We start from the raw sequence: 130846 nt of genomic DNA on the forward strand, positions 1-130846 counted from the left end.
TTCTTTTTGCATGCTTTTGATGTATAAATACTTCTGAACCAAAGATCTCAATGAATTTTAACCTTATATTAATTTTTTTTATCCCTATGATAAAATTTTTGGAATATTTGGCAAATTAATTCTCTCAACTTTTTATTAATATGAGTTTCCTTTGTTTTGATAGTTTATAATGAGGAAGAACATGTATTTATTAATTTCAGATATTGCCAAAGTTTCAAAAGCTACCAGTATTTTATATTGAATGAATTTTATAATATTTCTAGTATTGCATCTAGTTTTTTTTCAACTTGTTTTTATTTTTCTGTTATTTTTAGCTTCCTTTACAAGTTGTTCTTGAGAGTTTTTACTCAAGTAAAATTGTCCGGACTTGTTTTGTAAGATTTCTTTTGATTGATTTTTTACTTAGGATGATGAACAATAAACTTTATTGACTCTACTAGAGTGACCATGATTATGCAGAAACACACACACACACACACACACACACACACACACACAGGTGGCTGTGATTAAGAAGGCACAAGATATGCATGTGCACACACACACATGTCCTAAATCTTGGAGTAAAGGATAAAGTTCAAGTCATGCAGGCGCCTATGCACACACACATGCACACAAGCACACAAACAATCTAAAGTATGGAGAAAAGTAGAAGTTTGGCATAAAAAGTAAAATTAACCAACACAGAGGATAAGTTTGCCATCATGAAGCACAATTAAACACAAAGACACATCACACACAACCCACTTAATGGAGAAAGGGATAAGTTTGGCACCATAAAGTAAAATTAACCAAAAACAGTGCTACAGACACACGGTGCACACACACACATACTGTCAAAAGTTTGGCGAAAGAGGATAAGCTTGTCTTCATTAAGTAAAATTAACCAAAAACACAGCTCTACACACATGCATGCTCACATGCCCAGACACACGCGTTCGCGCTCGCACACACACGGGGAAGAGGATAAGTTTGCATCAAAATTTAAAATTTAAAAAAAAAAAATTATTATTATGATAATAAACTGATCTATTCCATTGGAGGAGTCATAGGATGTCTTGAGGCATTGGCCTTATTTTCTACCCAGTGAGTAATAAGTATTTATTCGTTTCTGATGCCATTTGGTTTGATTTGTATATTTCTAACTGCATTATTTTGTTGCATTATAGATCAAAGATGGTTTTACTGATGGAAAAGATTTGGTGGTGACTGTGATGTCTGCAATGGGTGAAGAACAGATCTGTTCCCTTAAAGATATCGGTCCCAAGTAGCTTTCCTGTATCATCGACCAGCTCTATCTGTCATAGCTGGTGAATTCTTAAGTGTTAGATTGTGTAAAACATAAGAAGCTATGCTCTCTGAAACAGATATAGATGGCAATCACAAGCCTTCTTTTGGGTTTGCTCTAGGCTTCAAATCCAATGAACCAACTGAGCTGTTGGTGGTTAATGGCCAATTTGTCGATGAACACTAACGATAATATGTGTTACCTTCCTCTTGCTATTCAATAGTACTCTGCTTGTCAATACTTGTTTATATGGAATGACCAAACTCTCTGAGGTTATTGTCCATTATTAGTTTTACTAGTGTGTGTGTTTTTTTTTATCTTGAGTGGCTTGTGTTATTTATATCCTGTTTGATTAAGCCAAACGGTTTGGTTCCAATTTTTATTATTATATGGCCTTGTTTGGATTAGCTTCGGAAAAAAAGTGTTTTTTTTCATTTTATTAGAAGTGTTTTTGGAAAAAAAGTGTTTCTTCAGAATAAGTTAAGCATTTGTTTTGTATTTTGTGTTTTGATTAGTTTTTCTGTAGAAGTAGGAGCTGTAAGCTGGTCATGACTAGTTTTTAAAATAAGTTGTTTTTCAAATTTTTTTTTTACAGTTTCTGCTTTTATAGAAAACCCAATATAAATAATTTTTTTTTGAACTTTTAAAGCACTCCAGTCCTATATTATGTGGATATTGATTGGTCAACCATTGGTTCTCAACTTTTGAAGACAGGGAAAGAAACCAAATGTATAGCACCATCATGTTTTCCCCTTGTCCAAAGGTAATCAACGATTCTCTTCTGTTTCTTTTCCTTATTGTTTGTACTATATCACATCAATCTTTATGTATGTAAATAATGTAATGTAATGCATGTCCTTTCTGTTCACTTATATATATATATATATATATATGTATGCATAAGTTTTCTTTTTTTTGTTTTTTAATACCATTGTTGATGGTCTCTGAGTGGAATGACTTTGTGTTAACCTTCAGATCTATCATAGTGATGGAACATTTTGATATCCAGATAAGCATGGCAAAGGTTGAAAGACTTTCAGGTATTCTTCTCAATTTATTTTTCTTTGAATTAAAAAAGGCTTTATTTTCTAGAAACTGTATAATTGTACGCTTGCAATTTATTAGAAATGTCTATGGTTCAGCTTCAAAGTCTGTTCAATGAAAACAACATAAATCACATCACAAAATTAAATTTTCCAATTTGTCACAAGCCACACATATTGACATATTATATATATATATATATATATTATATTTTAAACTAAAATGATGGTTTATATAATTACATAATGAAGTTGAAATTATTATGTGTCTGAGGTCAGCTTATTTACTAACCAATGTAGTCAGAAAATCAAACTATGCTCATCCAAGAACAGTTTAAATTTTTTAATTAAAAATAAAATTGTTTATTATGTTATTGAAATACTATGTGGTCCTTGCAAACAAATAATAATGCAACAAAATAATAATAATAATAATAATAATAATATCAAAATGAAGATAATTTTGTGGTCTTTCTTCAATATCATGAGAAAAAAAAAATTATCAAAAAAAATTATTATTATTGTTGAGATTTTAGATGTTTAAAAAAAAAATATTTTAGTTTAAATAAATTAATGATGATAGTCATATTCTAAATTTTTATTTTGTAGAGATTAAAATCAAGTTTAATGATTTATCAGGTTAGAATAAAGCTAGAAGACTCGGTTTCACCGTCAAATAAAATCTTTAGTTTTTGAATTTTCACACCAATGATCCTGAAGACATGGTGATTAATATTAAGCTTGATTAAGGTGCTTAAATAAGATGGATGATCTCCTACACCGTGGTTAGTATTTGTTACCTTAATGGATTTTTTTTCCCTTTTAATCTTATAGGCGCCTACCTCCAAAACTAGTGGAACATGTAAGTATGTAAATACTTTCATATCTTATAATGTTACTTTGTTCTATTTTTTCTTTTTATTTAATATAATTGTGATGTATATTAAAAAAATAAATAAATCAATAGTAATTAATAGTGTTTTTTTAATTATAAATAAATCACAAGTGAGATTTTCAATATTTAAGTAAAACAGAGGAATAAAACACCAGTACTTTATTACAGTGGTGGTAAAAAAATTATTATTATTTTTTGATAAAGTTAATAAGCGATAAAGCAAAGTATAAATGAGTACGGAGGTGTACCAGTTATGATGATTTAACTAATTTTTTAGAAATAAATTCTTTGTTAATAAAACATATTTATATTATTTTTTTTAAATAAAGTTATATTGTCCTACACACTAACTAACTGTATCATTCAAATACTTACACGCTTACATTTTGGTAAGAATTTAACGTACCAACTTACAACACTGGGAGTAGGTTGGGAAACCCAAAATATCAAAACATAGTACCAAAATGGTTGGATAGAAACCTTGCCTTTCTCAATTAGATATGAATGGGGACCAAGTCCCAAAAGTTTTTCTTATTCTTTTTTTCCTCATTACCAAATGACTGGTTTTTCTTTTTGTCACTTTCAAGATTTACTTCAATAATTTATTATCAAAGACAGAGAATGAGTCAATAAAATAACTCTTTCTTTTTTCTTTCTTTTTTTGAGAAAATGCGACAAAACTATTCTTTTTATCAAACTACCCATTCTTATTTAATCATTTATTTCTCTGTCTTTGAAGATACATATACTGTATTTTGCTTTCAAATTGCCCCAACTACATTATTCTATGTTACAGTAATAATAGCGTATATATTGACGATAAACATTTTTTATTTAAAAAATTATAAAAAATATATAATTATGAAGATACACTAATTATGGTAATTTATAGATTTTTTAGAAATTTTTTCTGTTTTATATCTTTTGAAAGAGTGAAACCACTGTTTTTTCTATAGAAGATCTAGGGATAAAATCACTATTTCTCATACATATGACTCACTGGTACGTGATATATATTTATTAAACTTTATTTTGAACTTATTTTTAGAAAATTACAAAATTACTTATATTTTTAATAAAATAAATAAATAAAATTTTTCATTAAAAAAACCCACCAAGATAAGGATATGACAAAAGAGGACATAGAAGAAGAAGAAGAAGTGGTGGGAACTACAAGCTATAGATAAAAAGTATCAAGTCATGGAGACAACAAAGATAAGTGCTAGAATATTGATAGATGATGAAGCGGCTCAAGAGATGCCACGGAAACAATTAGGTAGTGATAGCACTGGGCCCTTTATTTATTTATTTTTTTAAAAAACTATTCAATGATTTTATAATTTTATTTTGTTAGTTATTTTTTTATTTTTAAACGTGAGATTATGGTTTACATGTAGTTGCATGTAATGTATAATTCTGTGGATGTTTAATAACAAAAATAAAAATTACGTAATGTATTGTAACTATAATTTAAGACACAAAAAATTGTTCTAAAAATAATGAGTAAAATAAAATTTAATTAAGGTTACAAACGTCACAAATAATTTCCTTTTTATTTTTCAGGGTGTGATTAGTAAAAATAAACAAAAACCCCCAACTGTGAAACACAGGCGCAAACTCAACAAACACTTACGCATTCATCTTTTGCGGATTTTGAGATTTGGATTTAAAATCTTCCTCGAAATAAATATCTTATAATTCAGGTTTAATTTTTGATGAATTATTTATAATATTTGAATACTTTTTCGTTTTATTTTATTTGTTAATTTTATTTAATTTATACTGCTTAAAAAAGTTAGTTGACAATTTAAATTTTATAAAAAATTCTATTTACTTTTTTTAAAACTACTTTTGTTTAAAATTCTATTAAGTGAATTATATGATTTAATGCTTAGTTAATTTATAGTTTATTAAAAATTATATAAATACATTAAATTAAATGATAAATTTAAAAAAAATAAATAAACAAATAAAAAATAAAGAAAAGCTTGTGAGAAAAAAAAATTGTTGTTGTTTATCCATTTTTTAAAAATAAAAATAAAAATAAAATTTTGAATATTTTAAATGGTATCACATACTCTATACAATGATTCAGTAATGATTACAACTCGACACTAACAAGCAGACAAATAGAAGGGTATTTTCGTCATTTTACATACTATAATAATTAATTATGGGACAAGTCAACGCCGGCATTTCTCCGCCAAATTTTTATTTTTATTTTAAAATTTTCCATTTAATTTTCTCAATATTTCAGCTCATCTCCAACTTCTTCTTCTTCTTCTTCTTCTTCGATTTCTCTCCGTTTTCTCAAGGATTTCTCCAAGAAATCCAGCTGAAATCGGACAAAGATCTTAGAAAGTTGTCAACTTTGTAGCTCTAGAACTCGGATTCCATGCCGGGAAGCGACGACGCGGCGGCTGCGCCGTCGTTTAGCTCGATTGAGAGCTTGTTCCGAGGTGCCACGCTGGATTTCAGCCCCGGTCCGATGACGCTGCTCTCGAGCTTCTTCGGCGAAGATTCCGAGCTGGATTGCCGCTCCTTCTCGCAGCTGCTCGCCGGCGCCGTCGATAGCTCCTCTCTGGCGCAGCCGTCCATGGAGGCTGGTTCGAGATTGGATCTTCGCCGACCACCGGAGTTTCCCTTAGGGCATGAGGAATCGCCGGTGTTCACCTTGCCTCAGGGGATTAGCCCTACTTCTCTTCTGCTTGATTCTCGAGGGTTTTTCTCCTCATCTGGAACGGTATCACCTCTGAATTGTCTTGATATTTCTCTTTTTGATTCTTGGAATTTGAAGATCTAACCCAAATTTAGGGCAAAAAGGAAGTACTTGATTTCAAAGTTTATCCCAATTTTGACAAAGGTTTCCAATGCACATTGACAAGGGACATACCTTTCTTGTCAAAGATTGAACCCAAATATGGAAACAAAAGAGTATCTGATTTCAAAGTTCATACTAATTTTGACAAAGATTTTCACTTTTCAATGCACATTGAAAAACATATGTTTGATTTTGTTTGATTGTTGTTTCCTGATTATTCTCAATGTTCAGTTCGGTATGTTGGATCAACAGGACTTGCAGTCTAATACTGACATCGGTGTTCCTCGAGCTGAATATCAATCTCTAACGACTTCGCAAACTTCAAGCTCTGCTATCAACATGATGCCAATCCAACAGAACTTGTTTCCGGATCAAAGATCTCAGGTTGTTGTCGATAAGCCTGCCGATGATGGCTATAATTGGCGAAAATACGGGCAGAAACAAGTGAAGGGAAGTGAGTATCCTCGGAGTTATTATAAGTGTACTCATCAGAATTGTCCTGTTAAGAAAAAAGTCGAACGAGCTATGGATGGTCAGATAACTGAGATAATCTATAAGGGTCAGCATAATCATCCGAAGATTGCAGCATATAAGCGTGTTAAGGAAGGTGGTGGTGTTAATGAGTTGAATGAGAATTATGAGAATGATAATTCTGGTGTTTCAATGTCAAAGAGAGATCGGGAATATGGCAATGGTACATCTGAACAGTTATCTGGTTCAAGTGACGATGAAGATGAAGTAGATGAAACTGAGGGAAAGACTGATGTAGGCACTGATTGTGAGCCGAATGCAAAACGAATGCAAGTATTTTTAAGCTGTCGTGTTTGTATGATTATTGTTGTTGTTTTTGTTATGTTGCTGAATTTAGTTTTGCTGTTTATTGGGCAGGAATGTGGATGGAAAGGTGATTGAGTCGAATTCTTCACACCGGACAGTAACAGAGCCGAGAATTATTGTGCAAACTACTAGTGAAGTTGATCTTTTGGATGATGGTTATAGATGGCGCAAGTATGGTCAGAAAGTAGTGAAAGGAAATCCTCATCCTAGGTATTGATAATTTTCGTCCGATGCAGATGAGCCTTTTATTATATGTACATTTATTCATGCAATTATTCGCCTTTATCTTCTTTCTGTAAAATTGTAGTAACTGCTGAGATTCGTTGTGGATCGATCTCATATTTCTTTTACCAGTAGCTATTAAATTCAATGAGATTACCCTCAACACCAATCGAAATCTTAATGGTGGTAAACATCACAAGTGTTCTGCATTTTTTTTTACAAGTAAACAAACTGTACTAAATTTTCATGCCGTTTTGTCTGAATTTTCATTCTGTTTATTATAAAAAACTTTAGACGAAACTCATTAATGTTATCTGTGTTTGTTCATGCATTGCAGGAGTTATTATAAGTGCACTAATGCAGGATGCAATGTCAGGAAGCATGTCGAAAGAGCTTCATCGGATGCCAAAGCTGTAATAACAACTTATGAAGGGAAACATAATCATGAAGTACCTGCTGCTCGGAACAGCAGCCATGTTACTAATTCTGCAAACGGCAATGTTCTGCAACCGAAAGCACAAAGGATGACTTCTACCAATCCGACGGCCTACTTCAGTAGACCGAATTTCAATGACAATGATCAACGGTCGGTTGCACTTCTGCAGATGAAACAAGAGCATGAAGTAGCTTAATTTTGCAAAAATTCTCATTAGAAGTTGATGATGTTTAATGTTTATCGACAAATGAAACAAGTTCTTCACAACCGGATGTTGAAAATTCTTGAAATACTCTCAAATACTTTGTGATCGAGCTCGTTTATTTACTTTATACAAGACGTAACTGTAGGGTACAAAACCGATGTATTTTATTCTGAAACTGGATCATCAAATCACATTTATGAATTGGAAGTTTACACACACTGTGCATGAATTTATCTGAATTATGAGAAGAATGAATGGATGTTACAATCAAATTTATGAATTATGGAACATGAATTGATCTGAATTATGAGAAGAATGAATGGATGTTTCAATCAAATTTATATGGAACATGAATTGATCTGAATTAGGAGAAGATTGAATGGATGTGGTCCACTTTAATAAAAGAACCATTTATTCTGCAGCCTGGATTGATGGAACTCTTCACTTTGTTCTGTGCATTCAGCAATGGATGCAATGGAGAAAAGGTAATGTCTAAAAAAGCAGAACAAAAGAAAAGGTTGAATGCCATTTACCTTTTCTGCATGAGTTTCAGTGTTTGTTTAAAGTGAATCATTTTAAGGAAAGTGCTTTGATTTTTTTAATAATAATTTTAAGTGAATTATGAAAGAAGTTGAGAATCTTTATCATGTGGGAAAGAGGGGACCAAGTTATGATGTTACTTCCTCTCTTTGTTTGTGTTCTTGTTGTTTAACTCAAGAGGCATGAGCCTTCTTTTACCTTTATAATAATAATATAATATATGAATAATAGATTGATTGATAGATAGATAGTGAATCTAATGTCTTTTTTTTTTTTGTAAATGTTCTAACCCTGACCCGGTGGTGCAACCTGGGAGGCTTTTGGATCACGAGTCAATGATCGAATAGATTGAATCTGGTCATAAATATAATATATATTTTTTATAATTTTAATGGTATAAAATTTAATCAACATATTATCAAATGACACTGAAATATAATTTAAAATATAAATTTAAGCGAATCCAAATTAAAGAAATATAAAATAAATTTTATACATACCTTCTGTTAACCGATTCAATCTATTCAACTAGGCTAATTTATAAATTCTTTACGTAAGGTTTTTTTATAACCCTGACCTGATAACATGATCAAGTCCAATCCAACCAAGTCAAACCGGGTTTCAAAATATTGCTTTATTATAAATATTGATATTAACACTAATATTTTTGTCTTGTTTTTCCCACGGTTAACAAACTTTTAAATATAAAATACTATATATGTAATATTTTTGTTAGTTTGGTTTAGTTTAGAATTATAATAATCACCACTGATAAATAATATAGTCAAATTTTAGATGGATTAGTTGGGTTGGTTAAACTTTTAAGTTGATGCGTCCAACATAGAACAATCAACTCCACTGGTATGAGTTTATCATCTATATATATATATTTATATATTTATTTATTTATTTAATTTTGCCACTTTCTTGAGGAATGAGTGAGATTGCTTTTCACCTTCTTCACTTCCCAAAAATAAATCATAATTTTAAAAAAAAATATATTTTTCTTGCCATTTTTATAACAAATTTTTATGTTTCATTTTAGTTAGAAATGTATGTCAATAATCGTTTTAATTTTTGTTATATATAAAATCTTCTTTATAATGTAAATTATTAGATTTTCTTTTTTTGAAAAGGTGGATAAACCAATTATTAGAAATTTATATATTACGTTGAAAAAAATCTTTCTTTTTTTGTTTAATTTAAATTAAATGCATCTAAATAAAATAATAAAAAATTTATGAGATGTTTTTGGAAAGCCACTTTATGCCACAAATTTTTTTCTTTCTATTTTTCATGGGTGGAAAAAAACAACAAAAAAATCATAAAAAAATAAATAAATAAAGCCTAACACAAACAAATAAAAAAATAACAAAAATTAAAAGCACAGTATTTATTATGAGCTTGAAAAACAGCAAGACAGTATAAAAAGAAGAAAAAAAAAAAGAGAAAGGGAGGACAAATGAAGTTGGTTATATTCCCTCATTCTTTTGACTTTGTTTCTTCATTTGGTCAACCCTACTAGAAGTCTACAAACAATCCAAAGCAAGAACACTACAAAACAAACCATTTTTCTCCAAACCCTAGAAAAAGGAATTGGACAGCAACTTGACACAAGTCCACACAATTCAATGCATTCACATTATAATACTTTAAATATGTTATGTAATAAAAAAGGTTTGTTGTCTGTTTTTTTTATAAAAACAATAAACACCGTCGAAAAGGTATATGGATACTAATGTCAATGTACTAATCACAATAGTTTAATAATTCTCTAAAAATTTATCATATGAAATGATATTAACATCTAAAATAATAAAAATCAGTATATGTGTTCAAAATGATACTCTTTCTATTCATTTTTACTTATCAAATTTACTTAATTCATACCAATTAAGAAAAAAGTTGGTTAAAGTTAATTATTTACATATATTTTATAAAAAAAAATTTCATTACTTTCCAAAATCACTCTTATTTAAAACAATAAAACTCCATTGGTGGAGCATATAATTTAATGCTTGTTGATTCTGGTTTATTAAAAAATTATACAAGTATATTAAATTAAAGAGTAAGTTTGGAAAAAAAAATTATTTAATACTGCACAAAATTTCTAATGTGACAAGTAAGAAAGAACGGATGAGAATATATCATGAATCAAAATCTAACAATGGTAAATCTCTTATCATATAATTTGGGAGGGTGGAACATACAATTCTTAGATGACCCACATTAAGTACCAATAAATAATGAATACTTATAAAAAAAGGGTAAATAATGAATTCTTAGATGATCTACTATTAGGAACCAGGCGATGACACATGGCTTTCGCTTTCTACATTGTTATAGGAGGCCCTCGAGATTTGAAAACCTCCGACACAACTGCAAAAAAATTAAAAAGGCTTTGTCACGTAATTTTGTCAAAAAAATAAACATTTAATTATAAATATTTATATTAATTCAATTATTAATTCAGAGTACATTAAAAACTAAACAAGAACTAAGAAAAAGACAAGTGGAGAAAAATGTTAAAATGTTTTTCCTACAAATATTAAATAATAATAAAATAAATAAATAAATAAATAAATAAAATAGATTAAAAAGGGTTTTGGTTCCCGCGTTGATCTCCCCGGCCGTTATTTAATCCCGGCAATCTCGGCAAGAAAAAGAGAGATTGAAGCCCAATAGACGTCAAAGGTCCCACCTTTTCTCCCCCTTTTAGCATCTCCGTTCCAATCCCTAGATCCCACCACCTTTCTCCCCGATCTCCTCCTTCCCCGGATGGTCCTCGCCGCCGCCGGAGATGGGCTGCGTCGCCTCCAAGAAGGCGGTCTCGGTGACCCCCGCATTCGAGCGCCAGGACTCCAGCGCCGTCTTGGCCTCGTCGTCCCTGCGATGCCGGACTGGGAGCGGTGGCCCTGAGCCGAAGGACGATGGCGAGAGGATTGAATCAGGGGAATCCGGGAGGGGGAGCTCCAATTTCACCAATTCCCGGAGCTTTCGATTGAGGAATTTGCATAGGTATATTGAAGGGGAGCAGGTCGCCGCCGGCTGGCCGTCTTGGCTCTCCGCTGTCGCCGGTGAAGCTATTCAGGGGTGGGTGCCTCTCAAAGCTGACAACTTTGAGAAGTTGGAGAAGGTGATGCTGTTCCTTATTTTCTATTATTTCAAAAAGCCCCCTTTTTCCCCCTTTTTTTCTTTATTTCCTTTTTGCTCGATTGATTGATTTTGTGAGTTTTGGGGGCAAAAGAATATATATGTCTTTGTCTTGCTTGCTGATGATGTGTTTGGAGTAGCTATCATGATGTGTTTGATGAATGACGCAATGAATTTTTTGCCCCTTTTTTAAGCTGTTGTTTTTCTGGGGATTGAAATCATGAGAGGCTCTTTTTTTTCTTTTTTGTGGCTATGATCATGACTAATTTTTCTGGAGCTAGAGTAACATGCTAATGTTTCATTTGGTTTTATTATGAAAGTTCATTGCTAATCTTTTGTTTCGTGTATAATGACTATCATCTTACTCATAGATACTAAATGATACAGTTTTTTTTTGTTTGTTCTTTTCAATCAATGCACGTCAGTATATGTTTTTTTGACCTGAAAATTTCTAACTTTATGTTTCATATCTAAGTAGGTTGGACAAGGCACGTATAGCAGTGTGTTTAGAGCTCGTGATGTTGAGACTGGCAATATTGTTGCAATGAAGAAGGTTCGGTTTGACAATTTTGAGCCAGAGAGTGTTAGGTTTATGGCACGAGAAATACAAATACTTCGAGGGCTTGACCATCCAAATATTGTCAAACTGGAGGGGATTATCACTTCTCGATTATCTTGTAGCATTTATCTGGTGTTTGAATATATGGAACATGATCTTGTGGGGTTGTCATCTTCTCCTGACATCCAATTCACAGAATCACAGGTTTGTCGTTTTTGTTTTTCCTTGAGAAACTTATTTGATTCTAGTTAAATGTTACTGTTTGTAGTGGAATAGAATTTCGAAAATGTTTGAACATCTACAAACCTCATTGAATACTGTAGGTGAAGTGCTATATGCATCAGTTGCTATCTGGACTTGAACATTGTCATTCTCGTGGTATCATTCATCGTGACATCAAGGGTGCCAATCTTTTAGTTAATAATGAAGGAATTCTAAAAATCGCCGACTTTGGTCTGGCAAACTTCTGTGATTCTAGGAAAACACAACCGTTGACAAGCCGGGTTGTGACATTGTGGTACCGTCCCCCAGAACTTCTTCTAGGATCAACAGACTATGAAGCGACTGTGGATCTATGGAGTGTTGGTTGTGTCTTCGCAGAGATGTTTGTCAAGAAGCCTATTTTACAGGGTAGAACCGAGGTATTCCGAATATATTTAGCCATTTTCTTACACAAGATTTCTCATTTTCTCTAAGTTATTTTGCTATGACTAGAATTATGGTGGGTGATTATAAGCTCCAGTCATCGATAACCACATGTTATAAATTCCTCTTTGTTTTCATTGTGGTGTTTTGGGTGTCAGCTTGTTAATTGTGCTTAACTGATGAATTACTCTATATTAAATTATTTCTCTTTTCTGTTTAAACCCCTAGAATTCAAAAGTATGCGTAATTTCTTCATTGAAAGTTTTGAATTCTCAAAAAGTTGCTTCACTTCTATGTTCAGGTCGAGCAATTACACAAAATCTTTAAGCTTTGTGGTTCCCCATCAGATGAATACTGGAAGAAGTCTAAGTTGCCGAATGCAACAATTTTCAAACCACATCATCCTTATGCAAATTGCCTTTGGAGTACATTCAAAGATTTGCCAGCAAATGCCTTCCGACTGTTAGAAACTTTTCTGTCTGTTGAACCCCACAAGCGGGGAACTGCCTCATCTGCTCTTGTTTCTGAGGTAGCTCACGCATTGAATGTTTTCTCATTTGTTTACTCTATTATTAATATTTCTTCTTAAAGTTCAGCCATTATGACAATCTCTGTTGCTAGTGTATAAACAGAAACCTTAACACAAGGTAGCAATTAGCTGCATATATCGCGGAACCAGACGAAAATTTACTAAAATCCTATACAAATGTCTTCTGATGTATGCATGCAATCAATCACTTGAATGGTTTTAAGAGATTGGTCTTTAGTTAAGACTTCCTGCAATATCTGTGACCTTGCTTAATTTGGAATTGGATAATGAAAAAAAGAAAGCCAATGTATATATATTTGGGTTATGTTTGCTTGATGATAACTTTATATATATCTTATCACCATTGAGTGTTTGTAATTTTTTTCCAACATGTTAATATAGTTTAATTAATTATATGTTACCATGTCGTACTCTACTAATCTTTTTATATTTGTTCTCAGTACTTCACCACCAAACCTTATGCATGTGAACCTTCAAGCCTGCCAAAATACCCTCCTAACAAGGAGATCGATGCCAAATATCGTGAGGAGTCACAAAGGTGAGCTTTATAAATTATCACATTGATCATATAATTGTCATTCACATAACCCTCTTAAGTTTTTTTTTCTACACATCCTCTTAACAGAAACTGAAATATCACTTTCATGTTTCCAGGAAAAAACAGGCTGCTAAAAGAGGACATACAACAGTAAGAACATCAAGAGTCTACAGAACTTCAAGAGAACCATTTAATCAAAATAAATTAGCTGTTCGACAAGAGGTATCTTTCTTTTCGCATAAATAACATAAATTGTTCTTTTGGCTCCTGAGATTATGAAGTGCTTTTGTTGTTTTGGCATTTTAGGAGTCTAAAACAAATGCTCAGGACAATGGTGAAGGTTATGTGAAGCCAAATCATCGAAGCGTGAATGGTGACACAAGACTTTTTGTCGACCTACAGCCAATGGCCACAATTAATCCTTCAGATAAGGGTCGACATGTGAAGCATATCTCCCAAGGCGACATTCCTTTCTCCGGGCCCTTGCTCGTTCCTGCATCCAGTGGCTTTGCGTGGGTTAAAAAGCCAAAAGAGGACCAGCCATTTGCTAGATCTCTCAGTAAATCTAGCTCAAAACGCAGTGCCTCTGGCGCATCAGAGTCATCGGGTACTCTACAAGCCAAGAATAGTCTCGAGTCAAGAATCCAATCAAATGGAGATGCTGCGAACGGAGCCTCTGCTTGTTCTGGAGGTCACGGACAAAGTGAATTTGCTAAGTATGCAATGCTGAAAAAATGGGCACAATTAGAGTGTCCGGATTCATTTGACGCTTCAGATATGTACCATTCACAGAAGTTCACTGAAGCATTTTACTCGAAAGATTTGCTGCCATCTAACCACAGCATTCTGGTAAGAAATCCACAGAAAGTACACTTGCAAGTTCCAACTTAGTAATTTACCATCTTATTTATTATCTTCAGGATTATCACGTCGAACCAGAAAAGGTTGAATTCTCTGGGCCTTTATTGTCCCAATCCCATAAAGTGGATGAGCTTTTGCGGAAACACGACCGACATATCCGCCAAGCCACTCGCAGATCATGGCTCCGGAGAGGTAACAAACAACAGATCATTGAAATTTCATCAAGTGAATCAAAATGAACCTGTATCCATCTCACTTGCTGTTTCTTCAGTGACAGGGATCAAACAAGGAAAGTAGAGACAGTATGTGGCATGGATATTAAGGACCAGTCAGTCTTAAATAGAAGGCATGTTCCAGTGGCTCTACCGAACACGGCAGCATGGCGATAATGATTACGGAAGCGAAAAGTGGTCTCGGATTATGATAGCTGAACTACCACTTCCATCTCTAGTTCAAATTTGTGGATCCTGTGCTTCCTTTCAGTTAGATCCTACAATGTTGGCTCTGCTGATACTTCACCATTATTGCCATTAATTTGCAGCTAACTATATTCTGCAAATGACTTCTTGTTGAGTGTACAATAAACAAAGTGATTCCTTGGAAATGTGAATGTAAACATGTTCTTGAGAGCTTGTAAATGCTTCAAGAGCCCTTCTTGTAAAAAAGATAGCGTTTTTATGTTCATAATTATTACCGATCAAACGCCATGGTTTGGTCTTGATTTTGATGATCAAAGACTAATAATCTTCATGAAGTTGTGATTCTCTTGATAAATTTAACATTATACTTTGTATGGATTTTCTTGGTAATGAAGCAATCCAACTGCTCTTCATTCAAACATGATTTTGTGCACTAATATTCATCAAGTTCATATATATATATATATAAAGAGCTTTGTAAAATACTGTTTGATTTGCAAGTTATTGAGGATCATTAGTTCAACGAAAGAAAACAAACTTATTACAGTGCATATAATGTATAGAAGAGTTTATATAGATACATGAGCATGCATAATAAGATGTTGCAGAACTGAAGCATGAGGAGATTGTTTGCCTGATGAGCTTTTGCAATGTTTGCCGAAAGATGACAACTCCGTGCTTGTTATCAGTCTTCGAGTGTGACGATTGTTGGTATCTGTCCATGATCAACAAAATCGATCTTGTTCAGTCTCACGCAGCACAAGACCTGCTCCGGCAGTTCCTCTTGTTTCTGTGCCTGCATTCAGAGATTTCGCAAAACAATGCCTCAAAAAATTAGGACTAAAAAACTAGTAAATGAGAAGATCAATGTTTCTTTTTCTTATATATTACTTGAATTGTTAGGCCAAGATCAATAGTTCCATTCTTCAAGCGTTCTCGAAATGATTCTAGTCCCTTTCTTGATATGTAGCTGAAACGATGCACATCCAGATCGATCTCAAAGTAATTTGCACCCTGTAATCGATTCACCGAAGGTGACTCAGAAAGATTGACAGTAAATTATGCAACTTTATCTTTGAGAAAGTTGTAATTTTACCCGGTAAAAGTTGTGTTGAGGGCGAGAAAGAACAGGCTTTTCATTATAAACATTTACAAGCTTCTTTTCTGCTGAACTTAAGTGAAGATCCTCTGGATTAACTATGCCACCGATGATTTTCAATCTTTCTCTATAAGGAATAGTACAGTCCATTGCAAAACCTTTTACCCTTTCACATTCATCGTTGATGAATCTCTGCAAAGGAAAATATAGTATCAGTAGTTAAGAAACATCGATCAGTTGAAAAGAATCATGTAAAGAAACCGACCGTAATGCTATCAAGAAAATGAGCTGACACTTCATCTTCATAATTTTCAGAAATTTTGAAGTATAATACAAGACTCATTCCTTCCCCGTCGCTGTCACCAAGGAAGATGGCAGCAGGATAAGTAGGCAGCTGTCGAAAAGAATGATCAAGATGATGTGAAATTTCGCATATCCATCCAAATATTTCGGAAGATGATATTATCACCAACTATAAAAGTATACCTGGATATTAACAATCAAGAGTGATGGAAATTTATCATGTGGTTTCACTGATGGAAGTTCAATGTGTTGAGCTATGTGATTAATTTTTCTTGGGCACATAAATAAATCTACACCAATTGGATGATACGGGGTGTGATTCGGAGCGGAAATTTTCTTCTTATCCCTGAGAAAAAGGTCACATGTATTCATATAAATGTGAGAAGATACGATTGTTCGCAAGTAACACAACTAATGATAAAAATTTCTGCAATTCATGCCTGAAATAGCTTTCGCCGCGAAGTTTAAAGTTCGAAGGTTCAAGACATGACCAGCATTCCCGCTGTTGGTTTCTCCCCGGGAGCACAAGGAATCAAAAGTCCTCCTTTGGGGCGATACAAGTATCTCTTTGAAGCACCTGTTTCATTTACAACTTTCATCAGAAATGATGTTTAAAAAGCATAGAACAAATTCAGCAGAAAAAGAAAACTTGACAAATTAAGGCCTCTGCAAACATAATCAAAAGACCATGATCAAACATAGAAGCATATTCTTGCTCATAAGTAGAGGCAAATATATATCTAGAGTTGTAGGACATCATGTTGGGAAAGAAGCATATAATGAACCATATTATATTTTCGGTCATCACATTAATGGATGAGATTATTATATTCTCCAGAAAAGCAACATAAATGTATTTTTCTATTAACAATTCATTGGGTAGCTTTGTGAAAGTCTCTGCTGACAAAACCATGATAAAATAAAAAGAAAGACTGATTATGCTTATAGTATCATGCTTACAGAATTCTGTCGCTTCTGCACCATCATAGGACTTTCTCTTGTAAGAAAGTCTGATTACTGCCGATTTTCTTTTCTGACATGGAGGGCTAGCATTCGGGATTTGCTGCAGTTTGTCATTAAAACTAACACAAGGAACCAGACGATGAGACTTCTCTACTGAGTCCTGCTTATCGTCTTTAAAACCTTTAAAGCTGCCATATGACTCTATCAGCCGCTTTTTCTTGTTAGGCATTTCCGTAGTGTCGAGCCTACCTAATGGAAGCTCCTTATTTGGAACTTTATCCGTTTTAGCTCCGTCTCTTCTTATATACATATCAAGAGCCGAAGCTCTTGAAGGTCTATCACAAAGGTCATCAAACTTACACATAGCACCCACAAAGCGCGAAGCATTTTCATATTGTAGCATTTGAGCCCCAATTGTATTGCTGGTAACCGGAAAGCAATCTAAATGAACTCAGAAAGCATTAGTGATAGATTGATCATAAGCATTTGAGAATTGTTTTTTTTTAGATTTAGAGTTAAGAATCAGAATCTTACCTCCATGAACACTGCTGAAATCATCATCGGAATCAGACTCGAGAATGCTTAAAGAATCAAACCATGCTTCCTCATGGCATACACCTGCAAGTAAAAATTACATCTTGACAAATCGAAAAGAGAGCTCAAATGGAAGTAAGATTGGCTGAATTTGAGATCGACTCACCGTTGATGTCCTTTTGATGGTGCCACTGCATTTGAGTAAGGTGAAAAGTTAAATTGGAAACCTCAGATTTTCGAAGAGTTGTGCCGGCAGTCTCAACATGGAACTCACTCAAAGCAAAATCGGTTGTGCGATTTCCATTCTTTCCAGCCTTACCTTTCGGTGAACCAGGAATACTAGCAGAGATCTTACTGTGACATTGTCTGCTTCTTAGCCTCTTCCTAGATGATCTTGGCCTTCCATTTGATTTCGACACACAGGCGCCCATGATGAAGTTTCAATTTTATAAAAGCTAATAACTATTTTGCATAGTATTTATACACAACTATAATCCCAAGACCAGGCAAAAAACTGTGACCTGTTCCATTTTGATAAATGATTTTCAATTAACAGCATGAGTAACATAGGACTATTCAAAACATTTTATTTTCATTTCCTTGAATTCCTTCAATTCAAACATGCACAATAAATTTTTTCTCTGTTGAACAGCATGATTTAATCAAATACAAAGATTGACATGAATTAGTATGTCCTCACCATCAGTAAAAACTTATCATGAAATTAATGATGACTCTGAACATAGCTGCATAATGTGATATCAAAGAAAACAAAGATAGCCTTTTTTTTTAGCTCAATAAAAAGCTGTTAGCTGTTTTGTTCTTCTTTTTGAAGGAGAGAAAGGAAAAATATGTATTTACATTTTTTCATTGGGTTTTCTATCTTATTATCTTCATTCAGTCAAACTCTTTTTGTTTCCCCTCAATCCAAATGCAAACCAGAGAGAGCATGGACATAGATATTAAATATTCACAGAAATTTCTGATGAAAAGAAAGAATGAATCAAATAAACTCCATAAAAAAAGCCAAGATGCAAACTTTACAAATCAAAACAAAGAACCATCAACAAGAATGAGAGAGAATCAAAATAGAGCTTGAATCACACAAATCTCTGATATATATATATATAAAAATGTACAATCACAAAAAGAGCTCAAGATGCAACCTTTACAAATTAAAACAAACAAATATCATCAACAAGAAAGAAAGAATCCAAATAAAACATAAATCACATACATTCCTGATTATAAACAACACATAAACACACAAACACAAGGATTAAAAACACTCAAAGGTGCAAACTTTCCAAATCAAACAACTTGAGAATGGAATAAGAAGAACATAAAAACAAAGAAACAAAAAGAAGAAGGACAAACCAGAGAGTTGGATTGAGGAGAAACAACAACATCCAGCATTCTCCGGAGAAGAAGAACAAAAGAATGTAAATGGGATGGGCCCTCTCCCTCGTCCCCTCGGCCCTCTTTGAAGCTCGGTCTTGGGGCTCCAATGGAGAAGAGGAGAGAGAGAGAGAGAAAGAGAGAAAGGAGAGAAGAGGCCTCCTCCATTGATTTATAGTAATATAGGTTGGGAGTGCTGCATTGGAAGAGAGACAGAGCCAGCGGGTTTGTGCCCACGTGGATGGCGACCACTCTTTCTGTTTCTCTCTTTATATCCTTTTTTACGCAATTAATTGATATATATATATATCTTTATATATACTATAATATAACATAATTTATTTGTTTATTTATTGACAAAAGCCACAAGTGCTATATGGTTGCAGATAGACATGAGGAAATTGATCGTTTAGGTGTGTGACCCTTAGCAGGGGACAAGAGGTTTAGCAGGGGACGAGAGATTTGAGCTACAAATATGTATTCATAATAGGTGATTTGTTATCACTAATATTTTCTAATGAGTCTTGAAATCCAGATTTTTGAATGTTTCATTTCACTTTTCTCATATGAGATGTTGAGTTATTAGACTTTTTTATATTTATATTTATATTTAGAAGAAAATAATATGAGATTTTAACCAAATTTTTTTAATATATCAAAATTTCACAATATTTTTAATTTTCAAAAAAATTGTTTTAAAATCTAGAATAAATTAAAATTATAAAATTACTTGTCATTATGCTCATATGTATTGGGGTTAATGCTCATATTATTTTTTTTTTTAACACATGAGGTGAGCACCATTATGCTAGTGTAAATTCCTTTCGATGCACTTTTCAATTTTCTCACGGTATATTTTCGATTGGTGTGAGTGAGACTAGCTCATCTTTTTAGTAAAGGGTAATTTTAGTATTCTATTTAAATATCAAGAGTTGAATAAATTTAAAAAAATAAAAACTAAAAAAATAATATATATATATATATATATATGGTCTCCTTTCATTATTCCTTTATTCTATATTATGCTTTTTCTATTTGTGTGTGAGTTTTCATTGATTAAAGTTTGTACCAAGTTTTCACTTATATTTTTACAAATAATAATATACTCTACAAAAATCTTAAAAATAAATACTTGTAAGGATTTTCATTAAAGATAAATAAAGTGCTTAAATCACCCATATGGTTGCATGTATTTTTAGTAAACTAATTTTTTTTATTTTTTTTCTTGATTATTATTGATAAATCTCTTTGTATATCTTTGGTAATCCTTATTTTATGTTACATAATTTATTTTAATATAAAAAACCATGTAATATAAAGTCTCACGTTAAATACAAAGTGGCTATTGTGTAATATAAATATTTTTTTAAAATTTAAATATTCATCCATCGATCATCAATTTAGAAATTTTTAGATCTCATTTTAAATTGATATTGAGTATATTTTTTATAAAAATTCGACATCGAAATTGATGAACATTTTCATAAAATTTTAGTGACAAACAAAGTTTTAATATGATCAACTTGGCTTAAACACCAAGGCTGTCTACCTTAATTATTTATATGTCACTAATTATATATAAAATGAATCCTAAACTATTAATTATCTAATTAAATTAATTCTATGAAAATTCAAACTTAAAACTCATATATTACAATTCGGTACACTAATGATGTGTGTATAAAAAGGAAGAATTGTTAGTTTTGTGTGCATGTTCATGTCTTTCCATGCACTTGTTATTGATTGTATTGCAAAACAAAGCACAATAATGTTTGCATGTGACTTTTGGATTTGCCCAAAATTTGAGGGGATATATATATTGTACTTCAACAAAGTTAGAAAAGTCAAAAGACTAAAATGTTGATCAATTTTTTAAAGCATATAAAAAAACTTCATATTAGCACTTATAACCCCCTTAAAAAGCGTATTTACACATATAGCCCCACAAACAACACATATTTACTTGTATAACTCAGAGGTAGAAAAACATTTAAACTATGTTAAATAGACAAATGGAGAAGAGAAAAAGATCGTCATGAGTTTGTATATATATATCCTAAAAATTTTAGAAGTCTGTGTTGGTGAAAACTGTTATCAAAGATACTTTAGATATTTTCTACGCTTTAGTAAATTGTTAACTATCATTGAGCTTGTATGTCATTGCAGGTTTCAATGTCTTTCTAAACTTAGTATACACATAACAATTACTTTTACAGGATATAATAATTATGGGTTTTTGTGAAAATATATACATGCAAAAATTTATATATATATATATATATATATATAAGTATCCCACGCTTCCAATAATGCAATAGATGGTGTCTTTCGTGTGATGATACATTTAGTATTCATAAAATTTTAATATATATGTGTGTGCGTGATGATACATTTGTAGCTGTTGTAGACACAATTATGAGATTTTCTTTGGTATATACATGCAAATATATATATATATATATATTAGAAAGTATCCTATGCTTGCAATTCAAATAATACAAATTATACAATAGATGGTGTCTCTAACATGATACATTTAGTATTTATAAAAATTTTTAATAAAATTCCTAAAATAGCTCATCTAAATTTTACCAAAAATATTAAAATTAATGTGTCCTCCCTCCTATTCACATGACCACAATAACATAATCTCTTAGACCAAGAAATTTAGCTAATTTCAAAATTTAATAAACCATTTACTAACATAGATTACCATTGATGCTACAACCACTTTATTTAATTTCTTGTAACTTTAACTCAAACAAGTTGAAAGTAGAGGTAGTATAAATAAAGATGAATTTATATTAAAAAAAAACTATAAATAACTTTTTGATAACATAATGGACAAATAAAAACAAACATCGAGTTGTTGTTACATAATTATGTTTGTATCGAGCAGTATTATGAATGAAATTTTCATATATATATATATATATATTATCTAAACATCATCACAAATTCATAAATATTCACCAATAACTTTTTGATATATTAGCACTTGGGTCCTTTGCGCACAGGTGATGTCACATTTCGGCTCCCAATTGTAATAAAGTGAGGATACATGGTATAATTAAAAAAACCTACGTACGTCCTTAACATGATTTGTCCATTTTATCAAAATGAATAAATAAATCAATCACTGACATCAAATCTGAATCTGTATTAAAAATGATACATTAATAAACTAAAAGAGTAGATATTCGACAAAAATAATTGATAATAAATACAAAAAACAAATGATTAAAATTTATAAATTGAAAATTATCTTTTTAAAAGTGAAGAAAAACTATAGCCTCTCATTTTAGCCAACTTCCACAAATGGACTCCAATGATATAGGGTCTATCAAACTTTTATAAAAGTAAAGAGGATCCAATGAACTAAACCAATTAAAGCTCTCTTTTGTGGTCATGTTGCATTGAGTTAGACCCAACCATGATTCATGGGTTTTGTCTCTCAAAGTAGGGCTAAAACTAGCATGCAATGGGACCATTCTTTGGCTCTTCTCTTTGTTTCCATTGAGTTAATTTCTCCATGAATCATGCTCATCATGTCCTTTCATTATCTATTTATTTTTTATTTTTTAATACAATTTTATGATAAAAATAAAAATTATATTTTTTAAGCTTTATAAATGAGATATATCACAGTGTTTAAGATACATAAGACCTTAGAAAGACACAAATATTATTATTAAAATTAAGAATAAACCAATATGAATTTTTAGTAATTTATTGATTTGTTACAAGAAAGGTTGCAAACAAAGCTCATAATTTTAATTCATAAAAACAAATTTTGGAAAAAACAAGAGTGAAATAATTTGAGGAAAAGGGAGGGGGTGATATGTAATTTCAGCATTCTCCGGATTCTTGTGTCGAGCCTTGTTTTGCTGCCACGTGTTGTTTCTTCAGCTCTTTGCATGAAAATGGATTACGGGAAACGGGGAAGGGAAACGGGGAGAGCGGGAAACGAAACTTTTTTTTGCAATTACCACCTTGAGATTTATATGAATTATCTCTTTTCTAAATTTTTCATATTTTATTATTTGATATACATGCAAAACTTAGTTTAGGTGGTTTATTATTAAAAAATTCAGTAATTTAATTTTTTTAATTAAAAATTGGTTGTTCACCTTGGTTATAATTTTTATATGTAAAAAGTGAAAAATTAATCAATGTTATCATAATAGGAATTTATAAATTAAAAATAAAAAATCAAAATTATGGTTAAGTTATGCTTATTAAAAAAATACTGTTATTGCATTTTAATATATGAATTAATCAAATTAACTAGAAAAAAATTTGCTTTTAAAATAAGATCAATTTTGATATTTTTTTTAAATTTTGTAAATTTTATGATAAAGAAAAGGATAAATTATCACTAAATTAAAATAACAGTCCAAATTTTATCTTTTAATATGCCATTTTTAAAATCATTTTAAAATAATAAATACAAACTTATATAATCCTGTTTCTTAATCTCAATGTGTTGAAATGAAATTTAATAAAGTTTGAGGGGGTTTTGAGGAAAATTTGCTGTACGGACCACCGACGAAAGTGAAACGCGTTTCCCGAACGTAACCGTTTGGTGTTCGAAGCCTCTCAATAATAATATCCAAACTCAAAAACAATATGAAAATTTAAAAAATAATAATAATAAAAAAGTGATTTTTTTTTTCCACACTCGATCTCTTCCCGCGAACGCGATCGAGCTCCATCGTCTTCGATTTCTCTACAGCGATACTAGCGATCTTCGTTTGTTGGCACTTTGATCGAGTTCTTCATTGAAAAAGGAGTGGTTTTGGGTTTGGATCGAAGCGGCGGAGTGAGCGGCGCTGGAGGATGGCGCTGTTTAGGAGGTTGTTCTATCGCAAGCCTCCAGATCGACTTCTCGAGATCTCTGAGAGGGTTTATGGTATTAATGCTTGCTTATTGGCTTTGTTTTCTTGCTTAGATCTTTCAATTTGGTGGTTTTTTGGTATAATTTGGTCTAATCGCTGTTATTGTTGTTAATGGAGTTTGGTTGGTTTTTTAGGGGTTTTGTTTGCTTTTGATTGATGATTTTCCGATGAAATGCAGGTTTTTAGGGATGTTTAGTTGGGGGAATGAGTGGGTTTGCAAATTTGGGTGGGTTTGGAAGCATTACCTTGCCAGTTTGCTGAAAAAACACTACTTTGAGTTCATGTTTGATGCTGTTATGCTGGTTTTTGTTGTTTGTGCTTTGAATTAGTGCCATTTTCTTTTGATTTGGAAAGCAAAGTTGGTTGTACTGTTACTGGGTTTCAGAACAACTTGTTCATTTGTTGCTAAATTTCTTGTGATGGATTTGTGGTTGTAGTGTTTGACTGTTGCTTTTCAACTGAGATTTTGGAGGAGAATAAGTACAAGGACTACATACGAGGCATTGCCAACCAGCTTCATGACTACTTCCCGGATGCCTCATTCATGGTGTCCAACTTTCGGGAGGGGGAACAGAGAAGTAGAGTCTTTGACATTCTGTCTGAGTACGACATGACGGTCATGGACTATCCTTGTGAATATGAGAGATGCCCATTGTTGCCATTGCAGATGATACATCACTTCCTTCGCTCAAGTGTGAGCTGGCTTTCCATGGAAGGGCAACATAATGTGCTGCTCATGCATTGTGAAAGGGGAGGATGGCCTGTGCTGGCTTTCATGCTTTCAGGGCTGTTGCTTTACCACAAACTTTATACTGGAGAACAGAAGACTCTGGAGATGGTATATAGACAAGCTCCAAAGGAGCTCCTCCATTTATGTTCTCCACTGAACCCACAACCTTCTCACATGAGATATCTCCGATACATATCAAGACGGGGCTTGGAATTGCCTCCACAAGACAAACCTTTCACCTTGGAATGCATGATTCTTAAAGTGGTTCCTGATTTTGATGGGGAAGGAGGTTGCAGACCTATAGTTCGTATTTACGGTACTGATCCTTTGACCTCTGCTGGTAGAAGCTCGAAGATCTTGTTCTCATCTTTAAAGACCAAGAGACATGTCCAGTGTCATGGCCAGGTAACGCTTTATTTTGGATATTAAGTGATACAACTCTCTTTGAACTCAAGGAATATCTATTATAATCCTGAACTGATTTCTGATTGCAGGCAGAGAGTGAACCAATAAAAATACATGTTCATTGTCATATCCAAGGGGATGTGGTTATTGAGTGTGTACATATTGATGAGGATCTGGGCCAGGAAAGGATGATGTTTCGGGTAATGTTCAACACTGCATTCATTCAATCTAATGTTTTGCTGTTGAGTCGTGAGGACGTTGATGTGGTGTGGGATGCTAACGACCGGTTCTTAAAGGAATTCAAAGCAGAGGTAACTGCCTGTTTTGCTTATTTCGGATTTGGAGTGCCTGTTTCTGAAATTATATTAGTGTGATAGCATTTTCATGCCTGAATCAGATGCACTTTCAAGATTTTGATGCTGGAGAATCTGATACCACCATGGAAGCAGCCATAGATGAGGATGGGACGGAAGTTGCTTCTACAGAAGAATTTTTTGAGGCAGAAGATATATTGAGCCATGCTGATTGGCAGGATATCAAGAGGGACTCTGATATTGAAGTAATTGAAATAAAAACTGCACTAGAAGATCAAAATTCCAATTTAAAAATCTCTTCTCTAGTTGAAAGGCAATTAGAGAGCCTTTTGCCACACAACTTAATTGCTGTGCATGAGGCAAGTGGTGGTCTTGAAACTGGACCTCTCACAGAATATACAGATTATAAAGTGGATAATGATCATTCCAGGCAGGAGAAAGATATATTTGTTGAAAAAACATTCAGTTTGGCTGATAGGACCACAGTTGAAGAGACTAACACATCGAATGCTAGCAACTTTAAACAGGACAGTGAAGAAGGTTCTATTAATCTAGTTGTGGATGAGAAGAGTATGATAAAAGACAACACTCTTACTGAAAAGTTGTTTACCTCATATGATAATGATATGATTTCGTTTGATGGGAAGAGCATATCACAGACTAACAAGAAAGACACCGAAGAGTTTTCAACTCTATCTGTTGATGGAAAGAGTATGTTCTATTCCAAGCTTGATGCACAGGAAGTGGCTGGCAGAAAGAAACCTATCCTGAAAGACAGCAGTTATAGGTCAGATACACCTGATGTGGCAGATGAATCGAGGTCTATATCAGGATTCATCTATCACCACAGGGATGTGGGCAATGTTAAGGCGGACAATAAGGCGGGTTCTAGTATCTCAGGAACTTCAACTATGGTAGTTCAAGAGGAGGGCCTATTACATAATATGATTTGCAGCCATGATGTAAAAGATGTCAAGGATAAGGCAGTCATTTTGGATGAGACAACAATTTTGATTGATGAGAGAAGTGTCATAGGAATAAACAATCACACCTTGGATGTTAAATGTATTATTACGCAAGCAGGTGAAGAGAAAAATGGATTGGAAAAGAGTAACTTCAAACAAGATGAGAATAGTTTAATATCTGAAAAGTCATTTGCTTTGGATCATAAGAGAAACAAGTCAGAAGTTCCTGCAAGAATAGAAGGTTTCACAAGATTTGGAAACAAGAATTCCAAGCAAGATATAGTGAAGATTGACACAGAGAAGGAATCTAGTTTAGATGACAATATTCACAAGTCTGTGGCCTCTAATGTGGCAAATGAAGTCAGGCCTAAATCAGAAATTCCTAATGGGAACAAGGATGCAGATAATGGCAGTGGAACCAAACTTAGGGCTGGGTCTAAGTTACTCAACTTGGGGGGAACTGATATTCAAAAGCAGAATCACGAGAAGTTGTTGACCAAATATCCATGTCCTCCTCCACCTCCACCTCCACCTCCACCTCCAAAAAAACATCGAACAAAACTGAACATTCTCCTCTTTTTTCACTGAAGTTTCCTGGAGCATCTACTGAATCCCATCCTCCCCATCCTCCACCAATGTGCCGAGGAGCATCTACCGGAGGCTCTCTTCTGCCTCCTGAATTGTCCACTGTATCAATGCCTTCTGCCCCAGTTGTTTCAGGGCTATCCGTCAAAATTCCTCCCCCTCCACCACCTCCACCACCACCACCTCTACTATCGCCTGTGAGAAATGTATCATGTGACCCGCTGTCTCCACCACTACTTCCACAGCAAATGAGAGCACCTCAAGGTTCTTCACCACCCCCTCCTCCACCTCCTGTAATGGCTGGAACTACAAGAGCTCCTCCATTGCCACCTCCTCCACCACCCATGCCTTCTAAAAGTGCATCATTATGTCCTGTTACAATCGCGCCTGCGCCTAATTCACCTCCACTTCGGCACGGAAAACCTCAGTCTCTTCATCCTCCTCCAACAGCATCTGGCCCCCCTCCCCCACCACCACCTCCTGGGTTGCGGGTTGGAGTCCCTTCCCCACCAACTTCCCTTGTGCCACGTGCTAGAGCTCCTCCACCACCCCCTCCCTCCAGAGGACATGCTCCTGGTCCTCCCCCTCCCCCTCCCCCTAGGGCTTTAGGTGCCCCTTCACCTCCTCTGGGTGATTGTTCTCAAGCTGGCACAAGAGCCTTGTCACAAAACCTCATGCCTGGGGGAAGAGGAAATGGACCTGTTCGACCACCCGGCTGTCCTGCAACAACGCGAAGATCATCTTTAAAGCCACTGCATTGGGTTAAAGTGACAAGAGCAGTTCAAGGAAGTTTATGGGCAGAATTGCAGAAGCACAATGATGCTCCTAGGTATGGATCAGCTTTATTTTATTTTTGGGTTCTTCAATTGTTCTTTCTTATGTTATTGACATTCGCTTTTTCTCAAGGACCATATTGCATTGTGCATCACATTCATTGCATCTGACTAACCTATGTTGAATTGCATGAAAGTACTTTTTATTTCTTCCTGTGATCTTTAAATTTACATGAATGCAGTGGCTCAGAATTTGATGTGTCAGAACTTGAGAATCTCTTCTCTTCGGCAATTCCAAAATCTGATAGGAGCAAGTCTGAGGGGCGTAAATCTCTTGGGTCAAAAACAGATAGAGTTCACCTGGTAACTTACCAGTTTCTGCAGAATATGACATTTTATCTCCTTAGTGATTTGTTTGTTTTCAAACTCTGTTGTGCATTACTGCAGTAGCTTTGCTTCATATCAATCTCTACAATCATTTTGTTCTTTCTCACAGTATGAATTCTTATCTCCTTGGTGAGCTGTTTGTTTTCAAACTTTTTTGTGCGTTACTGCAGTTGCTTTGCTTCATAGCATTTTTTCAATATATACAGTCATTTTGGAATTTAGAATCTAAGCAGAAATTGTGTGTTGTTTCTCTATGTTGTAAGATGTGAATATGAGACTTGAATTAGTGGTAACTTAAATATAAGTGTGACAAAATTGAAGAAGAGCTGTAATGAAGATTTTTGGAAAACGAAGGTTGTTGGTGCTGATCTTTATTGTTATGATAAGTTCAGTTAAAATTTATTATGATTGAACTGTTTTTCATAAAAGAGCTTGATTTTCTATACACAAGGATACACCAGGCACTAATTGAGGAGCAAAGTGTTGTGCCAGTGATTTTACAGAAACAGACATACATGCATCAGATCCAAACATGCACTTAGTAGAGTTAAAATATTTTTAGGAAACACGCAAAGGCTAATATTCATGGAAAGACAACAGTTATTTTTGGTATACATTGCTAAACTATTTGAAGGACAGTGGTCCAAGCATATTTGGAACACTCATCTGCAAATGGCAAGTCCTTTGAAAAACTCACATTAGCATGATTAAATGTTAGCATTTATTCGAATGTTAAGTTATCAGGAAGGTTAATTTTCTTTGACTTACTGATTAATATGATTCAGAAAACTTGATTCAGTTGAACTGTGACCTTGAGCTTTATAATTTCTCTTAAAGACTATTTCTTGCTGTTTTCTTCTAGTATTTTTATTATTTCTTTTTTTTGTTTAAAGTTGAGTTATTTGCTTACTGTATTCAGTACTTTATCTCTTTTCTATTGTTTATTTTGTAGATTGATCTAAGACGGGCCAATAACACTGAAATTATGCTCACAAAAGTCAAGATGCCACTCTCTGATATGATGGTAACCTATTAGCATTTTGTCACTTATGCAGAAGGAATTCTATTCAAAAAATAAATTTACATGTAGAAAGAAATTAATGAGTCTTAATAGTGATTATCGCTTCAAAGCATTCATGCCAGGTTGGATAGCCATCAAACCTTTAGTTCTGAACTTTTTAGCATAGGATCATGTGAAAAGCTGTTTCATTTATTTTCTATCATAAAAAATGTCACATTTACAGTGCCCAATGATCTTATTTGGAGGATGAACCCCTTTTTTTGTTATTTGAAGGATCTCCAGAGAAAGAATTTAGTTTTAGTTTCATGGATTCAATTTATTTCCATGTCTCCAATTGGCATTGTACAGAATATCATGTAAGAACTTAATTGACCATATTCTTTCAGAAACAATTCTGGACTCTGTTGTTAATAAATTTTAGTTAGATAACTTGGAGCATGAAGTGTTCAGTTGGAGTTATAAACTAGCACATAATTTGTTTGGTAATTAAATCATTTTTATGTCAGCATATGGCATAGTGTCTTACTATATATTGCATGTATGTATTATAAGCGTAAAGTATGTGATTTGCACATGTTAGATAAATTTGAATTCTGACTAATCAAATATTACTTCAGAGTGCTGCCCTAGCAATGGATGATTCTATTTTGGATGTTGATCAAGTGGAGAATCTCATAAAGTTTTGTCCGACCAAAGAGGAAATGGAGCTTCTCAAGGTTCACATGAGAAAATTTCTTTTCTTCTTTCTTGTTTTAATGGAATAAACTCGTATGCCCAGAATTTGTAGCGGTGATCTCTCCTCGAGGAATGGGATCTCTCACCAATCCAACCATCAATCCTAGACAAGTTTAATAGTTATATTCTTGTTTATCTGCTTTTTATTTTTTGTTAATTTTTTTTTTTGATATCAGGACTATAATGGTGATAAGGAAAAACTTGGAAAGTGTGAGCAGGCAAGTTTCCACTGAAAGGTTACTTTATTGTATATATATATATACCTTCAGTTTGCTATGACGTCTGAGAATATTATCTGCCCAATTACACAGCTGAATATCTTTCATTTGCATCAGCATGATAATGATGTATTGCTGTGCATTGAAATAACTTGAAGTCTTTCCGAGAAGTGAAAAAAAGAAGTGGATATTTAGATTTGGCATTTCCAAAAATGTTACTCACATGATTTATCCAAATCTATAACACGTCATATTTGTTAGATGCTTACCTAACTCATGCCGGATAGGTTCTATCCAACCTAAATGCTTAAGCCAATGGAAAGAGAGACCTAAACTTACATATTAATATCAAGGTTTACCAAATTATCCGGATGTGGAACCAGGAACATCATTTCTCTTATAATCATTTTATCATTTTGTTGTATTTGGGTCAGCTGCACATTTGGTGGCATTCTATATTCATGAAAATGATTTTATCAATAAACATTCTTTAATCAATGGCCATAGGAAGATTAGTAGTCTGAATCATAAATTACTCGATGAGCTTCAGAAGAGTTAGACGCCCTATAATTCTGTGTCATGTTGGGCTTCTCTTAATGAACCATTTCTCAAATGGTGTCCGAAGTTCCCATTATCTCCTTTCGCATGTTTCCATAAAGTTTGCTCATTTTTCTTACCTACCTCACTGTAAAACTAAGATCTTTTGAGAAAAAGAGGTGTCCCCTCCATGGTGGAGAGTTGTCATTATATAACCATAATACAAGCTGAATCTCAGCCCTATAATACAGCTAAATTACAAATCTTCAGCCCTATAATACAGCTAAAACAGCTAATATATCCTAAAAAGGAAAGTAAAAGATTTACATATATTTTGGTGGCTTGATATATTGCATAAAATCTGCTAATCATTAGATGGACAGCTAATTTCTTTGACATCCTCCCTCAAATTGATGCTGGCAAATCTACAAGCATCAATTTGCCAACAAGGAAATTATGCCGCTGACGTGTCATGGATTTGGTAAAGATGTCTGCAATTTGTAAACTAGTAGATATATGTGGGAGAGTGATAACTTGGTGGTCGTAGGCCTCTCTAATAGAGTGGCAGTCAACCTCGATATGTTTCGTACGTTCGTGATAGATAGGGTTGGCAGCAATTTGAATGGCACTAGTGTTGTCAGCATGCAATGGAGTTGGTTGATTTTGAGGAAAGCCAAGTTCTGTGAGAAGGCCTCGCAACCAAATAATTTCAGAACAAGCAGCAGACATGGCACGGTACTCGGCTTCAGTTGATGACTTAGAGACATGGTTTTGCTTTTTGCATTTCCATGAGATAAGAGCATCACCAAGAAATATACACCAACCAGTAGTAGATTTTCTGGTGTCTGGACAACCAGCCCAATCTGCGTCACTATAGCCTTGTAGCTTCAGTGAGGAACCAGTAGGGAAAAATAGGCCACGATTAGGAGTGCCAATGATGTATTGGATGATGCGTTTGACTGCAGATAGATGGAGATGCCGCGGCGATTGCATGAATTTGCTAACTGTATGGACAACATAAGAGATATCCGGTCGAGTGATGGTTAGATTAGACTACCAACAAGCTTTCGATATAAGGTAGGATCTATAAGAAGCTCTCTTTCATCTCGTCGATATTTCACATTAACTTCCATTGGGGTTTCAACAGACTTATTACTTGTGAGTCCTGCTAATTTGGCCAAATCCCGAATATATTTATGTTGATTTAAGAAAAATGCCTTGACGGTGATGATGTACTTCTAACCCCAAGAAGTAAGTGAGTTGACCAAGGTCTTTCATGTGAAAAGTTGAATGTAACAATTTCTGAATATGATTGATGGCTTGCATATCAGAACCAGTTATCACAATATCATCCACATAAACAAGGAGTACAACTATACCTTTAGATGTCTTTTGAAAAAACAAAGAGGAGTCATATTGGCTTTGTATATATGAAAAACCAAGAAGAGTAGATTGAAACTTTTCAAACCATACTCTTGGTGCTTGCTTCAAACCATATAGAGAACGTTAAGTTTGCAAACATCATTGGGTGAAGTAGACATACCAAAAGGAAGCTTTATATAAATATCTTCCTTGAGATCACCATGCAAGAATGCGTTTTTGACATCCATTTGAAGTAAAGGCCATGTTTGAGATGCAGCAAGCGCCAATATGATTCGCACAGTGGTCATTTTAGCTACCGGTGCGAAAGTCTCATCATAATCTAGGCCATATTCTTGCTTGTTCCTAAGAACCACCAGTCGCGCCTTATAACGTTCGATAGATCCATCTGAATGAAGTTTGATAGAAAATACAAATTTGTTGCCCAAAGGTTTCACAGATGGGGGGCGCGCTACAACATCCCAGGTTTGGTTTTCTTCAAGTGCAAGAAGTTTTGTTTCAATAGCTTTCCGCCAACACTCATGCTCCATTGCCTGCTAATAAGATGAGGGAATAGAAACAGAGGACAAGGTTGCGGTCAAGGATGTAGGATTAGGAAAACCATACCTATCTGGGGGTCGACTAACTCGAGTACTATGTCTGCCGATGGTAGGAGTTGTTGCTTGAACAGGTTCAACAACAAGAGATTCAGCTTGAGGGGGCCTTAGAAGTGTGGTAGTCTGATTTGGCATAGTGTGGTTGCGTCTATGATACACCAAAAGAGGTTTAGGAGATGAGAAATTTGTAGAAGAGTTAGTAAACAAAGGAATAACAGAAAATGAAGAAGAGGGCTGTTCTTGGTGGGTGGGGAAAAAATATTGATTTTCTAGAAATATTACATTCCTAGAAACCCGAATACGCCGCAGATTAGGATCATAACAAATAAAACCTTTTTGATGTGCAGAGTATCCTAGAAAAGCACACTTAACTGATTGAGCAGTTAGTTTTGTGCGTTCAAGTGGAGGAAGATGAACATAGCACACACAACCAAATGTACGAAGATTAGAATAATTTGGAGTATGACCAAATAACCGAGTGAAAGGAGAGACATGGTTTAATGAAGGAGATGGTAATTTATTAATGAGGTGAATAGCAGTGGAAAGAGCTTCACACCAGAACTTGGAGGGCACAAATGACTCTAATAAAAGGGTACGAACAACATCGAGAAGATGACGGTTCTTTCTTTCAGCCACGCCATTTTGTTGAGGGGTTGAAGGACAAGACCTTTGTGAGATTATTCCATTCTCTTGCAAAAATTCTTGAAACAAATGAGACATATATTCACCCCTATTGTCCGAGCGCAGAATTTTAATTTTTGCAGAAAACTGGGTCTGAATATATGCATGAAAAAACTTGAAAACTGAGAATACTTCATTTTTAGAATGCAAGAAGTAAATCCATGTGAAACGACTATAGTCGTCAATAAAAGTAACAAAGTACTTGTAGTTAGAATGAGAAGGAACTGGTGCCATACCCCATACATCGCTATGTATCAAATCAAACGGCTGAACTTCATTCGGAGTATGAATGGGAAATGGCAAAGTTCTACTTTTACCAAGTTGACAAGAATTGCACTTAAATTGAATATCACTACGAGAATGTGACCTTTTATTCCCAAGCAAACCTGATTTCAACAAGTTAGAAAGAACAATATTGTTTGGATGTCCAAGGCGTTTATGCCAAGCTTGAAAATCAATATGAGTAAAATTGCAACTGACAAAGGGCAATGATTGACTAGAAGGAAAAGAAAATTGGATAGGAAAAAGGCGTCCGACTTTAGGCCCCCTCGCGATCATCCTCCCTGATTGTTGATCCTGCACAACACAAACAGACTTTGAAAATGCCACATTGCAATTATTATCAACCAATTGGCCAACAGAAATGAGATTAGTAGTAAGACCAGGAGAGACAAAGACATCAGTTAGGGAGGAAGAAATATCACCAGTGGTTGTGATTGGTAAATGGTTGCCATTAGCAGTATGAATCTTAAGATTTCCTGAATATTTGTTTGTATTTGTAAAAAAATGAGCATTATTTGTCATGTGATTAGAAGCCCCAGAATCAAAGTACCAAGTAGATGATGAAGAAAACATTTTACCCGAGAGTCCTAAAGCAGAAAATGCAGAAATGATCATTTGTTGAATCATTTCAGGCGTTACAGGCTGAATCGGAGCATTTTGTGTCACTGCTGCATTCACAGAACTGCTAGAGCTTGAAGGCCCAACTGAAGTTGTATATGCTGTCTCAGATTTCTTGGGAGGTCGGATGGTTCATTCCTTGATAATATGGCCATTTTTCTTGCAATAATTGCAGAATTTTTTAGAGCAAGTGGAAGCATAATGCCCTAATTCTTTGCAACAAAAACATTGAACAATGCGAATATCTCTTCCTCTCGGCTTGCTGTGTGCTGCATAAGCCATAGGAACAAAATTAGATTTTTGTTCTTTTAGGGTGTTTTGAGTGAGAAGGCGTTGTTCTTCCCGAAACAAATCATTGAGACATGCATCCAAAGAGGGAACAGGTTCTTGATTCATAAGATTAGACCTCGTTGCTTCAAATTCAGATCTCAGTTTCATGAGAAATTGATCTCTTTTAGTTGTTTCATGGACTGCTTGAACAGATTTGAGGCCTTCAATAGGTATGGTTGCATAAACAATATCCATATATTCAGCCCAAAGATTCATGAAGCAAGAGTATAAATCAGAAATTGAAAGACTATCCTGTTGAAGAATGGCTAAGTCATGCTCCAATTGGAATCGCCGGGCAGTATTATGTTGACTGTAGAGTTTTTTTGAGAAAAGTCCACATTTCGGCTGAAGTCTTGAAAGGTCGAAGATTTAAGACAATGTTGGGTTCGACAGATCCTAGAATCCAGACCATGATTTGAGCATCCTTGACCTCCCATTTGGCATGCTCGATCTTGTCTTTGTCTTTGTCGGGAGAAGGAGTACTGCCATCAACATAGCCCCACAAGTCTTTCCCTTTGACAAAAATCTGGAAGTGGAAGGCCCATGCTGAGTAATTCTTGCCATTAAATCGAACTAAGAAAGCATCATACTTGTCTGAAGACATGAGATCGAGAGAACCTGAACAAGAGTAAATAGGGATTAGAGAAAGAACTAGGATGAAATGGACAATTGAACAGGACAGATCAAAATTGTAGCTCGGATACCATGTAAAACTAAGATCTTTTGAGAAAAAGAGGTGTCCCCTCCATGGTGGAGAGTTGTCATTATATAACCATAATACAAGCTGAATCTCAGTCCTATAATACAGCTAAATTACAGATCTTCAGCCCTATAATACAGCTAAAACAGCTAATATATCCTAAAAAGGAAAGTAAAAGATTTACATATATTTTGGTGGCTTGATATATTGCATAAAATCTGCTAATCATTAGATGGACAGCTAATTTCTTTGACACTCACATTATCCGCTTATGAATATAGTTGTTTTAAAATCATTTTGTGTTCACATGATCATAATGAATTCCTGATACAAAGCACTTAAATATAATTTTAGACACCCTTGCTCTTGATTCGTGTTGAATTTCTATTGTTGATGTATGACCACATACTCGGCATTTCTAAATATTAATGATGCAGTTCTTCTTGGAGCTGATGAAAGTCCCAAGGATGGAATCCAAGTTGCGTGTGTTCTTTTATAAGATTCAATTTGGTTCACAGGTGTTTTGGAGCTTTTGATTTTCATACCTATGCATGTGCACAATTAGACAGTTTGATGATTGACTCTATTTGTTTTCAGGTCTCAGATCTTAGAGAGAGTTTGAGCACTATAGACTCTGCATGTGCACAGGTAAATAGCGTACTCACATAGCCACATAGGTACATACATATGGATGCATATGTATAGTATATTTGTATTTTTTTTTTCTTGTTGTGGAGGACGATTTGCATTTTTTTAAAATACTTTTATCATGGCAATCATGTGTGTTATCATTCACAGATTCGGAACTCTGCCAAGCTGAAGGAACTCATGAAGAAAATTTTGCTCCTTGGGAATACATTGAACCAGGGAACTGCAAGAGGTAGTCCAGATTATCGTGTAACCTTTAGACCATCTATGTGGAAAGCTCCAGAGTGCATGGCAATGTACTAACTGGATACAGTTCGAAATAGATAAATGATAAACAATGATATATCAACAGACTTAGATGAAAATCTAAAACAGATCTGGAGGGACCTGTAAATTCTTAAGCATTCTTCTTCGTAGGAAGGGACATAACATCTCTGATTTAATTTGTGCAGGTTCAGCTATCGGTTTCCGTCTTGACAGCCTTCTGAAACTTACAGATACTCGTGCCACTAATAATAAAATGACCCTGATGCATTACTTGTGTAAGGTAGTAGAGTTTTTGTCTTTTTCTTTTTTTTTTTCATGATATATTATATGACTAGTTGATGCTAGGAGTTATAAATTACTCTCAAATGTGGTTATTGAAGTTACAAACATTTGATCTTGCAATGTTCTATATAACACTTTTAATGATATTTCTGTTTCCTTCTGATGGTGTCTGTTTTTATTAGTAAGGATGCTTTTTTTTTTTTGGTTATGGAATCCAGGTCCTTGCATCAAGGTTCCGTCATATTTTGAACTTTTATGAAGATCTTACAAGCTTGGAAGCTGCATCAAAGGTTATACCGCTTAAATGTGTTTGTTGTTGATCATACAGGATTCAGTTTTATTTTAGTTTTATTGTTTGGCTAAAAATGATATTTTGCAGATACAATTGAAGACATTAGCGGAAGAAATGCAAGCCGTTGTCAAAGGGTTAGAGAAGGTTGAACTAGAATTAACTGCTTCAGAAAATGATGGTCCAGCATCAAAAGTCTTTCGCAAGGTATGCTAATCATTCATGTTTGCTTCTTTGACTTTTCTTGCTTTTTTTTTGCATGCTTGTATGCCTGCAATGGCACAATCTTGTTTAGGCTTGTCATTGTGATGCATCTTATTCTTGAACATGAAAGGAAAACAAAGGCATTTCTTCTTATTCCCTCTTATGCTTGTATTAATGTTTTTCATTTTTTTGAAAAAAAAAGACGAGAAAAGCATTCTTCAATCTTTCAGGGATTTCCTTCACAGGGAACCTCCATTTTTTTAATAATTAAATGGTGGAAAAAGTGCTTCAATGGTTGTTGTCAAATTCCTTAGTTGCCATACCTGGTTAGGTTACTTCAATACTGAAACTGATTCTCATAACATCAAGACATTCAAATAGTGCTGATGCTTTTATACAAGACTTTGATTCTATTTTCTGCAGCATCTTTTGCTCTAATTTTAGATCCTGGCATTGCAATTCAGAGATGATTTATATCATCACTTTTCATCTTTTAATGGCATCAAGTTTCTGAACGTCCATTTCTTGTTTCTATATTTTTAATTTACTAGACAGTGAAGGAATTTACCGCTGGCGCCAGTGCTGAAGTGTGTTCTTTATCATCTCTATATACTTCAGCGGTACGCAATTATATTTTTCAGTTGTTATTGAGATTACTCATCAGCATAATTTGATCTTTATATATATATATTCAACTCTTTTATTTATTCATATACTTCAAACCTTTTTGAGTGCAAACAGGGCAGAAATGCAGATGCACTTGTCCTATATTTTGGTGAAGATCCTACACGTTGTCCCTTCGAACAAGGCAAGTTTTTTATTATTATCCTTCTCAGAACATTGGTATTTCATGTTATTATGTTTCATGCTTCCATTCTACAAAATCAACTTGCTCAAATAAACCATTCCACTAATTATACTTAGCATTGTACTTAACAATTGCAGTCATCTCAACACTATTGAACTTTGTACGAATGTTCCGGAGGGCGCATGACGAGAACTGCAAGCAAACTGAACTTGAGAAAAAGAAAGCTGAGAAAGAAGCAGAACTAGAGAAGTCTAAATCTATATCCTCAACAGGTAAAACTCTCCGATGACCGAATTTTTCGTATTTTCATACACTTCAATTCTCACTTGAGATTTTGCTTAGGACATGATCACAAAAAACGTAAGACAACAACAATCACAGCAAGTAAAGAGGTCAAGAACTTCAAAGCAACAAGGAAATGATATTAAACAAGAACAACAAATAGCATTCTAGACCTCAACATCATTAGTGCTATTGGTCTCTACCTGAAGATCTTATTCACTTCTTTTTTTCGGCAAATTCATCGTCATAACCAGGGTCAGTGGATCACAGAACATGAGCCAGCTGCTGCTGTCACTATGCCGCTGAAAGCCGAAAATTTCTTAGAAGAATCACTACAATTCAATTAACCAAAATTTTCAATGGTATTCACACTCTCATTGTTGTGTTCAATTGGAAAAATAAGACATTCTAGTGCTGATGATCTCTTTATTTGCAGATATAATTGAGAGAAGGTTTATGCTGATGCATTCTGGATGTTATTATTGCATTTCAGTCTCCGGATTAAGCAAGACCAACTCATAATTGATCTTCAATATTATAGTTTAGAAAGTTAATATGAGCAGCGATTAAATAAATGTATATTTTATAAATTGTATAAAATAAAATGGCAAGAGTATTGTAGTACAAAATAATAGCTCATGATGCCCATGTTATTCAGGTTTTTGTTGGAGTAAAAGTGATAATTTTTGGGATTTTTGTAATGCATTTTCATAGCTTATTTTTAGTAATGATTTTGTCAATTTGCTTGTTTAGATTTTAATTTAGTAGGAATATGATCTAAGTTCAAAATTTTGAAAGAAAAAAATAAAGTTTGGAAATTGGAACAGCCAAGCTGTAAAATGCATGTTATGAAATTTCACTTTTGCATTGTTTAAAAAAAATTTCTCTTTTGCAAAAATTTATTTTTAAAATGTCAATCTAAAACAATTGGTCAAGTAAAATGTTAGACAGAATAATAAATTTAGTTCTCTCTCACTTCTTTTTCGTTTTGATCTCTTTACTCAGAAATGCTATCAATTAGTCTTTTTATTCGTGAAAATGGGTCTATTTAGTTTTTTTTTCTACTTTTAGTTTCTTTCCAATTAATTTATTATTTTTGAAAATATAAGGATTAGTTAGGTCATTTTTAAGTGTAGAGGGATTAAATGAGTTTATTTTTAAAAGTAGAGGATATAGTAGAGAGCATTTCTGATAAGAGAGAGTAAAAGAAAAAAAAGAGAAAAGTAGAGGAATTAATTTAGGTATTATACCAATGTTAGACCATAGGAATTTAAATGAACACTCCCTCCAAAAGAATAAAATAATGAGATTTGATTTATATTAAAAAAAAAAAAAACAGAGATCACCAATGGAAAAAATTATTTGATAATTTTAATAATGATTCAACTAAAAAATTATATGTAGATTTTTTTGCAGAATAAAAATATCTAATCCAAACGGTAAGATATCTGATTTCAAAAAAACTCACTCTTAACAATCCGATGAATCTTAATTTGGTAAAATCCTAATTTCATAACTTGTAATATCTTTTAATGCCCAGAGTTATCGTTTGACACTTCTCAGCTTTAATTTGTTTTTCTTTTGTAGTCTTACATATCTATTTTTGGTGAAAATAGTTTTTTTTTAATCTCTTTTTGTTTTTGCTTCTAGTTTGTAGTTATTCGGTCCCGTTTTTGTATCATGTACAATTTTTTCGTTAATAAATTGTGGTTTATCGATCTTTATATATATATATATATATATTTGACTGACTTATGAGAGATCAAGTATTATACTCTGTTGCATTTGTTGAAACGGCTTGTCAATATTATTAAAAATAACAAAAATAAAAATATTTAAATCCAAACTAAAAAAAATATATTCAAAAATCAAAAAGCCAGAGAGCAGTTCGCTATATATATATATTTATATATGCAACTGATCACGTGAACTCGTTAGCTTTGTTATATTTATTTTGCTCAAAAGTCAAAAACTATATATCATATATACTTTTTGTTAGTATTTTGTTTTTGGATAAAGACATACTAAATAAATAAATAAATATATATATATATATGTGATTGTTCACGTGAACAAGTTAGCTTTGGACAGAGAAAGAGAGAAAAGAGAAAGAAAAGTCTCCAACTCCATAGATTTCACATGCCATGCCACCACCAAGACCACCCATATGTGTTCCCTGTTACATGTCTTCCCATTCTTTTCTTTTTGTTTTTATTTTCCTTGTTCTTTTTGCAGACTTCATAGACTGACCTGCAGATAAGAAAAGTGAAGTCCTTGTCTCCAGGACAAACCAAACCTTCACATTAACCAATATATATATATGTGTGTGTGTACAGTAGTGATTCTAATTATATACAAATAAACAGAGAATGCAATGCAGGGAGTTGTTGAAGAAGAACAATGGAAATGGAAAATAGAAGGAGAAATCTTGATGGATGATTAGGATTACAGTCTGACCTTTGTTTTTTATTCATTGCATATGATCAATCAGTGTGCCAAAACCCAAAAAGCATAGAAAAGTAAAAGGAAGGGGGCCATGAAAAGTAAGCCAGCATCTTTCACTGTCTCAGGCTTTTGGTTTTGTCTGTGGGGTGGGAATCCAAGAAGTAGAAACTTGAGGGCAAATTCTCATGGGTCCCCTTCACCTCCACCTTCACCTTCACCTTCACCTTCACCTTACTCTCTGTTTTTGACCACCAACTTTTGCCTTGCAGCTCCCAAAACAATGCAATGCCTATCAACTTTGCTAGTTAGCTTGTGTTTTATTTTTTCTTTTCACACAAAAGGTATCATTTTTCTAAGTTCTAGTTCTTCTTTTTGGGTTTCTAGCAAAGATTTTTTAAGTTGTAGGTGATGAAAATGTCTTAGGAATTCTAATCAACCAGTGAAGTGAGAGAATGGTAAGTAGTTCCTAAAGGACAAGACATAGTATCAAGATGTGAGCAGTTATGAGTGTGAGGCAGAGAGATAGAGAAAGATAAGGTACCTACCTAGACAAAAGACACCATTTTTAATGTTTTTGAGAGGTGTCTTATTGGCAACAAGATTGTTAATGGTTAGTCATATATATATATAACTGAGAGGGCCAGAGAAGTGAGCTACACTCCAACTTTTTCACAAAACACTGTTTGGATGGAGAAGTAAAGATAAAGATGAGAGTGTGTTATGCTGTGTGGTCTGTGAGGGGTCCATTCCATGCAAGACTGATCAAAAGGTCCAATCTTTTCTATCCATCTTCCCCCAAATTCAGGGCAGTATGTAAGTAGTAGCAGTACATAGCCTAGAGAGAAAGAGAAAAAGAGAGAGAGAGAGAGAGAGAAGGGAAGAGCTCTAAAAAAGAGTGCAAAAGGGTGTTTTGGTAATTGTGATGAAGGAGAAGGCAGAAGGTAAAGCAGCAGATCCAGCTATCTATGCATTTACATCAACCACACCAACCCAGAAGAGATCCTTTTTCTTCTTCACTGTTTGGTGATAAATTTTCTAGTCCCCTCCCCTCCCAAAAGAGTTTTTTTGAGGCTTTGTTGAAGAACAATCCAGTGATGAAGGATTGACACAAAGAGTTTTGTGTGTGTGTGTGTGTGGGCTTTGTTGGGAAGAAAAGGATTTCTCCCTCAGGCTTCTTCTCCTTCCCATCTCTATTAATGTGACTGCTGTAAAACTGTACAAATGGCATAATACTGTAAGTAAAACTCATCTCTTCCTTAGAAAGGAAGAGAAGAGAGAACCATATCCTTGTTTTTCTCTACAAACATCCTTGTGGGTTCTAAGTTCAAGTTTGGAGTCTCCAAATCTGGGGTTGTTCTTGCAGTTCTTGAGGAGGAAATGAGGAAGCATGGTTGGCAGCTGCCTTACCATCCTCTTCAGGTATGTTTTTCCTTTTGTTTTTTCCTATTTTGTCTATTTTTTTATTTACTAAAAATGAGTTTTTTTTTTGCTTTTGGGGTGGTTTGGTTTGAAGGTGGTGGCTGTTGCTGTTTTTCTGGCACTTGGTTTTGCTTTCTATGTGTTCTTTGTGCCATTTGTGGGGAGGAAGCTTGTGGAGTATGTGGTCATGGGGGTTTATACTCCTCTGGTGAGTTTATCATTTCAGAAGCTTTTTTTTTTTGTTTTTCTGATTTTGATTTCTGTTTCTGCTGAGATCTGTCTGCTGATGTGCTTCTTCCTCTTTTTCTTGCATAAATTGGAGCTGCATTGTGATCTATGTGCCCCAATTGAATCTATGTAGGATGAAAACCATATTTGCTTGAGGATTTCTTTGATTCATGCTTGAAATAGTTTGTTTTGTCATATGGTGGTTTTTCTTCAGCATCTTGCCTATTTTTCAAATGTCTGAATTTTGGGGAAGAAGACTAAATTTGGTCCTCATCACTGTGGTAATTAGTTTTTCAATAGGTCTAATGATGAAATCGAGCAATGTCGTCTATGAACTGAAAGATAACATTGCCCAATTGTTATTCTTTGTTCTGTCGATAACACTGTCTTATTCATGCTTGAAATAATTTGTTTTGTCTTGCTGGTTTTACTTCAGCATCTTGCCTATTTTTCAAATGTCTGAATTTTGGGGAAGAAGACTAAATTTGGTACTCATCACTGTGGTAATTATTTTCTCAATAGGCCTAGTGATGAAATCGAGCAATGTCGTCTATGAACTGGAAGATAACATTGCCCGATTGTTTTTCCTTTGTTCTGCGATAACATTGTCTGATCCTCTAATTTATTCTACAATGTAGGGTAAAGTTGCTCAGATAATTCAATCCTAAGTTCAAATAAGGAATGTGTTTTCAAACAGTAACATCTATATTAGATTGTTCGTCAAGAAACTTGACTGTTTTGTCAAAGATTTTGTTCGACTTTGAATTTAAGAAAGGTAAGCAGTATGTGGATTTTGAGTCACTGATTTGAAAAGGATAGTTCTCTCATGGTAAGGAATGAAAAAGAGTGATAAGATTGAGTGTCAAAGATGGTGACATTTTGTAAATTGTGACGCTGAAGAACCATTCAGCAAGAAAACTTGAAACTTGTTGAAGAGCCCTACAATTTCAATTATGGTGCCATCTTCGTGTAAAAGGGATGATGGTGTTGTATAGCTTTTCTTAAGATTTTTAGCTTTTTAGATTTTTCAAAAATTTGATTGTTATATTCAAGAATATGATTTAAGCTTTTGTGTCAATCTTGTGGGTTGTAGAACCAATAACTCATTCAAAGAACAACCATTTTATCCTGTCTTTAATTTACCGCCTGGCAATTTGAGAATAGTTAAATGATGCGAGTATGCATACATGTGTGTATAATGAAATAGCCTTACATGAAAGTAATTTGCTACTTCGAGTGAAATCGATGTTGAAAGGTTCTTCGGTATGTCTTTTCAGGTTACATGTGTCTTCTGTTTGTATATTTGGTGTGCTGCGACAGATCCCGGAGACCCAGGGGTGTTCAAATCTAAGAAATATCTTAATATAGACGATGACCGAAAACAAACTCACTTAAAGGAATCAGAAGGATGTGCAATCAGGAAAGAGCATTCTACGGAAGTGGGAGACGATCCAGTCACCAAGGGCATCGATGCAGATGTGTCTGAACAAGTACCCGAGAAAGTCGAGACGAAAAATCCGTCTTGCTGTAAATTCACTTTATTAGCTGTTCTATTTGGCTGGTGTCATCTTCCTTTCCTTTGTCGACGACATGATTCACATGACCAGTCTTCTGAACAACAAATGAGTGAAGAGGGCATGTTTTACTGCAGTTTATGTGAAGTTGAGGTACATTCAATACACTATATAGGAAACTTTCTCTCTTTCAGTATTGTGAGTTCCTTTTTTTTTGGAATTTTGTAGGTTTTGAAGTATAGCAAGCACTGTAGAGTTTGCGACAAATGTGTTGATGGCTTTGATCATCACTGCAGGGTACAAACTTAAGTCTTGATCTTAAATCCTCACTTCTTACAGTATCTAACATCTTTTCGGTTTTGTAGTGGCTCAACAACTGTATAGGAAGACGGAATTATCGCCGGTTCTTCATCCTTATGGTTACCGCTCTTCTCTTGGTAAACATTAGACTCCATTGCCATTGTTTTACCGATGTTCTAGACAATGTGGTGAAGAAATCTAGGATGCATTTGGTTATCGATTGTTTTTAATTATTTTTGTCTGATTGTTAACAGATTCTTGTGGTTTATGCAGCTCATTCTACAGTGGTCGATAGGGATCCTTGTGTTGATTCTCTGTTTTCTTGAACGAAAGCAGTTCTCGATGGAGATCATGTCAAAGTTAGGCAGCAGCTTCTCGTTGGTTCCGTTTGTCGTTGTGGTGGTGAGCATATACTTCAATTTCCCGTTTACTTAAAATACTTATTGTCTATTCAGACAATAGCTATGTGAGTTCGTCTTTTCTAAAATAAAATAATAATGAAATCGTCTTGTTCTATCTTCAAATGACAAATGTTACCTGCCAAGTTGGAATTTAATTTAATTTCTGAACAATGAAGATTGTGTTTATTGGATCGAACGATGATCCTTTGTTCTCGGCAGGCTTCCTGCACCTTGCTAGCGATGATTGCCACGTTACCTCTGGCGCAACTCTTCTTCTTCCATGTTCTTCTAATTAAAAAGGTAAAGTATGATGATAAGTTTATTTGTCAGTAAAACAGAGATGAAAGGGATTCGAGATGACAATTCAACTGTTTTGATAAAAACAATCTATGTATCCATTGTATCAAGTCGGTTGTGAATGAATGGCAGGGAATAAGCACGTATGATTACATTGTCGCCTTAAGGGAGCAGGAACAGCCCGAGGGTGGGGGTCAGCAAAGTCCACAAATGTCTCAAGTGAGCTCATTCACTGGATTGAGCAGCGCCAGTTCCTTTAATGCGTTTCACCGTGGCGCATGGTGTACTCCGCCTCGGTTATTCCTCGAGGATCAGGTATTCAGTTTATCAGTGTATTTCTTCGTCTTCTTTGAATCCTGCTCGCAGAGAACTCCTAAACAGGATTACAAGGAACTTTATGTTTGCGATATGGCGCTTGAACATGTCTTTCCACATGAAATGAATAAAAGAAACCTTTATGTTCTTCAGTAATCATGTTTTCAATGCCTATGCAGTTTGATGTTATTCCACCCGAGATCGGCATGCCTGCTAATTTTGCTGCCAAGAAAATGATGGCCGAAGAATCAACAAAGAAAAGAAATGCCGGCACAGTAAAAATTAGTCCGTGGACTTTGGCGCGCCTTGATCCAGAAGAAGTATCGAAAGCAGCTGCACAGGCGAAGAGAAATTCAAAGATATTGCAGCCAGTTGTTAGGAGAGAGACGCCACTAGGACAAGACACAGACAGCTTTGGTAGTGGCAGTAGCAGGCAGTTTCCAAGGCCTGATGATCGGAGACGGGTGAACAAGAGAGGCAGGCCGCTGATGAACCTTCCAACTGAGCCACTTGCGAAAATATCGGCCAGTGCTACCGACAGTAATGGCAGTGACATTGGTCCGGGTGCATCCTCAAGTTTAGCCCCTCTGCAGCTTGAAGCTCGGAGTGCATTTCGAACAAGCCGGGCCATGTCTTCAACTGGAATTGTGGCTTCATCGCCTGATAGTAGCTTAGACTCACCCGACCTCCATCCATTTCGAGCTTCTTCCTCTGGAGCCGAAGAAGCCTTTGTGCTCACATCTCGTCCGTCTGTCAGTACCCCTGCACAGAAGGGGATTCAGCTCTCAAGATCTACCAGTGATGGGTATGACGCATCCGGGGGTGAAGACAGCGATCGAGTCCCATCAAAAATTGTGTACAAGCCATCGAATTGGAGTAACATGCTCTTCAACTCTGGCCGCAGTAGCCAGGCTGATGTTGCAAAGCCGTCTTCCTCCGGGGGAATGCAAACTAACATTAGGCCACTTTGATAAGTGGTGCCGAGGCAGTGCATGTTGGTATCTTATTTGATTAATTCTGAAAGCTGGCTATGAAATGCTGATTCTGTTGCGGCACACTTGTTTTGAAAGGCAAGTCTTCTACCGGGGACTTGCTAATCAGCGTCAGTTTCACCAGTTGAGATGGTTTTCTGACTGCAGCTACTAAAATCGTCGCAAGAGCATGCATGGGATCAAGCATGGAAAGCCGGATTTAAGGGTCTTGCAGAGAATGTCAAGAAAATAGCAATTCTTTGGATTGCTCTTTACCTATATGTCTCACTCACAGTTATTTGTGATCCTTTCACCTTTTCGTCTTTTTTTTTTTTCTCTTCTTTCGTTCCCTTCTTGTATTGGTAAACTCCCAGGTGTAACTGCTCATTGTTTCTCTTCTGTCAAAATTGGGAACCATTCTGCTTTGCTTTGACTAATGAATTTCAGAAGACTTGAATGAGAATTTCTACATCATAGGAAAAGGGACAAAGGAAAAGCTTTGCAAGAGCAGCTCTTTACATAGTTTTCTCTGCATTTCAAATTTTCTGTACATTACCCCTCAATTCTGCAGGTACAATTGCAAAGACATGACAAAGAGTGCCTTGCAGCTAGACATGCAGTGCCCCCTTATCATCTGGTTCCAGTTCAGTTTGGCAATCATACTCTGATTTGCAGCTTCTGTAAAACATGCAGCTGATGATTATATCGAGGACGATGAGCATTGAGTAAATGTACGAGATCGAAAAGGCTTCCCCGATGCTGGAAACATCAAGTCTGTGCAAAATCTGGTAAGGCTTCATGACTCTGTACTGAAACAATGCCTCAATGGCTGCCATGCTTAAATTTGCAGGCATTGCCAGAGTCATTGCACTTGCTGCCTTGCCACTGATCAACACACAGGCCTTGAGTGCAGGGAGGTAACCGCTGCAGTTCTCCACCGCTGAAACAATCGTTGCCAAGTTACAGACCACCATGACATTAGCGAGGACCACGGAGTAGAGGATAACACCGCCAACAGAGAAAGCAAATATGGCATTGCTCGAAGAAATCCCAAGAGCATCGATGATGTTGAATGCCAGGAACAAGACTGATAGAACAGCAGCATTGGCGGAGAGGATAATGAAGGAATTAAATACATGTGTTTGCAGTAGTGCCAAGTACACCCGGAGGGAAGATGAGAGTGGAGGTGGTGTAATTATCCGGCGAGGAAAGCAATGCACCATATGAACTATAGAGGCTTTAGCTAGTAAGCAGGAAGGTGAGGGTGAAAGGGAGGGTGAAGGTGAATGAGAAGATGGTTTGAATGATCTTAGCATTGAGTAACATAAAGAACTCGGACGAGGCAGGGAAGCCAGCGGCTTCAAAGAGCAAGCGGAGGCGAGAGGAGAGGTTTTGAAGAGCAGGGAATGAGGATGGTGCCAATGTTTCGTGTGAGGAGGGCAGAGGCGGAGACCGGGAGGACGAGGATGGCGGCAGTGGCGGTGAAGACGTGGTAGTTATGAAACAAGGCATTGATGGACCTTCTAATGATCTTGATGGCAAGCCCCATGGAATGAAATGGTGGAGGATTGAAGGGAGTTTGGGAGGTATTTGAATGTGAAAGAGCAGCCATGTTTGATGTACCTATAACATTATGTTTGGTCAAGAGATAGGGACCAATTTGGTCCCAGGTTGGTTGGGGAGGAGTTTTTGGGATGTGATCTTGTGAATGAATGAATGATATGCCAACTAACTAAATCAACTACTACTTCATATGGAAGGTGAACTTTCAGCCTGGTTTCCACCACTATTTCCTTGGATTTTTCTACACACTATTGATCTTATTTTGATCAAAGTTCTTTCTTTAAGAAAGAACAAACTACTTTGATTCTAAAGTAAGCCTATCTAGCACGGAAAAACAGCATCCTAATCTTTTATCAATGAATCTAAAAGTGAGCAGAATTATTAAAGCTTCTACTAAACTATTTCTATTATGCAGTAGGTGCATGATTACATCTTCCCTATAAGACCCTTTCTATTTTTTTTTTATTTGAGGTGGCATGCCACATGGGTCGAGCCTTTCTGGTAGGAAGTCAATTAGTTTGGTGAGCCCCCCACTATCTTTTTTTATATAAAAACATAACAACCCTCCCAGAGCACTAAGTGAAAAAAGATTCAACAAGAAATCAAGGCTTTATTCACGGTCTAGAAAAGAAGTAGGTTAAACTGGCAATCATATACCTTGCATGGATAAAGGACAACTACTCAGAAGAGATGTCTTAATATTTTGTGCTTGGTGTAGTGATGTGAACAGTTTAGAGCGAACAAAAGTTTGGAAATTGTGGTCCAGCAAAACAAATGACTTTGTAGTTTAGTGTCACAAGTGCAGCAGACTTAAAAATGCAAAAAGATAAGTTCTTATCAAACCAGTGTACTGACCTTGATAGAGCCTTTCAAGGGTATGCATTTGCACCATCAGAATGGCATTTGGGTCCTTGAGCATTCTTGAGGATAATAATCCACCCTGTGAAGATAGCAACTGAACTCAATTAATTACAGTTTGGAATGTTGTGTTGGAAGGAAAGCAAAGGCAGAGTCTCTTTGTTGGGTGGTCAATTCACCTGGTGGCGACCAGAGGTCCCTGCTTACTCATGGATAATACTCATGCAACGCAATGCCTTATCTAAACATTCAATGAACGGTAAAGAAAACAATGTTTTTTGGCCCCAGGAGCCACCGAGTTCATATTCTCTAGTTGCATGCAATCATAGAATTGTAGAGAAAAAAAACAATTGATAGTGAAGATACAAACCATTCTGTTGAATAGTGAGGTAGAAAGGGCACCAATAAATGTCAGCCTTCAATTTCAAGCAACATCTTTTCCTGAATTGGTAAGCATTGTCCTCGTTGACTGTCCTTAGCACCAACTTCAACTCTACTAATATTAAATTTTGCAGAATCTTTGATGCATTAACAAGTCATCTACCCTGCGAAATGGAAGTAGGTATATAGAATTTGGTTAGCTAATACTTCAAGCTCTGACAATATTGCAAACAAATATAACTTCATCCTGCAAAATATGTTAACCCACTCCTTTGACATGAAGATGAGCAGACCAATGAAATTTCCTTCTATTCATGATAGTTACTCTGTTTTTGAATAGACCAATTACCAACGCATGGAAGAAGAAAACTCATCCTGTCACTGTTCTGCAGTTGGAATGAATTTAAAGTAAGCAATCATAAATGTAATGAAACACTGACTCCTACATATTCAAAACAAAAATGTATTCACATAGTGATAAGACAATGCTAGCAATGAAAATTGAAGATTGCTCAACTTCAACAAAGATCCAGAGAGAAAAAAACATAAATTAAAGTGATCCATATAAAAATCACATAATCATGCCATTCTGACAATTGGATCTATAACATAGAATTAATTATATATAAAGGAATTCAACCTTTGTTCTGTAGTGGCCAATGAAGGATCTACACAGCAGTGGTAGTCTGGTAGGCACACCTCAGCAATAACCAACACTAATAAGAGAGGAAAGCAGATGGGTTGCCTGGCTTTGAATTAGAGAACATAATTGATTGGACCCACTTGACAGAAACAGATTGTCAAGGCTCACATACTGATGGTGATCACAACATAAGTTGTCCTAAATAACAAGGCTTTGCTAATATGATTCTCCTGTTAAAGCATCCCTTCAGTGTTTACTGAACACTGATTAAATATAAAGAACAAGCAGAGTTGCTTGAATATGCAAACTTCAATAGTCACCAAATAAGTCAAAATGCATCATGGTTGTGATTTTTAACAGTTATAAGAGTCGAAGATAAGAGTTCGACTTCTTAGCAGAAAATTTCAAACAATATATGTAAATAGACTTCCCATTCATTCTCTCCTGTCATGATTTCATTTGGACTTTGAACCAGATATGCACCTCTTAATGCAATCCGTTTTTAGAATAAGGCTCATGATCTCTTCATAATTGATACAACTCCTCGAAATCATGTAAGTTAGACCCCCAAATCATGATTAACCATTAAATATCATGTAAACTGCTGTCATACAACTGTATAACATTAAGATTGAGATTCCGGGGCATAAATATATTTAATCACGGATCATCAACAGAGTGACCAATGAAGCAGGAACTGTAACAAAAATTAACAGAAGAAAAGAAAGCTTTACTCTATTTACAGCGAGATCTGTAAGTATTTGATACATGCAAACAGTGCTTATATAAACAAGTATCCTAGATGGAAGAGCTTATTAAAATTTCCTGTAACAGGTAATAACATAGCATATTTAATTTACGTTGAGGAAGTTACCACAACGAAACCATTACGTCTCCAGAAGTGTTGTCACTGCTCACCTTCCAAAGTCATACACACAACAAACAGTAAGAAATTGAGCTTACAAGCCAATGTAGACTCAATAATGTCCTTGTTAAAATAAAAATCACACTGGCTGGAAAAATAATCATGATCAAAGGCTGCAGTTATCAGATGAGCTTACATTCATTAATCAAATGAACATATTCCCAAATCCACCCGTGACACACGCACAAACACAGAAAATAATTGGTTGGTTAATGCAATGATGAGTAGAAACAAAAACATTTTCATAATTATGCCTTCTCAATAATTTAATGCAACATATTTCCATGACTTCATAAATTCATCCAAGCTAAAGTGATGATGTGATGTCGTAAAGAAAGAAAGTTAAAACTGAAACCACCTCCACAACTGCTTTGCATACAATCATCACTGCCACCTTCTTTTTCTGACACTTTACAATATTTTACAGAACCATGGCATCCTAATAAGCAAGTAACACACATTCAGGATTTAATCTCCGGTTTGCATTCTACTTCTCATGAAGCCCTCCATGAAGACCAAGTTGGGATCAACAAACATGAAGAAGAAATTTCACAGGTAGGAACTAAATTGGTTTTCACAGTTGCAAGTGCTGAAGTTGGCCAGGACACTACTTAGGGAAATACAATCACATGAAAAAGAAGATATGAATTGGTATTTGCCTAACTCTCCATGAAGATTTTCATGTGCATTCCTTGGTGAAATAATTGAGAGATCTGCACAGATATTTTAAAATTTGAGGAGCAAGACAAGATACATGGTGTGCCTATCCTCTGCAGCAAACAAGACCCATAAAACTTTAATAGTCAGCGATTAAGCACAGCCCACCAACTCAGTGTGATGCAGTAAGTACTAAATACATAATATCACTTAGTATTCATTAACAATTCATATCAGATAGTACTGAAGCACGCGACCATCTCCTACGGACCATTTCTGATGGAATACAAATAATACAATCTTGAGAAATATAGCTGAAGGATACCTTCAAAGTTTAGACCATCAACATAGCTCAGAAAATAATTGCATCAGCCATATTTCTATCAATTATTCCATAAATCCACTTTGATAAGCACAAGGTAACTTTAAATGGTCAAATCATATGCGTAATTAAAGCCCATCATGTAGGCATTTCAAACCTTCCATTTATCAATTTCGCACAGAATGATTGACATTCAAGAGCCACAGCAAATAGTTCTTTGAAACAAAATCAGGACACTTGGAAGTGTATACACCCATCCCCTTCCGCGCATCCATATAGAGATGGCGTGGTTTATAATGGAGACAAAATCATGTTTTGCAATTTATAAGAGAATGAAGTCATTCATTAAGATGCTCCATCTCTCCTTTTGTCCCCCCTTTTTTTTAGTTTTCGCTCTTTTTCTTTTTTAGTTTTTGAATTCTACTTCATTTTACAAGTATAGTCTTGACCTGTTACATTGCGGTTGCTGCTATTTAATTGATTTTTGGCTAAATTTGACTGAGGATAGTCCTTAACAAGTGAAGATAATAGCTTCAGACAATCTGATAAGCCCCAACAAAAATAATCAATTGGTTATGAATTGGTAATGAAACAATCAAGATTTAGACTTGGCCAACATATAACATATGCTTGATTCTAACATTCAAGAAAAATTATTAAAAAAAAAAACTCCAGCCTCAAATAAGAAAAGTCAAGATATAAAGCCAGAAAAAAAAATATTTATTCTCTATTTTGTTGGAAACACATCAAGATAGTAGTTTTACAAGTATTCAAAAAGAATAATAAATAAATAAATAAATATACACATAAAAAAGCTGGCAATTAAACAGATTGTGAATTGAAAGAGTTACATATCACTCCTTAGAACAGTCAATTACCAACAAAACTAGTTTACACGAGATCATTTACCTCAAAATTTTGAATGGTCCCAAAGAGCACCAACCTGATTTACACCTTTGTACCATTCCAAATGGAATCCTTCACAGCGTAATGACATGACACAAGTAACACTCCAAACAGAAATGGTACAAAGTATATGATAAGAATTTGTTTTCAATTGTGAGATTCCACATAGAAATCGAAACAGAATAAAGCCAAGAGCATATCCATTTAATAGAAGTCGATGTAACAATCATAGTCTGGAAATAAACAATTCAAACAATAAAACCCGGGGAACTCCATCATAATTTATGAGAAAAAAAGACGAAATAGGTTATTCTTGAATGGTGTAAGAAGTACAGTATCAGTATTAACATAAAACTGCAGATCATATTGCAACTAAAGTATATGACAAGAATTTGTATACCAAAATTTCCTTTCGCTCCGAATTGGTATAATCAGGCTGCAGTTACAAGTATAATGAAGATTTCCAAGCTTTCCCGCTTAAAGAAGCCTTCACATTGCCGCCATAGATCCTGCTAAACATAATGCAAATAGATTAGCTAGTAAGTCTTAGTCCTCAGAAAGAACACAAAAGCAAAATGCTAAGTTAACAACTCACACTTTCTATCTCTTTCATTCTCCTACAACATGGCAATTGTCAATCGATGATGGCCATGGGTTGATCCAAAACCTTCTCAACCTCCTCGAGGCCATGAACATTGCCATTCAATAACTCCATCCTCGAGGATCGACAAGTGAAGTAAAAGACAGCACTCATCATTGAATCCACAAGCACTACAAACGAGTACATCACGATCAACAAAGGCCCCTCCCAAATCCGAGAAGATCCATCTCCATAGCTTAGTGTCTTCACTCGATGCTCAAACAATCCTTCAACGAACGCCATTCCAATCGTTGAGCCAAGAAACATCAACAGGCCGGCCTGCGTTTGCCCCTTGATCAAATGCACAGATCTGAGCAATGCCAGCGGGCCTGACAAGTCCTCCAAGACGGAGATCACGGTTGCGAGATTGCAGACGATGATGGTGTGAGCGTAGGCCATGGAGAAAGTCAAGAAAACGAGCATGGCCGGGTATGCGATGATCTCCGGAGGGTAACCGAGTACGGAGAAGGCATTGCAGACGAGGACAAGGATGGCGAGGAAGAGAGCGACGCATCCGGAAATGGCCGCGCAGACGCAGAGGTAGGTGAGGAAAAGTCGGCGCCAGATCCGGCGAAGGAGAGCGACGAACTCGGCGAGCAAGATGGGTCTGAAGGCGTAGATGGAGGCAACGGAGAAGGATATGGAGGAGCGAGCGAGAAGGAGGAGGGAGAGAAGCAAAGGGAAGCAGAAAAGGGAGGAGAGGACAGAGGACGAGAGATGGTGCGAGAGGTGTCTGATGGAATGCGTGAGAGGGAGGCCAGAGCGGAGGGCGAGGAGAGCAAGACGGCGGGAGAGGGCGGTGACGGCGGCGGTAGGGACGAGGGCGTTGGAGAGGAGCGCGGCGGAGACGGGGCAGATGAGGAAAGCGAGGATGGCGGTGAAAGCAGAGGGGTCGGCGCGGAGGACACGGATGGTTTCACGGAGGATCTCGAGGGCGTTCATCGGCGGGATGACGGTGGTGCCGGCGATGGAGTCGGAGGCCATCGGAGGAGGAGGGCGTGGTTGGAGGAAGGCGGAGGTCAGTGAGGGAGATGCGAAGCGAACGCCATGTGTTCGATGAAATGCGTGCGAGAAAGAGAGCGCTCGGGAGTGAGCACCCGCGCGCGCGCCGGAGAAGCAGCGCAAACGCACGAAGGAGTGCACTGCGTGATGGGCGTTTTGCAGTTGTACCCCCTGGAAAATGGGTAATTATAAAAAGGGGCTTTTGCAGGTGTACCCCTAAAAAATTTTAAAATTGCATATTTGCCCCTGAATAAAAGTTAATTGCATACATACCCTTGAATAATATACATAATTGCGATATACTCATCGGGGTTGCTAAATTAATGAAAAACCATCATTAGCAAACAACAAATATATAAAAATTATTATTATACTGCATTGCATATATACCCTCGAAAAAGCTAAGCTATGACAAGAGTTAGTTTTGGATCTTTTTAGATATCTTAATCCAAGTTATAACCATGAGTTAATCAAGGTTTGATTCTAGGGAATCTAACGAGTAATGGCGATATCCGCAATTACCTATATTTTTTTCAAGGGTATATATACAATTATGTTTTTTCGGAGGGTAAATATGCAATTATAGAACTTTTGAGGGGTTTATAACCAATTCTCTCTTATAAAAACAGATATTTATTTATTTATTTATATGGTCACTGAGAAGGAACCATGTTTAATTGTTTGTTTAAATTTTGGAGTATTTTATTTAATGATATTCTTTTCTATTTGTCTATTTTAACTAAATTATATAAATTTAAAAAATTAGTTAAAATTAATTGGTTATCTAAAATTTATAAAATTTATATTAAATTTTTAAAATTATATTTATTTAATATATATTTTAAAAGATATGTGGTTGAATTTAATTTATTAAAAATTATAACAGTACATAAATATAAATAGTAAATTTTTAAAAATTAATATTTAATACTTCACAAATATTTTAAATGGATGAATAAAAAACCAAAGATTTTAAATGAATAAATAAAAAAGATAAAAACCTCTAGAATGATATGAGTAAAAAAAAATTTAGAATGGATAATTAGTATTTTATTGGGGTATTGATGATAAATGTAATTAAAGAATTTTAGGGACAAACTATTAACCTGATGTTGTGACAGTGACTAGACTTTGATTTAAATTTATTACAAGAAAAGGTCAGTGAAGTCTTAATTTGATTGAATATTAATATATTATGGAATTTAATGGAATTCAAGCCATCTCAAGAGCCAAGACATAGATCTGAATTATTGAGCCACTAAATGGGTACAAATGGAAATCTCATGAGTGGGGACAAATTCTTTGTATCTAAAAAAAATATCACTTATTTTATATAAAGGACTTTCTCGGTGTACGTTTATAAATAAAAAATCAATAGATGTCTATTATCAGCAGTTGAGTTTTGATTTAATTGCGAACATCGATGAACAGTAATTACTATAATAATATATACAGTAATCACAGTTTGGAACAATGATTACTGTTTATCAATATCGTCCGTTGGATCTTAATCCAACGACTGATAATTAGATGTCTATAGATTTTTTATATATCAACATCTGTAGGAAATGTATTGTTTTTCATATATATATATATATATATATATATATATATTAAAATGGTATAATACCATAATTGGTCACTCTATTTTTCTCTCTTCCTTTTTGGTCCCTCTACTGAGAAATGCGATCCACTAATCCCTCTATTCTTGAAAATGACCCAATTTAGTCTCTCTACCTTTAATCTCTTCCCATCTAGTCCCTCTACTCTTAAAAAATACAGCCAATAATTGGCATATTTTAGAGTAGAAGGGATTAAGTAGAACCATTTTCAAGAGTAGAGGGACTACTTGGGAGCATTTCTGAGTAGAGGGACTAAAAGGGAAGAGAGAGAAAAGTAGAGGGACCAATTCAGGTATTATACCATATTAAAATACATATATATATATATATATAAGGTACACATTGATATTTACTGGTGTCTTAACTTTGAGACATTACACTGCATCCTTGCCAAAGACCATGAAATTCTGTCTCCATTTACAGATACATGGATTGGACTGCTGGATTTAATGGGAAAAACTGAGAAGGGTATAATGCTTTGGATAGAGATGGCAATTTGTACCCTACCGACGGGATATGCAGTGCAGTGCCCTGGGTCAAAGAGGGTATTACCCTCTTTGACCGGGGTCTGCACGGTAAGGGTAATACCTGTTAGTTTTTGAGCCGGACTGGGCTCGGGTGAGGGTATGCCCCACCCTACCCTGCACTTACCCCTTACCCTTACTCGTTGAAGAGGTCGAGTGAAAACCCTGCATCTGCATTCTTACCCTTTCATATATATATATATATATATATATAATTTTTTTATTAAACTAAACATTTACTCAATATCTATTTTTCATGGTGATTAATTTGAAAAATAATACTTCAAATTTTCTCTTAATATATTATTTTAAATTTTTATTTAATTTCTATATTTATATTTGATAATATTATCAAAATTGAATTTTAGATATATATTAAAAAAATCATAATTAAATTTTAAAAATAAACAAATATAAAAAAATAATGTTATAATAATTTATTCTATAAATTATAAAAACATCCCTGAAAAAAATAAGATACTTAATAAAAAAATCAATTGGATATAACTTATGAGAATTACTTATAATATTTTTATATTCAAAAATCTTACTTAGATATTTATAAAATTTGAAGCTATATAAAAATATAAATAGTAGATATATGAAAAATTTAAAAACAAAAAAACCAAGATAGTTAAACATGAAACAAAAAACAAAAGGTAGAGTTACCATTTGAGTTCTAAATAAATGTCATTTTTATGTGATTATATAATTTAAGATAAACAAATATATATCAACTCTGTAATTTTTGAATTTATGGACATGTGTTTAAAAGATTGTAATATAATGTATAATTAATTTATTTTTATTATTATTTAAATTTAATTCGATAATTTGAACAATGGGTAACAACGGGTAGCGGGTACTCTACGAGTATCACCCAGTACCCTCAGGAGTAAGAGTAAGGGTATGATTTTTTTACCGAAGGGTGCGGAGTAGAATGCGGGTATGGGGTAGGGGTTACAGTGCAGGGTGAGGGTTTTTGGCATACTCTACCCATACCCTACCCGTTGCCATCCCTAGCTTTGGATCACCAAAAGGCATTTCATAGAGTGGTGTTGGCCCCACTGGTTTTTACTTTTTTTAGCCAGAGTTTTATGGCTCAAATTTAATATAAATTACTAAATAAAGCGGATTTATAGCTCAATTCTCATATAAATTATGTGCAGGTAGAACGTTATTATCTTTATGTAAAAATCTTTTGTATAAATTAAATGAAGGTGCATGAACAGAGTGTCATTGTTTTAGTATAAATGACTCTAATTGTATATGCACTTGCCATATTTGTTTAAAAAATAAAACATAATAATGTATTGTAACGGACGCAACTAATTTGTTTTATATTTTTTTCTCTCACTTGTGAAAGTCAAAATCATTAATTTATAAAAATAAATTTTTTATTACACACCGGTCTTTTTGAAGCACTATTATTAAATTAATTTTAAAATTCATTACTAAAAATCTTACGAAAAAAATAGATCTCTCCTAAACTATTTATATAAGCAATTTAAAGGCCTGTTACTTGAATCAATTCTTAAGTAAAATAATTTTTTTCATCCTTGCACTTGTTTGTTATTTAAATAAAATAATTATATAAATAAATATATTTTAAAAAAATTATTTCATAATTGATTATAGCTCAAAATATAAAAAGCATATATTATATAAAAAAAAGTAAATATTTACAAATGTAAAAGTAAAGATAGAAAAGGCATTTTACTATCTCTATATGGTACTGAACCATAACAAATGGTTAATTAAATTCAATTAGATACTTATGTACATATATGAAAAAAAAACTTAAAAAGGTAAGTGTAATTTGAAGCTTTTATAGAGGTGTGTGTGTATATATATATATATATATATATATATGAAAATATAAATTTCTTCAAGAATTGCCCTCATTGATCCTCTGATTATTAAACAAAAAAATAAAGGGGAAATAGAAGAAAAGAAAGAACACAAACATAATAGCATAAAATGACATTATAAAATTTCCATTAGAAATTAGGAACATGGAAACATATAGGACAACTTCACTCCTAAAAAACACAAGCAGAGATAGAACAAGAACAATAACCATAGCATGAAATCTACTAGAAATTGTTAACATTAATATGATGAGGAACAGAAAGAACAGCAAAGACTAATCTTAATTAATCTTTGCATTTATGAAAGCAAGCAAATGGGAGGAAGATCAAGGGAGTTCCATAGTGATGATTCACCTTCATTCTTCGCATTCGGATCCGATGGCGATGACAAAGACGATGATGTAGATGTCATCGATGAAGAAGAAGTTAAACACGAAGAATTTGATGAAGAATGAACTTCATTATTAGCGTCGTGTTTCATGATTCCCCAGCTTACCTTGTTATCTTCATGCCTACTGAGTCTCAAGCACTCAGATATACCATTGAGTGCATAAAGTGAAGCCGAAATCTTTCTCTCATACTTCATCCTCTTCATTGCAGCTCTGAGCATTGAAGGCTCATCGCCACTGCTTTCGTCTTCGATCAGTTCTTCAATCTCCTCTGCTATCTCAAATGGTGGATAGAAGCACGAAGAACTGTCTTGTCCATCGATAAACTGGAAATCCATGGCTCCTAAATCATCGACAATTCTTTCTTCTATTTCATCATCCTCTCCATCACCTTTTGCCACCTTCCAATCATACTCCATCTTCACTGATTTGATATCATCTTGCTCTTCAACTCCGCAACTTGGATTTATAGTATCAGTAATAGTATCAGTAGCAAGTGCAGAAATAATCGGTTCCATCAGTAAATCAGTGAACTTAATATCATCATCATCATCATCATCATCGAAGAATTCTTGTTGTAGATATTGCTGCTGCTGCTGCTGCTGCAACTGCTGCAACTGCTGCTGGTGTTGCAATTGCTGTTCTTGCTGCAACAGAAATTGCTGTGATTCTTGTCGATCTTGAGGCAATGCATCATCATCATCGTCAGCAACAGCAGCAGCAACACCATTACAAGGAGCTGCAGCAGCAGCAGCAGAGTTTCTGGCCTTGAGCCTTAGCAGAAGAAGATTGGTAATCTTCGATGGCAAAGCTGATGGCGTAGCAGGCTGAGACGCCGAGCAAGGCCAGAAGTTAGTGCGAGTATTGGAACCTCGAAGAAGGCAGGCAGCTTCGTCATAAGCCCGGGCAGCATCCTCAGCCGTGTCAAACGTGCCAAGCCACACTCGAATTTTCTGAATTGTGTCCTTGATCTCTGCCACCCACCGTCCTGAAGGCCGCTGCCGTACCCCTACAAACCGCTTCCTAGTTCTCCGAACACCACCACTCACTGCCGCAACTGCCGCAGCTGCCGCTGTCTCCCTTACTACACACTCATCCAATTTCTTCTTTTCTTCCACTCCATCAAAGCTCTTCCTCTTCCTAGCCATCTTATTTCAACCTCCAAGTTCTTTGCTTGTCTTAGAAATAAGCTCTAGTGTTTATGAGAGAAGAAAAAGACCGATGTTAAATCTTCTACAAACTCCTGAATTTGGACTAGTTCTTGCACCCTTTCTTATTTCTCATCAAAACTTCATTTGATATATATATATATATACACACACACGCTACAAGTTCTAGTCTTGACTTGGTCTTCCGCTAGACAACTAAGACAAGTTGCCATTTGTTTCATCTCCTCTTTGACACACTCTAAACCATACCTCCATTTTTATTCGTCGAGTCTCCATCAAACCTCAAAACTTAAACCACTAAAAACTCAATCATTACTGTGACTGTAGTCTTGGTTAAAAATAGCGACGATGAGACCTCTAGAATCTCCATTGTTTCTGATCTTCTTGTTCTTGTCATCACCGAGAGAACAAGAATTCATCGGTGTCTACAATGTGTGATCTTCTTGATTGCTAGCGAACGTCATTAAAACTAAATGCTAAGTATATAGTCCAAGATAATTGTATATTTTTCACACTAAGTTCATTGTAAGACTAGGACAACTTCGGGAAGTTTCGGAGCTACTTCCCATGGAAAAGGATGTTTCTACTTGATACGTACTCAAGGCTGCATGTAACCTTCCACAAACACCAAGAAAAGATATCAACAATAATATGTTTACAGAGCAATCCATTAATGGTGAAAATATGTCAAAATCCTGATGATACTTTCACTATCTATAGACTTACAAAATCTGAAGAACAAATATTCTGATGTACAGAGTAATTTGAACACAATCATATTCATTGAATATAAGAACTAAATTCTGAATTAAAACAGGTAATGAAACAGAAATAAGAAATTTTATGAACTGTTTAATTCATTCATATAATAAAAAACACATATGCTGATGCTCTAAGAACTGTAAATTCTGATACAATAGTATGAATGGAAATCATTGAGGAATATAATAATAGAAAATGGTGTCCACATAACGCCGCAAAGCCATGATCTAATGCTGAAGAGAACAACATAAAGCAGTGTCCTTTTGTTAGTTCTTATGCTTCTCGAAATCACCACCATGTAATAAGATTGTATTTTCAAAAATTGCAGAGAAAAAACCAATTACAATTTGACCACATGCTATCATATGCTGATAAAGAAAAGGAAACGGATGTCATATCTTAATGGTAGTATATCTTTGTCCACTTTAACTTAAACACATATGATGCAGAAAAAAAAAAATGGCTGTAACCTTTTGTCCTCAGCTCCTCTCCATTTGGCACCAAATAGGATCATGTCAAGCATATAAACCAAGATAGACAATGACAAAGTCAATACAAGTGTGAAGAACGTCACTAATTAATAATGACTTGAAGAGTTTAATTTGGATGATAACAAATTCAATTAATTGTGATGCTTGTCTCCACATGGAAGCATGACAGAATTCTTTGTAGTCAATATCAAAATATAAGCCTGAAATTTTAGGATTCATAAACCAAAAGGGAAAAAAAAAATCAGAGTAATATCATAATCGACACAATGGAAATTTCATGAAAACTAAAAAAGTCAATTATTTTTAATATTTAGTACTATATTGAGTGTGGTTTATGGTTATATGTTTTCTCCACTTGGCAAGACATTTGAACAACCAATAATGGATTCTAAGCATGAAAAATGAAAGGCCATATCACTCCAACAATTAGTCAAAGAACAGGTCTCCATTCCTGGGACATCAGCTATCAAACATGAACATAATGTCCAACTTGTTTGCATTCATGGAACATGGTCACAAAACCTCCACAATAATAATACATTGGCCTCAAAGATTCTGTTTTATATTCCTCAATCAAATGGTTGTTCAAATGTTCCAATTTCTAATGCTACAAGTACCATCAAGTTCTTTGACTTGATATAATTGATTATACTCAATGAACCAGACTTAATAAATGATAAGCTAATAATCATGTTTAGGGTTCATCTTCCTATAAACTAATGTCCACCTCATTGAATCTGCTTACCTTGACTATCATGGAAATGAAACATGTTACTCAAAGTAAAAGGTGTTCAAAGTTTCATGAGTTTGCTTCTCTTCAATCTTGGCTTTATTTGTAGTGAGGGAAAACCGATAAAAGAAAAGAAACAAGAATGGATATGGCTTTGAAAATGAATAAATATTAAAATGAAAATTTCTAGAGAACAAGAAAATGAAACAAATAGAACTGCAAGTAAATGAAAGAACAACTATTGATTCATTAAACTTCTTCACCCTTTTTTCCTTTTCATAATGTTTTAATTTCTATTTATCCAAACCATCTTTAATATCCCTATCAACCTTTCAGCAATCAAAATATCAAAGAAAGAGTTGCCACTCTTCAGTTAGTTTTGGCTGCTAGTAACCAAGTGCTTCCAAGTTTCAACAGATCTTTCACTTGATGTCAATCTTAAAATAAACTAATGCAAAGGAAGAAAATAGCAAAGTTAAGGATGATAATTGCTTGCATAATCAAACACAGAAGTGACAACAAGAATCTGACAAGTTCATTCCACTTTAATATAAGTCTCAATGAACCAGACAAGAATACATGGGAATTCATCCAACTATAGAAACATATATGATTTTATTAATGTAATTTTGGGCATTTCAAATTGTTCTTACAATTAGAGATGACACAGAACCACGATTGGGCAATCTTGTTAGCTGGATAGAAAGAACATATTCTTCACCAACAATAAGGAATGAATACAGCTGTATATCTGAACACTGGGGGGTATAAAGATAAGTAAAAGAGTATTTGCCTTGTCATTGGACTCTGCAACTTTCTTCTTCAGCTCTTAGAAATACTAGCCCACGAGATATTCTCTGCAGATGAAAACATACCGTGAAGAACATTATAAAGCAAGCAAGAATAGGGAAATGGCTCTTCAATTAAGGCAACAAGTGTACCTCTCGAGTGTCTCTCAAAGATAGCAGTTCCAGCCTCTCCGCTGGCCTCAAGTTTAATAAGTTGATGAGCTGCCGTAAATGCAGTAATTAGAATGTTTAATCCCTCTCACAGATATTCATGGAGAAAAATGGAATATAAACACAGAGAATGCCATAATAAAGAATATTTTCTCACCCAAAAGCTGAATCGCTCAGGATCCTGAGGTCCAGGCATCCCCTCAGCTTGAAGGAGTTCCAGATGTCTTGACCTCCTACCTGAGAATCCCAGATAATAGCAAAGCACAATGGACATTTATCAAAATTTTATCAGGTGAAATAAACAAAAATAGCTTTTGTTCTTGCATAAGTGTGGCATGATCAGATGGTGAGAAGGCCAACATCAATGCAGGCATAATGTGGAAGATGAAAGTTCAGTATCTCTTGTGAGTGGATGAACATGACCCTCAAAGTAAATCTCAACAGAGATGTTTTTTTTACCCCTTAATGGCAATTTTATGAGCAATTGATGGCAGTAAACATATATAGCAAGGTCCCTCTTAAACGGAGAATGTGAATAATTATGCACAAAAGTTGTAAGCATTCAGACCCAAAGATTGAATTAAAGACAGGACTTTGCATCTCATGAAGTGCATTACCAATTCTTGCAGCTTCTCTTGCACGCCTTATCCAAGATTGGGCCAAGTCAGCTGCTGAGCGAGCCAATTGTTGCAACTGCCAAAGGTTAGAAATTAGAAAATGGCATATCAATCATATGTTTTTCTCATTTCTGATCAGACAGAAATAATAGATACTGAGAACAGATTGAGCCAAGGAGTTATGAATATAATGAACTGAATGCAAATTTTTTCAAGACTACAAAAATTTTTGTTTATTTGCAAATTGAAATTTTACGTCCAGCAAAATATATCTCCGTGCTGACTGTCTGATCAACAGTTCCGAACTAGAAGAAAAACCAGAACATCTGCATTTAGTGCTATATTACAGATTCCCTCTTTTAAGATGTAAAATAGATCTTCATGCTCAATACATAAGTTCAAATGTTAACATTTGAAAACTCCATGTCAATTGTTTAAGAGTTTAAAAAAATAAGATAGAGAACCTAAGAGACCAATAAAGCACACTCAGCTATATATAGCAGAACCATGTGATCTCCAGCCTCACACGCAGCCTTTAGTATTCCCAATTTCATTTCAGATGCAAAGGCAAGTTATGAACTTCAACATAACATTCACACAAAAATGTTGATAAAGAGCAAAGCATATAGAGCTCTTACATCCTCTTTTTCTTGAGTCCCCCCTGATGGTTGAATATCCTGAACCCACTCTACCTCTGCAACACGATACCTACATTGATTATTGCGAACATTATATCTGACCAAGAAAAATAGACTAACAAATCAGTTGATGGCCATCAAATTAGCTAATAACTCACCCATCTTGATCCCAAGATCGCAAAGTATGAAAACGGCGGCAACCTTCTACCTACGGACAACTACAAGTCATCATCTTTTGAAGTAAAACACATCATTCTCTTTAAATAATGGAATTGGGAATGTGCCTTAAAATATAGCCAGCACTGAGTTTTCTTTTAACGAGGACTGTGGGTATATTTTAAAACATCATGGAAGGTGCACAATTATATCCTGCATCATGCTGGATAAGGTTTAGTAGGTAGTAAATCTATGCACCATTAAAGCCCATTTATGTTATTGTGGTTTCAGCTCACTTATATTAGAGTAGCAAATAGTTCCACATTAGTTATATTGTTAAACATGGATCTGAATATATAAGCCTGAGCCTCTCACCTTATAAACTTTAAGCTTTTGGGTCAATTCAGCCCCTTATAATATGTTTGGTTGCTATATAGCATTGTATTTAAGTTTGGTAATTGGTTTGTTTACAAAACAACTACGTAAAATTATACTAGCACATATAAAGGCATATTAGAGTAACAAATAATCCCACATTAGCCATATTGGTAAATATAGATCTGAATATATAAGCTTGTGTTTCCCATCCCATAAGCTTCAACCCAAGATAATACATTTGGCTAGCAGCTAATATCTTAATAATGTGAAAATTGCTTCTTAGAACAAGCAACTAAAATAATTATAATTTTTCTTTATCCAACACCTTTAATCCATATGTTACAACATCTCTCGACAGTATTTGGTCAAGTTTGGTGGATAGTCACTTTGTTTTCTAAATTTTGGTTGATATAGCAATTCATTTTCTTTTATAATATAGATAAGATTCAATGGAGAACAGCTTAGGATCATAACTCAAAAGGTGAAAATCATATCACACCTCCAAATAGAATCGTCCATCTGGAAGTGGCTCACACCTGTAGTTAGATTGAAGGTAAATATCAGGAGGTTATTAAACCAAGAAATTGCAGAGATCAAGGATTGCTCACTCAGAAATTTCCACTTCACAAGCATAATCTGCAATTGAACCTGTTGAAGAGTCGATACCGACCTAAAAAGTTATGAAGATAACAGTTATGAATCATAGGGGAACCCTCATGCTTCTAGTATATAAACCAGATGTCCAAGGTTTTGTACCATTCCCATCCGATGATTTCCTTCCATTATTCTCCTCACCTGTTTCAAATGTGGAAGATAGAATGAAACTAAGTAATACAAAAATATATGAGAAAGGCATAACCAAAATAAAGAGATGCATTAATCCAAAAGACAAATCAGAAGAGGCACCATAACACACCCTCATCATCATCACCATAACCATCATCAGCATTGCTGCAATTTACATAATCACATGATCATTATGATCAAAGAAACCACATGCACGGTGGGGAGCCAAACTCAAAGTTTAGAAGGATCTAATAAGGAGATTAACGGATTTGTAGCTTATACAACCAGGAACAAACCACAAGGATTTCTGAATTCCAACACTATGACATTTCAATGTTCACCATGGAACAATATCAACTTCAATTAACATATAATTCTTAAGGGCAGTGTTTTAATAACTATAGTATAGACCAGGTCAAGCATGGACATGAAAGTAAGAGCATTTTCTCATGGTAAAACAAGACAGTCAATAATTGCAATTCAGAATACAATTGCAAATTGATTTTTTATACAGCCCAGTCTACAACTAGTTTTGACTATTGTAGCGATGGTTTATCCTCATCAACACATATTGAGAATCTGTGATCCCATGTCTCCCCATGCCTCCATCAGCAAACTGAAATACTTCTCTGGTTTACAAAGAATCCTGCATCCATTTCCAAGTATCATCTCAAGCTAAGGCAATTTTTTTCCTATTATTTCTTACACATCCCTACCCCTCATTATCCTCAGACATTACAAGTCTGCTACAGGCAAAGGCAAATAAACAAATGAATTACCAGAAGAACAGCTACAGTGACCTAGAACACCAGAAAAAGAGTCCGTGACTTGCTCATATACCATCATCTAGCAGTTCAAGCCAGGTGCCTGCTAGTTGGCAGAACAAGTGTACAATCTTCTAATGTTTAATGTGCTTGAAAAGGCTCGTTGCCTATGTTTTCATGATAGTTTCATGCAGCAGGTGCATCCCCATGATGTGGTTGCTTTACCTGAATCTAAACACTCTTGGAATTGAACAGGAGAAGGTGATGGCAGTTATTTTATTTCTGAACCATGTATAGTGGAACAACCAAAACAATCTTATAAAGCTTCCAAGGCAATGAGCCTTATTTCCTCAGACCAATCTTTGTCAAAGATAAAGTGGGTTATGCTTGACAGAAACAACTTCAGATGATGTATCAATTTTAAGAGCCTAAGCCAATCTCCATATAGTGCATGAAGAATTTATAGTTACGATAAACTTTAATCCACTAAAATTCCAAATTATCAATAAGGAATTTTGACCTATAAAAATGTAATAAATACCATAAGTGTAGACCATGCAAATGCAGGAAATTCTTAGATCATCAACATTTTTGAGAACAAACAAAGTAAAAAATCTTTTTTTAAATTAAGACAATCTAGACAATAACAGAAACAAGTAGAACAGGATACTTTTTCATCTCACCATCAGTCTGTATCGAGGTTCAAATATATTAAGTGACAACTTTTGGCAAGGTAGAACAACATCCATGACAAACAGAGGCATCAAATCAACACCCAAATAAGTCAAACTTTCTTGCTCAGATTTCCTCTCAGCATACTCCTCTGGAAAATTTTTCTGTATAATGTTGTTCAACGTCACACTGAAGAGTTTAACACAATAATTCAATAAGAAACTCCAAAAAGGTCAAGATGCCAAGAACACTAATCAAAGCCAAAATTATAAGCCAATCAATTGAAAAGAAAAGGCAGCAAATTAAACATAATGATGAAGAGTTGCCTTGGGTAAAATAAAGTTTATGTAAAAACTTCTACCATAAATATGACAATGATACCTAACAGGAAACTCTAAAAGAGTTAATTTGTCAAGAACATTAATCAAAATTGAACTTGCGAGCTAATCAATCAAAAAGAAAATGTCTTGAACATCATGGTGAAGAGGTGCATGGGGTAAAATAAATTTATGGATGTGGCAACTTCCGTCACAAGTATGAGAGCAATACCTAATAGGATATGTTCTAGGACTGATGAATAGAACAGTCCGACACATTGGGCACTTATTACCTGTAATTCAAGGACAACACATATCATACAACAAGTTAATCTTACACCATCAACTAACAAAAAAGAGCAAAGACAAGTAAACCTCACCATGGTCCATAGACTGAAGCAAACAAGTGCGGCATAAAGAATGGCCACAAGGAGTGGTAACTGGTTCATACAACAACTTTAAGCATAGTGTACATTCAAAGTCATCAGTACGCTGTGGTTTCCAATATTTTGCCCTTTTGGCCGAACCAGCTGTGATCCTTTCCAAATCCTGGAGGCAGGCTTGGAGAAGATGGCTATATTTCACATACAATAGTGTCAAGACTGTCAGAAATCACGCTAAAAAATTTGGCAGAATATGCACGAACAGTTTAAAACGTATCACAGATCTATAATGCATAAAGCCTCACCAAAAAGGATCAACTTGAAGTCCTAAAAGAAGTGTTTCATGTGCTTCTTCATACCGCTCCAACTGCCAGGTACAGAAAATAAAAAGAAAAATGTAAGCCATATGACCATTCCTGAGAAGTATGCTTCATACAGGAGTCCAATAGAAGAAGCCAATGCTCTATTGCTAGTATGCTAACATCAATAAATTGAGTTCAAAGTCAAAATGTCATCGTTTAGGGTTTAGGTCATGCCGTGTCTAAACTGAGAAAAGTCGTTACTAACAGCCAAGTTAGCCAACAATGCTGAAAGACTTACCAACAAATAGGAAATTCTATATTAGTAAAATATATCTTGATTGTTGTCCACACAAACTATAAAAGTCTGGTTTAAAGTTTAAACAAATTCATATTAAAACCACAATATGAAGAAATATAACTTGTTGTTATTCCAACTAGTTAATGGATATCTTATTATGGGAATAAAACAATACTTAAGAAACACCAACCAGAGACATCAGATATAGACCGCTAACTTAGGTTTTCATTTAAGGATGCAGCTACATTAGCAAACCAGTATAACTATAGGGATAAGAACCATGAAAGGCAAAAGCACCAATCTTTCATAAATTAAAAAGAAATAATTACCAGAATTAAAGCACCGGCCTTCAGAAAATATGATTTAGGTACACCTGCCCCCAAGCTTATCAATTTTTCAGCATCCTTAAGAGCAAGCTGAGATAATATTTTTGAAGATCAGAGCAATCTGAGAAAAGTAGTAATTTTATAGGATGCTCTTTTTCACCATAATCACTAATCCAAATCCAGAACTTTAGCATTTAAGAAAAAGGACTACCTCAGCATGTGTCGTAGGATCTAGACCATTTAGCGGTTGATATTCAGATTCTGATGCAGTTCGATCTCTAAGAACCTGGCTAATCCTGATACATGATGATGTTCAATTAGAAAGCTATTATACATGCTGGAGTATGATATATTTATATGCAATGGCAAAGAGGAAGAATGGACATAAGTTTTAAGATAAATATTCTTTTTAAAAAAAAGTCTTGAATAAAATGTTGAATTCAAATGAAAATGACAAATTCAAAATTAAAGACATGAAGAATCTCACCTTACAAGAGACAATAATCAGAAAATTACCTGCAAAAAGCAGCACTTCGATTGCTCAGAATGACAGGATCTCCTGGTTTTAGAAGATGTGCTTTTGAGTAACATGTGATTGCCTGCATACCAGACCTATCAGGAATTGGAAACTAAACCAAAGCCACAAAGCAAAACAAGAAGCTTCATTAGCATTGTAAAAAATCAGATATTAAAGAATCCAAAGAATAACCAAATAACCTGAGGCTTATAGCAAATCCAACAAAACTTTAATATCACCTCAGGCAACAACTCCTTTGAAACTTCTTGTCACCATCACAATGATGCTTGCCATCAATTTACTTCCCATACTACCATTTTATCACCAGAAAACTTGATTATCATTCTCATAACACTGAAAAAGCTAAATCCTCAAAAGAAGTACATCTCATCCTATACTTTTTTCTTAATCCATCAAATCTCTAATCTAACTCAAATATCAACCTCTTCAAGCATTCACTCACTTTAACCCACAACAACATATTCAGATACTCTTCTCACAGTTGCAAGATTTTTACTTATCAAAGCAAGACTTAAACATTATGCTTGACTCGTCTTATTACACAAACAACCAATGTAAGAATACACTCATCCACTTCTTCAACTCTTCCAATACTCACAGATAACGACATCATACAATCATCCAACAACCAAGCACCACTGAATTGAACTCAAATAGTTCAAGTACTTCCAATTCCCCTGATACATGTCAATCATTCAACCACCAAACATTTGAACTCAAATAGCTCAAGTACTTCCCATTCCCTTGATACCATGTCAATCATTCAACCGCCAAACATTTGAACTCAAAAAGCTCAAGTACTTCCCATTCCCCTGATACCATATCAATCATTCAACTACCAAACATTTGAGCTCAAATAGCTCAAGTACGTCGAATTCCCCCGATACCATGTCAATCATTCAACCACCAAAAACAGATCACACAATCAAACTCACACAAAGCCACCGACTTTATCCAATCCCACAATTAAAACCATCCAACTAGCAAGAAAAATCAAATAAAAAACCAAAATCAAACATCCTTACATCCTCAAAACGCCGCATCCTAAACGACCGGTTCCCAGTGCGCACAAGATCAAAAGCCATCGCTCCCTGCCCATTCTCCTCCCCGTCCACCTACAATGCCACAAAAATCATCACAAATCTCCACCAAAACCATCAAAAACCAAAAAATCAAAACCAATCTCACCAGTTGAAACTCCTCCACATCGAATGCCTCCCAACCCGACCTGGAAACCAAAGTCTCAGCCATGCGAGCAGCGAATCCAAATCCCTCTCCTCAACTAGAAGGGATAGAGAGATTGATATAGATCAGTCCTCCCATCAACGCGCGGCCATGAATCCAAGACGTGGCCTTTCGTTTCTCTTCATTCTCTTTCCCTTTTTCTTCTCGCGGGTTTTCTATTTATCTTGTTTTTTCACTGAGACTTTTCAATCCACCGGGCCCAGTCAGTTATTTGAACGGGCCAGATCTCATGTCTCATTGAGCCCGGCCCGGAATTTTGTTTTAATTTATGAAATAAAAATTATAGAAAAGGAGATTTTTTTCCTTTTTACAAAATTTAACTAATTAAATGTATAAGATATTAATTATCAACTAAAACATTATTATAAAATTAATTGTTAAATATTTTATTTTAATTATTTATTGGACTTTATTAAAGGGAGATAAAATTAGAAAGATGAAATTAATATCATGAAGTGAGTGATTACAGAGTAATATATTTTTTATTGAAAGTTTTAAGATCTTGAAATTAATTTTAAAATTAAATATTTAGTTCAATAAATGACTTCATTAATTAATACCTTTATTTCCAATGTTGATAAAAAGAGAAAAATGCGTATACATTTTTATTTTTCTTTTTCATAAAAGAATTTAGTAGACTGCTAATTAAAAAATATTAATTTAATTTTTTTTTTAATAACGCTTGTGTGAGATGCTTTATGTTGATTATTATGGACCCGTCTTTTTCGAGCTTGGCCCATTAACAAATATACGTGTTTCCAAAATATTCATAAATTTATATTATCTTTGAAATTTTTCTTAATTTAAAATTAAAAAATAATATAACAATAGATCTTTGTTATAATCAAATTCAAAGAAGACACAAAAGTCTCATATACACATAATTCTAGACAAATGCAGACTTTAAGCGCTATATTCATTAAATGTATACGCACAAGGTAAAGAATTGATCATCCAATCTGTGCACTCAATGATATAGAATTTAGTAAACTCACATCTATAACTGGAACCCATTAACACTAATGCATTCAGTAAAACTTTAACTTGATTTTTTTAAAAAAATATTTCACATTCATTTTTCATAATATGGCCAATATCGCTATACTATTAACTTTTTGGTAAATTTTGTTTTATTATCTTAACTAAATCTAATAAAAAATTAATTGGTTTATATTCACTATATATATGTATATATTTTTGTTGATGACTCAAGGTGAGGTGCTAATAAATTGATTTAAACCAATAATCAGTTATTATGATATGTTTTTAAATTAATCAAGTTGAATTATTTTGAGGGTGAAAAAAATGTATATTTTTAATAAAATTGATGCAGTGAAATGTGGACCAGAGAATTAGATAATAAGGATGACATGTGGGGCCCGTGGGGGTATATGCAATAGTTTGGGTGGAATGCAATGAATTGCCATCTAATTATTTTTAATTAGGTGGGAAAATTTCTAATCCCGCCTAATTATCAATTAATTCATTATTTAATCTATTAACAAAATAGATGATGTTAGTTGATGTCAGGTCGAGTAAAAAAGAAAAGCTTAATTTGTCCCAATTAATCAGAAACGAGAGGTGATTTAAATAAAACTCAAGTCTTTATTTGGATTAAATTCAATTTTCAATTCAATAAATAAATAAACTGATTGGTTATTTTTTATATTTTATATATTTATAAAATATTTTAAAAAAATTATTTAAGCTCTAAAAAATTAAAAGAACCTATGTAGTATGTACCCCACAATATTTTTTTTTCTGACACTGTACTCTTATGTTTTCCTATTATAAATGTAATTGATGTTGACGGAAATGTCTCTCAGTTTTTTAAACGAAAATACATAATATTAAATAGAAAAATCAGATATTAAATAAAAATATTAAATATTAAACGAAAAATACTCCCTCCGTTTTTTTTATTTGTCATATTTTGAAGTTTTTTTTTTATTTTTTTAATTGTCTATTTAGAAATTTTTGTGACATTAAATATTATTTTTCTAAATTTACCTTTTATATCTAATGTAATTTTACAACTTCCAATAAATTATATTCAACCATATATTTTTCAAAGTATATTTTAAATAAGGGTAAAATATTGGAAAGCTAATATAATTTTTATAAATTTTAAATTACCAACTAACTTTAACCAATTTTTTTTAATCAGCGTGAATTAAATAAAATTAACAAGTAAAAAGAAACAGAGGAAGTAGTACTAATGTAGTTACACAAAAAAAAAACACAATGTTAAACAAAATTATACATTTTAAGCAGAAAGTATATATTATAAAATAAAATAGACTGATCGAAAAATAAGCTGTCAAAAAAAGAATGACGGGCAAATTCACATATCAAAAGCTCTGTTTTGTTTCGGATGTTTTGAAACTTTTAGAAAATTTATAATTGATTTTCTCTAATAATAATAATAATAATAATATTTATATAATTATTATTATTAATTTATTTTAATTCTTATATTTGGAAAACCTCTCAAACCCCATCCTCTGCGTAGCAGCGTAGCCATCCATGGGCAGCAATGGCGGAGACGAGGCCTTCCCCTTTGCCGGCGCCGCCTTTAGCGCCTTCGTAGCTGGGCATGAGCCTGGGGCTCTGCCACCGCCGGCAAGGGAAGAGCACGGCAAGGGTTGGGAGCTGGTGCCCTCCGCTATCTACGACGACTGCTCAATCTTCCCCCCTAGCCATCACGAAGGTCTCCATCTCCGGCAGGATCCCGATGCCCATCCATCTCTTCCATCGGATCGAGACACCGAACCATCATCGCCGGTGGTGGAAAAGGAAGAGTGGGCGCGGAGAGCTCGGAGGGTCTCGGAATCGGCCAGGAGATTGGTTGCTTGGGGAGTGGAGCTCTTTGATGATAAGATTGGATTTAGTGGAACTGTGTGGCCGTATGCAGCAGCAGTGGTGGCGGTGGCGGCGGTGGTGCTGGCGAGGAGGAGGCACAGGAAGGAGAAGAACAACCTGCTCCTCTTGCTCCTTCAAGAGAAGGATCAGGTATGCTATTCATATTCATTCTTTTCGCTCGTTAATTTGATTCCTCTTCTATGATTGTTTTGTTCCCATTGCTGGATGTTTTAGGTTAACAAAAAAAATTTGAGTTTTGATCTTTAGGTTACACTAAAAATTCAATTTTTTTTTTTTTTGCCTATTTGTTCATGAGAAACTGCCCAATTAGGTCAAATTGTTCTGTAGAATTGATTCAAAGTTGGTGCTAGGTATCAAAGAGAGAGTATATGATACAATTAGTTTGAAGCTTATAAGTTGATTTGTAATGCTCTTGATATCAAAATTAATTTGGATTTCACAAACTACATTGGATTGGAAACATGTTCAAGAGAAAGTGTACAATTAGGTCAATTTGTTCATTAGAATCAATTCAAAGCTGAGATGGTGACTCACTGTGATAGTAAAGAGCATTGCTAGTTTGAAACTTGGCAGTTGATTTGTGATGTTTTTGAGTTCAAAATTGAATTCTTAATGAGTGGATGAGATGTGCATTGCGTTACCTTGAAAGTAAAATTCTTTAGATTCTGATATCTTTGTATAGATTGATCAGTTTTCAAAATGAGTTAAATAACAATTGCTGATGGTCCTACTACCGCAATGATAAGATATGTGTTGCAAAACCATGCATTCGATCTCGAATTACAGGACTTGAGACATATACATTTACAGGTTGAATCCTCTACCGCTTATTTGTGAGCCTTTGGTAGTGAAGAAAAAGCTACTTTAAAATGCGTTGATTAAGAAGTGCACTTGGATTGAGGGAAAACAAACTGAAAGAAAGGGAAATATTTACACGTGTGCTTCATCTCCTTAACCATAACAATTTTGTTGTTTAGCCCAACAATAGCAGATGGATGTCATTCTTGTTTTCTTCTCTGTGGCCTCAATTTTTCGTTCAACCCAAACACACACTAAGCTTCAGAGTTGTAATGTTTTCTTCTTTTCTTTTCCTATTGTATCCAATTACATGTACTATAGAAGTCAGATAGTGTTATGCCATCATGCTGTCATGCCAGCTATTGGTTTATAAGGTTATTCGTTCACTTTGCATATGTTTTTATCTCCCTGCTCTGCTAAGTATCAGATCATGTGATGGGCCTTGCATACAGACTTCAGAAGTAGGTTTTAGTCAAGTATGAAGAATTGACCTTGAATATACCTAACATACATTTCAGATTCCCAATGTTTGCACTTGAATTTTGACATTCTTTTATTTTCGTTTAGGCTATAGAATCTTCTATTCCTTTACTTCTCTGAAAAGAATGACGTCCATCTGAGAACATAATTACTGAAATCACTCGAAGAGATAGTCACAAGGTGTCTGTAACCTTAAATTTCAATGTTAAGGGGTGGATGAAGAGGAGTATAACCCTCCCCAAATATATACGCCCTGTACTTGACGAAACTTTCGCACGAAGGATACTATTTAGCCACTTAAGCCAAGAGTCTTTTTTCTTAAGATGATTAAAGGTTCAGGAAACAATTGGTTGAGGTTGGTTAGAAGTTTTGAGAGGTGACATGGATTAGTTACTTGAGATTTAAAAAAATTAAAAATCTTCAGGATGAAGTCTTTCGGCCATGAATCTTGTGAATAATTGTTTATGTTATCATTTGTGCAGAGGATCAATCTCCTGCTTAATCAAATCGAGTTAATGAGAGAAATCATAGCAGCAAACAATCAAGTTTACCATCCTGCGGAAAGCTTGACCGTGCTTTGGCTTCTTGAGGTCCAAATATATATAAGAAAAGATGAACTGAACCAAGCTCCTTGGCATCCAGGGTAGTCTTTTAAGCTACTGCATTGTGAACATTCAAGCCTCTTAGTACTTTGGATGACTTCTCAGAATGCTGGTGATAATGGGCAAGCAATGTACAGATAGGTGCCATGAAAAATAGGTAAATTATTTAATGTATTGACTTTATGATAAATACAATACTCCCAATTGTTACACTTTCATCCAACACAATTTTCATGTAATTGTCATATGATAAAATGACTGAGCAAATTGTATTGGGTAGTTCTCCAATTTAACAGGTTCCAATATATTGAATTTAATTGCATCCTTCAACAACATTATTGTCTTCATTCCTGTAATAATCAATGGCTTATCTTATTTAACTGCATCTTTCAACATTAGTGTGGTTTGCCCAATATTTGATAAGTATACAATCAGAAATTTTACATCTCATTATACAATACGCTTAACTGATTCTCATTTTAGCAGCATAGAAACAACATGAGAAAATCAAAGCTTATTGAGAAGAGCAACTAAGGATTCCCTTGGCTTAAACATGGCTTCCAAAGGCTTAGCCTTGGGCATGATCACCCCAACTCCTTCACTCATATCCACCTCTTCCTCTCCAACTCTCTCCCATTCAAAACATTGCACCAGAGTTCCGATCACCACGGCACCATCTTCATCACCAGCCCTTAACTGGGACACCTTTACCGTCCCATCCCAAACGGCACGTCTTCAACCCTTCTTTGACAACCTCATCAGTACTCTTCTGATCGCTATAATTTGTTCTAAGAAACCTCTCAGACTGGAACTTATCTGGCTCCTCCCACAGTTCCGGGTCTCTATGTATCTTCCAAACATTCACTAGTATCATTGTTCCACTGGGAACATTAAACCCACCCACAGTGCAATCTTGAGATGATTCATGACGAAACAGAAATGGCGAAGCTGGATACATTCTCATTGACTCTTTTATCACCGCATGCAAGTATGGAAGCTTAGGAAAATCAGCTTCTTGTAACAATGAACCTTGACTTAAATTTGCATCAATCTCAGCTCTTAGTTTGTTTGAGGATTGTTTAGCAAAAGTGATATCGTCCATTCCATTGTTGCTGCTGTCGGTTTATGTTACTGTGGCAATTTACTGTTCATGCATACGGCCGGAATACCATCCGCATGATTTAGTGCAAATTCTTAGGAAAATCAATATAAGTCGTATAGACCCCCGTATGACCTAGGCAAAAGTTTCTGAATTACTTATATGGCCTTAAAATGCCCTTCATATGCCCCTATGACACCCATATGCATCATGGGTCAAATGCAACCCTCAAGAGTGCTAATACAACCTCTCTTTGTGATGTAGAAGTAGGTAAAAACTACTAAAACGACGACAAATGTATATAAACCATACAAGATAGCGTGGAAACTCTATGAATTGAGGGATCAAACTAGTAAATTTGGAGATCTCCTTTGAAGGATTAGCAGCTCGGAATCTGGCACCAAATGCTCACCGATTCTCTTGCAAATCTCAAACCCTAGCCTCTTCTCTTCTTCTTCTTCTTCTTCTTGAGCTTTTCTTTTCTCCCAATGCTTGCTACAGTGTAGCAGAACTTTTCATTCACACATCACACACTCCACTCCCCCCTTCTCTCCAATGAATGAGAGAATTCATTAAGAATAACCATTCTCTGGAATTTACCATTTTGCCCCTTGCATTTCACATTATTGACATAGCTGCTTTTCGCTTTAACTTGGACCAAAGCCCAAGTTTTATTTTATCTAGCCCAAATGGATTGAAACCCAATAGCTGCTAATTACGTGTCCGTCCCCGCCATCCACATGGAGAGAAGGTCGATGACCGTTGATCTGCCCGCCGGTGACCTATCCACTCCTTGGGGTCTGGATTCCTTCTTCATCCTATGCTCCTTAATGAGGCCTTGAAGGAACTTGTTCTTTCTTCTCATCAATCTCTTCAACCTCCTCTTATGGCCTCTAATGTCAAACCATCTCACCACTAGAATAAAGTCAGCGGCGTTGGACGTACCATAAAAGATGAGGGTCTCCCTAGTGAGCTCTCTGAAGCCGAGGTGCTTGCCGGAGAGAAGACTGGGATGGTTGGCGAAGGTGATGTCGTTAAAGGTGAAGCACTCGTTGGCGACGGAGGAGAAGTATGGGCCCATGGAGGTCGGAGAGATAGGCTAGTGTGTTGGAGTTAATTGAATAGGCTTGTGTGGTAGCTATGTTGGAAATAGGCTCTTCAACACGTGATTCAATGAGTGTATAAGACTCAGTCTTATGCCAGTAGAGTTAGTTCCTTAAATCCAATGTAATGGGTGTTGTGTAGGTTGGTCAAAGTAGTGGGTTGTAGCACGTGGTTAGTAGTTGTTGAATTTTATATATTGTCATATATTTTGTTTTCAGTTAGGGCGTGTTTGGTTCGCCGAAGTGACGGAAGTGGGAGTTGATGTGACACTTCCACTTGTTTTGGCTCAACGTGAAGGCAAGATCGGAAGTCTGACACTCCAAAAATCTTCCACTTCACTCTTTGACTTCGGGAAAATTTTGGCCGAAGTGGGACTTCGGTGTTTCACTTTCGCCATGTGGTTGCACATTGGTGATTAAAATCACCCATTTTATTTATTTTATTTTTCCTATGGTTTATTTTTTATTTTTTATTTTTTTAATCTTTTATTTTTTTATCCTTTTTTTATCTTTTATCGTTTTTATCATTTTTTATCTTTTATTTTATTATTTTATTATTTTTTATTTTTATCTGCTATTGTTTCTTTTTTAATTAATTAATTATTTTTTATTGTTTATAAAAAATATTTTTATTTTTTTAATTTTTTATCTTTTATTTTTATCTGTTATTGTTTTTTTAATTATTTAATTATTTTTTATTGTTTATAAAAAATATTTTTTAAATTTATAATTTTAAATAATTATAAGCTCAATCCAACAAGCACAAAATGATAACCTCACCCATAATGAAGTGATGAGTAGAAGTTCATTTCCATCATTTTCTAAATTTTAATTTTCACTAATTAAACAAAAAAAGTAGTTAGTGATTTGACACTTCCCTTTTCAACCAAACACATGGAACCCAACACTTCAACTGAAACTTTCACTTCAGCCGAAGTGGCACTTCAAGACTTCCACCACTTCGGTGGACTACTTCCGAACCAAACGCACCCTTATTGTTGAAGTCAGTGTTTTGGTTTTCTCTTCAACCAATAACAAAACCTTTGAGTGTTCGTTATGTATTGAGCGTCTGAATTCTTTTGAATATAGTCATTACCAATATTCAAAGGTGAACATTATGAGCACTGGAGTATTAAAATGAAAACCCTATTTCGGTCCAAAGACTTGTGGGATCTAGTGGAGAATGGGTATCCAGAAAGAGATGATGATGGCCGATTGAAGGAGAATCGGAAGAAGGACTCCAAGGCACTGTTTTATATCGAACAAGCAGTGCATGACGTGATCTTTCTAAGGATAGCAGTAACCAACACATCCAAGGAGGCATGGATGATCTTGCAAGCAGAATTCCAAGGCTCGCCACGGGTCATGGCAGTGAAGTTACAAACACTTAGACAAGAGTTTGAAACTTTGCACATAAGAGGTAATGAAACTGTGCATGATTATATCTCAAGGGTTTTGAGTGTTGTTAATGTTCACATTCAAACAAACAACATACTCAAAATAAAACAAAGCCTTGTTTTCTATCTTCTCCCAAGCAAGCATCAGTTCAGAGAATTCCAATCAAAAACAGATAAACATCACACACACACCCTATTTTCTAACATTATCCTAAGTTTAAAATAAGTACTTCATAACTCCTTGTCAGTCTCACAGAGAAAGCACAACTTGACCACTTGCTTGCCTTGAACTAAATCCACTCATCTTGATGCTTTTAATCTCCACCATTGATAACCTTTCTCTCCTGGATCACAACAAACTTACCCAACATCAAATATACACAAATTACACTTATACCCTCTATTACAACACTCACACTCAAACAACCTCAAACACACAAATCAAAAACATTTAAACATTAACTCAGCCATGCCTGCAGAACCATTAAGCTTCTCTCCTTTACCCTTCAATCAGATTCCAACAAACTTCCCCTTGATTGAAGTTTACAAACTCCTAGTTGCTCACGAAATTTTATAAACTGTTTCCCATCCAAGCACTTTGTCATCACATCTGTTAACTGATTTCCTGATTCACAATATTGAATAGATACAACATTCTCAGCCACTAAATCTCTAATAAAATGAAACTTAACATCAACATGTTTTGTCCTGCCATGATGTACTGGGTTTTGAGCTATAGCTATGCTGGATTTGTTATCACAATTGATTACAATTGCTTTCTCATATTTCACACCACAATCTTCAAATATTCTTTTTAACCACAAACCTTGACAACAGGCTGCACAAAGAGCAACATATTCAGCTTCTGTTGTAGAAAGAGCTACAATTTCCTGTTTTTTTGACATCCATGTAATAGCACCTGAACCCATAGTGTACACAACACCAGTTGTACTCTTTCTATCAAGTGGATTAGAACCCCAATCACTGTCGGAAAATCCTTGTAATAATTCACCAGAACATCTGCAATAGAGAATGCCAAAATCAATTGTACCTGCCAGATATCTTAATATGTGCTTGGCTGCTCCTTGATGTATACTTGTGGGTTTATGCATAAATCTTGATAGTAAATTCACTGAGAAAGCAACATCTGGTCTTGAATGAGTTACATACAGTAGCTTCCCAATTAACCTCCTGTATTTAGTTACATCAACACCATCTGCATCTTTATACACTTGCTGCTTTGCACATGATAATAAAGGCACACTTACAGGTTTACACTGCAGCATATTGTATTCTTGCAACATATTTTCAACATATTTCTTTTGAGACATGTGAATACCTGCTTTACATTGCTGTATTTCCAAACCCAGAAAATAAGACACACTGCCCAAATCACTCATTTCAAAAGTAGCTTGCATACTGTCTCTAAATTCAGTCAATAAGGCCATGGATGAACTCATGTATAACACATCATCCACATATACACACACCAATAACATCTCCCCTTTTATGTTGCTTTTCTTATAAAGAGTATATTCTGTTGCACTTCTTTGAAAACCCTGAGCTTGTAAATAACAATTCAGCTTTTCATACCAAGCTCTTGGTGCTTGTTTTAGCCCATACAATGCCTTATGTAATTTATACACCATATGTTCTTTTCCAACTACTTCAAAACCCTGTGGTTGTGCCACAAACACTTCTTCTTTGAGTTCTCCATTCAAAAAAGCTGATTTCACATCTAATTGGAAGATAAACCAATTTTGGTGAGCGACTAAAAGCGAGCATCACTCTTATTGTTTCCATCCTTGCTACTTGGTGCAAAAAAATATCTTCATAGTCCACACCATATTCTTGTACATAGCCCTTTGCTACCAATCTAGCCTTGTACTTTAAGACGGAACCATCGGGTTTCAATTTGGTTCTATAAATCCATTTCACCCCAATTAATTTACTCTTTTGAAGGTAATTCTTGTAATTCCCAAGTCTTGTTCCTCCGTATTGCACTCAATTCTTCAATCATTGCCTTTTGCCACTTTGAATTATTTTTTTGCTTCTTCATAACTCACGGGGATCGGCAACCATTAATGCAAAAGAACATCCTTCATAAATATCTTTGAGTGATCTTACTTTTTGTATTGGAGATGTGTCCACCCCAGTATCAACATCTTGAGTCACTTGCACATTTGAAGAAATACCCTCACTCCTATCAGTCTTGTTACCAACTTCAGTTGCCAACTCTGCAGGTTGTGAAACTGCATTTTCTGCCAATTGAGTATCTTGCATTTTTCGTTCTTGCAATATAATTGTCTTTGTTGTATCTTCTTTTTCTGCCCAACTCCATAATTCATCTTCAACAAATTTCACATCTCTGCTTACTATGACTTTCCCAGAATTTGGAATAAAAACTCTATATGCTTTGGCATTTGAACAATACCCCACAAAAACACCTTTCACTGCTTTTCTATCTAATTTCTGTATTTGCTGTGTAGGAATATGAGCATATGCCACACAACCAAACATTCTCAAATGAGATATTCTAGGTTTGACACCAAACCAAGCTTCATAAGGAGTTTTTCCCAATACTGCATGTGTTGGAGACACATTAGATAAATACACAGCTGTTAAAACTGCCTCTGCCCAATATTCATTTGGCAATTTACAAGCACTGAGCATACTCCTTGCTTTTTCAATCAAAACTCTATTCTTTCTCTCAACAATGCCATTTTGTTGGGGTGAATAAGGAGCTGTAAGTTCATGCTTGATACCCTTTTGTGTACAAAACAAATCAAACTCCCTTGACATAAACTCTCCACCTCTATCCGTCCTAATGATTTTTAATTTCTGTCCAGATTGCCTCTCAACAAATGCAAGAAAAATATGAAAGTACTTAAATACTTCATGCTTGTATTTAAGAACATATGCCCAACACATTCGAGAGTAGTCATCCACAAACAACAAGAAATACCTATTATCCGCATGTGAAGCTGTTTGCATTGGACCACAAACATCAGCATGCACCAAATGTAATTTAGTTCTTGCTCTCCAGGATCTTCCAACTTTAAATGGCAATCTGGCTAATTTTTCATACACACAGTCTTCACAGTGATTCACTTTCTTAATAATCGGCAAACCGTACACCATATCTTCCTGTTGTAAAACATGCAATCCTTGAAAATTCAAGTGCCCATATCTTTTATGCCATAAAAGAGCTATATCTTCTCCTTTCATTGCAACATTAGCTTGCTCACAATCTGCAAATTCTATTGGATATAAGTTGTACTTGTTTTTCTGAATTTTTTTAAAATTTGTGCACCGACTCAATGTTCTTCACACTCTGCATCCATCTTGGTTAAAGCATACGAGCATACCCACTATCAATCAATTGCCCCACACTAAGAAGATTATGTGCTAATTTTGGCACATACTGAACTCCCTGAATCAGTTTTACTTCACCTCCAGAACAATGAATTGCAACTGATCCTTTGCCACATACATCCATTTCTTGATCATCACCTAACCTGACCTTCTGAGAGATTTGTTCATCTAATTCATGAAACAATTTCTTATTGCCTGTCATATGACTTGAACTACCGCTGTCTAAGAACCAAATAGATGAATTCTTTATGTCTTCTTCTTCATGCACCATGAACAAATTTCCATAACCACTAACACCTTGATCATTAGTTGAACTAGAACCCCTTTCAAAATTCCTATTTTGTTACCAGCAATGAGACTGTGTATGCCCAAATTTCTGACATTTAAAACATTGAACATTTTACAATCCACCTCTATTACCTCTTGGGCCATTGAAAAACCTTTGTTCTCCCCTTTGTCTTCCTCCAGATTGTCTTTGACCACCTCTACCTGACTGCCACGAATTAAAATCAGATTCATATTGTTGCCTTTGACCATCACCAGTACCTTCTCTTGAATAATTCACACCTCTTCCTCTTCCTCTAACATACCTGCCTCTTCCGCTCATAGGATATCTGCCTTCACTTCCTTCACCTCTCATCACAAAAGCTTTATCCTCATGTTTATCAGAAAGTTGATTAAACCTTGCCTCATGAGCTTGCAAGGAACCACTCAACTCATTTAATGTGAGTGTAGAGATATCTCTAGCTTCTTCAATAGAAGTTACAACATGTACAAATCTTGAGGACAAACTCCTCATCACTTTAGACACCACATCTTCATCTGCAAGCTCAAACCCCAGACCTTTGATCTGATTTACAATGACAAGTACTCTAGCAATATATTGTTGGATAGTCTCTTCTTCTTTCATTTGCAACAATTCAAATTTTTGTCTTAAGGTTTGTCTCCTCACGAAAACCATCCTTGTAGAACCATGATACTCCGTTTGTAAATGATCCCAGGGCTTCCTTTGTTGTAGTAAACCTCACAATTGCATCTAAAAATATTATCATCAATAGCTTGTCGAAGTAAAAAAACAATGCCTTAGCATCTTCCATCGGCTCTCAATCACCTTAGCTTTTGAATCCTTGTCTTCTTTGTCTTCTTTCACCACTCCCTCTTCTATCACCTTCCAAAGCTTCTGAGAACGAAAAAATGTTTTCATTCTCACAATCCAACGGTCATATCCCTCTCCTTTAAACATAGGAACAGTAGAATGAGAAATCTCTGTAGTGGTTGAAGAACTTGCAGCCATCTTTCTCTGTTTTGACTAACCAACACCCCAAATCTGCACTTGCAAACTTAGAACCTCTTAAAACACAAACCTCTTCACTCACAACAGCACCTACAAACCACTTCTGCACACTTCTCACAACACTTCAAAGCAACACACAAACACCTTATGCTTCACAACACCTCACAAACACTTCACAGCATAACAGAGATGACAAGAAACATCAAAAACAGCCACCTCGGAGCTCTGATACCACTTTGTTCACATTCAAACAAACAACATACTCAAAATAAAACAAAGCCTTGTTTTCTATCTTCTCCCAAGCAAGCATCAGTTCAGAGAATTCCAATCAAAAACAGATAAACATCACACACACACCCTATTTTCTAACATTATCCTAAGTTTAAAATAAGTACTTCATAACTCCTTGTCAGTCTCACAGAGAAAGCACAACTTGACCACTTGCTTGCCTTGAACTAAATCCACTCATCTTGATGCTTTTAATCTCCATCATTGATAACCTTTCTCTCCTGGATCACAACAAACTTACCCAACATCAAATATACACAAATTACACTTATACCCTCTATTACAACACTCACACTCAAACAACCTCAAACACACAAATCAAAAACATTTAAACATTAACTCAGGCATGCCTGCAGAACCATTAAGCTTCTCTCCTTTACTCTTCAATCAGATTCCAACAGTTAACAACATAAGACTCTATGGAGAGCAAGTAGCTAATCAAACAATTGTCGCGAAGGTCCTTAGAAGTCTCACAACATGGTTTGATCACGTGGTGGCTGTGATAGAAGAGTCAAAAGACTTAACCATCTTCACTTTAGATGAGTTAAGTGGATCACTTCAGGCTCATGAAACAAGAATCAACAGAGCTTCAAAGAAAAGTGATGAAACGGCTCTCTAGGTTGAAGAAGAAGCATTACATATGAGAGGAGGTGACAGAAGAGCCAATAGAGGCCGAGGCAAAAGCAATTTCAAAGGAAGATGGAGATCAAGAGGTCGCGACAATTTAGACTCAAGGCAACAATAACAATATCATGATCACAAGAATTTTAAAAAAGGGATTCAATGCCACAACTGCAAGAAGCATGGGAACATGAAAGCCGAATGTTGGTTCAAAGAGAAGACGGTGAATCTTGCTGAAGAACAAGAGGTGAGCAACCTCTTTTTGACCCAGTATGAAGCACATCAAGGTGAAGAGTGTGTGTGGCTCGTCGACAATGGGTGCTTCAATCACATGACTGGCATGAGGGAGCTGTTCCAAGAGCTAAACGAGTATTTCAAGATGAAGGTGAGGCTAGGTGATAACAAAGAGATTCAAGTGATGGGAAGAGGCACAGTGGCAATTCTACCCAAGCAAGGTAATCTTGAGCTACTTCATAATGTCCAATTTGCACCTAATTTGGCTCATAACTTGCTTAGCGTCGGGCAGATTTTAGACTCGGGGTATTCTAATTTGTTTGACAAAGAATTATGCTACATAAAAGATAGAGAGAGTAGTGGGTAATGTATAGCATCTATTACTATGACAAGGAACTATATGTTCCCTTTTGAAGTGTCTAGTATAACCAGTATGGGATTGGTTGTTGGTTAAAGCAAAGTTTCCTCAACTTGGCACCTTCGATATGGTCATCTAAACATTAAGGGGTTGAAATCATCGAGCCAAAACAAAATGGTGAAAGAACTTCCTAACATTGAAGAGATTTCCTTCTGTGAAAGTTGCACATATGGCAAGCAAGCAAGGTTAAAATTGTTTCTTTTAAGTGCATGACAATGATAACGTACTAACATAGCCACTGGTTCATGCAGTAATTGGTTGCTTTATTTTTCTCCCAGCACAAAGGATAATTAAAAGGTTAAAATCATATATGGTTACACCGATAACTTCTTGAATTCCTTGATTGTGATGATAACCTTTGTTTCATAATTATATTTAAAAATTTTAGTTTCTTAGAAAGCAATTATTTAGCCATCTGGGCATCCCTAGTATTTATATTAAATAAGTCCATCTATTTATTAACTGTTAAAATGAAAACCTCAATATTATTATTTACTAGTCATATTTTAAATAAAAACGCTAAAAGAACAAGTCACATTAGAGATCGTACACATTTGTGATCTCATTAGCTATGAATTAAAATTTGAATATCTTTTTTTTTATATAAACACAATTATACTATGCATGTAAAAAATTTAATAGCAATCGATGAAGGTATAGATGCCTGCAATTATACTATGCATGTAAAAAATTTAATAGTAATCGATGAAAGTATAGTTGCCTGCAATTATACTATGCATGTAAAAAATTTAATAGCAATCGATGAAGGTATAGTTGGCTGCATGGGAAATGGAATACATAACAATGATGATAAACAACAGTAATTTTAAGGAATGTTCGCCTAATTTTTATAAATTTATAATTTTTAACCCTAATAAAGTATAAATGGTTAAGATTTTCATGGGACATAAATCAATCTAGAAAGAAAGCTTGCCTAGATAAAAAAAAAATCAACCCCCTTGTGACCTTGTCTTCATTCAAGAATTATTGGGGTAACTATTGAAAGTGGCAGAACTATTCTAAGATGATGGGATGGTCAAAGAATAATTTTTTTTTTTTTGAATAAGGTGGATAAACCACTAATTTATTAAAAAAAGAAATACAGGGAAGTACAAGGTACAAAAGTAGCAGCGAGAAAAAAAGCTAGAAAGATATAAAACTGTAAACCTCACCAGAGATGAGGAGAACAGAGAGCAGAGGAATCATGAAAAACACACAATAAAAGGGAAAAATCTGGAGCCGGCGAAGTCAATCATCTGAAGACATAGGCCTGTCCAGAAACGGATGTAACAGATTACTCCTGGTTTGGGCTGGGCGCCAGCTCGCTGGAGAAGTCGGTGGATCTGGAGCTCAGGAAGCTTAAGGAGCGCTTGATCTTCTGAATGTCCTCTGAAGCTTCCTGCAGATGAGATTCCGAGTCATTACCAACTGTCTTGATTAAGCAGGCACGGAAAGTGGGTAGAATGGCGTTGATTCCTGCCCAGAAGAATGATTTATTTCTTGGTGGTTGTGAATACAAGATACTGGGAGAATCACAATTGAAATAGTTGGCTCTGATGATGTTGGACCAGCAAGAATTCGGTGTGGTGATGAATTTCCACCACCATTTTCCAAGTAAGGCTTTGTTGAATTCATGTAAATCAAGAATACCCCAGCCACCCATACTACGGGGTCGACAGATCCTTTTCCATGCAATTAATCTAATTCCTTTCGAGCCAAGATCAGGCCCTTTCCATAAGAAATCTCTCCTGATTTTGTCAATTTCATGAATGACCCAGGCTGGAAGTTTGAAAACTGACATCCAGTAAACTGAAATAGAAGATAACACGGAGTTAATTAGAGTTAACCTTCCACCTAATGAAAGATAGATTGCTTTCCAGGGTCTGAGTCTGATACGAACAGAATCAATCAACTTAGACCAGTCAGTTCTTCTGGGTCGTCTACCAGAAAAGGGGATACCCAGATAAGTAATGGGGAGGCAATCTCTGTTGCAATTGAGAATTCTCGCAGAGGAGGAGAGCGGTTGGAAGCCAAAATTGGTGGAATATAGGCACCTTTTAGAGAAATTGATTGAAATACCAGAGCAGCCTTCAAATAGATAAAGAATTAATTTAATGATTTTAAGATCTTCGTGCCCCCCTGCCGAGAAAATGATAAGATCATCAGCATATTGTAGATGACAGATGCTGTTTGATTGATCAAGTTGAACTTCAATCAAAACCTTGGAATTAATAGCATGGTAAAACATTGCGCTTAGAGTATCAGCTGCTAAAGCAAATAGAAGGGGTGACAAAGGATCGCCCTGCCTCAATCCTCTTTTGCAGCGGATATAACCCCGTGCAGATCCATTAATGAGGATCTGAGTTTTAGCAGATTTGAGAATTGTGTGTACCCAAGAGATCCAGCGGTTACCAAAGCCTCTAGCTTCGAGAATCTCAAGAAGAAAATTCCAGTCTAAGGAGTCAAAGGCTTTAGCAAAATCCACTTTAAAAGCAAAGCCAAGGACTCCTTTTTTGGAGATTAAAAATCACTTCCTGGGCAGCTATGATATTATCTGCAATGCATCTACCCTTAATGAATCCAGATTGAGAATTATCCACTAAGAGATCAATCTTATGATTCAACCTAGTGGCGAGAATCTTGGAAATGATTTTGCAAGTAGAGTTGATAAGACTGATGGGTCTGTAATCAGTGACCTCAGTTGGAGTATTTGTTTTGGCAATAAGCGCGATGTGAACCCAGTTGACTCTTTCAAAATTAATAGTGCCATCATAAAAATCGCTACAGAATTTAAATAAATCATCCTGAATAAGGCTCCAGTGTTTTTGAAAAAAGAATATTGGAAAACCATCTGGACCTGGTGCCTTATCAGCGTTAAGCTCAAATACTGCTTGTTTAATTTCAACATGAGTAAAAGGAAGTTCCAGCATAGATAGATCAACTCTATCCTTGAATAATTTATTATAATCAATTATAAACATTAATTTATAATTTTAGAGAATAATATAAAAAAATTAAAATAAATATAATAGTTTTATTTATCTCATACAAATATTAATATAATTATCTTTACTTATTATGTCATTAGAGTTAACCAATATTCAAAAACATACATGTTAACTTATGTCTTTGTGTTTTATGTGATGTGATGTGATCCTTTTGACCTGACTATTAGGGGCCCACTTTGTTGAGGCCGGCACATCAACATACATACACGTTCGGTGCCCGTTTACAAGGATGTATGCTTTCACACCAAGGAGCATATCTCAAATTCGGCTGATTAAGAAAATATTAATTAATTTGGTTTATTTTTAAAATTTTTCTTAATTTTAAATTTAAAAAGATAACAGTATAAAATGGATAATATATAAGATTTCCAAGCCATAACAAATGAGAAGCTATACGACTCAGTTCTAGCATAATTACTCTTATATAACTCGCTCTTTGGGGTACTTGAACATTTCCCAACTGTTCTGGCTAGTTTTAGGAACCTCTAACCTAGTGCAGTGAATTATTATTTAAACAGTAAATAGACAAACTTAGAATTGAATCTTTAGACTAATAGTATTATTGTACTATTATATAAATATTGTAAAATTACGGTAACAAAACTATTCATTCATTGTTCATTAGATCCTCTGTAAAAGGATATGTCGTTTCTCTCCTTCTAAAATTACATAACAGGAGAAATTTATTAATTTGTTTGATTCCCAAAAATATTTTAGATGTGCACGTGATAGGACTTTAATCACCCATGTAATGTCCGATTTAATTAATAAATCCCTAGAGGGTCAATTAAGGTACTATAATTAGTGCATAACCGTACATGTTTGTTCCAGGGCCGCGCTTACCACCTTTGTCCAAAAAAAAAAAAAACTTCTTCTAGGAGTATGAAAAAATAGATGAGAAATTATATTGGATAATGTCAACTATTGGATAGCCCAATGATATAACACAAAAGTACAAGAGGGATGGCAAGGATTCAAAACCTTCCTCCTAACAATACTATTCATGCAATATACACCCATGGTCCAATACTTTTTTTGTAAGCCACCGTAACTAATGCACTTACGTATCTGTTTATCTTTTGACAATCTTTTAAATGGAGACGCTTGTCACCTATCAATAAATTTAAAAATAATAATAATATTGGATAGTTGTCCAATTAAACATATTCCCAAATATATATTGAATTTAACAGCATCTTTCAACAATAGTATATATAATATGCCCAATTTTTTATAAGTATTTTACAATCTGAAATTTTACAACTCATTATACAACACACATGACTTATTCTCATTTTAGTAGCACATATATGGAAACAACATAAGAAAATCAAAGCTGATTGAGAAGAGCAGTCAATGATTCCCTTGGCTTAAACATGGCTTCCAAAGGTTTAGCCTTGGGGATGCTCGCCCCAATTCCTTCACTCATATCAACCTCTTCTTCTCCAACTCTCTCCCATTCAAAACATTGCACCAAAGTCCCCACCACCAACGGCACCACCTTCATCACCAGTCCTTCACCGGGACACCTTCGCCGTCCCATCCCAAACGGCATCATCTTCGACCCTTCTTTGATACCTTGCTCATCAGTACTCTTCTGATCACTAGAATTTGTTTTAAGAAACCTCTCAGGCTTGAACTTATCTGGCTCCTCCCACAACTCTGGGTCTCTATGTATCTTCCAAACATTCACTAGTATCATTGTTCCACTGGGAACATTAAACCCACCCACAGTGCAATCTTGAGATGATTCATGCGGAAACAGAAATGGCGAAGCTGGATACAGTCTCATTGACTCTTTTATCACAGCATGCAAGTATGGAAGCTTTGGGAAATCAGCTTCTTGTAACAATGAACCTTGACTCACATTTGCATCAATCTCAGCTCTCAGTTTTTCCAGTGTTTGAGGATTGTTTAGCAAAAGAGACATGGTCCATTCCATTGTTGCTGCTGATGTGTCCGTCCCCGCCACCAGCATTAACTGCATCCATATTTAATAATTATCACAATAAGCAATAATTAATAATAATTGTTTTAATATATAAATATATATATATATATACTTCAATGAAGCCCTTGATCACGTCATCGTCATACTGCTCCGGGTCACTTTCTTGCATGGAGAGGAGGAGGTCAATGACCGTTGATCTTCCCGCCGGTGAGCTATCCACGTCTTGGGATCTGGATTCTTTCATCTTGTGCTCGTCAATGAGGCCCTGAAACAACTTATTCTTTCTCCTACTCAATCTCTTCAACCTCCTCTCATGGCCTCCAATGTCAAACCATCTCACCACCGGAAGAAAGTCAGCGGCGTTGGACGCTCCGGAGAGGACGAACGTCTCCCTGGCGAGCTCCCTGAACTCCTTTCCGGCCTCCGACGAGCTCTCTTCAGTGTCTCCGTAGTACCTCTTGTTAGCTAACATCCTCATGATGATGTTGTACGTGAGGCCAAAGAACTTGGTTTTGAGCTCGGTGAAGTGGAAGCCAGGGCCGGAGTAGTCATGGAGGAGGGTTTTGACGAGGGAGAAGACCTCATCGGAGCGGAGGTGTGAGGAGGAGAGGACCCGGTGAGTGGAGAGAACTTCGAGAGTGGTGATCCGGCGGAGGTTACGCCAGTGAGGGCCGTAGGAGGCCCAGACTAGTATGCGGTAGTTGTAGCCGAGGTATTTGCCGGCGAGGAAACGGGGACGGTTGGCGAAGGTGACGTCGTTGACGGTGAAGCACTCATCGGCGCCGGAGGAGGAGGAGATGAGGAGAACAGGGCGGGAACCGAAGCGGAGGAGAAGTATGGGGCCATGGAGGTCTGAGAGATGAGCTAGTGCTCTGTGGATGGGATGGTTGAGAAGATGAAGGTGTCCAATGAGAGGGAGACCAGGAACACTTGGTGGATTAGGGTTAGGGTTAGGTTTTCTCTTGTTATTATTATGGAGTTTGATGAGGATGAGTAGAGAAGAAAGGAGAAGGATGAAAGAGAGAGTGGTTATGGAGAAGAAGAGGTCTTCCATGGTTTGATGGTAAGCTTTGTCTCAAGCTTTTGTTCAAATGAGTGTTGAGTTTGGGGTTTTATGGACGTTTATAACTCTATTATTACTATTATTATTATTATTATTATTATTATTATTAGCTTCAATCATCTGAGAGAACGTTCGTAGAATTGAATTCTAACGGTTGATTATGATTTCAGAAATAGTATTACCGTGCTTATCAATAATGCACAGTGAAATCCTATTTCTACTAGAACTACATGAGAAATTTATAAACCAAATTATAATTTATCAACCTAGTTAATTCATCATTAGGTCTCACTGTAGCACACTAATTGATATTGTGCTCAACTGCGGAAGTTGCTACGAACATCCGCAGTTGATGTTTTGCCTATTATTATTATTTGTACTAATTTATGATATTATGTTTTGATGTCTTTTAAATGTTAAAGTCAAGAGAAGCTTCTTTTTAGAGTGCATGACAATGATAAGACCACCACCCTTTACTTTCGTGGAGTAAATGATTATCTTATTTTACAAGTCAACCCAAATGTCAGTGGTTTAAAGTCCACCTGTGGTTTGTTTTCATTTTGCCTTCAAAATGATAATGATAAACACTTGCAATTCCGTGACTATTGATAACTTCTTTTTATAATTATTTTTTCGAATTTTAATTTATTATAAAGGAATTCCATGTCAACCTCCACTTAATTAACCAATTCAAACTTAATTTTTTTTTAGATGTTGATTTCAGAAAAACAAAAACAATGTCAAACCCCAAAATTTATACTCTCTCCATTTTTTTTTTATCTATCACAAATCCATATTTTTTTTATTTATTATTTTATAATATCAAGAAGTATTTATTATTATTTTTTTAAAATTACTCTTAACACTCTATTCAATTATCTTGTTGAAATTAAATATAAGAGATGTGAATGTATAAATTAGAGATAATTTTAAAATGATAACTAATTTTTTATAAAATTTTGTGAAATAATAAATTTTTTTAGTACATGAGATTCGGTTAACTACGACAAATAAAAAAGAACGAAAAGAGTGTATGATGAGGATATAACTATATTAAAATATTACCTTTATTGCTATGTATATCTAATTTTTTTAAAAAATAAAGTGTTTGTCATTTATTTGTAAAAAAAATAAAAAATAATGCATCCAATCATTCTATAATAACTATATTCATTAAATCTATTTATTTATTAATATTTACTGTTACTGAAAACCTCAAAATGCTGTTAGAAGCATAATTTGAAGGGAAAACCTGGATTATATATATATATAAAAGAAAAGGATTAATCAAATAATTGAATATCAAATCATGTTGCCTCTATTTTATGCATGGGGATACATAACATTGATGATAAACCAGAGTAAATTTGAGGAATCTTCTCTTAATTTTTGTAAATTTATATATTTTTTTAAAACCATAAAAATATAAGCAACAGTAAAGATTTTAAAAATTGAAAGAAAAAAAAGTCAATCTATTAAGAAAGCTTGCCAAGATAAAGTTTGGTTTTTAGATGGGACTTGTCCCCATTGTCTATTCTAGTATTTGGCGAAACCATTGAAATTTGAAAGTGACATGGCCGGTGTTCCACCAAAGCAAATGGGATGGTGAAACCGTGAAAGTATATATAGTTTTTTAATTAATTATAAAAATTAATTATAATTATAAATTATAATTATTTTAAAAATATTATGATAAATTGGTTACAGTAATAAATAAAAGTAATTTCATCCAAACAATATTACAATTACAGTCGGCTTAAGTAGACAACCTCGCGCCCAAAATTAGTACTTGGCGTATAACTCCACAAATTATTTTTTCTTTTTTTTTTAAGCTAGAAAAAAATTACTCTCTTTAAGCTGTGAAATTGGTTTTTTAATAATATTTTAGTCTTAAAAGTCAAAATAACTTAATTACACTTCCTAACGTAATTTATGAGAGTATTCTAAGAATATAGATTTTATATAAAAAAAACTGTAAATACTCCCATATATAGACCATAACCATACTACTTCTCTAATTATCAACCTATGAATCTTTTAGCTCTCAACTTTTTCAAGTTTAGGATTTTAAAAAAATCTTTACAATAATTGTTCATTTTATTTTTATGAACATATTTTAATTTGAGTTTTGGTGATCTTTATATCTGTCTAAGTCTTTTCCTAAATCTTATCATATGGATAATGACATGGCTGACCCAAGCTTAACAGAATGAACTTCAGGATTTTATGACATTACTGACATTGAAGATAAATGTGTTCATGTGATTTGTACAAAATATAAAAATGAGTTTTCGTGCCAAATTTCAGTTGAAAAAATTATTTAAAAAGGCATATATGCCAACAACTATGCCATTAATCAATATGATTTTTCCCACATATAAATTACTACTATTAGTTCAAGTATTAAAAATTTTACTTTTACTAATAAAAATATAAGAAAGGCTATTGCAAGATTTATTGTTCATGATGATTAGTATTTTTACATTGCAAAAAATCATAAATTTGAAAATTGCTTTATTGAGGTGTTAATTATACTTTTAAAAAAGTTTTAAAAAGTACCATAAGAAAGTTTTGTCTTAATATTCATATTCAATATAAAAAATAATTTTGGAAATATTTAATATTTTTTTAAAATTTTTTTACTTCTAATATTTGAACTTTTAAGTTTAGAACTAATTATTTTTGAATTATTGGTCGTCTAGAAACTCTTGTACTTTATAAAAATGTATTTTTTAAATTTTAATAAATTAGAACATTGACATACTACAAATTTTATTACAAACTATATTACGTGTACTGTTAATGAGTATTAAATTTAAATTACCATAGTTTTTAATTAATTTTGATAATGCTTCCGTAAATAATAGTGCAATTAACATTTTAAGAATGAAATTGGAACACATGTTTAAGAGATGTCTATTTCCCCTATTATAAATTTGTTAGTCATAGGTAGTTTAAAAATAATTGATTCACACCTGAAAATTTAAAATTATATTTTATTTGCACAAAAATCTACACACCAAACGTAGGTAGGATACAAAAAGTTCTTATCTAAATGAAAATTTTATTATTGATGTTGAGCAAAACGTGGAATTCAATTTATAGAAAGCTTAAAAATTCAAAGCTTCAAAGTCAATTTTTTTAAATTCAAGATCTCCAAGTTAAGTTATTCAAGATTTCAAGTTTTTAATAATCAAAGATTTTAAGATTAGAAATTTTCCAAAAATAAAAAAATTAATGAGATAGACATGCATCCGTTGGAAATTTTCAATTTAATGGGGTCACACATATAAATTAAATGTGTGTACTATTTTTATTTAAGCCCAATTAAAGTGATCTAATTAAGTTTTTTAATGGATTCAAGAGTTTAATTATTATGAAATTTATGTGTAGAGACCAAATATGAAGGACCAAATTGAATAAAGTCTAATTAAATAAATTTATTGATACAAAAGAGTTTTCTCTAATTAAAAAAAAAATATTGATACAAAAGAATTTTTTCTATCCCATCAAAGAAAAAGTGGAATCATATTAATGTACGTTTCTTTATATTTAAATATTTATTCTCTTGATTCATTATGGACTAAGATTTTTAGGGTTTCGTGAGGCCTCTAATTTTTGGATCTCAAGTGAAAGTCTATACTTGATTAATTATTTTTAATCCTAACAGCATGTTTCATGCTTTCCAAATAAATCATAAATTTTTTGGATTTTTTTCCTCCTTTAATTTATGATATAATATTTTTTTTTTTGTAATTTGTTTGTTATTATGTATTTCTTCAAATATACCATTTTCCCATATTAAATCCCAACAAATTGTTAGATTTGTCTATTCAAATAAATTTATTTTTAGTTACTTATTTTTTTTTAAATTTTCCTTATATCTTTTTAATTATATGTGGGTTCTTTGGTTTTTTTTTTTTAATGAAAGATGCATTTATTTTTATACTTTTCAAATAAATCATAAAGTTTTTAAATTTTTTTTCTTCATCAAATAATTATAAATTGTGTAATAATGTTTTTTCTCATAAATTGATTTTTGGAACAGTATTAATAATAAAAAAATTTCTTTTCCGATTATCATAATTTCGTAGATTCTCTCCTAATATTGCAAACTTTATTACTCCTTTTACTTTCTACCTCTCACACATGTCAGAATTAAATCACATTAAAGATGAAAGGAAAGAACAAGCATCGTTGAATTTATCATTGTCAATGTTGAACTTTATTGCATCTTTCAAGTTTCAACATCACAAAAAAGGAGAAACAAGCCATCAATAACAATCAAATAAAAATGAAATATTGGTTAGACTAATTCATAAAGCAATCACCATTTCAAAATGTTTGATAACAAACACATTGAATTACTTAAAAAATGTTTAAAATGTTATTAAGAACAATTTTTAAAAAAATCAAAATTTTTTTAGAATATAGTGACTTTATTTATTCTTATATGTTTTTTTAAGAGAAATTGCTTAAAAAATCCAAACAACTTTACCTTTGATTTTTTCAAATCCTTGAAAGTTCATCTTTTTTTTTCCCCAAATTATTTTTAACTCCAACGACTAAATAATCTCAGTTTTACTATTCTTACGTCACATTCTATTTTTAGTTTTATTCTTTGGTTTTGGTTATTCGGATTTACAAATTTTAGATCACCTTCGTTTTTGGTATATTTATTATTTAGCGAATCTATTCAAATTTGTATGTTATCAAATAGAATTTAAACTTCCAAAAGTGACGGGAGGGATGAAATGGAACTGGTTGTATAAAAGAGGGACTGCAAATGATAATGTTTTGTCATAATAATTTATTGGAATAAATAAAAAGTTTCAATGACTAATAAACAATTTTTTTTAATAAATTTAGAATAATTTCTTTCGAACTACACAATTAAATTTTATTTTAGTCGACTTGTGATGTATATTGAATTGTTTTCTATAAGATAATTAAAGATAGATGAGGAGTACTTAAAGAACATAGAATTAAATTTGGTTCACATAATTAATTGATAGTTCTTACCCACACACACACACACACACACACACACACATATATATATATATATATATATATTACAGTTTCTTAAAGGATTCCATACGAGAAGGTATAAGTATAAGATATAAATCTGTTGTATGAAATACTTGTTGGGGTCCAGCCCATTTGTTGGGTTGGATGAATAATTGGGCTCCAAGCCCATGATGAAAAAAAAAACGAAGCTAGGTCAATAGTGGAGAAGATGGAGGGCAAAGAGGTAACTCTACAAGGTGAAATTTTTCTCATTCCTTGGTAATGAGAATAGGTTATGCTTTTTTGGATGAGGGTGATTATCCTGAAGAAGTGAGAGAGGGAAGACAAAGAGGGAGAAGAAGGAGAGAAGGCTAGGGCAAGGAGATCGGACGGCCAAACCTCGCCGGATCTCACTCAAACTCCGGGAGAAGACTCCTTGCAAGAAGCACTACCTATTGATTAGGTTTGATCCTTCTATTTCTCCCTACTTGTTGTTTGTTAGCCATCTTGATGATGATGATGTTTGTCAATGAGAACTCTTCTCTCATGAATGCCTTTGTTCTTGTGCTTGTAAACCTCTAGTTAGCTAGAGGAGATCCATTGTAATTCTTTATTGACCTAGTGGATACATGTTTAAGAGGCTCTAAGGAGTCCCGTGGTTTTTCCCTCGATTTGTAGGTTTCCACGCTAAAAATCGCTGTCTTGAATCTTTGTTTGTTTGTTCATCTCATTCTAACATGAATGAGGGGTTTGATAGCATTTTATGAGTTGATTTGAAGCTTTGAAGCTTTGTAGAACCCTTGGGAGGAGCATTGAAGCCTCAAGGAAGCCGTTGAAGGTTTTTTGCAGCTTATGCGGGCTGCATACGGGCCGCACAAGATCGCCAGTGAGTTTCACGGGGTGTATGCGGCCACATGAACCCCGTACAGTATCGATAGACAGAAAACCTCGCGGGCAACAGTGCGCCCGCATACCGGTCGCATGCGAACAGTAACAGTGAACAGTAAACTACTACAGTAACATTGCTACAGTAAATTCCGCAGTTTTCATTGTTGCATTCCTGTCAAACCCCCAACAATACTATATGAACTATATTTTTAACTTATTTATTCAATTGTTTTAATATTTTTGTCAAAGGTTTTCTTTTCTTTCTTTTTTTTTTCTTGGGGGCAAAAACAATTATTTAACAAACCCAAAAATTTTAATGCACAAAAATTCTAAAATTAATTTTTTTTTACGTTAAAAAATGACTTACAAAGGGCAAGCTAAAAAAACGAGAATAACAAACACAAAGAAATCAACACAGATCCACATATATTCACATAAAATAAAAAAGATATTATGGAAAAGTGACTTTTGTTCCTCATAATTATTTGCTAAAAATTATAATCAAATGAAAAGATCGCTCGCAAAGTTGCATTGATTGATGCATACTTCTTTATTAAATTTCTTAAATATTTCTTTCAAATAAAAATCTCATCTAGCTGAATAAATTATATTAAACTAATCGTCGGAATGTTGAAAATATATTGTTTAATTAGTACTATTCCATTAATTTCTATCACTATCCATAAAAAAAAAAGTTTTAGGTCTTGTTTGGAAACAAATTTGTTAGTGAAAATATAGAGGAGGATATGATTGTTCAACCCAATAATAATATTTTGTATGAAGTCACTTTTTCAATAATTTTCTTTTATATGTCATGCATGTTTTTATGAGCTAGATCAAATAATTATAAAGGGAAGGGAAACTATGTATTGATAATATGTGAGACTACTATGTATGTGATGCAAGTCAAGGTACGGGATCAGCGCCACAGATGTAGACGTGAGTGTCACTGAGAAAGAGAGCTCAACCAGTTCAAAAACCATCCAAATTCACTGATTTCATTGTGTAATTAATTAATTAGTATCTAATCAGAGTAATGACTTAAAAATAATATTATCAGTGTTTAAACCACGTAATACCACAAGTTAGAAATGAAATTGTTTGGTTTCTAATTAGAAACGGATCATAAATGATAGTTTGTATTTAGAAACTTAACTATAGTTATTTTCTAATTTGTTTCTAAATTTAGCAATAGGTTTTCCTATATTCATATATTAAAAAAAAAATCAAAATTTAAAACAAGTTAGAAAAATTATAAAAATTATTATAGATTTTATGGCATTGTGGTTTTATAAATATTGAATATTTTTTTTTGAAAGAAATTATAACTTAAAATAAAACTAAGCATGTATAATTTTTTTATTGTATTTTTCATGAAATACTATCTAAAATATACATATACATAAATTATACAAATATATGTTTTTTATATATAAAAATATATGAAAATTAGAAACAAATTTCGAAATAGTTTTTAATCCAATATTTATAAAATTATGAATATATTTTTTAAAATAAATTATAACTTAAAATAATATTAAGTATTTATAAATTGTTTTTAAATTATTATTTTTCAAGAAATACTATTTTAAATGTGTACAAATATAAATTATGCAAATATACAAATTTCTTTTGAGTTAAAATCAATTTTAAAAATTATCCAAATATATATGTTATATATATATATATATATATATATATATGAGGATGAGTAATCTAGGAACGTTCATAAATTTAAAATCTAGGAACCTCTACAATAGCCGTAGATGGTAATCTGACGGCTATGATCATCATGAACAGTATTAAAACGTGTTCTACAGTATCACATAGTATTCGTAAACAGTCAAAAGATGTACATTATCTATAAACAAACAACTATTAGATGATGATCCAATGGTTGTGATCGTACCTTGATTATCTTATATATATATATATATATATATATATATATATATATATGAAAATATGTACTCATCTCCAGGACATCTCCAGGCATGACAATTCTTGATCTCGGCCCTGGATTTGTCCATCAAAGGAAGCCCAGCCTTCTCCATTCCAAACCGTTGATCAAACCCACCTTCCCTAGCCTTGTCCTCTCATCCACGATCGGCATCACCATCACCATCACAGCCACCACCTCCGACGACGTCGCTGCTTTGGGCTTCTTCTTAATTGGAGCTTCATCGGCAGGTAAATTTTTTTTCTTTTAATTTTAAGCTAATGTTAGTGATTCTTTTGCTTGCAGGAGTCAGTTTTTGCTATTTTAGTGGTGTATGTTGAGATGTAGTGGTGAAACATGAGGAGCTATTTATAACCTCTAAACTCTGGTTTGTTTCTTCTCGTGAATGCTAACAAGTTGATTTAAGTTCATTTAATGGAGTCAAGAATGATTTGCAGGTGTACTGATCATGTTGAAGGATTGAAGATGATGGTTCCGGTGGGTAGTGTGTTAAGGTAAAACTCACTCGAATATTAGACACACACACACACACACACACACACAATCAAACAAGAGAAAGAAGACACGCAAGTTGGTAATCCAGTTCGGCGCAAACTTGCCTACATTTGGTGGCCAAGCCCGGAGAAACAATCCACTAAAAGAGGTTATAGAATAAAGAGTACAACACTCCCTTACTCTCTCAAGACAAAGAATAGCCTTTTAAGATTGACCGATGCCCACTCTGTTCAACCCTCACCAAAGGGTCTCTCACTCCATGGCTCATCCTAAATCTTCAAGCAGGATCTCTTATATATACGCATCGACGTCCAAGTAAACCTTCCTCTTTTAGAATTCTCCGCGGCTTACTAACTTGGACACTTTTCAAAGTTAGATGTTACAACACCCAGTTGCAACATTGCCCACCTTACTGAATATGACTGAGTTTTAACCAGTTGCACCCGAATCTGTGACCTTCAACATTCCCGATTCCTTTAGTCCGTCTCGTAGAAGTTGACTCGACCCGAGCTTCTCCTGCTTGCAGCTGCTTCCTTCCTCATGTCACTTCAGCAGGTCTCCTCTCCCGAGGAATGCGCCTACCAAGACACACGCAACCATCTCACCAAAGATGGTCACCGAAGATCTCCCAATCTTCTTTCCAAACTTGGTCCAAGTTTGGTCTTTCCATATGATCTTCGTTTGAAACATGAAAATATTGTTACTAAACTTGATCTCATCTCATCCAAGTTTAGCCTTTAATATCTTCAAGCATGATCTCCAATCATCTATGCTTGGATCTTCAAATCTTCAATCAAATCTCAAGTAATCTTCAATCAATGTTCCACATATGATTAGTCTCCTTGAATAGCTCGGCCCATAATTAGCTCTTAGATCTTCCTTCAAATTGTATTGCTAAATATGGTCTTGATAATCACCTTGGCTTATCCTTGCCTAATTTAGTTTGTGTCTTCAAATAGCTTCACACCAAACTAAGTTTGTCCTATCTTAGTTTGTGTCTTCAAATAGCTTTCCACCAAACTAAGCTCCATGAAATCTTCATGATCTTTATCCTTGCCAACAATAGAACATTCCTCTCACTCTCTTTAAGGTAGATCTTTCATAAAAGGAGTTTTATCAAAGATATGATTTATCATCCCGGATCTTACCAAGGATAGATAAACATTCCTAAAATAAAACTTACCCTTCTTGAAGAGATCCATTTAACTTGAAGCACTTTCCAAAATTAGTTGATCATCACATGAACCATTGAGAGGAATTTCACTAAACACAGCCTCCAAACATGATCTTCTAAACCTTGTATCTTCAAATGTCATGACACCAAGATTTTGCCACATCATCATCCTAGTCATTCCTTCTTTTTTCCAAGTCATTATTGCCACGTTATGTTCCTTTTGTCATGTCACCTCTTGGCTTGTCAAATAATATCAATCTACGTCGTCAGACCTAACAGAAGAAGTAAAATGTAATGGTATGCAACTGAGACAAAGATGAAACAAATGAGTGTATATTAAGAGGAATGACAACTAATAGAGTTCTAGAGAATTCAAAAGTTCCCATTCAACTTAAAGCAAAGGCTACATACTTATACTATTCAGCAACATTGACTTACTACAACCCACGTGATTAAAGACACAAAAGGACACATGCTATAGAAGTAGACATAATAAACTAAAGACTAGAATGATGACAAATCAACCAGATGAGACAGTGCACTAAGACAAAAAACACTTCATAGCTTTCATAACTAGGTTCTGAATATCAATTTCAACACGCTCCCCATGTTTAGAAACTCACAACTCCCAGCCGACGTCGTAGTTTTTCGTGCTTGGATCCAAATAGAGCTTTTGTGAATATGTCGGCCAGTTGTTCATGTGTGCTGCAATGAACCATCTTGATCACTCCATCAGCTACCAAGTTTCTGATAAAATGAAAGCGTATATCTATATGCTTGGTCCTGCCATGTTGTGCTGGGTTCCTGGCTATTGCTATGGTAGATTGATTGTCACAGTAAATGGTGGTACCATCGTTCTGATCAACCTCTATATCTCCGAGCAGTCGATGCATCCAACTACCTGACATGCTGCTGAGGTTGCGACAACGTACTCAGCCTCAGTGCTTGAGAATGCAATGATTTCCTGTCACTTAGAACACCAAGCAACTGCACTGGATCCCAGGTTGAAAACCCAACCTGTTGTGCTTCTCTGATCATCTATAGACCCTCCCCAATCGCTGTCGACATAGCCTCGTAAATGGAATGTTTCAACTTAATCAAATTTGATTCCCATGTTGATAGTTCCAGAAACACAGTGAAGAACTCTTTTCATAGCCCTTAGATGATGCTTTGAGGGACAATAAACAAACTTAGATAGCAATCCCATGGTGAACATGAGATCCGGATGTGTATGTGTGAGGTATAATAGGCTACCAACCATGCTGTGAAATCTTCTTTCATCTGCCTTCCCGGAACTATCCTCCAACTGAAGTTTTTCATTAGGATTTAAAGGAGTAGCATGGCTCTTGTTGTTCAACATTCCAAACTTCTTTATGAGTCCCTCTGCATACCTCTTCTAGCAAACAAATATAGAACCAGGTTGTTGTGTTACTTCAAGTCCAAGAAAATAATGCAACATTCCAAGATCCATCATTTCGAACGTGCGCATCATATTTTCTTTAAACTCTTCCACCATAAGAAGTGATGATCCCATGAAGATTATGTCATCAACATAGAGGCATATAAGTAGAATGTTTGAACTCTCATCAGTCCTCCTACACACTGTAGGCTCACACTAGCTTCTTATGAACCGAAGATTAATGAAATGCAAATCAATTTTGGTATACCATGCTTATGGGGGTTGACGAAGCCCATAAAGCGCCTTGTTAAGCTTGCAGACAAGGGTTTTTTTCCCAGGTTGAACATACCCTTCTGGCTGTGTTATGTATACCTCTTCTTGGAGTTCGCCATTAAGGAACGCGGACTTTACATCCAGTTGGAACACATGCCAATGCATCTGAGTAGCTATTGCGAGGAACAACCGTACTGTTTCAAGCCTTGTGACCGGGGAGAACACATCATCGAAGTCCACTTCACTCACTTGAGAGTATGCTTTCGTTACCAAACGCGCTTTTCTCTTGAGTAGGGTATCGGACAAAAACTTGGATTTCAAAATCCATTCCAAGCCGACGGGCTTCTTCCCTTCTGGTAGTGTGGTAAGAGTCTAGGTGATGTTCTTTAAAATGGCGACTTTTTCTTCCATGGCAGCCTTCTATTCTTCATGATGACTAGCTTCATCAAATGAACTTGGATCACCTGCAGAAGGTGCAAATGAGCAAGAGTTATAAAGCTCATGTAGAGTTTTATACTTTGTATTAGGGTTCTCAGATGAGTCTTCTAATGATGATGTAGGTGTGTTAGCTTGAGTTTCCTGTGGAAATGAAGAAATCTGGTTTTCTTCTGATGTCGTGCCATCATCACTATGGCCCAACATGTCTTCCAAAGTGTGAGAGGAGCCAATAGCATTCTCCTAATTCCATGCTTTTTGCTTCATGAGATTGAACTTCTCTACTAACTTGCACTTTTCCAGTCAAGGGATTAATCAACTTATACCTTTTTGACTCTGTACTATACCCAATAAAAACATGCTTTTCTCACTTGAGTTCAAACTTCCCTCTTTGCCGACCTAGATTAAGGACAAAGGCTAAACACCAGAACGTCCTTAGATGGTCAACAGATGTTTTCACTCCGGCAAGGCTTCATATGGTGTGACATTTCTCAATGCTTTGGTTGGAGACTGGTTGAGTATATATATAACTGCTGCAACGGCTTCTCCCTCGAACTCAGTTGGAACACTTCGTTGCTTCAACATGCATTGGCTCATCTCCACTATTGTTTTGTTCCTCCGTTCAGCAACTCCATTTTGCTAAGGTGAGTGAGGAGTTGTTAGTTGCAGCTTGATTCTGTGTTCTTCACAATAAGACTGAAAATCTCTGGAGGTGAACTCTCCTCCGCTATCAGTTCTTAGAGCCTTCATGGGGATATCATATTGCTTCTCCACCAGGTTCTTGGATACTTTTAAGAACTCCAGAGCTTGAGACTTTACCTAAAGAAAATACACCCAAGAATATCGGGTGCAATCATTAGTGAGCAACATGAAATAAAAGTTACCTCCCTTTGACTTGGTTTGCATTGGTCCACAGAGATCCCCATGAACCAACTCTAGTGGTTTCTCAGCTCTCCTCGTACTTTCTTCAGGGAATGGGAGCCTTGTTTGCTTCCTATATGCACATCCTTCACATGGATTTGTTGACACAATATTTGGAAGGCCAAGGACCAGCTTCCCTTTTGATAGTAGCTACAAACTATTAAAGTTTATATGCCCGTACCTTTCATGCCAAAGAAAAGACTCATCAGTCTTGCTAGCTGCTACATGAGCTGCTCCAACCTTGCTGATAGTGAGAGGGAACAAATTATGTTCAGATATCTGAACTCGTGCACTCCTCTTTTGTTTCTTTGCTTTAGATGATACACTCGTCATTGTCAAACATAAGTGTATATCCTCCTCCAAGCAGCTACCCAACACTTAACAAGTTATGAGCTAGCTTTGGCATGTACAGAACTTGGTGTAGTTCCTTCATCTGCCCTCCTTTAGTCTTCATCCTCACTTTCCCCATCCCTCCAACTTTCATCACCGGATTGTCACCAAGCCGGATAGTCTGTTGCATAGACTCATCCAACGTTTGAAACAAGCTCTTAATACCCGTTATATGATTACTGCATCCATTGTCCAACAGCCAAACATCTTCATGTTGATCATCAAGGCCACTATCAGCCATGAATAGGTGTGTTACTTTGGCTTCTTCCTCAACTACATTTACAGCTATATCTTTATACCAGCATTGTGATTTATAATGCCCAAACTTCTTGCACTTGTAGCATTGAATGTCGGCCTTGTTCTGCCATCTCTCACCCTTGAGAATCCTTATGTTCATAGCCACGACCTCTTCCTCTTCCTCTGAAACCTCCACGGCTTATGCCTCTACCTGTATTATTAGTAGAGTTACTTGAAGAACCTTCTCCCTTGATGTGGAAGGCTCTCACCTCTACTTTGTCAGACTCCATATCAAGTCTCCCTTCATGCCCTTTTAGAGATCCACTGAGCTTGTCGACCGTGAGTATTGAAAGGTCTTTAGCTTTTACAATAGATGAAACAACATGATGAAACTTTGGTGAGAGACTACGGAGGATCTTACTAGCGATGGCCTTCTCATCAAGTTCTTTACTAAGTGCTTGAATGTGATAAGTAGTAGTTAATACTCTGCTTATATAGTCTTGCACCGATTTGCCATTCTTCATCCGAAGGTTCTCGTACTCCTGTCGATAAGTATGAAGCTTTACAGCCGAGCTTTTGGAACACCCTTGGTACTCCTTTTTGAGAATATCCCATGCCTTCTTCGCTACTCTTGTTCTTGAAATCCTAATCAGGATTCTTTCCTCCAACGGCTGTTAGATTAGAAACAGCGCTTTGGCATTCTTCTGGATATCATCTTCTAGACGCTGAACATCATCATCTTCTTCATCAAAGCCTTTGTTAACTATTCCCCAAAGCTTTCTGGAGAGAAGCAAGGTCTCCATCTTTAAGCTCCATAGGTTGTATCCTTCACCATTAAAGTAAGGAGCATTAGCGGAGGAGGAAGAGCTCCCTGCATTTCCAACCATCACTCGATCGTCACAGGAAGAGGTTTCTATCTCTGATACCACTGAAGGATTGAAGAAGTAAAATGTAATGGTATGAAATTGAGACAAAGATGAAACAAATGAGTGTATTAAAGGAAGGACAGCTAATAGAGTGCTGGAGAATTCAAAAGTTCTCATTAAACGTAAAGCAAGGGCTACATACTTATACTATTCAACAACATTGACTTACTACAACCCACATAATTAAAGACACAAAAGGATGCATGCTATAGAAGTAGACATAATAAACTAAAGACTAGACTGATGACAAATCAACCAGACGAGACAGTGCACTGTAAACGTGCAAACCATGCACTAAGACAAAACATGCTTTATAGCTTTCATAACTAGGTTCTGAACATCAATTTCAACACATGATCCAGAAGATGCAACAGAGGCACTAGAAGAAACCTTGAAAGACTTACAACTTGACTATATGGATCTTTACTTGGTACTTTTCTCAATAGCCAGAACTTTTGGCTATGCATGATTTGAAGTTTACATAATTGATCAACATTTAGCTGTGAAGATTCATGTATCAATCTATAAATGTTATATTGATTATTTTGATTGTGGTTCTAATTTCTGGAGATCTATTGGCCTTTTCGAGTAAAAAAAAATAAAGGACTCAAATAAGGCTAAAGTTGTGATTCACTGGCGTAGTACTCTTTAGCTTCTTTTGTTTTGTTTTGTTTTATTTTTGTTTTCTTTTTTGGCAACTTATAATAACCAGTGTAAACTGATTGTTAAGAAAGATATGTATTCCTGAAGCAAAAAATTTGAGTTGTTATGATCAGTGTACATTACATTGTAACTATTGATTTGAGCTTATTTTGTTATATATGCAGCACAATGGCTTATCCATTGTTGAATACTTTGTGCAGTCTTCATTTAATTTTTTTCTGCAGATTTACACTAATTTGAGCTTCCAAGAAAATGCTAATATATTTAAGCAGCATGATAATCAGCAATATCATGATAATAGGCGTATGCTAATTGCCATTCTTGTTTGGGGAAGTGGGTTAATTATTGAAGCTTGTTTTGTTTTTGTTTAGATTTAGTTTCTGATGCATATTTTGTGGCAATATTCCATGATTCATGAGGTTGTAAAATTAAGTTGTGTTTTTCAGGGCCTACTAGTGAGAATGAGAAGTTCAAATAGTTATAAAATAGATTGTTGGCCACTCTGTTGTAAAACTAGCAGGATCAATAGGCATGCCTTTTGTCTTCTCTTATGTGTGAGAGACTGGCCCACCTCAGTGAGACTTAGAACAGAATTCGTCACACCCCAGGTATTGTTTCGCTTATTCGTGCATTTCGCACTCCCTAGGAGTTTAACCCGCAACCTAAGCCTTTTGTCTCACTTAAAGTGAGCACCTCTCACCAATTGATCATACATGAATATCAATCAATCTCATCGTAATCATTGTAATATTTGACCATTTTTCAATCATTGACAAAGGGTATATATAATTCACTAGTTCAAGTTTAATCATTACAAATCAAGTCACAACAAGTTGTCTAATAACCTAAGACGACATGCCCAAATCCATTCTCTTCGATTTATAATGCGGTAAAACCATGAAAATAATTTCATCAAACTAATAAAACATTCATATACTCAATTAATTACGTGCATTCAACTTAACCCACTCACAAACTTAGGCGAGAAAAGACTCTAAGAAAGTTATTCCTCCTCCAGCTCCTTGCCTCAAGCCGAGCTTTCACCACCTAACCAAACACAACTACACACACCCAAAACCAAGCAAGAAAGTAAGCAAAAGAAAGAAATAAGCAAACCTAGGCCTAATTGCAATGCCACCCTACTCGAGGTCTAGAGTTGGCTCAAAGTTGGGTTCCAAGGATCTCAAAGAGTTCTTAGGGTTCTTGGCTTCATTCAAAACCAAAGAAACAAGGAAAACAATCTGCTCACTAAATGAGCTACGGTAATCTCCGTTTTCCTGCAAAAATCTGGTTCTAGATTACATTCAATTATGGAAGAACAACCATGCAAAATGTCCCCGAGTTCTAACAATCAGCAAGCAAGAATGTAGGATAAATTCAAGTTTGTTCAAAACTCACAACTCAACCGTAGCTCCATCTTTCTAACCAAGCATCAAGGGAAGAAACAAGATGGATGAGGGTGCTTACCTTTGGATTCAAAGGAGAGAAGATGATGGATCATGAAGCTTCAATCACCAAGAAGAGGAAGGTCATTCAAAGCTCTTCTTCTCCTAAAGAAAGCCAAGGAAATGAGAGGAAAGAGAGGAGAATGGAAAACTAAGAGAAAAATGATGAAGTTGCAAAGAAATCCTCGGGTTGGTACGTATAGTACCCAAGCTGCAGCATCGCATAAAAGCTACAACACTAGGCTAAAAATGTCAATATAAGATAAAAAAAAAATGAATTTTCTCATCAAACTTTGGGTGGAACTGGTCAGTTAAAAAGGAATGCCAATAACCAATGAATCAACGTGATTTTTCCAAAATATAATTAACTACTATCAGTTCAATTATATAAAAAAATTATTTTTACTTATAAAAATTAAGAAAAGCTATTGTAAAATTCAATTTTCATGATCAACAATTATTTTACATTACCAAAAATTTTAAATTTGAAAAATGTTTCATTAAGGTAATAATCTAACTTTTAAAAAAAATAAAGAAGATTTGTCTTACTATTCATCTTCAATATTTAAAAAATAACTTCTATATTATCTCATATTTCTTCTAAAATTGTTCTTCCTTATGATATTTGAACTTTTAAAGTTATGAGATTTTATTTTATTTATTTATTTATTTATTTAAATCACAGAGTTGTTTAGTTTTTTTCTAGATCAAATAATTATAAATTATGTAATAATATTTTTTAAAATTAATTTCTTAATTTTAAAAATAAGCGAAAAAAGGCTTTAGGGTCATATTAGCTAGTAATAAAAAAATTAGTTTATATATAAAAAACTTTATCTTTCCTAATTATCATAATTTCATGTCCCTTTTCATAATATTGCAAACTTTATTATTCCTTTTACTTTACGACACCCAAAAATTTATTGCATCATGATGGAAGAAAAAACCCGTCACCAATGAATTTAAGTATTGAACATATTAAGCATATTAAAATTTATTGCATTTTTTTCAACATCATGATACAAAAAGAATGCCATTGATGGAAGAGAAAAACATGCATGGATAAATTTAAGTATTAAATATAATAAGAATGTTGAACTTTATTGCATCTTTCAACATCATAATGCAGAAAAATTAATGCCATGTACCAACAACAATCAAATAAAAATGAAACATGGGTCAAGGTAATTCATAAAACAACCTCCATTTCAACATCTTTGGGAACAAAGATATTGTATTACTCGTCAAAACAAAACTTTTCAAAATGTTATTAATTAGAATGTTTAAAAAATCAATTTTTTTTCTAGAATACAGGGACTATTATTTCTTCATATATTTGGTTTTTTTTAATAAGGTTAGAATAATCAGTGGAAGAAGTTATACATTTTTTCATTTCTTTCTAATTATATAGTATAATTTTATTTTAGTCAAATTGTGATGTATATTGAATTGTTTTTCTATAAGATAAAGATTGATAAGGACTAAAAGAAAATTAAATTAAATTTGGTTCACATAAATTATATTCAAGTACTGTTTTAATATCTTTGTCAAAAGTTTTTTTCCTTTTACAAAAGACAACTATATATACAATGGATCTAACAACTTTCTGCACAAAAAATTTAAAATTAATCTTTTTATTTTTAACTTAAAGAAGTATTACAAGTGAGAAAAAAATCATATATGATCATACACAAATATTAATATTTAATAAAATGCTATTGTGAGTGACTTTTGTTCCACAGAATTATTTTCTAAAATAATAATCAAATAAAAAAGATTGTTCACAAAGTTGCATTGATTGAGGCATACATACCTTTCTTTTTTTCTTTTTTAATTAATTTATTAAATATTTCTATCAACTAAAAATCTCAATTATATAAATTATATTATAATCAGATAAATAGTGGAATGCCTAAAATATATTGTTAATTAATAAGTTAATTTTAAATATTTAAATTATTATTTTAGTGCTTAGTTTATTAAATTTATATTATTGAAAAATCTATGTTGAATAATTATTTCCTAAGATTGAGAACTAGTCCCTTTTCATCACTATCAATAAATAGAAATTTGGGTATTGTTTCAACAAAAATATGTTAGTATGAATTGGCCACTCTAATCGTTGTTTAAGCCATTTAAACTAAGTGGAAATTATTGAGGAGGATATAGGTGTTAAATCCAATGCATTAATAATTATATAGAAAGCTTGCCTGCATTTTGTATATTTGTAATTTTGGATTATTTTTATCACATAATATTTTATAATTTGAGAGGGTTTTGTTTAACATGAGCTTTTGGCAATTTTAGTTATTTTTATTTTTTCTAAATTCATATGAAGTTAATTAACTCCTATGTTAAACTGGGCTGTTTTTATATGAAGTCACTTTTTATTTTTTTAATTGTTATGCATGCAAGTTTTTTTGAGCTAGATCAAATAATTTTAAAGAGAAATAGTATATGAGATTACTATGTATGCAATCGTATGTTGTACGAATTAACTATATTATGTGGTAAAAAAATCTTTGTTATTAGACTAAATATGATTTTCAATGATAAATTTTTTTTTATTAAAAATAGTAAAAACAATCTCGCTAAAAGCTATTGAGAAGAATTTAAAACCATTACAAATCCTCTCATGTATTGTTTTTAAAAATTGTAAGGCGGACATCCACCTCTATATATATATATATATATATATATAGTAACAGATAATAAAACCTCTCAAAGATATCAGTTAAGTTGGGCAAATTCGTCCTCATAACTGTATTCTAATAGATTATCATATTACTTCAAGTTAGATATAATTAATTTTGTATATTTAGGAAAAAAAAATAGAACTCCATACCTGAAAAATATCATATTTTAAAAAGGAAAAACATGTCAAGCCTCCCATTTAATAATCACAATCAAGAAAAGAAAAAAACAATAACAAATGAAAGAAACCAAATAGCAATTTCAAAATTGATTAACCAAACACATATAACTCTATAGTTTTATACTTTAAAAAAAAAAATCACCACCGTAATAACTGGATAGTAAGATATTTGAGTTCCATGCAAAAGAAAAATTAAGGGTTCGACTTTTTTCCAATAGATGATTGAGGTATAGTAATAAATGTGTATAGATGGATTGCTAATTGTATAACTAGTAAAAAATTTAAAAATAAAAAAATTAAAAAAAATCAAAAGAAGATATCAACTTCTGCAATTGAAGTCGATATCAATTTGTGCTTTCTTGTCAAATAGATTATGTGGAAGATGAGAAACATATGCAGGAGATGGATGACCTTATAGTTGATATCTCCAACAAAAAAACACAAAAAGGGCAAGGTGTCAGTTTCCAAGTTGTGCATTGTAGACAACTTCACTTTGTTAGAATTGTGACTAACTTTGTAATTCAATTTCTGTGCAGAAAAAAATATTCAACAAAAGCAAATCTATCGTTGTTTCATTCAATAAATCAGTGGTTTATTATTATTTTTAAATAAATAAATAAAAAATAAAATAAAATAAAATCTATCACTTGTCAGCTTTATTGGCTCATGAAAACTTGCTCTAATAATCTTGGCTTTACCTTTTGAACTGTTTTGTTCCCTTGAGGTTTTATTTAACAGTTTTTCAGCTCCTTTAACCACCAAAAAAAAAAGGTATCATTTTTAAGGTTGCCAACATATGGTAAAATATCACCTTTCATTCTTGCTACAATACAATATTAGTTAATTGATTGATAATTTATATATGCCCATAGATAATGAGGTCTGTCCTCAAAATTAACTTTATTAGTGCATGTGGTATTCGCAAATGTTTGATATATAGACGAGTTTTTACAATCTGAAATTTTACAACTATCAATCATCATCATGTAATACATATATAAATCTTTCTCATTTAATTATCAGTTAAAATAAGAAATCAAAGCTTATTCATGAGAAGAGTATTCAAAGACTCCCTTGGCTTAAACATGGCTTCCAAAGGCCTAGCCTTGGGCATGGTCAACCCAATTCCTTCGCTCATATCCACCTCTTCATCTCCAACTCTCTCCCATTCAAAGCATTGCACCAGAGTCCCTATCACCAACAACACCATCTTCATCGCCAGCCCTTCACCGGGACACCTTCGCCGTCCCATCCCAAACAGCATCATCTTCAACCCTTCTTTCATAACCTCATTGCTGATCTTCTGATCACTAGAATTTGTTCTAAGAAACCTCTCAGGCTTGAACTTATCTGGCTCCTCCCACAACTCTGGGTCTCTATGTATCTTCCAAACATTCACTAGTATCATTGTTCCACTGGGAACATTAAACCCACCCACAGTGCAATCTTGAGATGATTCATGAGGAAACAGAAATGGCGAAGCTGGATACATTCTCATTGACTCGTTTATCACAGCATGCAAGTATGGAAGCTTTGGGAAATCAGCTTCTTGTAACAATGAACCTTGACTCACATTTGCATCAATCTCAGCTCTTAGTTTTTCCAGTGTTTGAGGATTGTTTAACAAAAGAGACATTGTCCATTCCATTGTTGATGCTGACGTGTCCGTCCCCGCTACCAACATTAACTGCATGCATGTAAAACTTTTTAAGTTTAATAATAATAATAATAATAATAATAATAATAATAATAATAATAATAATAATAAGGACTAATTTAGTAATTTAATATATACATCAATGAAGCCCTTGATCATGTCATCATCATAATGCTCTGGGTCACGTTCTTGCATGGAGAGGAGGAGGTCGATGACCGTTGATCTTCCCGCCGGTGAGCTATCCATGCCTTGGGATCTGGATTCCTTCTTCATCCTATGCTCCTCTATGAGGCCCTGAAAGAACTTGTTCTTTCTTCTCATCAATCTCTTCAACCTCCTCTCATGGCCTCCAATGTCAAACCACCTCGCCACCGGAAGAAAATCGGCGGCGTTGGACGTCCCGGAGAGGATGAACGTCTCCTTGGTGAGCTCCCTGAACTCCTTCCCTGCCTCCGATGAGCTCTCATCGGCATCGCCGTAGTACCTCTTGTTAGCTAACATCCTCATGATGATGTTGTACGTGAGGCCAAAGAACTTGGTCTTGAGCTCGGTGAAGTGGAAGCCCGGCCCGGAGTAGTCATGGAGGAGGGTTTTGACGAGGAAGAAGACCTCGTCGGAGCGAAGGTGGAAGGAGGAGAGAACCCGGGTAGTGGAGAGGACTTCGAGGGTGGTGATCCGGCGGAGGTTACGCCAGTGAGGGCCGTAGGAGGCCCAGATTAGTATGCGGTAGTTGTAGCCAAGGTGCTTGCCGGAGAGAAGACGGGGACGGTTGGCGAAGGTGATGTCGTTGACGGTGAAGCACTCTTCGGCGCCGGAGGAGGAGGAGATGAGGAGTACAGGGCGAGAGCCGAAGCGGAGAAGAAGTATGGGGCCATGGAGGTCTGAGAGTTGGGCTAGTGCTCTGTGGATGGGATGTTTGAGAAGATGAAGGTGGCCAATGAGTGGGAGACCAGGAGGGCTTGGTGGATTAGGGTTAGGGTTAGGGTTAGGGTTAGGGTTTTTTTCTTGTTATAATTATTATTGAGTTTGATGAGGATGAGTAGAGAAGAAAGGAGAAGGATAAAAGAGAGAGTGCTGATGGAGAAGAAGATGTTCTCCATGGTTGATTGTAAGCTTTTGTTTCAATGAGTACTGATGAGTTTTGGTTTTTGTAAAAGGTTAATTATACTCTATTAATTATTTATTATTTGTATTAAGGATTTATGATAATATTAAAAATAAAGACATCATTTTAGTGTATGATTAAGACAAGCTCTTCTTAAGTGCCATGGTGATGCGGTAGTTGAAAAATCTATCTAATTAAAAAAGAAAGGTTGGCAAGATAATGTATGGTTTTGAGATTGGACTTGTCCACAATGCCTTTGTTTAAGTATTGGGTAACTATTGAAAGTGACATGGGCAGTGTTCTACCAAAAGGGATGGGATTGACAAAGTATAATTTATTATAATTAATTATGAACATTGATTCATAATTTAAAAAAATTTAAAGGTAAATATTATAAATAATTGGTTAGAGTTATAAATAAACGTAATCTATCTTACAAACATTGAAAATAATAATTATTTTTTGTTAATTATGTTATTAGAATGGAGTAATATTCAAAAACTCTACCTCTAATTTTTTTTTTTAATCTATACCAAAAGAAGAAGAGAAAAAACCTTATATCCAATCTTTTTGCATCTCTATCAAAACATATCCATGTTGAATGATAGGCCAATTCAAATAACCAAACACCACTTGACAACAAAGAAAGACAAACTAAATTAAGTTCATCAACGCCCATCCTGGTACAACCCAACTTGATTGGAGCCATACTACACACTATATATGGTAGTCTAGTGGACCATACAGCTTCCCTTTTTGGCTTTCTTTCCATCTACAAGCTAGGGGGAAAAATCATTTTTTCCACCTTTTACAACTATAAAATAACTAGTTTTGAGAGTATTTCACTTTTTGGGGGTTAAAATGATTTTCTTATCCTTCTTAACAACTATAAGCCCTTGCATTGGTTTATAAGGGTATTATGAGAATATGAAAATCTATATGGGCTCCCCTAAACCCTTGCCATTTCCCTCACACCAAACTACATGCACAATATTTCTCTAATTCTCCCATTCAACATCTTAGCTCTCAACTTCTTTAAATTTAACACTTGAAAACAACCTTTATGATAATTGTTCATTTTATATTTATAAAAATATCCCTAGTGGTGGTAAATTTGATACTGGCTTTAGCCTATCCCTGAATCTCTCTATCTGGATAATAGCCCAAGCTCAAAAAAACAAACTTAATTTGAGGATTTGATAATTTTATGACGTTGCCAATATTGAAAATAAAGTTGTTCTTGTGATTTGTACAAAATGTAAAAATGAACTTTCTTGTCAAAGTTCAGGTCATTTTAAAAGGTATCCCAACAACCATGCTGCAAATTAACATTATTCCTCCCAAATACAAATTACTATTATTGGTTTGAGTATTACAAATTTTATTTTTACTAATAAAAATGTAAGAAGAGCTAGCTATTACTAGAATTATTGCTCATGATGAACGATCTTTTTACGTTGCCAAAAATCCTAAATTCGAAAAATGTTTCATTAAGATGTTAACCCAACTTTTAAAAATAAATTCAAGAAATACTATGAAAAATATTTGTGTTGTTATATATATATATAGACTTTTAAAATTACGAGAAATGTATTTTATTTTTATTCTTTTCCAATAAATCGCAAAGTTTTGAATTTTTTTTCTACATCTAATAACTATAAACTATGTAATAATAATTTTTTAAATTTGTTTCTTAATTAACTTCTTATTACTTAATTTTTAATACTTATTTTTTATTTATGAAAATTTTTTATATAAAATCCTAATACACTGTTTAGAAATTTTTATTTCAAATAATTTTACAATGAGTTTTTTTTTGTAATTTTTGAAATATATATATATATATAACTATATTTAATATTTTTATGAATCTTTAATATTTAATTAAAAAACCCATGAGGCGCCATACAGGCTGATGGGCTCTTGCCTAACCCTCCATTCCAAGGCAATCCCGGCCCATATTGTCAAAGGGTTGTGCCAGCCCAAGCCTACATAGTGCCCGGATGTATTAATTTGACACCATGAGAGACCCAAGTACTTTTCAAACAAATGTAATATGTTATGGTTAATAACATAAGTACTTCATTAATTTCTTAACGTTAATTATTGTAGCTAATAATGCACAAAGTATAAGGAAAATAACCAAAAAAAAAGGATTTAGGATCAATATTAGTAATAAAAAATTAGTTTATGTACAAAAAAAAAATTTATCTTTCCCAATTGTCATAATTATTTAATATATCTTATCATAGTATTGCAAACTTTATTATTCATTTGACTTTCTAGCTTCCACATGGCAATCATAATCATTGAATATGGAAGAAAAGAACCAATGAATGTAAATACTGAATAAAGTCATAATGTTGAAATTTGCTGCATCCTTTTCAATATCATAATGAAGAAAAATTAATGCCAATATCTTGGATAACAAAGAGATTGTATTATTCAACAAACCAAAAAAATTCAAAATGTTATTAATTAAAACCATGGAAGAAATCAATTTGTTTCTAGAATATAATGACTATTATTTCTTCATATTTGATTTTTTTTATTAGTTTAGAATAATTATTGGAAGAAGTTATACATTTTTTCATTTCTTTATTTTGATTTTAGTCAAATTGTGATGTGTGTTGGATTTTTTTACGTAAGATAACGATAGATGGGGACTAAATGAAAATAAAAATAAATTTGGATTACATAAGTTAACATGGTATTGTTATTATATATATATTTAATATTTTAAAACAAGAATCAAACTCATGCTTTCCCAAATCATTAAACCAAGAATCATTTAAAAGAAAAAGTAATCAAATAGCAATTTCAAAACTGATTAACCAATCACATAAAACTCTATATATGATTTTATACCCCAAGTAAAAAAAAAAAATAATTAAAAAAAACCCCCAAAAAAAACCCCAAAAGGAAATATCAAGTTCTAACATTGAAGTCAATATGGGCGTTTTTGTCAAATGAATTTGGTGGGAACGAGAAAAATGTAGAGATGACTGAGTCACTGACCTTATAGTTAATATCTCTAAAAAACAGAAAGTCAGTTTCCAAGTTGTGCTTTCCGGACAATTCACTTTATTAGAAAGAGAAGAATATTCAACAAATTAAGTCAAATTTGTCATTTTTCCTGTTGCCAATACACGGTAAGATATAGTACCCTTCATTCTTGTTACATAACGATTTTATCAGTTACTTGATTAAAATTTTATGCACTTAGATAATTAGGTTTGTCTTGAAGAACCACTTTGAATATATATATATATATATATATATATATATATATATATGATCGCCTGCTTTAAGTTCTCAAATTTCTCTCACTGATTCATTAATTTAGTTGTTATCAATTTCTCTATAAACTTACCCTCTAATCATGCTCTTGTTCTGCAAGTCTGATTTTTCAAGGATGTTCTCTTGCTCATAGGAAGTGGGTTTCTAATCGGGTCAAGAGCTGTGGAATAATATTAGAGAAGGAAGTGTGTAATATCTTAAACATTTTGCTAATTTTTCTTTTAGTGTTGCACTTGCACAAATAAAGTAAATATTCACAATTAGATTTCCTAATTAATTAAAGCACCTTTTTTAAATTTTAAAAAAATTAATTATAAGAGACATCAGCGATCATAAACTACAAATGAAATGCATTAGTATAGATTGATGTTATCACTTCAACATATAAGACAAATTGGTCGACCATATATATATATCACAGATTGACCGATGACTAATTCATCTCTTGCTAGTAGCAAACCTCCATGGGGGACTTGAAGGAAATTCTCTAGAAATGGACTACCAAATGAAATGGATATATATGAATTAATTTATTGCATATGAAATGGGAGAAGATACTAATTAGGAAAATATTATAACAGTGGTATGCTCAATGTTTCATAGATAAGCACATTTACAATCTGAAATTTTACAACTCATCATCATACGTTTATTCTCATCATAATAGTATCAAAACATAAGAAGCCAAAGCTTAAGCTTATTGAGAAGACTAGCAAAACGTATCATTATAATAATACGTTTTTTTCTCTCAAAAACGTCATATATAAGAAGTCAAAGCTTATTGAGAAGACTAGCAAAACATTCCCTTGGCATAAACATGGCTTCCAAAGGCTTAGCCTTGGGCAAGCTCAACCCAGTTCCTTCACTCATATCCACCTCTTCTTCTCCAACTCTCTCCCATTTAAAACATTGCACCAGAGTCCCGACCACCAACGGCACCACCTTCATCGCCAGCCCTTCACCGGGACACCTTCGCCTTCCCATCCCAAACGGCATCATCTTCAACCCTTCTTTGACAACCTCATCAGTACTACTCTTCTGATCATTATTTGTTCTAAGAAACCTCTCAGGCTTAAACTTCTCTGGCTCCTCCCACAACTCTGGATCTCTATGTATCTTCCATGCATTCACTAGCAACATTGTTCCACTAGGGACATTAAACCCACCCACAGTACAATCTTGAGATGATTCATGGGGAAGTAGTAATGGCCCAGCTGGATACATTCTCAGTGACTCATTTATCACTGCATGCAAATATGGAAGCTTTGGGAAATCAGCTTCTTGTAACAATGGCCCCTCTAGGATGTTAACTAAAATCGACATTGAAAAGGCTTATGATACTATTAGTTGGAACGCAATTCTTGCCACTCTCGCTAGAATGAATTTTCCTAACATTTGGATATCTTGGATTAAAACCTGCCTTTATTCTTCCTCTTTTTCTTTTCTGATTAATGGCTGCCCTTCCCCCTGGATTTCCTCTTCTCGTGGGGTTAGGCAAGGTGACCCTATCTCTTCTTACCTCTTTATTTTAGTCTCTCAGAACCTTTCCTCTATGCTTAATCTTGCCCTTCATACTAATATGGTTCCTGGTTTTGATTCCAGACTTGCTCATAATTTTAATCACCTTATGTATGCTGATGACCTTGTTATCATTTCCCATGCCACTAGGAAAGCTGCTAGAAATATCAAACTTTGCCTTAATATCTATTATAATCTCACCGGTCAAAAGGCTAATACTTCTAAGTCAGCCATTTATTTTCCTACTTGGTTCAATTCCAGAGTGATATTAAGCATTTGTCGCATTCTTGATTTCAATCATTCTTCTTTTCCATTTACTTATTTGGGTACTTTGATTTCTCCCAAACGTCTTGGAATCTCTTTCTTCAAACCAATGGTAGATAAAATTTCTCATATTTGTGCTAGATGGAAACATTGTCGGCTTTCTTTGGCAGCTAAATCTATTCTCATCAATTCCAATATTCTTGCAATCCCCATTTATCACCTCTCTGTTTATCCTATTCCTGATTCCATCCTCCAAGATATTACCAAGATTGTTAGGAATTTTTTTTGGTGCAAGGGTGGCAATGGAAAGGGTGTTCCTGCTGTATCTTGGAATCGCATTATGGATCCTAAAACTGAGGGGGGCCTTGCTCTTAAGAACCTTTTGATTGTCAAACATTCTCTTAAAGCTAAATTCATCTTTAAATATCTTAATGCTGATGAGTCCCTCTGGGTAAAAATTTTATATTTGAAATATGGTCATCTTAATTTTTGGAGGGATTCTATCCCTTCTAAGTGTTCTTGGTTCTTCAGAGGGCTTTTGCTTTGAGTCCGCATCTTTTTCTCAAACCTTACTTCGGATCAAAAAAATATTAATCCCTCCAATACTTCTATCCTCTTTGATCCTTGGTGTGTTGACATACCTATCGCCTTCAAGCCTACATTTGTTAATATGGATCTTGACTTATTTACTCTTAATTGGGATGATTTTTGTACTAATAATGATTGGGATTTTATGAAACTTTCACTTCTATTTGGTTCCAATGCTAGTTTGATATTTTCCAATTTGGGCAAATTTGATGTTAATGAGACTAATGTGTGGGTTTGGGCTCCTAATTCTTGCAGCATTTCAATTTCTTCTTCTGTTTATAAGTTTCTGAATAACAGATTTAAGGATCTGAATCCCTGGTTTGGCTGGAAAAAGCTCTGGTCCCTTAAAATGATCCCTCGTGTCAAATACTTTCTTTGGTTGACCTTCCTTGGAAGGCTTTCTACTTCTGATTTCCTGCATTCTATAAATTTAGGTCCTCAGAACTTGTGTATTTTCTGCAACTTATATCTTGAATCTTCTGAACATATTTTTCACACATGCTTTAAATCTCAACAAGTTTGGAGTATTCTCTCTAATTTGACTGGTACGCAGATTATGTTCTCTAATGGTTTTTCCTCTGGTGACTGGATTTTCTCTTCTAATTTTTCTACGAGGTTCAGAATTATTATTGCTTATGCTGCTTGGTTCCTCTGGAAAGCTCGTTGTGATGCCATTTTTCGTAATTTAACTCCGAATTTTCATGCTATTGCTCATAAAACTTTAAGTTATGCTAAAGAGAACTCTAGTGCATTTGGTAACTCTTGCTGCAGGAAAATTCTTCTCTCCAACTTCACTTGTTCTGATGGCCCTTTCCTTTTCCTTGCCTCTCACTGGAATGCTCAGACACAGGTTGGTTCTGGGGGGTTCTTCTTTTCTTCATCTAATTATACAATTCTCTGTGCAGGCATGCTTCCTCTTCTTGCTGATTCCTTGATTGAAGCTGACCTGCAAACTTTGGATGCTGCTTTACTGACTGCTGCTTCTCTGCCTCTCCAAATCCGTAACATTCTCATTGGTAATTCTGGTGTTCCAACTGTTCTCCAGTCGACTCAACATGCTTCTACTTGGCGCTTGATTCCTTATATTGATTCCATTAAGAGATTTATCATTGATGCTGGTTCTCCTCGCATTCTTGTGATTCCTGGAGCTTCGTTGCATCTCGCCACCAAGTTTGCTATCTTTGGCCGTAATCTTCACGCATTGAGCCTTTTCCACTCAGGCCGGGACCTTCCTCAATGGCTTATGAAATCTGTCTCCAATTCAGGATTTGTGTTTTTTTAATCTTTGATGTTTGTTTCTTTGGTTTTTATTGTTTTTGTAACTTTGGTTAGTTAGTCTTTCCCTTGTTTTTATTTAGCTCTTGTAATTTGTTTTCTTTTGTTTTTTTGGTTTGTATTGAACTTTTTGTAAACTTTTTTTGATATTAATAAATTAGCTCATCGAGCTCTTTCCCAAAAAAAAACAATGAACCTTGACTTACATTTGCATCAATCTCAGCTCTTAGTTTTCCCAGTGTTTCTGGATTATTTAGCAAAAGAGACATTGTCCATTCTGTAGTTGCTGCTGACGTGTCCGTCCCCGCTACCATCATTAACTGCATACATGTAAAATATATTTCAGATTAAAAATAATAATAAAGACTCAAATTAATTAATTAATTCAATATATATATATATATATATTAATATATATACATCAATGAAACCCTTGATCATGTCATCGTCATAGTGCTCCGGGTCACGTTCTTGCATGGAGAGGAGGAGGTCGATGACCGTCGGTGAGCTCTCCACGCTTTGGGATTCGGATTCCTTCTTCATCCTGTGCTCGTCAATGAGGCCTTGAGAAAACTTGTTCTTTCTCTTCATCAATCTCTTCAACTCCCTCTCATGGCCTCCAATGCCAAACCACCGAACCACCGGAAGAAAGTCAGCGGTGTTGGACATACCAGAGAGGACGAGTGTGTCACTGGTGACCTCCTTGAACTCCTTCGCGGCCTCCGACGAGCTCTCATGGCCGTCGCCGTAGTACCTCTTGTTGGCTATCATCCTCATGATGATATTGCAAGCGAGGCCAAAGAACTTGGTCTCAAGCTCAGTGAAGTGGAAGCCAGGGCCGGTGTATTCACTGAGGAGGGTTTTGACTAGGGAGAGGACCTCGTCGGAACGGATGTAGGAGGAGGAGAGGATCCGGGTGGTGGAGAGGACTTCGAGGGTGGTGATCCGGCGGAGGTTGCGCCAGAGAGGACCGTAGGAGGCCAAGACTAGTGTCCGGTAGTTGTAGCCGAGATGCTTGCCGGAGAGGAAACGGGGACGGTTGGCAAAGGTGAGGTCGTTGACGGTTAAGCACTCGTCGGCGCCGGAGTAGGAGGAGACGAGGAGAACAGGGCGGGAACCGAAGCGGAGGAGAAGGATGGGGCCATGGAGGTCAGAGAGATGGGCTAGTGTTCGGTGGATGGGATGTTTGAGAAGATGAAGGTGGCCAATGAAAGGGAGACCAGGAGGGCTTGGTGGATTAGGGTTAGGGTTTTCCTTGTTATTATGATTGTTTTTGATGATGATGAGTAGAGAAATAAGGAGAAGGATGAAGGAGAGAGTTGTTATGGAGAAGTAGAGGTCCTCCATGGTTTAATGGCTTGTCTAAAGCTTTTGTTTCAGTGAGCGGTCAGTTTGGGTTTTTTTTTATAGGAGGTTTTTAAGTCTATTATTATCATTTATTATTTTTTATGAGAAATTATGCAATAAACAAAGTCTTTAAATTCAAACATGGATGATTGATCATCCAGGAGTATAACTTGCATAAACTGAAAATATAAATTAATAATTCACTCTATGCATAAAAATATATTATATAAAATTTATAATACTAAATTTTTTAGATTATTTATAAAATTTATATTTAAATGTATTTGAAACTTTGCGTTAAACTGCGTCTTTCATCCATTATGTTTGTGTGAATACAATATTTGGTTATGGTTTTTCAGTTTTCATATGTTTTTTTTGGAAATTTTGACCATATTTTTTATTTTTAAATTTTGATTAAAAAGATGCAAAAAGTCCTTTCTACACGTTATTTTTTTGCACATATAGATTGCATGTAATTTTGATGTCTATGTTTTATTTTATCTTTATGATTGTATAAAACATAAAAACATCATCTAAATTAATAAATATTTATTTATTGATAAATAAATAAATAAATTAATTATTGATAAATTAATAACAACATTTATTTATAACTTATATTTTATTTATGTGCTCTCTTTAAAACATGGATTTATCTAAGCATGGGGAGTCCTCGTGAGCTCAAATGCGTTTGGACTCTGAGAGACCCTTTATTTATTTATTTATTTCTCTTCTTTTTCATTGACTGGAGCAATAAAATGAATTCATTCACACATCACAAAGAGGCAGGGTCAAGAAGAAAACAAAAGGCATGACCAGAGCAAGAGAGTGAGATAAGTCTAAGCTTAGAATTTTTCACAAAAATATGAGAATTTTTTCAAAAAAAAAAAAATTGAGAATCATTATTATCATAATCATCATTTTCATTATTTCACATGTCTCACAACCAAGTTTTGTCATAATCCCAAGAAAAGAACAAATTTGTATGGTAAGAATAATTATAGTTTAAAATTTTATCTTATTACTAAAGAATTTTCCAATTTGGGTGAGATAATTATACTCGGAAGTCTATTTATTTGACAATCTTTATCGTTGTTATAAAAATATAGATTTTGTTATTAAAAGGCCTTAGCTTAAAGTGAAAACTAAAATAAAATTAAATATATATTTAAACTTGGATATCATATAAAATAATATTAATGTTATTTTTATCGGGGTGTTATTATTATTATTATTATTTTTGAATTAGTCAAAGTTAATATCATTTTCAATAGTTTTGGTATTTATTTTTTAAAAAATTAAAAAAAATGTGAGAAAATGGGCTTATATAAAATTTTACTTTCGTCACCTCAATAACAAATGCTAAGATGAGATTAGTTTAAAATCTAAAAATACTAAAATAGAAGTAAACATCTAATCAAGTGGAAGTAAATTAGTTTATTTTAGTGACTTCCCATCCACTCCTCCAAATGAACACCTCAAACACTTGTTCTATATATATTTCCAAAATTTTTATAAATAAACAATGGTGAAATTTGTAATAAATTGTTAAAAAAAGTTCTTTGGAGGTATTAATTGGATGATTGATTTCTTTACACGCTTGTGGTTTAATAATGCACAGAGTATCCAAAATTACTTAGGAAAAACAAGTGAAACAAATTTTGGCTTTGGGGTCAATATTAGTAGTAAAATATTAGTTTGTAAAGAAATTTATGTTCCACTAATAGGAATTTTCATGCATGCATCTTAACATAATGTTCCAAACTTCATTATTTCCTTGACTTTTGTAGCACCACACAAAAGTCATAAATGACATCAAAGATGGAAGAAAAAAACAAACAAGAACAAATTTGACAATTAAGATATACTCCATATATATTAAGAGGGTCAATTCTCTACGTATGTTGATAGATTTATAATCTATGAACATTGATGAACATCATTGGATTAAAATCCAATAATTATGCATTGTTCAATGAATAATATTATTATACTTATAAATAGTAGCATATAGTGAAAAGTGAGATGCAATCAATATCAGCCATCTAAATCTATTTCTACTAGTTTTACAGTTGCAAATTCAAAAAACTTAAATAAGAATTTGGGTACCATGATTAATTACTGTTCATGATACTGTTTATACACCAAGATGTGCCTATTTCTCTCATCCTTACTCTCACTCTTCTTTTTTCAAGTATGAGGACTTCTCTATGGATGTCTCCGATGATCTTTATTCATATATATATATATATATATATATATATATATATAAAAAACTTTATTGTATATTATTCAACATCATAAAGCATAATTAAGCAAGGCATCGTATTAATTGAATTTTTTATATAAAATAGAGACGGATGAGGACTAAAGAAAAATAATAATAAATTTAATTTTAATAGTTGAGGATGATATTATTATTCTTAAATATAATTTTAAATTTTTATATTTAGATCTCAACTCCTTGAAAACCAAGAAGGACTAAGTTATGAATATCTTGTATGAACTTTTTATTATTTTTTTATTTTTTAGTCTTATTTATTCCACTACAAATAATATTTGATGGCCGGTTTTTGCCCTTGGCAAAATATGAACAAGACCATTGAGCTCCCTGTTAATTATTAATTAATAAGTGTATAATGTTCTATTATTTTAGATCATTTTGTATATTTATTAAATATGTATTAAAAGTATATTGTGAAATTTGACGCTAAACATAGTGTGTTTTATATTCTCATGCTTCGGGCAACACTTAAAGATAAGATAGAGAGAGCCAAAAAAAGACATTATTTATAGATGATAATAGCGACTTATCCAATGGATAATATATAGCATATCACAACATAAGGATCATTTTGGAAAAGAAACTGGAACTAGAATTGTTTATTCAATGACTCTGATTTAATACAATCCTTCTCATTATTTATAGATGATGATAGAGACTTATCCAATGGATAATATATAGCATATCACAACTAACACTTAAAAATAAAAAAAACTCCAAAAGACTAGGTAATAAATATGACCGAGTCTTGTTATTCTTCATGTGCTTGGTAGCTTTTCTTACCCTCCACATTAGTAGCTTTTCCACGCCAGCAACTGCAGCTTTTAATCACTCCCAACACATATATACAATAATATAACAAGTTTTAATTAAACTTTCTCATTTATTTTATTAAAATTATTCATACACCTTCTTTTACTAGTATATAATTTCAAATTTCCTCATATATATACACATTCTAATGACTGTACATTGTTCATGTATTTTTTATCATTTTGTACACTCATTCGGCATGTATTAAAACTATATTGTGAAATTCGATGCTAAATCTAGTGTATTCTACATTCTCAAGCTTAGGCCAGCACTTGAAGACGAGAGAGAGAGAGAGAGAGAGAGAGAGAGAGAGAGAGAGAGAGAGAGAGCCAAAACAAGCATTTCAGACCTTAAGTGAAGAAGTTGAAGCTCTCTTAGCATCATTTGAATAAGAATAAGGCAAACTGGATGGCTTACAGGTGGCTTACAACCAACTTTATGGCCGTAAGTACATTCTAGAGAACCTCGCGGGCATGCTTATACCCATAAGGGGAATTCAGAGCCAAATTAGAAAACCTTAAGGGCAAGGCTTATGCCTGTAAGGATTATCAAGAGGAGTTTACGACCACAACATACGCCCGTAAAGACAGTCGCAAGAAGCAACATAGTGAAGTTTATGGTCCAGTGTTTATGGTCATAAGCTTAACCGTAACACAAACAAAAGACCTTATGGACGTGAATTACAATCATGTGGAGTAGATTTTAGGAGAAATCGTAATCCTTCCAGAAGACTGTAACACAGTGAAGCCTTCCTCAATCCCTCCGAGTGAGTTAGTGATAATCTTCGTGCTCCTTGCAATCATGTGGAATAGATTTTATGAAAAATCATATTTTTACTCTGTATTCGGATTAGGGGTAATCTCTCTCCTCGAGGAAGATTATATATTTAAGAGATTGTCATTAGTTCACAGTGAGGTTTCATATAGTGTTAATGCGATTGTGTGGATGTCTGTATCAGCTCTGCACCTATTCAGTTACTTTTCGCTTGATAAATCGAGGTTTAGTATAATTCTGGAAACCTCTCAGTTCAAATAGGATTGCAAATATAGACAATCTTTGTCCGGCACTTCATAACCCTAAACGGATACTAGGCCCGAACATCGTTTCTTCTCTTGATTTTTCTCTGGCTTTATCTCTGTATTTCTTGTTTTTTTCCCTTTTGTTCACACAATCATCACTCAATCACCTATGCTATTTTTCAGAATTAAGGCTATATATTACTAGTATTAACTTTCTTCCCTGTGGACCGACACTCTCTTTACACACACTATTATTACGCGATCGATACGTACACTTACGTCGTAATTAGCATCGATTGTTTTTAGTTTATAGGTAGTGTGGAGAACTAAATATTATATAATTAAAACTAAGATTTCTTTCTCTTATAAGTAAATATATAAATTGAGAGAGACCATATCGCAAAAATTCCCTTAATGTTGTCATCATTGTAATGCTCCAGGTCACCTTCATGCATGGAGAGCAGCACGTTGATGACTGTTGATCTCTCCGCCGGTGAGCCCTTGCTGTCACGGGATTTGGTCATCTTCATCATCAGGTGCTTGTCAATGCAGCCCTTTGAAGAACTGGTCCATTCTATTCCTTTATCTTTTCAGCTTCCCTCATGTCCTCCAATACCATACCACTGCATAATCATAACAAAATTGGCGGCGTTTGATATGCCGGAGATGCTCATAAACTTCCTGTCGATGTTCCTGAACTCCTCCCCGCCCTCCGAAGAGCTCTCATTGGCGTCATCGTAGTACCTCTTGTTAACCATCATCCTCATGGCGACGTTGTAAGCGGGGCTAATGAACTTGGTTTTGAGCTCGGTGAGGTAGAAACCGTTGCCGGAGCATTGACGGAGAAAGGATTTGACAAGGGAGAGGACCTTATCAAAGCGAATTTGGGAGGAGGAAGAGAAAGAGGCGGGGGGTGTAGAGGAGTTCTGTAAGGGTTCTGCCTTACACGCTCGGCATAGGGTGGTCGCTGGCCAAGGGAGAATGGCTAAGGAAGTGTTGCGGGACGTATTGAGGAGATGGCATACGCGTTCATGCGGAAGTGGGACTCGAAGTAATAAGGGTATTTTAGTAATTCACCGCGCAGTGGAGTTTTTAGGTTACTTGGGCCTAGTCTGATGGGAAACGGGCCAACAAACACAAGTCACGAGTTTGCGCAGCAAACTCGTGAGTCATGCATGATTTCGGCCAAATTCCATCGTTTAGGCCTCGAAAACCCTGATTTTGCTATTTTTAGTAATAATTGATTTCGTCATTTCTTTGGCTAGAAATCTCTGATTTGTAAGCCGTTTATGGCGTTAGTCTTTATTTTGTTAACTCTTTTATTTCTTGCCGGTATTTGAAAATTTAATAATTTTGGTATATTTTCAAATTATCTCCGTTTTAGGATTATTTTCATATCTTTGATATTTTTTTCCTATTTAATGTAAGCCTATGGGCAAGAGGAATTCAGTTTTGTAATAGTTATTCTCTTGAGTAATAAAATTTACTCTCTTCCAATTCCTGGCTATCTTTGATCAACAGGTTTTGAAGGCTTGTACTGGGTATTCGTGCGCGAATCAACAGTTCGAGTATATAGCTGCATTAGGAAGCCAAGCTTAGCCAAAATCCAAGTCCAAATAGGCATTGTCCGTCTGATCATCCGATGCGCGGGTTGAGTCCGTGCATGACCGAGAATTCTAGCCATGGGTGCCTGGTGAGCCGGTCGCGGGCATGGTGCCTCGGATGACAGAGGGATTGCCGGCAGCGCGCGGGGCGCGTGGCCGAGGGATCTCGATTGATGGGCGGGTGATCGTGTGATCACAGTCTGGAGGCCAAAAATTGGCTAAGTATGGGCCAATTAGTCGGGCCAGCGTAAGCACAGGCAGTACGGTCAATCAGGGACTTGTACGGTCGGTCAGCATATCGGGTTTGCGGAGCGTAGGCTCTTAGCCCAGTGTGAGCGGGATAGCATAATGGCGCTGGGTCGGCACCGAGCTTCTTTACCTAGAGGATGGCACGGTAAGGTACTAGGCGGGACTGAGAGGGAGCGGCCGAGCATGTGGCTGGCACACTGTGCGGGTCTGCACTGTAGCAAGGGATAGGAATGAGCACTGTTTGGGCACTGTAGCATTGAGAGTGATGTGTGTTTCTTTGGTTGTGTTTCTCTTGACTTGACCATTAGAGCAATGGTGGCCCTTAGATTGTTCTCATCCTAGCCGTCCATGAGGAGATTGGATTGCCTTTATATACCCCTTGTTTCCCTTAGTGTCCATTAGGTTAAACTCTTGGGGAGTGAGAGTTTCCTCATGGTTGTGGGCTGGTTCCTCTTTATCCTTGGTGGGTGGAGATCTTGGCTTTGCTATCCGGTTCATGGTGTAATCTTGGCTTCTTTATAGAGAGTTTATGTTTTTCTCTCTAATCTCCTTGTTTGTGTGCATGGTTGCTTGTATCTTGCTGGTTTTGGCTGATCCTTGGCTGTAGGCTGGCTCGGTGCCTTGGTGGTGTGATGAACGCCGCGCGGATCATGACAGTTGGTATTAGAGCTGTGCGAGCTCGTTACCAGGAAAGAGCGGTGCTGGGAGTAGCGGACTGTTGCCAGATAAGCAATCTCAAACAAGAAGGGTTTCTCTAGATGGCTGGAGGGACTAAAGATAGGCTGGATCGTTTGGAGGAGATACAAGCGTGGTTCGATAGTGTGCTAGGAAGCTTGGTTGAGGAAGTAGCAACCTCTAAACCTGTTTGTGCTAGGTTGGTAGACCTAGACATTCATGGGCTGGAGATGAGGCGTTCCGTGGAGGCACTGGCTCTGATGGTCCAGACTATCTCGGATGAGCTCAGGGCGTTGAAGGATGTAGGGACTCTTGGTGGGGTAGGGGGATGAGGTGCGGTGATCAAGTTCCCTGAACCCTCATCTTTCAATGGGGCTTGTGAGGCCAAGGAACTGGAAAATTTTATATGGGATATGAATCAATATCTCATAGTTGCAAAGATCCCGGAGAATGAGCAAGTGGCCTTCGTGGGCATGTACTTTTCTGGGGATGCCAAGTTGCGGTGGAGGAGTCGCCAAGTCGACGATGCTCGAGTGGGACGGAAGACTTTCAGTTCATGGAAAGAATTGAAGAAAGAGCTGCGGGATCAGTTTCTTCCTTGCAACACAGCGTGTGTTGCAAGAGTCGCCTTAAAGGAGTTGAGGCAAACGGGGACCGTCCGGGAGTATGTGAAAGCATTCACATCCTTAATACTCGACATCACCGACATGTCCAAGGAAGATCAATTATTCAACTTCCTTAGGCATTGGTGGATTATCGGGATGACCCTGCGAATAAAGGAAAATCCTGATCGTGGAAGTAAGAAGTAAGGAGGGACTTCTCCCGCGAGCCAGCTGGTGGCAAGGAACGTGATACAAAAGCTCGAGAAGCATCCGTCAAGACGAAGCAGGAGGGCTCGACGAGGCCGGGGTGTTTCATTTGTGATGGTCCGCATCGGGCAAGGAAGTGTCTGAAGAGGGCAAACCTGGCTGCACTTCTCACTGCGGAGAAAAGTGAAGGTGAGCCAGATGCTTGTTTGTCTCCTTTAGAGCTGTATGAAGGGTAATTGATGCGGAGCCGGAAGATGGAGCTTGGCTGCTTGTGATGCTAGGCGGAGTCCGAAGAGTCATCCAAGTGCTTTTGGGGCCGATTCTTTTGTATGCCCAAAATGGATGTGATTATTCTCTTTTGGATGTGTCAAAGGAGGTGTATTCTCTTTTGTATGTTTTGGCACTATGTATGTAAACATGTAAACCATGAGGAAAGTCACCTCTTCATTGTATGTTTGCGCTTGTAAACAAGAGGGTTAGGTAGTCCCTTTGTAGGCAAGGCAACAAGTTGCAGGGAAGGGGCTTGTGAGGCAGGTGCAAGAGAGTTTTCGCTTGGTCGTCGAGAAAGGCAGGGGCATAGGCTGCTTGACTAGCTGATCAAGAGCGGTATGCTTGGCCGAGGGAGGTACGGGAATTGGCACAGGTTGCTTGGCCGAGTACAAGTTGAGAGACCTTGCTGTTCCGTTACATTGAAGATAAGCAGGAGCGAGTGGACTGTGGTGGTATTTGCGTGAGGTGAAACGGGGCGTGGGACAGCTTTCCTCATGTCAAGGTGCCAAACTTTGTCATCTGTTACCGATGGCAATGTCCCAAAAGGAGGAGATCTGAAATTCAACTTTGGCGCCGGGAGGCGAGGGGATGAAGTTGGATTTCAGCGTTAGGGAAATTCGAACATTTATGCTACTTTGGCCATGTGAGGTTAACACCAGGACTTGCATTTTGTTCGACGAGGGCGTCGAACTTTCTCTAGTGGGGCAGGTTTGTAAGAGTTCTGCCTTACATGCTCGGCATAGGGCGGTCCCTAGCCGAGGGAGGGTGGCTAAGGAAGCCAAGGTTGGCCAAAATCCAAGTCCAAATAGGCATTGCCCGTCTGATCATCTGATGCGCGTGTTGAGTCTGCGCATGACTGAGAATTCTAGCTGGGGGTGTCGGGTGAGCGGATCGTGGGCATGGTGCCGCGGATGACCGAGGGCTTGCCGGGCAGCGCGCGGGGTGCGTGGCCGAGGGATCTTGATCGATGGGCGGGTGATCGTGTGATCACGGTCTGGAGGCCGAAAATTGGCTAACTATGGGCCAATTAGCCAGGTCAGCGTAAGCACAGGCAGTACGGTCAATCAGGGACCTGTACGGTCGGTCAGCATATCGGGCGGGCGGAGCGTGGGCTCTTAGCCCAGCTGTGAGCGGGATAGCATAATGGCGTTGGGTCAGCACCGAGCGTCTTTACCGAGAGGATGGCACGGTAACGTACTGAGCGGGACCGAGAGGGAGCGGCTGGGCATATGGCTGGCCCACTGTGCGGGTCTTCATTGTAGCAGGGGATAGGGATGAGTACTGTTTGGGCACTGTAGCACTGAGAGTGATGTGTGTTTCTTTGGTTGTGTTTCTCTTGACATGACCATTGGAGCAATGGTGGCCCTTAGATTGTTCTCATCCTAGCCGTCCTTGAGGAGATTGGATTGCCTATATATACCCCTTGTTTCCCTTAGTGTCCATTAGGTTAAACTCTTGGAGAGTGAGAGTTTCCTCTTGGTTGTGGGCTGATTCCTCTCTATCCTTGGTGGGTGGAGATCTTGGCTTTGCTATCCGGTTCATGGTGTAATCTTGGCTTCTTTATAGAGAGTTTATGTTTTTCTCTCTAATCTCCTTGCTTGTGTGCATGGTTGCTTGTATCTTGCTGGTTTTGGCTGATCCTTGGCTGTAGGCTGGCTCGGCGCCTTGGTGGTGTGACGAACGCCGCGCAGTGTGACCTAGGGGTTCGCATGAGGACCGTGACAAGTTCCACGGTGGCGATACGACATACGTTACGCTAGTGTGGTCCGTTGGGTGCCCACACAATAGCTTGGTGGTTGTAGCTGAAGTGCTCGCTAGAGTAGGAGGAGATGTGGAGGACACGGTGAGAGCTAAAGCGGAGAAGAAGTATTGGGCCATGGAAGTCAGAGAGATTGGCTAGTGTTCGGTGGAGGGGAGGTTTAAGAAGATGAAGGCGGCCAATAATAGGGAGACCAGGAAGGCTTGGTGGATTAGGGTTAGGGTTCTTGAGGAGGAGATGGAGGAGAAGAGGAAGGAGAAGGATGGAGGAGATGATGGCTATAGAGAAGAAGAGGTCTACCATTATCACCATGTGATAGAATTGAAGATAAGGCTGGTGGCACTAAAATGATGTAACATAATGGAGGCCAATTTAAAGTAGGGCTACAAGTAAAAATTACATTTGGAGTTATTTCCTTGTGCCACTTAAATTTTTATAATTTTTATATAAGTTTTTGTGATTGTTTTAGAAGGTTTTTTTTTAATTTATTTTTTTAATCTCTCTTCTTGTCACGAACTTGAATTTAGTTATGTAAAGTAATAAAAAATGATATGTGAGGAGAGATTGGAAGCCTTAAAAAAAATTCTATCATAAGTATTTTTTACATATATAAAAATTTAAATTTAAAATCATTTGT

General features: G+C 35.1%; 15 protein-coding genes, 1 long non-coding RNA gene and 1 pseudogene across 19 annotated transcripts in view; 6 read left to right on the forward strand and 11 right to left on the reverse strand.

Annotated features, from left to right (window-relative positions):
- LOC120274817 (eukaryotic translation initiation factor 5A) overlaps positions 1 to 1577 on the forward strand; it is a 3436-nt gene extending 1859 nt beyond the window's left edge. Inside the window, exon 6 of the mRNA XM_039281350.1 lies at positions 1170 to 1577. Coding sequence (XP_039137284.1) covers positions 1170 to 1271 — 102 coding nt within the window. The 3' untranslated portion in view covers positions 1272 to 1577. The remainder of the gene's footprint in view (positions 1 to 1169) is intronic.
- A 3877-nt stretch (positions 1578 to 5454) lies between these two features.
- On the forward strand, positions 5455 to 7961 carry LOC120274882 (probable WRKY transcription factor 3). Of its 2 annotated transcripts, none has more exons than XM_039281426.1 (4): positions 5455 to 5969; positions 6279 to 6847; positions 6936 to 7094; positions 7444 to 7961. In XM_039281426.1, exons 1-4 carry the CDS (start codon positions 5622 to 5624, stop codon positions 7736 to 7738), a joined length of 1371 nt encoding a protein of 456 aa, XP_039137360.1. In that variant the 5' UTR covers positions 5455 to 5621; the 3' UTR covers positions 7739 to 7961. The 2 variants fall into 2 exon arrangements, with proteins under 2 accessions (XP_039137360.1, XP_039137361.1); XM_039281427.1 differs by having other exon boundaries at positions 5456 to 5969; positions 6300 to 6847.
- A 2934-nt stretch (positions 7962 to 10895) lies between these two features.
- Positions 10896 to 15347, forward strand: LOC120274787 (protein IMPAIRED IN BABA-INDUCED STERILITY 1-like). Its single transcript, XM_039281323.1, has 9 exons — positions 10896 to 11423; positions 11919 to 12203; positions 12323 to 12640; positions 12946 to 13173; positions 13635 to 13732; positions 13849 to 13954; positions 14039 to 14581; positions 14653 to 14785; positions 14865 to 15347. Exons 1-9 carry the CDS (start codon positions 11088 to 11090, stop codon positions 14888 to 14890), a joined length of 2073 nt encoding a protein of 690 aa, XP_039137257.1. The 5' UTR covers positions 10896 to 11087; the 3' UTR covers positions 14891 to 15347.
- A 143-nt stretch (positions 15348 to 15490) lies between these two features.
- On the reverse strand, positions 15491 to 19433 carry LOC120274503. The gene is given in 11 exon segments (XM_039281044.1): positions 15491 to 15808; positions 15904 to 16026; positions 16109 to 16303; positions 16377 to 16505; positions 16598 to 16760; positions 16855 to 16910; positions 16912 to 16991; positions 17375 to 17818; positions 17912 to 17995; positions 18078 to 18432; positions 19289 to 19433. Coding segments are annotated over 10 exon segments (1650 nt in total). The 5' UTR covers positions 18343 to 18432; positions 19289 to 19433; the 3' UTR covers positions 15491 to 15697.
- Positions 19434 to 23970: 4537 nt separating this feature from the next.
- LOC120274522 (formin-like protein 6) lies at positions 23971 to 38762 on the forward strand. Its single transcript, XM_039281067.1, is given in 20 exon segments — positions 23971 to 24221; positions 24645 to 25342; positions 25432 to 25653; positions 25740 to 27140; positions 27143 to 28035; positions 28222 to 28342; positions 29319 to 29390; positions 30005 to 30103; positions 30299 to 30340; positions 35902 to 35982; positions 36062 to 36112; positions 36263 to 36344; positions 36565 to 36659; positions 36880 to 36951; positions 37041 to 37157; positions 37706 to 37774; positions 37896 to 37962; positions 38100 to 38234; positions 38305 to 38606; positions 38681 to 38762. Coding segments are annotated over 19 exon segments (4470 nt in total). The 5' UTR covers positions 23971 to 24148; the 3' UTR covers positions 38385 to 38606; positions 38681 to 38762.
- Positions 38763 to 41748: 2986 nt separating this feature from the next.
- Positions 41749 to 46571, forward strand: LOC120274581 (probable protein S-acyltransferase 22). Of its 2 annotated transcripts, XM_039281127.1 has the most exons (10): positions 41749 to 41923; positions 42053 to 42108; positions 42203 to 42316; positions 43614 to 44003; positions 44079 to 44147; positions 44216 to 44287; positions 44424 to 44552; positions 44771 to 44851; positions 44981 to 45163; positions 45343 to 46571. In XM_039281127.1, exons 2-10 carry the CDS (start codon positions 42067 to 42069, stop codon positions 46132 to 46134), a joined length of 1872 nt encoding a protein of 623 aa, XP_039137061.1. In that variant the 5' UTR covers positions 41749 to 41923; positions 42053 to 42066; the 3' UTR covers positions 46135 to 46571. The 2 variants fall into 2 exon arrangements, with proteins under 2 accessions (XP_039137061.1, XP_039137060.1); XM_039281126.1 differs by having other exon boundaries at positions 41749 to 42108.
- On the reverse strand, positions 46458 to 47963 carry LOC120274582 (annotated as a pseudogene).
- Positions 47964 to 48562: 599 nt separating this feature from the next.
- LOC120274583 lies at positions 48563 to 49278 on the reverse strand. Its single transcript, XR_005540952.1, has 3 exons — positions 49205 to 49278; positions 48926 to 49100; positions 48563 to 48637 (listed from the first exon to the last, which is right to left on the reverse strand). It is a non-coding gene; the product is annotated as an uncharacterized LOC120274583 (long non-coding RNA).
- Positions 49279 to 52563: 3285 nt separating this feature from the next.
- LOC120274476 lies at positions 52564 to 54210 on the reverse strand. 2 transcript variants are annotated; one of them, XM_039281018.1, is made up of 2 exons: positions 52985 to 54210; positions 52564 to 52901 (listed from the first exon to the last, which is right to left on the reverse strand). In XM_039281018.1, exon 1 carries the CDS (start codon positions 54011 to 54013, stop codon positions 53024 to 53026), a length of 990 nt encoding a protein of 329 aa, XP_039136952.1. In that variant the 5' UTR covers positions 54014 to 54210; the 3' UTR covers positions 52564 to 52901; positions 52985 to 53023. The 2 variants fall into 2 exon arrangements, with proteins under 2 accessions (XP_039136952.1, XP_039136951.1); XM_039281017.1 differs by having other exon boundaries at positions 52564 to 52898; positions 52985 to 54208.
- Positions 54211 to 58239: 4029 nt separating this feature from the next.
- On the reverse strand, positions 58240 to 60271 carry LOC120274574. Its single transcript, XM_039281119.1, has one exon. The coding sequence runs from the start codon at positions 59583 to 59585 to the stop codon at positions 58347 to 58349; it is 1239 nt and encodes a 412-aa protein (XP_039137053.1). The 5' UTR covers positions 59586 to 60271; the 3' UTR covers positions 58240 to 58346.
- A 1904-nt stretch (positions 60272 to 62175) lies between these two features.
- Positions 62176 to 70083, reverse strand: LOC120274497 (LON peptidase N-terminal domain and RING finger protein 1-like). Its single transcript, XM_039281038.1, has 18 exons — positions 69912 to 70083; positions 69749 to 69838; positions 68702 to 68784; positions 68397 to 68481; positions 68189 to 68275; positions 67565 to 67626; positions 67257 to 67450; positions 67109 to 67169; positions 66571 to 66748; positions 65094 to 65132; positions 64946 to 65007; positions 64837 to 64873; positions 63962 to 64011; positions 63804 to 63873; positions 63166 to 63241; positions 62706 to 62785; positions 62531 to 62599; positions 62176 to 62446 (listed from the first exon to the last, which is right to left on the reverse strand). The coding sequence occupies exons 1-18, from the start codon at positions 69972 to 69974 to the stop codon at positions 62387 to 62389; spliced, it is 1446 nt and encodes a 481-aa protein (XP_039136972.1). The 5' UTR covers positions 69975 to 70083; the 3' UTR covers positions 62176 to 62386.
- Positions 70084 to 72463: 2380 nt separating this feature from the next.
- On the forward strand, positions 72464 to 75048 carry LOC120274498. The gene is made up of 2 exons (XM_039281039.1): positions 72464 to 72980; positions 74612 to 75048. The coding sequence occupies exons 1-2, from the start codon at positions 72495 to 72497 to the stop codon at positions 74774 to 74776; spliced, it is 651 nt and encodes a 216-aa protein (XP_039136973.1). The 5' UTR covers positions 72464 to 72494; the 3' UTR covers positions 74777 to 75048.
- Positions 75049 to 85854: 10806 nt separating this feature from the next.
- Positions 85855 to 87490, reverse strand: LOC120274928. The gene is made up of 4 exons (XM_039281465.1): positions 87092 to 87490; positions 86782 to 86919; positions 86480 to 86648; positions 85855 to 86369 (listed from the first exon to the last, which is right to left on the reverse strand). Exons 1-4 carry the CDS (start codon positions 87488 to 87490, stop codon positions 85855 to 85857), a joined length of 1221 nt encoding a protein of 406 aa, XP_039137399.1.
- Positions 87491 to 88771: 1281 nt separating this feature from the next.
- On the reverse strand, positions 88772 to 90596 carry LOC120274457 (cytochrome P450 81Q32-like). The gene is made up of 2 exons (XM_039280990.1): positions 89632 to 90596; positions 88772 to 89549 (listed from the first exon to the last, which is right to left on the reverse strand). Exons 1-2 carry the CDS (start codon positions 90571 to 90573, stop codon positions 88899 to 88901), a joined length of 1593 nt encoding a protein of 530 aa, XP_039136924.1. The 5' UTR covers positions 90574 to 90596; the 3' UTR covers positions 88772 to 88898.
- A 12908-nt stretch (positions 90597 to 103504) lies between these two features.
- LOC120274929 lies at positions 103505 to 104651 on the reverse strand. The gene is made up of 3 exons (XM_039281466.1): positions 104452 to 104651; positions 104006 to 104409; positions 103505 to 103947 (listed from the first exon to the last, which is right to left on the reverse strand). Exons 1-3 carry the CDS (start codon positions 104649 to 104651, stop codon positions 103505 to 103507), a joined length of 1047 nt encoding a protein of 348 aa, XP_039137400.1.
- Positions 104652 to 110543: 5892 nt separating this feature from the next.
- On the reverse strand, positions 110544 to 112308 carry LOC120274930 (cytochrome P450 81Q32-like; the record flags this gene model as incomplete). Its single annotated transcript, XM_039281467.1, has 2 exons — positions 110544 to 111360; positions 111469 to 112308. Coding segments are annotated over 2 exons (1491 nt in total), but the record flags the coding sequence as incomplete, so codon positions are not given.
- A 4198-nt stretch (positions 112309 to 116506) lies between these two features.
- Positions 116507 to 120727, reverse strand: LOC120274931 (cytochrome P450 81Q32-like). Its single transcript, XM_039281468.1, has 3 exons — positions 119801 to 120727; positions 119577 to 119700; positions 116507 to 117033 (listed from the first exon to the last, which is right to left on the reverse strand). Exons 1-3 carry the CDS (start codon positions 120725 to 120727, stop codon positions 116507 to 116509), a joined length of 1578 nt encoding a protein of 525 aa, XP_039137402.1.
- Between the last annotated feature and the right edge of the window lie 10119 nt (positions 120728 to 130846).

This window comes from Dioscorea cayenensis, chromosome 13 (genome assembly GCF_009730915.1).
Source record: "Dioscorea cayenensis subsp. rotundata cultivar TDr96_F1 chromosome 13, TDr96_F1_v2_PseudoChromosome.rev07_lg8_w22 25.fasta, whole genome shotgun sequence".
In the NCBI taxonomy this organism is placed as follows: Eukaryota; Viridiplantae; Streptophyta; class Magnoliopsida; order Dioscoreales; family Dioscoreaceae; genus Dioscorea; species Dioscorea cayenensis.

Excerpts from the sequence above, each read along its gene's own strand:
- LOC120274929 (XM_039281466.1), bottom strand. The coding sequence starts at position 104,651 with ATGGTTGGAAATGCAGGGAGCTCTTCCTCCTCCGCTAATGCTCCTTAC. Across the intron at positions 104,410-104,451 it reads CAGAAGAATGCCAAAGCGCT|GATTTCAAGAACAAGAGTAG; the intron begins GTTTCTAATCTA and ends AATCCTGATTAG. Across the intron at positions 103,948-104,005 it reads CTTCCACATCAAGGGAGAAG|AGGAAGAGGAAGAGGTCGTG; the intron begins GTTCTTCAAGTA and ends TGGAGGTTTCAG.
- LOC120274457 (XM_039280990.1), bottom strand. The coding sequence starts at position 90,573 with ATGGAAGACCTCTTCTTCTCCATAACCACTCTCTCTTTCATCCTTCTC. Across the intron at positions 89,550-89,631 it reads TGATCAAGGGCTTCATTGAA|TTAATGCTGGTGGCGGGGAC; the intron begins GTATATATATAT and ends ATATGGATGCAG.
- LOC120274931 (XM_039281468.1), bottom strand. The coding sequence starts at position 120,727 with ATGGAGGACCTCTACTTCTCCATAACAACTCTCTCCTTCATCCTTCTC. Across the intron at positions 119,701-119,800 it reads TGATCAAGGGTTTCATTGAT|TTAATGATGGTAGCGGGGAC; the intron begins GTATATATATTA and ends ACATGTATGCAG. Across the intron at positions 117,034-119,576 it reads TGATGCAAATGTAAGTCAAG|AGGGGCCATTGTTACAAGAA; the intron begins GTTCATTGTTTT and ends TTAACATCCTAG.
- LOC120274928 (XM_039281465.1), bottom strand. The coding sequence starts at position 87,490 with ATGCTGGAACTTCCTTTTACTCATGTTGAAATTAAACAAGCAGTATTT. Across the intron at positions 86,920-87,091 it reads ATATCATAGCTGCCCAGGAA|ATCCTCATTAATGGATCTGC; the intron begins GTGATTTTTAAT and ends GCTAAAACTCAG. Across the intron at positions 86,649-86,781 it reads ACCATGCTATTAATTCCAAG|GCTGCTCTGGTATTTCAATC; the intron begins GTTTTGATTGAA and ends ATCTATTTGAAG.
- LOC120274574 (XM_039281119.1), bottom strand. The coding sequence starts at position 59,585 with ATGGCTAGGAAGAGGAAGAGCTTTGATGGAGTGGAAGAAAAGAAGAAA.
- LOC120274498 (XM_039281039.1), top strand. The coding sequence starts at position 72,495 with ATGGGCAGCAATGGCGGAGACGAGGCCTTCCCCTTTGCCGGCGCCGCC. Across the intron at positions 72,981-74,611 it reads TCCTTCAAGAGAAGGATCAG|AGGATCAATCTCCTGCTTAA; the intron begins GTATGCTATTCA and ends TCATTTGTGCAG.
- LOC120274497 (XM_039281038.1), bottom strand. The coding sequence starts at position 69,974 with ATGGCTGAGACTTTGGTTTCCAGGTCGGGTTGGGAGGCATTCGATGTG. Across the intron at positions 67,451-67,564 it reads CTTCAAGTTGATCCTTTTTG|CCATCTTCTCCAAGCCTGCC; the intron begins GTGAGGCTTTAT and ends TGTGAAATATAG. Across the intron at positions 62,600-62,705 it reads CTGAGCGATTCAGCTTTTGG|CTCATCAACTTATTAAACTT; the intron begins GTGAGAAAATAT and ends CATTTACGGCAG.
- LOC120274476 (XM_039281018.1), bottom strand. The coding sequence starts at position 54,013 with ATGGCCTCCGACTCCATCGCCGGCACCACCGTCATCCCGCCGATGAAC.
- LOC120274882 (XM_039281426.1), top strand. The coding sequence starts at position 5,622 with ATGCCGGGAAGCGACGACGCGGCGGCTGCGCCGTCGTTTAGCTCGATT. Across the intron at positions 6,848-6,935 it reads GAGCCGAATGCAAAACGAAT|GAATGTGGATGGAAAGGTGA; the intron begins GCAAGTATTTTT and ends TTTATTGGGCAG. Across the intron at positions 7,095-7,443 it reads AAAGGAAATCCTCATCCTAG|GAGTTATTATAAGTGCACTA; the intron begins GTATTGATAATT and ends CATGCATTGCAG.
- LOC120274581 (XM_039281126.1), top strand. The coding sequence starts at position 42,067 with ATGAGGAAGCATGGTTGGCAGCTGCCTTACCATCCTCTTCAG. Across the intron at positions 44,288-44,423 it reads TGGTTACCGCTCTTCTCTTG|CTCATTCTACAGTGGTCGAT; the intron begins GTAAACATTAGA and ends TGGTTTATGCAG. Across the intron at positions 45,164-45,342 it reads GGTTATTCCTCGAGGATCAG|TTTGATGTTATTCCACCCGA; the intron begins GTATTCAGTTTA and ends ATGCCTATGCAG.
- LOC120274787 (XM_039281323.1), top strand. The coding sequence starts at position 11,088 with ATGGGCTGCGTCGCCTCCAAGAAGGCGGTCTCGGTGACCCCCGCATTC. Across the intron at positions 11,424-11,918 it reads ACTTTGAGAAGTTGGAGAAG|GTTGGACAAGGCACGTATAG; the intron begins GTGATGCTGTTC and ends ATATCTAAGTAG. Across the intron at positions 12,204-12,322 it reads TCCAATTCACAGAATCACAG|GTGAAGTGCTATATGCATCA; the intron begins GTTTGTCGTTTT and ends TGAATACTGTAG.